Source organism: Tachypleus tridentatus, chromosome 13 (genome assembly GCF_004210375.1).
Source record: "Tachypleus tridentatus isolate NWPU-2018 chromosome 13, ASM421037v1, whole genome shotgun sequence".
Classification (NCBI taxonomy): Eukaryota; Metazoa; Arthropoda; class Merostomata; order Xiphosura; family Limulidae; genus Tachypleus; species Tachypleus tridentatus.
This window is the reverse complement of record NC_134837.1, coordinates 254,481,479-254,605,298: the sequence shown is the minus strand read 5'-3', so window position 1 is coordinate 254,605,298 and position 123,820 is coordinate 254,481,479. Positions and strand designations below refer to the sequence as shown.

General features: G+C 33.4%; 2 protein-coding genes across 4 annotated transcripts; both read left to right on the top strand.

Annotated features, from left to right (window-relative positions):
- Positions 1–16,211: 16,211 nt before the first annotated feature.
- LOC143239605 (gamma-aminobutyric acid receptor subunit pi-like) lies at positions 16,212–78,102 on the top strand. Of its 2 annotated transcripts, XM_076480857.1 has the most exons (9): positions 16,212–16,509; positions 57,904–57,977; positions 61,473–61,540; positions 61,836–62,062; positions 64,428–64,510; positions 65,170–65,328; positions 68,171–68,550; positions 73,020–73,152; positions 77,896–78,102. In XM_076480857.1, the coding sequence occupies exons 1-9, from the start codon at positions 16,436–16,438 to the stop codon at positions 77,958–77,960; spliced, it is 1,263 nt and encodes a 420-aa protein (XP_076336972.1). In that variant the 5' UTR covers positions 16,212–16,435; the 3' UTR covers positions 77,961–78,102. The 2 variants fall into 2 exon arrangements, with proteins under 2 accessions (XP_076336972.1, XP_076336970.1); XM_076480855.1 differs by lacking the exon at positions 77,896–78,102 and having other exon boundaries at positions 73,020–73,278.
- Positions 78,103–85,107: 7,005 nt separating this feature from the next.
- Positions 85,108–114,756, top strand: LOC143237146 (fringe glycosyltransferase-like). Of its 2 annotated transcripts, none has more exons than XM_076476071.1 (12): positions 85,108–85,638; positions 99,532–99,580; positions 99,941–99,983; positions 100,622–100,681; positions 103,530–103,677; positions 107,700–107,785; positions 109,377–109,447; positions 110,966–111,060; positions 112,901–112,983; positions 113,683–113,843; positions 114,280–114,383; positions 114,628–114,756. In XM_076476071.1, the coding sequence occupies exons 1-10, from the start codon at positions 85,210–85,212 to the stop codon at positions 113,735–113,737; spliced, it is 1,119 nt and encodes a 372-aa protein (XP_076332186.1). In that variant the 5' UTR covers positions 85,108–85,209; the 3' UTR covers positions 113,738–113,843; positions 114,280–114,383; positions 114,628–114,756. The 2 variants fall into 2 exon arrangements, with proteins under 2 accessions (XP_076332186.1, XP_076332187.1); XM_076476072.1 differs by lacking the exon at positions 85,108–85,638 and adding an exon at positions 99,087–99,266.
- The last annotated feature ends 9,064 nt before the right edge of the window (positions 114,757–123,820 follow it).

Genomic DNA, 123,820 nt, shown 5'->3' with positions numbered 1-123,820 from the left:
TTAGATATTGACTCTTGTATGAAGATTCAGAACACAGTGGTTTGTATAGTACTTTACATATTGACTCTTGTATTAAGTTTCAGAACACAGTGGTTTGTATGATACTTTACATATTGACTCTTGTATTAAGTTTCAAAACACAGTGGTTTGTATGATACTTTACATATTGACTCTTGTATTAAGTTTCAGAACACAGTGGTTTGTATAACACTTTAGATATTGACTCTTGTATGAAGTTCCAGAACACAGTGGTTTGTATGATACTTTACATATTGATTCTTGTATTAAGTTTCATCAGAACACAGTGGTTTGTATAGTACTTTACATATTGACTCTTGTATTAAGTTTCAGAACACAGTTGTTTGTATAACACTTTAGATATTGACTCTTGTATGAAGTTTCAGAACACAGTGGTTTTTTATATACTTAACATATTGATTCTTGTATTAAGTTTCAGAACATAGTGGTTTGTATAACACTTTAGATATTGACTCTTGTATGAAGTTTCAGAACACAGTGGTTTGTATGATACTTTACATATTGATTCTTGTATTAAGTTTCAGAACACAGTGGTTTGTATGATACTTTACATATTGACTCTTGTATTAAGTTTCAAAACACAGTGGTTTGTATAACACTTTACATATTGACTCTTGTATTAAGTTTCAGAACACAGTTGTTTGTATAACACTTTAGATATTGACTCTTGTATGAAGTTTCAGAACACAGTGGTTTTTTATATACTTTACATATTGACTCTTGTATTAAGTTTGAGAACTCTGGTTTGTATAACACTTTATATATTGACTCTCGAGTGAAGTTTCAGAACACAGCAGTTTGTATAATATTTTACATATTGACTCTTGTATTAAGTTTCAGAACACAGTGGTTTGTATAACACTTGCAACATACAGTTTTACTTTCACAGTTTCAGAATAAAGGGAAATGGACTGTATTTAACAAACATTGCACTCCAAGTGTTTATGGATGTGTTAATACTTGAGAACAAATAATCACGATTTTTCAACTCCTAAAGCAACAATCTCAGAGTTTCATTCAGAAACCTACCTGTCTACTCAAACATATTTGCCACAGTTCACAATCACAAGTATCGCTTCCAAGAACCGAATCTCGCATTTCATAAGAACTGGAAAACGATTCTTTCATGCAACTGTGACATTTATTGTTATTCTGTTTACGTCAATTTCCAGTCTGTACTACTAGTTACGGTGGTGCCTATGTTGAGTTTTATTTTTACAACACTATATATTCTAATCATAAACTTCTATTGATTGGTTGAGTTGGGCATGATTCAGTTATTAGTTCTGTAATCAGTGGATTCATGGTTCGTGACCCATTGTTCCAAAAACATGCTTTGAACGCAGGTTGTAAGTATACTGTAAGAATGATAGTCAAATTCCATTATCCCTAGTATTGGCGGCATGCGCTCTTGACTAGTTGCCTTTTATCTTGTAGATCAGTTCTTATAACTTACAAAGTGTCAATAAAGACTGAAATCAATGCAGGCGTAGTTTATTTAAAGACGTTGTTACAATATCTGTTCCAAATCACCGCTCCCGAGTTCGAAACATCTTTGTAAATGACGCAGAATGTTTCTCTGAATAACGTGTCATCGTTAACAGGTGCAACTGCCTATAAGGTTCTATCGTTAAGATCATGTAAGGTTGTAATTGTGAGAGAATAAACTTTCTACTTTACTCTTGTAAGCCTAACGATTATTAGATGTGGGTAACATGAACCTGCAACAACAAATAAGGGCCCGACATGGCCAGGTGGTTAAGGCACTCGATTCGTAATTTCGAGGGTCGCGGGTTCGAATTCCCGTCACACCAAACATGCTCGCCCTTTTCGCTGGTTAAAGAGTAGTCCAAGAGTTGGCGGTGGATGGTGATGAATAGCTGCCTTCCCTTGTCTTACACTGCTAGCGCAGATAGCCATCATGTACCTTTGAACGAAAATCAAAACAAACCACACAAAAAAGAATAATGCAAAAAATGTTCATATAAAATAGGTGTACTTTGATTTCAAACTTTATGGACGTCCTGTAAAATATAGCTTTGTGAGAAGTTGCGAAATAAACCATACTGATTGTAGAAACCGTTTACGTAATTGACTATCACGTGTGTAACTGTGTAAACCACAAAATATTCTTTCAACACACGGTAGGAGTGTCTGACTTGCGCACAATTATTGGTGATAATTTCGAGAAAGATTACATAGAACATTGTGGTTAAATAGCATGTTTAGCTTGAGTGTTTATCACGTACAAATGTATTTTTATGGTTGTTTTGATCCCCTTGCGTAATTATTATTATAGCACCAGTGTCGACATTGATGTGTGTATTTTGGATTCAGTCTTACGTTGTATTGGAAATTCACTTCTTTTTTTTTTTTTATCCTACTCTAGCGTATGTTACAACGAAACAACTGTGTGTATATATATATATATATATATTCTGAAAATATGTTTACGATTGGTGTTCCAGAAGGCCGTCTGACTTCCTGTGTTAAAGATTGATTCCGACTCCTAGTGGCACAGCGATATACGTACGGATTTATTCAGCTATAAATCACTTGTTCGTGGCCTTTTAAAAATCCATTTACAAGTTTCGTACTTGTAAAGGTACTACATTTACTTTCTTTCTTGAAGATAAATGGTTTTCAAAAGTTTTCAGCGAAATCATACCTAGACTTTAACGTGGTTGTGGTAACAGGTCTTCAGATATAAAAAATAAATATTTAACCTATTTGATCTTGTTTTTTGTTTCGACTATTTCTGACTTACTATTTCTGACTTCTATATATATATATATACTGCTGGTCAAAATCTTAAGGTCAATGAACATAAAGAATTAATATACATTTTCCGTTGTCAGACTCAACCACTTATTTGAGTAGAGTTTCGAAAGACGAAAATAAAAATATAAAAATGTTTGGCATTTAATAGGGAAAATGTGAACATTATGAAATTGGCCTAAATACTAGCTGGTCAAAAGTTTAAGATCATACCAAAAAGAAGTCCTAAACAGGGTAGGAAATGCCAAACAAGAGGTCTCAGTAGTGAGTTGCACGGCCGTCATTGCGAATAACTTCAAACATTCGCTTTGGCATGGTCGATATAAGCGTTTATAGAAGACTGACTGGAATGTTACTCCAAGTGGTGAAAATGGCTTCACGAAAATCACGCACTGTTTGAAATTGATGTCCATTTCTATAGACTTCCCTTATCATCCACCCCCCAAACATTTTCAATAGGGCTCAGTTCTGGCGAACACGCTGAATGGTCCAAAAGAAACACATTATTCGCCATGAAAACGTTCTTTGTCCTGCGGGCATTGTGGATTGCAGCGTTATCCTACTGAAAGATCCAGTCATATCCACACAAGCGAGGGCTTTCAGTCAATAAGGATGCTCTCTCCAACATGCCAATGTAGCCAGCTGCTGTTTGACGCCTCTGTATAACCTCAAGCTCCATTGTTCCATAAATGAAGAAATCACCCCAGATCATGATGAAACGTTATTCACTGTGTTGTGCAGAAAATGTCTCCGGTGGGGTATCCTTCTCGTGCCAGTAACGTTGGAAGCATCTGGACCATCCAGGTTAAATTTTTCTCATCAGAGAAAACCCGCCTTATTGTTCTTGATCTGCATTCTGCGTCCGTAAGGGCCTTAACCTGGTTCGACGATCGGCTGGTGTCTTGCCGGACAACCCTTCAAATCCTCTTGCTCAACGCCAGCGAAATTTTCTTGGGCCGACTACTTGAAATTCTCGTTCCGTATCCCTCAGGGTCTTTTAAGAAATTCTCAACAGCAGTTGTACTACATCCAATCTCACCAGCGATGGTACATTCAGAGAGACCTTGCTTTTGCAGCTCGACAATTCTGCCACGTTCAAATTCTGTCAACTTTTTAGCCTTTGTCATGTTTTTACCCAATGCAACACAGGATATGTCAGTGGGAGATGTTGACAACGCTAATGCTTGAACACAAATGACTAAATTTCGTTATGTGTTTACCGATTAACGTATCGTTTCAGTATGGTCTTAAACTTTTGATCAGCTATTATTTAGGTTGATTTCATAGTGTTCACATTTTCCCTATTGAATGCTAAAAAGGTTTTTATTTTTATTTTCCCTTGTCTTATTTTCGTCTTTTGAAGCTCTACTCAGATAAGTGGTTGAGTCTAACAACGCAAAATGCATATTTTGTCTTTATGTTCATTGGCCTTAAGATTTTGGCTAACAGTGTATATACATGTTGTTTTCTATACCAAATATGCTCATTTATTCATACGGTCAATCCCACTATTCGTTGGTAAAAGAATAGCTCAAGAGTTAGCGGTGGGTGGTGATGACTAGCTGCTTTCCCTCTAGTCTTACACTGCTAAATTAGGGACGGTTAGCGCAGATAGCCCTTGTGTAGCTTTGCGCGAAATTCCAAAACAAACATACAACTCGAATGATAAACTAGTGAACCCAGGCATACCACAAAGGATAACATAACCACAACATGACTTACTTCAAACGCATTTGAGCTAGTTTTAAAAGACTGAAATTGATTTTTTTTTCAAATCTAACACATTTATTCAATGATTAAGCTGTCACCCTTGGTTTCTGTTTGTTTTTCTCGCATTTACCAGTTTTTAACATCCTCTTAAAAGTGACGTTTTGTTTTGAAATAGAGGATAAAACATCGTACATTACGAACATCTGTGACTAATTTAAAGAAGTTATTTTCTATCGACAAGAATCAGTAAGGAAGGTGTAATTTGTTTTGATATTCGCGCAAAGCTACACGAGGGCTATCTGCGCTAACTGTCCCTAATTTAGCACTGTAAGACTAGAGGGAAGGCAGGTATTCATCACCACCCACCGCCAACTCTTGGCTTATTGTTTAACCAAACGAATAGTGGGATTGGTTAGAGCGAGCATGTATGGTGCGACGGGGATTCGAACCTGCTACCTTCAGATTATGAATCGAACCCCTTAACCCACATGGCCATGCCGAGCCGTTGAAAAGTAAGCTTGAATAATCAAATAATTTCATGTTAAATTATCAGCAACATGTTTCCATGATGGAAATGTTAATTGTTGAGTATTAGTCGAATGAAGTTACACTTTCGTATAGTGTAAAATAACAAGCGATTAATCATGTCAACAAAATCAGAGTTCCTCTGATATTTAATATTTTGATTAGATACGTTTTCCACAAACCTGTCAAACATAGATTCATATAGATAATGATTTAAACTTGAGTTACCAGACGGAACAAATATAAAACACATTGTCTTGAACTTTTAAAATACATAACGACTTCCATGCACCTGTTGTTGTTCATTACTGCATTCGTTTCGGTTCATTCTCTCTCTCATAAGGGTTTGGGTATTGATATTTATATACCCGGGAGGGTCAGGTTTCGTCGACTTTTCCTGCTACCTTTAAATTTTCTTTTTACAACTGTCAAGTGTAATTGTATATTGTACGCGAGAACCAAAGTAACCTGCACTTCCTCAGGCCCCTTTCAGGGCATTCATTGTCCATGAACTATCTACGTATACACTTTGTGCAAATAAATCATTTCTCTTTATAGTTCCATAATTATTTGCAGTTTCATTAGATAGGTATAAACTATGAAACATTCACATAAAGCACTTTCAATATTCATGAGTTAACCCATAAACTAATGTGGACTCTGGTTTATAGGTGGCCTTATTTTTGTTTTATTTTGAAAATATATATTTACTGGGGAAAGGTGTTTAGGTCTATCCTTATCGTGTATACAATACTTGTCTAGTTCGGTTACTAGTTCATTTTTTCTCCAATTTTTGTCAAAATAATTTATTGTACTATGTCGGAGTCTATCTGTTATTGTTTTCATGTGTGCGTATTTATGCATGAATTCAGATGATGCTGTTCTGGGTATTTTATAAGCTGTTTTAAGTAGAGTATTTTGTATTGTTTGTAGTAGGTTTTTGCTTACGTTTATCCATGCAGGGGCTACATATACAATGACGGGTTAATGTATGTTTTATATATTTTTATGATGCTGTCTGCCTATACTCCACTATTGTTGCAGTCTGAAGGAGTGTCCCATTCATATAGATCTGTGGTTGTGCTTTTTATGTTTAGTTAACTTAGTGAATACTACTGGTTGTGTTTATTTTGATTCTATATTTTTGACAATATTCACTTATTTTATTTAACTCTGGTTATATGTTTGTGGCTGGTGTTGGTGCACTTTTCCACATTGCTACATCATCAGCGAACTGTGATGAGTATCCATTATTTGGATCTTTCAGAGGCATATTATTCACGTACATGATGAATAGGATAGAGCTAACCATGCGTCCTTGGGGGACACCAGCTTCTGGAGTAAAACACTCTGGGAAGGTTCCTCCAACATTGACTCTCCATATTCTGTTTCCCAGAAAGTTTCACAGCCAGCAAGTAGTTCCCTTCGATAGTACCATTTCTTGGATTCGGAACCGGAGACCGTTATGCCATACAGTGTCGAATGTCTTCTCAATATCGAGAAAGCAAGCAAGCTGCAGTGCATTCTCGTTTGTTAAAACTATCAACAATTGCTTCGGTTAATCTGAGTAAATGGTCTGTTATTTGTCTGAATTTTCTGAAACCATTTTGTTCTTCTGGTAATTTTGATGTTATCTCCAGGAATGTGGAGAGTATGTTACTGATTATTTTCTCAAGAATTCTGCCTACACAGCTGGTCAGGCTGATTGGTCGGTAGCTATTTGGGTTATTAGCTGCCTTTCTTTCTTCGTGGAACATTAAAACATTTGCATGCTTCCAAGAAACCGGGATATAACCAGAGTATAATAATAAATTAAATATTGCTGTGAGATGTTCAAATAATTTCGGAGTGCCTTTTTTAAGGAGGATGGCTTGTATACCATCTTCTTCTGGTGATTTATTTTTGATGTTTGTTATTGTTTCTATCAGTTTTTGTGCAGAAATTGTGTTTGTAAGCATTGTTTTTGTGTTTTTGATGTGATTGTTATTTAAGTTGACTGGGAAAAGTGGTTCACAGACCCGGCATGGCCAAGCGTGTTAAGAAGTGCGTTTGTTTGTTTTTGAATTTCGCACAAAGCTACTCGAGGGCTATCTGTGCTAGCCGTCCCTAATTTAGCAGTGTAAGACTAGAGGGAAGGCAGCTAGTCATCACCATCCACCGCCAACTCTTGGGCTACTCTTTTACCAACGAATAGTGGGATTGACAGTCACATTATAACGCCCGCACGGCTGAAAGGGCGAGCATGTTTGGCGCGACAGGGATGCGAACCCGCGACCCTCAGATTACGAGTCGCACGCCTTAACACGCTTGGCCATGCCGGGTCTGTGAACCACTTTTCCCAGTCAACTTAAATAACAATCACATCAAAAACACAAACACGCTTAACACGCTTGGCCATGCCGGGCCATAAGGCGTGCGACTCGTAATCTGGGGGTCGCGAGTTCGCATCCCTGTCGCGCCAAACATGCTCGCCCTTTCAGCCGTGCGGGCGTTATAATGTGACCTCAAGTAGCCCAAGAGTTGGCGGTGGGTGGTAATGACTAGCTGCCTTCCCTCTAGTCTTACACTGCTAAATTAGGGACGGCTAGCACAGATAGCCCTCGTGTAGCTTTGTGCGAAATTCAAAAAACAAACAAACAAAAGTGGTTCAGATTGTTCATTGTTATTCTTTATAAAGTTTACTTTGTTATAAAAGTATGTTTTCATGTTTGGGTCCTTGTGTGTTTTAACGTGTTGTTTGAAAGTTTCGGCTTTTTCTTTATTTGTATATGCTGTTGTATTATTGTGTTCTAGTGGTGGGTATTTTGTTGTTGCTGTGTCTCCATTTGTGAGTGTTTTTAGGTGTGTCCAAAATTGTTTCAGATCTGTTTTTTTCATTACGTTGGGAGCAGAAATCGTCTCATTTTTTTGTTTTAATAATTTTACTTCTGCTTTGATTTGGTTTACTCTTGCTTTGGATTAGTGTGTGTGTGTGTGTGTGTGTGTGTGTGTGTGTGTGTGTGTGTGTGTGTTTCTTCTTATAGCAAAGCCATACTGGGCTATCTTCTGAGCCCACCGAGGGGAATCGAATCCCTTATTTTAGGATTGTAAATCCGTAGACTTACAGCTGTACTAGCGGGGGGGCCTTTGGATTAGTTTGCTTTGAATTTCGCGCAAAGTTGCACGAAAGCTATCTGCGCTATCGGTCCCTAATTTAGCAGTGTAAGACTAGAGGGAAGGCAGCTAGTCATCACCACCCACCGCCAACTCTTGGGCTACTCTTTTACCAACGAATAGTGGGATTGATCGTCATGTTATAACTGAATAGTTTTGTGTTTTTTAAGCTATAAAAATATTCATGTATTTTTGTGTTATATTGATGACGGATGTGAAATGGTTTTTGCTGTATTTAGTAGTAGCTGAATTCCATTTTGGTGGTTTTGAAAGTTCTGGTATGTGCTAATATATTCAAATAGTGTGTCTTGTGGCTTTAATTATGCGGTCGTTTTCTGTATTTGTTTCTGGATTAATCGGTGTTTTATATATATTTGTGTATTACTGGCATCTGTCTCAGTGCTTGTTTTTGTTTTAGTCATTTCTTGTTGTGGCTGTAATTGTTTATTTTGTATGTTTGAGTGACTTGTTTCGTTACGTGGTTCGTTTCTCACACACACATGTATATACTGCTGCTGCATATGTGTATGTAGGTATTGTAGGTATTAACTGTATTTATAAAATACAATGCAACAAATGCCATGACTTCTATATTAGAGAAACAAACAGAAAAATGGATACCTATTTCACAAAAGAAAAAAAAAACACCTTCACACATTTTTGAACGCTGCAAATCAAATGAATAAAACATAACTATAGAAAACACCCAGATACTAAGTGGGGAAACAAAGGCAAAATCAAACAAGCCCTAGTCATATAATAACCCAAACCAAAATTGAAACAATACAAAGGAACGCCTTTATATTGGTTCGGGGTCGAAACGTTGTTTTGTACGTTTTAATTAAAGATTTGGTACCTCACCGAACTTCTTGAAGACGAGAAACCACTTCAAATACAAATGTGTCTCAGAACGGTTGGCATGGGTATTAACACTTTTACTGATAAGCAGAGAACAACGTTTGACCTTCTTTGCTAACCTGAAGATGACCTAGGAAGGTCGAAAAGTTGTTCTCTGCTTATCAATAAAAGGGTTGATACCCATACCAGCCGTTCTAAGGTACATCATACCATACTATAATACTATGAAAGATACATCCATGTCTCTCTATTCAATCAGACAATAGTTGGTAGTGGATACTATTTAATAGATGCATTTTCTCTTGTCTGTCACTTAAAAACTGGGGAAAACTATGCGCAATGTCTTTTTATGACAGAAGCTTCGCACGAGAGTTCTAAAGACTAATAAAAACATTCAAGCTGTGTAATTTATTAACTAGATTTTATACTTATAGTATTTTGTTATACTGGAATTAATAAGCATCTACGTAATTAAAAGGTAACATGTGTGTGGGGAGATGTTTAAATAATGTGGAAGGGAAGTATGGAAGACGTCACCACATGGGCAGGTGACGGGTTGGGTGTAGACAATATTAAGCAGTGTAAATGGAAAGGTGTTTGTTACATAGGTGTGTCATCCATCTTAAATAACAGTGCCCATGTGCAAAGATCGTCTGCTTTGCACAGACTTTAGCAATCTCTTTCTAACCCATTCACGTTGGTTTCTTTTCAGTTCTGGACACAGAACAGATACATTATTGGACGCCTGTTTTGTGAAAGTGGGTTTTCTCGGGGATCTCCCGTTTACCTCCATAACAAATTCAACAATACCCTTGGATTTTCTTATCCCAGTCACTAAATGACCTTGTTTATAAGGCGTTAATTGAGTTATGATTTGTTGGGTGTTGTCTTCTTTCAGTCCATCAATGTCGTCGTCAGCCTAGGTCTTCCCTCTGTCTCCCTGACATCCCCCAAATCTCCGTACCAGCCAACTAGTAAATACGAAGCATCTCTGAAATTTCTTTTAACACTACTACCTCAGCAAAATTCATTCTGCGCTAGCGCGGCGAAGGAAGATATTAAACCTGCGTGAGAGTTTAAGAAAGTGTTCTATTTCCTTTAAAGCCACAACAGCTGCCACGGTTTTCTTTTGTTTTTACAGGTTGTGTGTGAACACTAAACGTACTGGTACTGTCACCATGTTAAGTTTTAATGTTTGTACCCCCCCCCCCCAAGAACCTGGTTTTAAAAGCGTGATAGATCTAGTGTCTCTTATTGCATAAATGAATCGGTTTGTCATCTTTTATGAGCAGATGTTTGGTTGGTATCATGCTTTTTAACCTCGCTATCACTGAAACGTCCCACACGGCCATCAGATTCATTCAGAGCCCAAAATAACCTAAGCTGGTGAATTATCTGTTTTAATTACTCTAAATACACAGCTCTACCTTTATATTTTATAAACTTTGTGCATTTAAATACGCCTACCCCCTTCCTCCGGTGGCACAGCAGTAAATACCTGGACTTAGTCAGTTAAAAACTCTAGAGTCCGGATTTCTATGCCCGTAGTGGGCAGAACATAGATAAACCATTGTGTAGGGTTGGGGCTAATTTCAAACAAACAAAAAGCATTTTAAAAGAAAATACCATAAGAACAAGAAAAGAAAACGCGAAGTGACCATTCGTCACACCTAAGAAGTAAAACAAATCGAATAAGGACACAACTTTTGAGATATAAGACCTAGAAATAAAGTATTAAAATTCCGCCATTGAAGGCTCTTCTCTCGAAAAATAGTATGGTAAATAAATTATATGATAGCGCATGTTAGAATACAACGGGTTGGACTATGTAATAAGGATCTTGAGTTACGTATTCGGGCTGGACCATGTAATAAGTTTCTTAGATAACATATTTGAGGTTGAACTATAATAAGGATATTGTGTTACGTGTTTGGGGTCAGATTACGTTATAAGGATCTAGTTTTACGTATTCAGGGTTTAATTATGTAACAAGGATTTTGTTCCACGTATTCTGAGCAAAATATAAACATTTCCAAATCTTCGCACGAACTGAAAATTGAACTATGTTTTACATTTTTTTCATTAGACCTGGCATGGCCAAGCGCGTAAGGCGTGCGACTCGTAATCCGAGGGTCGCGGGTTCGCGCCCGAGTTGCGCTAAACATGCTCGCCCTCCCAGCCGTGGGGGCGTATAATGTGACGGTCAATCCCACTACTCGTTGGTAAAAGAGTGGCCCAAGAGTTGGCGGTGAATGGTGATGACTAGCTGCCTTTTCTCTAGTCATACACTGCTAAATTAGGGACGGCTAGCACAGATAGCCCTCGAGTAGCTTTGTGCGAAATTCCAAAAAACCAAACTAATTTATTTCATTTGAATTAACTTTATTACATGATTCTCAAGAACTGGCGAATCAGTAAACCAATTGACTGCTTAATATTAAGCAATACGGTTAACTTATAGCTAGAATTCTTTAAAAGACACGTGTATGAAGCCTAACCTGCTGAAGTAATATTTCTTTACGGGTTCAAAGGAAGATGTTACTTAACATACAATATTTACTAGCTGAAGCTAAAAAAAGGTTTGTCAGCAAGTCGAAGGTGTGTGTGTGTATGTTTTTTCAGTTCACATTATTTCTACTGTCTCTCTTCTGATGAGGCTGTATTATTGTCAGGGTAATATTATATATATTACTCGCAAGATATTTATATTTGGTTGTTTTTTGTGTGTGTTTTGGCTCACGGCAATATTTTACGAAGCAGAAATTGGATGTCAGTAAAATCCTTTGAAGACAATAAATAATATTAAGCGGCGTAGAGGACCACAAGTTTCAAGACGAAGTATACCAGTAAGTCGTATTTTTCAATACACCTTCTAGAGTAGCAAACCACTTGTCTTAAGTATGAGAAGCATCTTTATCAGTACTGTGGTTCAGCTGATGCAAAAATTCCTGATTCTCGTACACAGGAAGCAACGTTTGAAGGCCTGACTCCTGTGGCTGCTGGAAAACCAAAAGGACATTGACGCTTATGTCAATGATCTCTGCATGTGAATTTTAGGTCAAACATATTATCCCTCTAGGAAAATACTAACATAATAAATCCAGAACTTCTGGGAATTGACTTTGGATGCAGGGCAGGGAGGAATTCATATTAGCCAAATGTGTACTATTAAAAATGCCAAGTGATTTTTCTTTGACTTCATTTTCCTTGCTAAAATCACCTTCTGTTGCAAAATATTGTTTTTTTATGCGTTTTAATATATGAAATATAACCTCGAAAATGTTTACCGATTGTTTTTTTTTAAATGGTTAACGTGATACAGTAACTCAGGATGATAACAAGTTTGTTTATTAGATTGCTCCTTGTTGTCAGTTTACTTTGAGCACTACAAGATACACATAAGTTAATCAATTAATTTTGCCAATTCACTGGACACGTTGTCCATTTTAACATCAGTTTTTTTTTTTTATTGTTCTCTACTTACTAAACAGTGCAAGGATTCATTTACGTGTGTCACTTTCGTGTAACTGAAAGGCTTGAAAATAAATTTGTTTGTTTTGAATTTCGCGCAAAGCTACACGAGGGTTATCTGCGTTAGCCGTCCCTACTTTAGTAGTGTAGGACTAGAGTTGAGTCTCGCTCTTTCAGCTGTGGGGGCGTTATAATGTAACGGTCAATCCCACTACTCGTTGGTAAAAGAGTAGCCCAAGAGTTGGCGGTGGGTGGTGATGACTAGCAGCCTTCCCTCTAGTCTTACACTGCTAAATTAGGGACGGCTAGCACAGATAGCCCTCGAGTAGCTTTGTGCGAAATTTCAAAACAAACAAACAAACATTTTTTCATATAACCTGGAAAGCTGAAATAACATACTCGTGTCAATATGTTTGTGATCAGATAACAGTTCAAAACCAAACGTTTCATTTGTCGTGGTGTTATGTGTGTGTTGAGCAAAAACGATACGATTTGCCCCAAATCATGACTTCTCTGCAGAGTTCAAACTTTCAAAAATTGGCTTTATTTGTTCAATCGCCAGCTAAAGAAGCTTTATATACAGCTATCTTACACGTTGACTCAGAATTAGCAGCAAAATTATACCTGTAGAACTGGAAGATCTGGGGTTAATGTAGTGGAGACAGATAAGTCATGTTTATTATCGATATAAAACCATTCAGAGACTCAGAAATGTGACCCGTCTTTCAAAAACGCTGATATGGTATACGGTATAAAACGAGAGCCATCCACTGGTCAGCACATCTGTGATAAAGAACTGGGTTAAACGTATTATATTATATAATTGCAGAAGAACCTCATTAAGATATGTTGCTAGGTGGGTCTAATCTTACAAAGTAGTCAATAACAACAGGATAAAGTATGATTTTAATACACGTACGTATGAGATGAAACAAATATAGCATAACAACAAACTAGAGTTAAGAACATTGTATTTATAGTAGTATTTGATTATTGCTAATCTGAGGATTTCGGGTTCGAAACACTGTCCCATCAAACATGCTTACTGTTTTAGCCGGGGGGCGGGTTATAATGTTATAATTAATCCCACTATTCGTTGGTAAACGAGCAGCCCAAAAGGTGGCGGTGGATAGTGTTGACTACTGACTTCCTACTAGTCTGTCACTACTAAATTATTGACAGCTAGCGCAGATATTCCTCGTGCGCGAAATTAAAAACAAAATCAAATGAACCAAGCTAATGACCCAATTTAGGAAGAAGTGGAACATCCAGCCCGACCACCCCAGATTCCGATAAAGCCACTGCAGACCGATGATCCCTTTTGCCAATTAACAGGGATCTTCAGGCCAGCTGGAACACAGCAGACGGCTGTGCTTGAAACGCTGTATATATCTACCTCAATGCTGGAAAACAGTTTTTACGGTATGATTTGGATTACTATAGTGAGGTGTAACAATTGAATTACGTCACGATCTTATGCGACACGTGGGTCAAGTGGCCTCTAAGTCAGAATTTCTAAAGCTCAGGTATAGCTGTCCCTAATTTCGACCTGCTGACCGGCAGAGCAATCAATCAACAGTACCCGCCGCCTACGATATCAATTTGAACCGAATAACAGAACTAATGGGCTTTTATAACTCGCCCACAGCTCAAGACATACCACAGGTTTAACTCTGAAATTTTTACTCATCATCCTGATATAACTAATATCACATCAAATTAACCGTTACATCACTTCCGTTTTTTGTAGAAAAGTTTCTGATGAACGATTAAAAGGAAGTACAATTACTGAATCCACATTTTATTACCTGCAATTCCTAATTAAGGCAGGCTTAACAAAATAAACACGATTTATATTACAGAAATATTATTGTATCTTATCAAAAAAAAGACAAATAGACCGGTTTTGTAGTTTTTGGACAACGTTTTAACTTTGTGATTCAAAATATGCAGTTTAGTTCCAAATAGATGAAACCGGGCAGCGCGAGGACTGCTAATAAAAAACCATAAGCGCTATACACCAAAATGTTACGTATGTTACAACATCCTTCGATGGATTAGCGGACTTCGCTTTCTTAAAGTTCGAAGTTCGATTTCTACGGTGAACACCGAAAACTCATTACGTAGCTTGAACTGAAAGCAAACGTATCCAAAATTAATAGTTTAATTTTCTTTACTATTATAACCTAAAGGACTTCACTTAACAAAACAGAAACACCAGTTTATTAACTCAGAAGCTAGTGCAGACCAGGATATTAGGCCTGGCATGGCCAGATGGTTAAGGCACTCGACTCGTAATCCGAGAGTCGCGGGTTCGAATCCCCGTCACATCAAACATGTTCGCCCTTTCAGCTGTGGAGACGTTACAATGTGACGGTCAATCCCATTGACCGTTGGTAAAAGAGTAGCCGAAGATTTAGTGGCTGGTGGTGATGACTAGCCGCCTTCCCTCTAGTCTTACACTGCTAAATTAGGGACGGCTAGCGCAGATAGCCCTCGTGTAGCTTTGCGCGAAATTCAAAAACAAACAAAACGAACGTAGCATCCAACCGTCAGCGCTAAGGAAACCTCGCATTGAATTCTCAACAAAAAATGAATATTCTTTTTTGTTATTTTATATTCACTAAGTAGCATACGAGCTAGCGTTTTTAAGGCAACTTAAAACAGTTAGAAAACAGTAATTGAAAGTAAAAGAAAAGTCGTTATTTCACATTTTATTGACTTAAACTTTATAATGATGTGACTATTGATTTGACATATTTGTTTAGCTGAAAATGAAATCCATTCTAGTCTATTTCAGAATAATGACAATGACAATACTACCTTTTCCCCAGTATTGCATATTATCTATATAAGAAAATAAATTATTTGTGTTATCTTACAATTCCTATCACATTTTAACTGTAACGGATGAACTAACACTAGTAAAAAAATTCTAAAAAACTCAAATGATCTCGCGTGCTGACAATGAGAAACGTGACCGCTGATGTTAACGAAGTAGGCATGATCTAGTGGTTAGCGATTCGGGCTACGTATCGGAGATGCCAGAGTTCGAGACGTTATGCTACGCACTATCAGCTCTGACCGCACTCCAATTATTCGGTGCAAGGAGACTGCGGTGCGGCGGGTGACACTAATTTGTTCCTTTTTATTCATTATGTATCTTAATCATGGGCTTTCCTGACCTGGCTGCATATCTGACAAGTAAAAGAGTTGCGGTTGGAAATTCCAAATCCATTTTTTTTTCCACAAGTTGCGTTAAAGAACGTATTAAAATAAAGTTAGAAAATTAAAATTTTGTCGCGCAAAGGAGGTGACACAAAAACAACTTAATTGTTTCTAACTTATAGAAGTCAAAATTTACTTAAATGTATACACACATACGTACATATATATATATATATACAATATTCAGATTTTAAGATTTCAAATGGAGTTTTTAAACCTTTTATATAAGTCGATGTGGAATTGTATTTCACGTGATACGCATATCGCGTGATAATTAAATTGCACGCGCCTTCAATACTGCTGCACTATCGATTTACCACATAATTTATCGTTGCCTTGAACACTTCTTTCATCTATACGAAAGTAGCTTTCAATACCTGTATAACTGTTCTACATAACAATTGGTTTGCACAATATCCATAAAAACCCATTTTCCTGACATTCTGCACAACTTTCCGATGCCGTCTACACAAGTCATTGATCCACAGTAGGTTAGTGTTGCAAATAAGACAATTACCACGCCTCAGATCTGCACGTGGATGGATCTACTTGTAAACTCCCTGCTGGTAGAAACGCTTGTTACACTGGCATTGTCACCAAGATTACACAGAACACAGCTTTTCCCCGTGGGTACAGTGATCAGCTTAACGCATGGTTAACTGAACAAGGTGTTATGCTATTTCGTCTTCTAACAGCATCCTCCTTCCTGTTGTCTGTGTTGTGTTTACAAGGTCCTCAGGATGTTCAGTAAGTACTCAGTTTTTTCTTGCACTGAGCAGCTTTACGAGACGTTGCTAAGATACGACAGACGGATGTAAAAGATGTTATTCGAAATGGAAATATCACCTCTTAGACCAGTGGTTCTTAACCTTTTTCAGTGTTTGCACCCCTTTCAAATCAGTAATCATTTCTCGCACCCCCTGGAAACTTAAATATAAAAAAAGCTAAAAATATAAAGCATACTCTTATGTAAAAATATAGATTTGCTTTAATTATTCATGGGCATCCTCGCACCCCTTGGGAATCATCTTCGAACCCCCTAGGGGTGCGGGCACCCCTGGTTAAGAACCCCTGTCTTAGACGATAATACTTCCCAGTGACACAGCGATACGTCCTGGGACTTACAACGCTAGAAATCTGGTTTCGATACCTGTGGTGGGAATAGCATAGATAGTCCACTGCATAGCTTTGTGCTTATTTACAAATAAGCAAGTAAAGTAATAGTGTTAGGAAGGATGCTATTACTTTACTTTCCACTGACACTTAAGCCTATTACAAACTCTGTATAGACAGCTCTCAAGAATCATTCTAATAAATGTAATCGCAGCATTTGAGAGTAAATTAAAATTTCCAGAAACATTTTGTTGTTGTTTTATAATTCTTAACTTGATTTTTATTTGTTCAGTTTCGACTTAAAACGTTTGTTTTGGAATTTCGCACAAAGCTACTCGAGGGCTATCTGTGCTAGCCGTCCCTAATTTAGCAGTGTAAGACTAGAGGTAAGGCAGCTAGTCATCACCACCCACCGCCAACTCTTGGGCTACTCTTTTACCAACGAATAGTGGGATTGACCGTCACATTATACACCCCCACGGCTGGGAGGGCGAGCATGTTTAGCGCGACGCTGGCGCAAACCCGCGGCCCTCAGATTACGAGTCGCACGCCTTACGCGCTTGGCCATGCCAGGCCTCTACTTAAAACAGTCTCGTCGATTTTTGTTTTAATATCTGCGATCTTCTTGTTGATGGACGTCAAAGGTAACAAATAAAATACAATTATTTGATGTATTAAAGGCCGCGTCCACCTTTTACAACATGTCGGTAGAGTCCACCTTACACAACATGTCAGTAGCGTCCACCTTTTGCAACATGTCGGTAGCGTCCACCTTTTGCAACATGTCGGTAGCTTCCACCTTTTACAACATGTCGGTAGCTTCCACCTTTTACAACATGTCGGTAGCGTCCACCTTTTGTAACATGTCATTCGTGAAAATTACTGACAGTCGTCGGTACTGAAACGAAACGATTTATACGATTCACACATATACGCGATAGGGTTCGTTTAAAATAAATATATCCCCCCAGTGGCTCAGCGGTATGTCTGCGGACTTACAACGCTAAAATTCGGGTTTCGATACCCGTGGTGGGCAGAGCACAGATAGCCCATTGTGTAGCTTTGTACTTAATTCAAAAACTACAACTACTAAAATAAATATTACACAAAATAACATTTTTAATAAGCAACTCCTAAAGCAATCAGTGACGACACCTATTACGAATTCGCGATCTGGATTAAGTATTTTTCATGACCAAGTCACGATTTAACCAAAACTTTATTATAACTAATCGATATTGGACTTCGATGATAACACACACACAAATACATACACAAGTAACGTTACAGTCATAATCAATTTAGAGCCACAGTGGAACGGGATGTATTAGAACTACGATTCGTAGTCATTGTTATGCTACTGAAAAAAATGCCACTTCTTAAAAAGGTGTCTAACAGCCCTTTCTGCCACTCAGATCATAAAGATATATTCACACTGGTCAAGTTACCTAGCGCAACGCTTATGAATTCCTGTCTGTTGAAACGAGCTTTGTGCAACTGTCGTCCTTGTAAACTGGATGGATTATGGAAAGCAAATAGGTAGAAATGGTGGGGTTTGGACCTAACAGCAATTTTACACAAAAATTGTAGCGTTTCAGAGCTAGTGTTAAGATTCGCAGTCGTCAAACAGAGGAAAACTAGACATGGCAACAAGAACTATATGGATGTGTTGGGACTTCAAAATTATTTATATATAGCGTATTAAACGTTTGTGTACGTAGCACTTTATTTCAAACACTTAGATAAAAATTGATTGCCATGAAGCATCATTCTAGTCTTTTATATCAGAATGCCGAGGGGAAATGAACTCCTGATTTTAGCGTTGTAAATCCGAAGAATTGCCGCTGTACCAGCAGGGGACTTTTGTGAAAGTATCTTCCAAATGATATAGCAAAAGCCTTTCTCACGTCATAACAGTAGTACATAGTATTTACAGTGTATTCCGTATTGTTGTTTATAAAAATGTATTAATCCTCATGGACATGGATTCAATGAGTCGCTGAATGGACTACGTGTCCTTTAAACTTTTTCTTCCATACAGCCCCTGTATGTAGTATCATTCTGTAGTGTCCATTCGAATTTGTGAAATCACATCGGACAGCTATAGTGTGTTTCAAAGCTATTAGTTAAAGCTGTAGTTTTTAACTGAATACAGTAAATTTCCTTTTATTATCTAATATTAGGCCCGGCATGGCCAGGTAGTGAGGGCGTTATATATAATGTAATTTTCGTTGGTAAAAGAGTAGCCCAAGAGCTGGCAGTGGGTGGTGATTACAAGCTGGCTTTTTTTTAGTCTTGCACAGCTAAATTATAGACGGATGGCGCAGATAGCCCTCGTGTATCTTTGCGCGAAATGTTATACCGCTACCTGAAAAACATTGAGTATTCGATCTTTCTCTAAAATTTATAGTCTTAGCTACTCGTTTACAGATAAAAAGTAATAATTTATGTCGTGATAAAACCTTCACCAAGACGTCTTTCGTAATGAAAAGCGCTTAATGTCCTCTTGGTTAGATTCTCTCAAATCGATCTGATTCGAAACTACGGTTTCCCTTCATCTGCTTATTGTATGGAATTTGTTTTGCTTTTATGTTTCTTATTAAACTGTTTGCCAAAATCACGGTGTGGGAAACTAATTAACTACACAATATATTGTTCAAATGTAATAATATTAAAACAAGTGTTTTGTAAGTTTCAATTAAGTGCCTTTGTACAGTTAAAGCTATTACGTCAACAAATGTTATTATATTTTGCCTTGCTGAGTAAACTCGGAAACTACCGCACTGATCATCACCAATCATAACTGGATAATATTTTTATAACTAGGCAATATTTTGATAGATGAGAAATAAATAAACAATTAAAATTTCTACAAAAACGATGTGTGTCAGATTTAATCAATAAATATTACAAACAAAATGAAGTAAGTTTCAAATTGAACCAGTAAAAATTACAAACAAAATGAAGTAAGTTTCAGATTGAACCAGTAAAAGTTACAAACAAAATGAAGTAAGTTTCAGATTGAACCAGTAAAAGTTACAAACAAAATGAAGTAAGTTTCAGATTGAACCAGTTAAATTTACAAACAAAATGAAGTAAGTTTCAGATTGAACCAGTTAAATTTACAAACAAAATGAAGTAAGTTTCAGATTGAACCAGTTAAATTTACAAACAAAATGAAGTAAGTTTCAGATTGAACCAGTAAAAGTTACAAACAAAATGAAGTAAGTTTCAAATTGAACCAGTAAAAGTTACAAACAAAATGAAGTAAGTTTCAGATTGAACCAGTTAAATTTACAAACAAAATGAAGTAAGTTTCAGATTGAACCAGTAAAAGTTACAAACAAAATGAAGTAAGTTTCAGATTGAACCAGTTAAATTTACAAACAAAATGAAGTAAGTTTCAGATTGAACCAGTAAAAGTTACAAACAAAATGAAGTAAGTTTCAGATTGAACCAGTTAAATTTACAAACAAAATGAAGTAAGTTTCAGATTGAACCAGTAAAAGTTACAAACAAAATGAAGTAAGTTTCAGATTGAACCAGTTAAATTTACAAACAAAATGAAGTAAGTTTCAGATTGAACCAGTAAAGTTACAAACAAAATGAAGTAAGTTTCAGATTGAACCAGTTAAAGTTACAAACAAAATGAAGTAAGTTTCAGATTGAACCAGTAAAAGTTACAAACAAAATGAAGTAAGTTTCAGATTGAACCAGTTAAAGTTACAAACAAAATGAAGTAAGTTTCAGATTGAACCAGTTAAATTTACAAACAAAATGAAGTAAGTTTCAGATTGAACCAGTTTCAGATTGAAAGTTACAAACAAAATGAAGTAAGTTTCAGATTGAACCAGTTAAAGTTACAAACAAAATGAAGTAAGTTTCAGATTGAACCAGTGAACCAAAAGTTACAAACAAAATGAAGTAAGTTTCAGATTGAACCAGTAAAAGTTACAAACAAAATGAAGTAAGTTTCAGATTGAACCAGTAAAAGTTACAAACAAAATGAAGTAAGTTTCAGATTGAACCAGTAAAAGTTACAAACAAAATGAAGTAAGTTTCAGATTGAACCAGTAAAAGTTACAAACAAAATGAAGTAAGTTTCAGATTGAACCAGTAAAAGTTACAAACAAAATGAAGTAAGTTTCAGATTGAACCAGTAAAAGTTACAAACAAAATGAAGTAAGTTTCAGATTGAACCAGTTAAATTTACAAACAAAATGAAGTAAGTTTCAGATTGAACCAGTAAAAGTTACAAACAAAATGAAGTAAGTTTCAGATTGAACCAGTTAAAGTTACAAACAAAATGAAGTAAGTTTCAGATTGAACCAGTAAAAGTTACAAAAAAGTTACAAACAAAATGAAGTAAGTTTCAGATTGAACCAGTAAAGTTACAAACAAAATGAAGTAAGTTTCAGATTGAACCAGTAAAAGTTACAAACAAAATGAAGTAAGTTTCAGATTGAACCAGTAAAAGTTACAAACAAAATGAAGTAAGTTTCAGATTGAACCAGTAAAAGTTACAAACAAAATGAAGTAAGTTTCAGATTGAACCAGTAAAAGTTACAAACAAAATGAAGTAAGTTTCAGATTGAACCAGTAAAAGTTACAAACAAAATGAAGTAAGTTTCAGATTGAACCAGTAAAAGTTACAAACAAAATGAAGTAAGTTTCAGATTGAACCAGTTAAAGTTACAAACAAAATGAAGTAAGTTTCAGATTGAACCAGTTAAATTTACAAACAAAATGAAGTAAGTTTCAGATTGAACCAGTTAAATTTACAAACAAAATGAAGTAAGTTTCAGATTGAACCAGTAAAGTTACAAACAAAATGAAGTAAGTTTCAGATTGAACCAGTTAAATTTACAAACAAAATGAAGTAAGTTTCAGATTGAACCAGTGAAAAGATTACAAACAAAATGAAGTAAGTTTCAGATTGAACCAGTAAAAGTTACAAACAAAATGAAGTAAGTTTCAGATTGAACCAGTAAAAGTTACAAACAAAATGAAGTAAGTTTCAGATTGAACCAGTAAAAGTTACAAACAAAATGAAGTAAGTTTCAGATTGAACCAGTTAAAGTTACAAACAAAATGAAGTAAGTTTCAGATTGAACCAGTAAAAGTTACAAACAAAATGAAGTAAGTTTCAGATTGAACCAGTAAAAGTTACAAACAAAATGAAGTAAGTTTCAGATTGAACCAGTAAAAGTTACAAACAAAATGAAGTAAGTTTCAGATTGAACCAGTTAAATTTACAAACAAAATGAAGTAAGTTTCAGATTGAACCAGTAAAAGTTACAAACAAAATGAAGTAAGTTTCAGATTGAACCAGTAAAAGTTACAAACAAAATGAAGTAAGTTTCAGATTGAACCAGTAAAAGTTACAAACAAAATGAAGTAAGTTTCAGATTGAACCAGTTAAAGTTACAAACAAAATGAAGTAAGTTTCAGATTGAACCAGTAAAAGTTACAAACAAAATGAAGTAAGTTTCAGATTGAACCAGTTAAAGTTACAAACAAAATGAAGTAAGTTTCAGATTGAACCAGTAAAGTTACAAACAAAATGAAGTAAGTTTCAGATTGAACCAGTAAAAGTTACAAACAAAATGAAGTAAGTTTCAGATTGAACCAGTAAAAGTTACAAACAAAATGAAGTAAGTTTCAGATTGAACCAGTAAAAGTTACAAACAAAATGAAGTAAGTTTCAGATTGAACCAGTAAAAGTTACAAACAAAATGAAGTAAGTTTCAGATTGAACCAGTAAAAGTTACAAACAAAATGAAGTAAGTTTCAGATTGAACCAGTAAAAGTTACAAACAAAATGAAGTAAGTTTCAGATTGAACCAGTAAAAGTTACAAACAAAATGAAGTAAGTTTCAGATTGAACCAGTAAAAGTTACAAACAAAATGAAGTAAGTTTCAGATTGAACCAGTAAAGTTACAAACAAAATGAAGTAAGTTTCAGATTGAACCAGTAAAAGTTACAAACAAAATGAAGTAAGTTTCAGATTGAACCAGTAAAAGTTACAAACAAAATGAAGTAAGTTTCAGATTGAACCAGTAAAAGTTACAAACAAAATGAAGTAAGTTTCAGATTGAACCAGTAAAAGTTACAAACAAAATGAAGTAAGTTTCAGATTGAACCAGTAAAGTTACAAACAAAATGAAGTAAGTTTCAGATTGAACCAGTCAGATTGAAAGTTACAAACAAAATGAAGTAAGTTTCAGATTGAACCAGTAAAGTTACAAACAAAATGAACCAGAAGTAAGTTTCAGATTGAACCAGTAAAAGTTACAAACAAAATGAAGTAAGTTTCAGATTGAACCAGTAAAAGTTACAAACAAAATGAAGTAAGTTTCAGATTGAACCAGTAAAAGTTACAAACAAAATGAAGTAAGTTTCAGATTGAACCAGTTAAAGTTACAAACAAAATGAAGTAAGTTTCAGATTGAACCAGTAAAAGTTACAAACAAAATGAAGTAAGTTTCAGATTGAACCAGTTAAATTTACAAACAAAATGAAGTAAGTTTCAGATTGAACCAGTAAAGTTACAAACAAAATGAAGTAAGTTTCAGATTGAACCAGTACAAACAAAAATTTACAAACAAAATGAACAGTTTCAGATTGAACCAGTTAAAGTTACAAACAAAATGAAGTAAGTTTCAGATTGAACCAGTAAAGTTACAAACAAAATGAAGTAAGTTTCAGATTGAACCAGTAAATTTACAAACAAAATGAAGTAAGTTTCAGATTGAACCAGTAAAGTTACAAACAAAATGAAGTAAGTTTCAGATTGAACCAGTAAAGTTACAAACAAAATGAAGTAAGTTTCAGATTGAACCAGTAAAAGTTACAAACAAAATGAAGTAAGTTTCAGATTGAACCAGTTAAATTTACAAACAAAATGAAGTAAGTTTCAGATTGAACCAGTAAAAGTTACAAACAAAATGAAGTAAGTTTCAGATTGAACCAGTTAAATTTACAAACAAAATGAAGTAAGTTTCAGATTGAACCAGTAAAAGTTACAAACAAAATGAAGTAAGTTTCAGATTGAACCAGTTAAATTTACAAACAAAATGAAGTAAGTTTCAGATTGAACCAGTAAAAGTTACAAACAAAATGAAGTAAGTTTCAGATTGAACCAGTTAAATTTACAAACAAAATGAAGTAAGTTTCAGATTGAACCAGTTAAATTTACAAACAAAATGAAGTAAGTTTCAGATTGAACCAGTAAAAGTTACAAACAAAATGAAGTAAGTTTCAGATTGAACCAGTTAAATTTACAAACAAAATGAAGTAAGTTTCAGATTGAACCAGTTAAAGTTACAAACAAAATGAAGTAAGTTTCAGATTGAACCAGTTAAATTTACAAACAAAATGAAGTAAGTTTCAGATTGAACCAGTTGAAAGTAAAGTTACAAACAAAATGAAGTAAGTTTCAGATTGAACCAGTTAAAGTTACAAACAAAATGAAGTAAGTTTCAGATTGAACCAGTTAAATTTACAAACAAAATGAAGTAAGTTTCAGATTGAACCAGTTAAATTTACAAACAAAATGAAGTAAGTTTCAGATTGAACCAGTAAAAGTTACAAACAAAATGAAGTAAGTTTCAGATTGAACCAGTTAAATTTACAAACAAAATGAAGTAAGTTTCAGATTGAACCAGAGTTACAAACAAAATGAAGTAAGTTTCAGATTGAAAGTTACAAACAAAATGAAGTAAGTTTCAGATTGAACCAGTTAAATTTACAAACAAAATGAAGTAAGTTTCAGATTGAACCAGTAAAAGTTACAAACAAAATGAAGTAAGTTTCAGATTGAACCAGTTAAATTTACAAACAAAATGAAGTAAGTTTCAGATTGAACCAGTAAAAGTTACAAACAAAATGAAGTAAGTTTCAGATTGAACCAGTTAAAGTTACAAACAAAATGAAGTAAGTTTCAGATTGAACCAGTTAAAGTTACAAACAAAATGAAGTAAGTTTCAGATTGAACCAGTTAAATTTACAAACAAAATGAAGTAAGTTTCAGATTGAACCAGTGAACCAGTTAAAGTTACAAACAAAATGAAGTAAGTTTCAGATTGAACCAGTTAAATTTACAAACAAAATGAAGTAAGTTTCAGATTGAACCAGTAAAAGTTACAAACAAAATGAAGTAAGTTTCAGATTGAACCAGTTAAATTTACAAACAAAATGAAGTAAGTTTCAGATTGAACCAGTTAAAGTTACAAACAAAATGAAGTAAGTTTCAGATTGAACCAGTTAAAGTTACAAACAAAATGAAGTAAGTTTCAGATTGAACCAGTTAAATTTACAAACAAAATGAAGTAAGTTTCAGATTGAACCAGTTAAAGTTACAAACAAAATGAAGTAAGTTTCAGATTGAACCAGTTAAAGTTACAAACAAAATGAAGTAAGTTTCAGATTGAACCAGTTAAATTTACAAACAAAATGAAGTAAGTTTCAGATTGAACCAGTTAAAGTTACAAACAAAATGAAGTAAGTTTCAGATTGAACCAGTTAAATTTACAAACAAAATGAAGTAAGTTTCAGATTGAACCAGTAAAAGTTACAAACAAAATGAAGTAAGTTTCAGATTGAACCAGTTAAAGTTACAAACAAAATGAAGTAAGTTTCAGATTGAACCAGTTAAAGTTACAAACAAAATGAAGTAAGTTTCAGATTGAACCAGTTAAATTTACAAACAAAATGAAGTAAGTTTCAGATTGAACCAGTTAAAGTTACAAACAAAATGAAGTAAGTTTCAGATTGAACCAGTTGAAATTTACAAACAAAATGAAGTAAGTTTCAGATTGAACCAGTTAAATTTACAAACAAAATGAAGTAAGTTTCAGATTGAACCAGTTAAATTTACAAACAAAATGAAGTAAGTTTCAGATTGAACCAGATTTACAAACAAAATGAAGTAAGTTTAAAAGTTACAAACAAAATGAAGTAAGTTTCAGATTGAACCAGTTAAAGTTACAAACAAAATGAAGTAAGTTTCAGATTGAACCAGTTAAATTTACAAACAAAATGAAGTAAGTTTCAGATTGAACCAGTAAAAGTTACAAACAAAATGAAGTAAGTTTCAGATTGAACCAGTTAAAGTTACAAACAAAATGAAGTAAGTTTCAGATTGAACCAGTAAAGTTACAAACAAAATGAAGTAAGTTTCAGATTGAACCAGTTAAATTTACAAACAAAATGAAGTAAGTTTCAGATTGAACCAGTTAAATTTACAAACAAAATGAAGTAAGTTTCAGATTGAACCAGTTAAATTTACAAACAAAATGAAGTAAGTTTCAGATTGAACCAGTTAAATTTACAAACAAAATGAAGTAAGTTTCAGATTGAACCAGTAAAAGTTACAAACAAAATGAAGTAAGTTTCAGATTGAACCAGTAAAAGTTACAAACAGTGAACCAGTAAAGTTACAAACAAAATGAAGTAAGTTTCAGATTGAACCAGTAAAGTTAAATTTACAAACAAAATGAAGTAAGTTTCAGATTGAACCAGTAAAAGTTACAAACAAAATGAAGTAAGTTTCAGATTGAACCAGTAAAAGTTACAAACAAAATGAAGTAAGTTTCAGATTGAACCAGTTAAATTTACAAACAAAATGAAGTAAGTTTCAGATTGAACCAGTAAAAGTTACAAACAAAATGAAGTAAGTTTCAGATTGAACCAGTTAAATTTACAAACAAAATGAAGTAAGTTTCAGATTGAACCAGTTAAAGTTACAAACAAAATGAAGTAAGTTTCAGATTGAACCAGTTAAATTTACAAACAAAATGAAGTAAGTTTCAGATTGAACCAGTAAAAGTTACAAACAAAATGAAGTAAAGTTACAAGTTACAAAAAATGAAGTAAGTTTCAGATTGAACCAGTTAAAGTTACAAACAAAATGAAGTAAGTTTCAGATTGAACCAGTAAAGTTACAAACAAAATGAAGTAAGTTTCAGATTGAACCAGTTAAAGTTACAAACAAAATGAAGTAAGTTTCAGATTGAACCAGTTAAATTTACAAACAAAATGAAGTAAGTTTCAGATTGAACCAGTTAAAGTTACAAACAAAATGAAGTAAGTTTCAGATTGAACCAGTAAAAGTTACAAACAAAATGAAGTAAGTTTCAGATTGAACCAGTTAAATTTACAAACAAAATGAAGTAAGTTTCAGATTGAACCAGTTAAAGTTACAAACAAAATGAAGTAAGTTTCAGATTGAACCAGTTAAAGTTACAAACAAAATAAAGTTACAAACAAAATGAAGTAAGTTTCAGATTGAACCAGTTAAATTTACAAACAAAATGAAGTAAGTTTCAGATTGAACCAGATTGAACCAGTTAAATTTACAAAAGTTACAAACAAAATGAAGTAAGTTTCAGATTGAACCAGTAAAAGTTACAAACAAAATGAAGTAAGTTTCAGATTGAACCAGTAAAGTTACAAACAAAATGAAGTAAGTTTCAGATTGAACCAGTTAAATTTACAAACAAAATGAAGTAAGTTTCAGATTGAACCAGATTAAAAGTTACAAACAAAATGAAGTAAGTTTCAGATTGAACCAGTTAAATTTACAAACAAAATGAAGTAAGTTTCAGATTGAACCAGTCAGATTGAAAGTTACAAACAAAATGAAGTAAGTTTCAGATTGAACCAGTTAAAGTTACAAACAAAATGAAGTAAGTTTCAGATTGAACCAGTTAAAGTTACAAACAAAATGAAGTAAGTTTCAGATTGAACCAGTTAAATTTACAAACAAAATGAAGTAAGTTTCAGATTGAACCAGTAAAAGTTACAAACAAAATGAAGTAAGTTTCAGATTGAACCAGTAAAAGTTACAAACAAAATGAAGTAAGTTTCAGATTGAACCAGTTAAATTTACAAACAAAATGAAGTAAGTTTCAGATTGAACCAGTTAAAGTTACAAACAAAATGAAGTAAGTTTCAGATTGAACCAGTAAAAGTTACAAACAAAATGAAGTAAGTTTCAGATTGAACCAGTTAAAGTTACAAACAAAATGAAGTAAGTTTCAGATTGAACCAGTTAAAGTTACAAACAAAATGAAGTAAGTTTCAGATTGAACCAGTAAAAGTTACAAACAAAATGAAGTAAGTTTCAGATTGAACCAGTTAAAGTTACAAACAAAATGAAGTAAGTTTCAGATTGAACCAGTAAAAGTTACAAACAAAATGAAGTAAGTTTCAGATTGAACCAGTTAAAGTTACAAACAAAATGAAGTAAGTTTCAGATTGAACCAGTAAAAGTTACAAACAAAATGAAGTAAGTTTCAGATTGAACCAGTTAAAGTTACAAACAAAATGAAGTAAGTTTCAGATTGAACCAGTTAAAGTTACAAACAAAATGAAGTAAGTTTCAGATTGAAAGTTAAATTTACAAACAAAATTACAAACAAAATGAAGTAAGTTTCAGATTGAACCAGTAAAAGTTACAAACAAAATGAAGTAAGTTTCAGATTGAACCAGTTAAAGTTACAAACAAAATGAAGTAAGTTTCAGATTGAACCAGTAAAAGTTACAAACAAAATGAAGTAAGTTTCAGATTGAACCAGTTAAATTTACAAACAAAATGAAGTAAGTTTCAGATTGAACCAGTTAAAGTTACAAACAAAATGAAGTAAGTTTCAGATTGAACCAGTTAAATTTACAAACAAAATGAAGTAAGTTTCAGATTGAACCAGTAAAAGTTACAAACAAAATGAAGTAAGTTTCAGATTGAACCAGTAAAAGTTACAAACAAAATGAAGTAAGTTTCAGATTGAACCAGTAAAAGTTACAAACAAAATGAAGTAAGTTTCAGATTGAACCAGTAAAAGTTACAAACAAAATGAAGTAAGTTTCAGATTGTAACCAGATTGAACCATTTACAAACAAAATGAAGTAAGTTTCAGATTGAACCAGTTAAAGTTACAAACAAAATGAAGTAAGTTTCAGATTGAACCAGTTAAAGTTACAAACAAAATGAAGTAAGTTTCAGATTGAACCAGTAAAAGTTACAAACAAAATGAAGTAAGTTTCAGATTGAACCAGTAAAAGTTACAAACAAAATGAAGTAAGTTTCAGATTGAACCAGTAAAAGTTACAAACAAAATGAAGTAAGTTTCAGATTGAACCAGTTAAAGTTACAAACAAAATGAAGTAAGTTTCAGATTGAACCAGTAAAAGTTACAAACAAAATGAAGTAAGTTTCAGATTGAACCAGTTAAATTTACAAACAAAATGAAGTAAGTTTCAGATTGAACCAGTTAAAGTTACAAACAAAATGAAGTAAGTTTCAGATTGAACCAGTTAAATTTACAAACAAAATGAAGTAAGTTTCAGATTGAACCAGTAAAAGTTACAAACAAAATGAAGTAAGTTTCAGATTGAACCAGTTAAATTTACAAACAAAATGAAGTAAGTTTCAGATTGAACCAGTAAAAGTTACAAACAAAATGAAGTAAGTTTCAGATTGAACCAGTTAAAGTTACAAACAAAATGAAGTAAGTTTCAGATTGAACCAGTAAAAGTTACAAACAAAATGAAGTAAGTTTCAGATTGAACCAGTTAAAGTTACAAACAAAATGAAGTAAGTTTCAGATTGAACCAGTTAAATTTACAAACAAAATGAAGTAAGTTTCAGATTGAACCAGTAAAGTTACAAACAAAATGAAGTAAGTTTCAGATTGAACCAGTTAAATTTACAAACAAAATGAAGTAAGTTTCAGATTGAACCAGTAAAAGTTACAAACAAAATGAAGTAAGTTTCAGATTGAACCAGTTAAAGTTACAAACAAAATGAAGTAAGTTTCAGATTGAACCAGTTAAAGTTACAAACAAAATGAAGAACCAGATTAAAGTTACAAACAAAATGAAGTAAGTTTCAGATTGAACCAGTTAAATTTACAAACAAAATGAAGTAAGTTTCAGATTGAACCAGTAAAAGTTACAAACAAAATGAAGTAAGTTTCAGATTGAACCAGTTAAATTTACAAACAAAATGAAGTAAGTTTCAGATTGAACCAGTAAAAGTTACAAACAAAATGAAGTAAGTTTCAGATTGAACCAGTTAAATTTACAAACAAAATGAAGTAAGTTTCAGATTGAACCAGTAAAGTTACAAACAAAATGAAGTAAGTTTCAGATTGAACCAGTTAAAGTTACAAACAAAATGAAGTAAGTTTCAGATTGAACCAGTTAAATTTACAAACAAAATGAAGTAAGTTTCAGATTGAACCAGTAAAAGTTACAAACAAAATGAAGTAAGTTTCAGATTGAACCAGTTAAATTTACAAACAAAATGAAGTAAGTTTCAGATTGAACCAGTAAAAGTTACAAACAAAATGAAGTAAGTTTCAGATTGAACCAGTTAAAGTTACAAACAAAATGAAGTAAGTTTCAGATTGAACCAGTAAAAGTTACAAACAAAATGAAGTAAGTTTCAGATTGAACCAGTAAAAGTTACAAACAAAATGAAGTAAGTTTCAGATTGAACCAGTTAAATTTACAAACAAAATGAAGTAAGTTTCAGATTGAACCAGTAAAAGTTACAAACAAAATGAAGTAAGTTTCAGATTGAACCAGTTAAATTTACAAACAAAATGAAGTAAGTTTCAGATTGAACCAGTAAAAGTTACAAACAAAATGAAGTAAGTTTCAGATTGAACCAGTTAAATTTACAAACAAAATGAAGTAAGTTTCAGATTGAACCAGTTAAAGTTACAAACAAAATGAAGTAAGTTTCAGATTGAACCAGTAAAAGTTACAAACAAAATGAAGTAAGTTTCAGATTGAACCAGTCAGATTGAAAGTTACAAACAAAATGAAGTAAGTTTCAGATTGAACCAGTTAAATTTACAAACAAAATGAAGTAAGTTTCAGATTGAACCAGTAAAAGTTACAAACAAAATGAAGTAAGTTTCAGATTGAACCAGTAAAGTTACAAACAAAATGAAGTAAGTTTCAGATTGAACCAGTTAAATTTACAAACAAAATGAAGTAAGTTTCAGATTGAACCAGTAAAAGTTACAAACAAAATGAAGTAAGTTTCAGATTGAACCAGTTAAAGTTACAAACAAAATGAAGTAAGTTTCAGATTGAACCAGTAAAGTTACAAACAAAATGAAGTAAGTTTCAGATTGAACCAGTTAAAGTTACAAACAAAATGAAGTAAGTTTCAGATTGAACCAGTAAAAGTTACAAACAAAATGAAGTAAGTTTCAGATTGAACCAGTAAAAGTTACAAACAAAATGAAGTAAGTTTCAGATTGAACCAGTTAAATTTACAAACAAAATGAAGTAAGTTTCAGATTGAAAAAGTTACAAACAAAATGAAGTAAGTTTCAGATTGAACCAGTAAAAGTTACAAACAAAATGAAGTAAGTTTCAGATTGAACCAGTTAAAGTTACAAACAAAATGAAGTAAGTTTCAGATTGAACCAGTAAAAGTTACAAACAAAATGAAGTAAGTTTCAGATTGAACCAAAAGTTACAAACAAAATGAAGTAAGTTTCAGATTGAACCAGTAAAAGTTACAAACAAAATGAAGTAAGTTTCAGATTGAACCAGTAAAGTTACAAACAAAATGAAGTAAGTTTCAGATTGAACCAGTTAAAGTTACAAACAAAATGAAGTAAGTTTCAGATTGAACCAGTTAAAGTTACAAACAAAATGAAGTAAGTTTCAGATTGAACCAGTTAAATTTACAAACAAAATGAAGTAAGTTTCAGATTGAACCAGTAAAGTTACAAACAAAATGAAGTAAGTTTCAGATTGAACCAGTTAAATTTACAAACAAAATGAAGTAAGTTTCAGATTGAACCAGTAAAAGTTACAAACAAAATGAAGTAAGTTTCAGATTGAACCAGTTAAATTTACAAACAAAATGAAGTAAGTTTCAGATTGAACCAGTTAAAGTTACAAACAAAATGAAGTAAGTTTCAGATTGAACCAGTAAAGTTACAAACAAAATGAAGTAAGTTTCAGATTGAACCAGTTAAAGTTACAAACAAAATGAAGTAAGTTTCAGATTGAACCAGTAAAAGTTACAAACAAAATGAAGTAAGTTTCAGATTGAACCAGTTAAATTTACAAACAAAATGAAGTAAGTTTCAGATTGAACCAGTCAGATTGAAAGTTACAAACAAAATGAAGTAAGTTTCAGATTGAACCAGATTAAAGTTACAAACAAAATGAAGTAAGTTTCAGATTGAACCAGTAAAAGTTACAAACAAAATGAAGTAAGTTTCAGATTGAACCAGTTAAATTTACAAACAAAATGAAGTAAGTTTCAGATTGAACCAGTTAAAGTTACAAACAAAATGAAGTAAGTTTCAGATTGAACCAGTAAAAGTTACAAACAAAATGAAGTAAGTTTCAGATTGAACCAGTAAAAGTTACAAACAAAATGAAGTAAGTTTCAGATTGAACCAGTTCAGATTGAAAGTTAAAGTTACAAACAAAATGAAGTAAGTTTCAGATTGAACCAGTTAAAGTTACAAACAAAATGAAGTAAGTTTCAGATTGAACCAGTAAAATTTACAAACAAAATGAAGTAAGTTTCAGATTGAACCAGTAAAATTTACAAACAAAATGAAGTAAGTTTCAGATTGAACCAGTTAAAGTTACAAACAAAATGAAGTAAGTTTCAGATTGAACCAGTTAAATTTACAAACAAAATGAAGTAAGTTTCAGATTGAACCAGTTAAAGTTACAAACAAAATGAAGTAAGTTTCAGATTGAACCAGTAAAAGTTACAAACAGTCAGATTGAACCAGTTAAATTTACAAACAAAATGAAGTAAGTTTCAGATTGAACCAGTCAGATTGAAAGTTACAAACAAAATGAAGTAAGTTTCAGATTGAACCAGTTAAATTTACAAACAAAATGAAGTAAGTTTCAGATTGAACCAGTTAAATTTACAAACAAAATGAAGTAAGTTTCAGATTGAACCAGTAAAAGTTACAAACAAAATGAAGTAAGTTTCAGATTGAACCAGTAAAAGTTACAAACAAAATGAAGTAAGTTTCAGATTGAACCAGTAAAAGTTACAAACAAAATGAAGTAAGTTTCAGATTGAACCAGTTAAATTTACAAACAAAATGAAGTAAGTTTCAGATTGAACCAGTAAAAGTTACAAACAAAATGAAGTAAGTTTCAGATTGAACCAGTTAAATTTACAAACAAAATGAAGTAAGTTTCAGATTGAACCAGTAAAGTTACAAACAAAATGAAGTAAGTTTCAGATTGAACCAGTTAAAGTTACAAACAAAATGAAGTAAGTTTCAGATTGAACCAGTTAAAGTTACAAACAAAATGAAGTAAGTTTCAAATTGAACCAGTTAAATTTACAAACAAAATGAAGTAAAATTTACAAACAAAATGAAGTAAGTTTCAGATTGAACCAGTTAAAGTTACAAACAAAATGAAGTAAGTTTCAGATTGAACCAGTAAAGTTACAAACAAAATGAAGTAAGTTTCAGATTGAACCAGTTAAATTTACAAACAAAATGAAGTAAGTTTCAGATTGAACCAGTAAAAGTTACAAACAAAATGAAGTAAGTTTCAGATTGAACCAGTTAAATTTACAAACAAAATGAAGTAAGTTTCAGATTGAACCAGTAAAAGTTACAAACAAAATGAAGTAAGTTTCAGATTGAACCAGTAAAAGTTACAAACAAAATGAAGTAAGTTTCAGATTGAACCAGTTAAATTTACAAACAAAATGAAGTAAGTTTCAGATTGAACCAGTTAAAGTTACAAACAAAATGAAGTAAGTTTCAGATTGAACCAGTAAAAGTTACAAACAAAATGAAGTAAGTTTCAGATTGAACCAGTAAAAGTTACAAACAAAATGAAGTAAGTTTCAGATTGAACCAGTTAAAGTTACAAACAAAATGAAGTAAGTTTCAGATTGAACCAGTTAAAGTTACAAACAAAATGAAGTAAGTTTCAGATTGAACCAGTTAAAGTTACAAACAAAATGAAGTAAGTTTCAGATTGAACCAGTAAAGTTACAAACAAAATGAAGTAAGTTTCAGATTGAACCATGAAGTAAAATTTAAATTTACAAACAAAATGAAGTAAGTTTCAGATTGAACCAGTAAAAGTTACAAACAAAATGAAGTAAGTTTCAGATTGAACCAGTTAAATTTACAAACAAAATGAAGTAAGTTTCAGATTGAACCAGTTAAAGTTACAAACAAAATGAAGTAAGTTTCAGATTGAACCAGTAAAAGTTACAAACAAAATGAAGTAAGTTTCAGATTGAACCAGTTAAATTTACAAACAAAATGAAGTAAGTTTCAGATTGAACCAGTAAAAGTTACAAACAAAATGAAGTAAGTTTCAGATTGAACCAGTTAAATTTACAAACAAAATGAAGTAAGTTTCAGATTGAACCAGTAAAAGTTACAAACAAAATGAAGTAAGTTTCAGATTGAACCAGTAAAAGTTACAAACAAAATGAAGTAAGTTTCAGATTGAACCAGTTAAATTTACAAACAAAATGAAGTAAGTTTCAGATTGAACCAGTTAAAGTTACAAACAAAATGAAGTAAGTTTCAGATTGAACCAGTAAAATTACAAACAAAATGAAGTAAGTTTACAAACAAAATGAAGTAAGTTTCAGATTGAACCAGTAAAAGTTACAAACAAAATGAAGTAAGTTTCAGATTGAACCAGTTAAATTTACAAACAAAATGAAGTAAGTTTCAGATTGAACCAGTAAAGTTACAAACAAAATGAAGTAAGTTTCAGATTGAACCAGTTAAATTTACAAACAAAATGAAGTAAGTTTCAGATTGAACCAGTAAAAGTTACAAACAAAATGAAGTAAGTTTCAGATTGAACCAGTTAAATTTACAAACAAAATGAAGTAAGTTTCAGATTGAACCAGTAAAAGTTACAAACAAAATGAAGTAAGTTTCAGATTGAACCAGTTAAATTTACAAACAAAATGAAGTAAGTTTCAGATTGAACCAGTAAAAGTTACAAACAAAATGAAGTAAGTTTCAGATTGAACCAGTAAAATTTACAAACAAAATGAAGTAAGTTTCAGATTGAACCAGTAAAAGTTACAAACAAAATGAAGTAAGTTTCAGATTGAACCAGTTAAATTTACAAACAAAATGAAGTAAGTTTCAGATTGAACCAGTTAAAGTTACAAACAAAATAAGTTTCAGATTGAACCAGTAAAAGTTACAAACAAAATGAAGTAAGTTTCAGATTGAACCAGTTAAAGTTACAAACAAAATGAAGTAAGTTTCAGATTGAACCAGTAAAAGTTACAAACAAAATGAAGTAAGTTTCAGATTGTAAAAGTTACCAGTTTCAGATTGAAAGTAAAAGTTACAAACAAAATGAAGTAAGTTTCAGATTGAACCAGTAAAAGTTACAAACAAAATGAAGTAAGTTTCAGATTGAACCAGTTAAATTTACAAACAAAATGAAGTAAGTTTCAGATTGAACCAGTAAAAGTTACAAACAAAATGAAGTAAGTTTCAGATTGAACCAGTAAAAGTTACAAACAAAATGAAGTAAGTTTCAGATTGAACCAGTAAAAGTTACAAACAAAATGAAGTAAGTTTCAGATTGAACCAGTAAATTTACAAACAAAATGAAGTAAGTTTCAGATTGAACCAGTAAAATTTACAAACAAAATGAAGTAAGTTTCAGATTGAACCAGTAAAGTTACAAACAAAATGAAGTAAGTTTCAGATTGAACCAGTTAAAGTTACAAACAAAATGAAGTAAGTTTCAGATTGAACCAGTAAAAGTTACAAACAAAATGAAGTAAGTTTCAGATTGAACCAGTTAAATTTACAAACAAAATGAAGTAAGTTTCAGATTGAACCAGTAAAAGTTACAAACAAAATGAAGTAAGTTTCAGATTGAACCAGTAAGTTTCAGATTGAACCAGTTAAATTTACAAACAAAATGAAGTAAGTTTCAGATTGAACCAGTAAAGTTACAAACAAAATGAAGTAAGTTTCAGATTGAACCAGTTAAATTTACAAACAAAATGAAGTAAGTTTCAGATTGAACCAGTTAAATTTACAAACAAAATGAAGTAAGTTTCAGATTGAACCAGTTAAATTTACAAACAAAATGAAGTAAGTTTCAGATTGAACCAGTAAAAGTTACAAACAAAATGAAGTAAGTTTCAGATTGAACCAGTTAAATTTACAAACAAAATGAAGTAAGTTTCAGATTGAACCAGTAAAAGTTACAAACAAAATGAAGTAAGTTTCAGATTGAACCAGTAAAAGTTACAAACAAAATGAAGTAAGTTTCAGATTGAACCAGTTAAATTTACAAACAAAATGAAGTAAGTTTCAGATTGAACCAGTAAAAGTTACAAACAAAATGAAGTAAGTTTCAGATTGAACCAGTTAAATTTACAAACAAAATGAAGTAAGTTTCAGATTGAACCAGTAAAGTTACAAACAAAATGAAGTAAGTTTCAGATTGAACCAGTTAAATTTACAAACAAAATGAAGTAAGTTTCAGATTGAACCAGTAAAAGTTACAAACAAAATGAAGTAAGTTTCAGATTGAACCAGTTAAATTTACAAACAAAATGAAGTAAGTTTCAGATTGAACCAGTTAAAGTTACAAACAAAATGAAGTAAGTTTCAGATTGAACCAGTAAAAGTTACAAACAAAATGAAGTAAGTTTCAGATTGAACCAGTTAAATTTACAAACAAAATGAAGTAAGTTTCAGATTGAACCAGTTAAATTTACAAACAAAATGAAGTAAGTTTCAGATTTTACAAACAAAATGAAGTAAGATTGAACCAGTAAAAGTTACAAACAAAATGAAGTAAGTTTCAGATTGAACCAGTTAAATTTACAAACAAAATGAAGTAAGTTTCAGATTAAAAGTTACAAACAAAATGAAGTAAGTTTCAGTAAAAGTTACAAACAAAATGAAGTAAGTTTCAGATTGAACCAGTTAAATTTACAAACAAAATGAAGTAAGTTTCAGATTGAACCAGTAAAAGTTACAAACAAAATGAAGTAAGTTTCAGATTGAACCAGTAAAATTTACAAACAAAATGAAGTAAGTTTCAGATTGAACCAGTTAAAGTTACAAACAAAATGAAGTAAGTTTCAGATTGAACCAGTCAGATTGAAAGTTACAAACAAAATGAAGTAAGTTTCAGATTGAACCAGTAAAAGTTACAAACAAAATGAAGTAAGTTTCAGATTGAACCAGTTAAATTTACAAACAAAATGAAGTAAGTTTCAGATTGAACCAGTAAAAGTTACAAACAAAATGAAGTAAGTTTCAGATTGAACCAGTAAATTTACAAACAAAGTGAAGTTTCAGATTGAACCAGTAAAAATTACAAACAAAATGAAGTAAGTTTCAGATTGAACCAGTAAAAGTTACAAACAAAATGAAGTAAGTTTCAGATTGAACCAGTTAAATTTACAAACAAAATGAAGTAAGTTTCAGATTGAACCAGTAAAAGTTACAAACAAAATGAAGTAAGTTTCAGATTGAACCAGTAAAAGTTACAAACAAAATGAAGTAAGTTTCAGATTGAACCAGTAAAAGTTACAAACAAAATGAAGTAAGTTTCAGATTGAACCAGTAAAAGTTACAAACAAAATGAAGTAAGTTTCAGATTGAACCAGTTAAATTTACAAACAAAATGAAGTAAGTTTCAGATTGAACCAGTGAAAAGATTACAAACAAAATGAAGTAAGTTTCAGATTGAACCAGTTAAATTTACAAACAAAATGAAGTAAGTTTCAGATTGAACCAGTAAAAGTTACAAACAAAATGAAGTAAGTTTCAGATTGAACCAGTTAAATTTACAAACAAAATGAAGTAAGTTTCAGATTGAACCAGTAAAAGTTACAAACAAAATGAAGTAAGTTTCAGATTGAACCAGTTAAAGTTACAAACAAAATGAAGTAAGTTTCAGATTGAACCAGTAAAAGTTACAAACAAAATGAAGTAAGTTTCAGATTGAACCAGTTAAAGTTACAAACAAAATGAAGTAAGTTTCAGATTGAACCAGTAAAAGTTACAAACAAAATGAAGTAAGTTTCAGATTGAACCAGTTGAAAGTTACAAACAAAATGAAGTAAGTTTCAGATTGAACCAGTTAAAGTTACAAACAAAATGAAGTAAGTTTCAGATTGAACCAGTTAAAGTTACAAACAAAATGAAGTAAGTTTCAGATTGAACCAGTAAAAGTTACAAACAAAATGAAGTAAGTTTCAGATTGAACCAGTTAAAGTTACAAACAAAATTGAACCAGTAAAAGTTTCAGATTGAACCAGTAAAAGTTACAAACAAAATGAAGTAAGTTTCAGATTGAACCAGTAAAAGTTACAAACAAAATGAAGTAAGTTTCAGATTGAACCAGATTGAACCAGTAAAAGTTACAAACAAAATGAAGTAAGTTTCAGATTGAACCAGTTAAAGTTACAAACAAAATGAAGTAAGTTTCAGATTGAACCAGTAAAAGTTACAAACAAAATGAAGTAAGTTTCAGATTGAACCAGTTAAATTTACAAACAAAATGAAGTAAGTTTCAGATTGAACCAGATTAAAAGTTACAAACAAAATGAAGTAAGTTTCAGATTGAACCAGTAAAAGTTACAAACAAAATGAAGTAAGTTTCAGATTGAACCAGTTAAAGTTACAAACAAAATGAAGTAAGTTTCAGATTGAACCAGTAAAAGTTACAAACAAAATGAAGTAAGTTTCAGATTGAACCAGTAAAAGTTACAAACAAAATGAAGTAAGTTTCAGATTGAACCAGTAAAAGTTACAAACAAAATGAAGTAAGTTTCAGATTGAACCAGTGAAGTAAAGATTGAACAAACAAAATGAAGTAAGTTTCAGATTGAACCAGATTACAAACAAAATGAAGTAAGTTTCAGATTGAACCAGTAAAAGTTACAAACAAAATGAAGTAAGTTTCAGATTGAACCAGTAAAAGTTACAAACAAAATGAAGTAAGTTTCAGATTGAACCAGTTAAATTTACAAACAAAATGAAGTAAGTTTCAGATTGAACCAGTAAAAGTTACAAACAAAATGAAGTAAGTTTCAGATTGAACCAGTTAAAGTTACAAAAAAATGAAGTAAGTTTCAGATTGAACCAGTTAAAGTTACAAACAAAATGAAGTAAGTTTCAGATTGAACCAGTAAAAGTTACAAACAAAATGAAGTAAGTTTCAGATTGAACCAGTAAAAGTTACAAACAAAATGAAGTAAGTTTCAGATTGAACCAGTTAAATTTACAAACAAAATGAAGTAAGTTTCAGATTGAACCAGTAAAAGTTACAAACAAAATGAAGTAAGTTTCAGATTGAACCAGTAAAAGTTACAAACAAAATGAAGTAAGTTTCAGATTGAACCAGTAAAATTTACAAACAAAATACAAACAAAATGAAGTAAGTTTCAGATTGAACCAGTAAAATTTACAAACAAAATGAAGTAAGTTTCAGATTGAACCAGTGTTACAAACCAGATTGAACCAAAATTTACAAACAAAATGAAGTAAGTTTCAGATTGAACCAGTAAAAGTTACAAACAAAATGAAGTAAGTTTCAGATTGAACCAGTAAAAGTTACAAACAAAATGAAGTAAGTTTCAGATTGAACCAGTTAAATTTACAAACAAAATGAAGTAAGTTTCAGATTGAACCAGTAAAAGTTACAAACAAAATGAAGTAAGTTTCAGATTGAACCAGTTAAATTTACAAACAAAATGAAGTAAGTTTCAGATTGAACCAGTAAAAGTTACAAACAAAATGAAGTAAGTTTCAGATTGAACCAGTAAAAAGTTACAAACAAAATGAAGTAAGTTTCAGATTGAACCAGTAAAAGTTACAAACAAAATGAAGTAAGTTTCAGATTGAACCAGTTAAAGTTACAAACAAAATGAAGTAAGTTTCAGATTGAACCAGTTAAATTTACAAACAAAATGAAGTAAGTTTCAGATTGAACCAGTAAAAGTTACAAACAAAATGAAGTAAGTTTCAGATTGAACCAGTTAAATTTACAAACAAAATGAAGTAAGTTTCAGATTGAACCAGTAAAAGTTACAAACAAAATGAAGTAAGTTTCAGATTGAACCAGTTAAAGTTACAAACAAAATGAAGTAAGTTTCAGATTGAACCAGTAAAAGTTACAAACAAAATGAAGTAAGTTTCAGATTGAACCAGTTAAATTTACAAACAAAATGAAGTAAGTTTCAGATTGAACCAGTGAAAAGTTTACAAACAAAATGAAGTAAGTTTCAGATTGAACCAGTAAAAGTTACAAACAAAATGAAGTAAGTTTCAGATTGAACCAGTAAAAGTTACAAACAAAATGAAGTAAGTTTCAGATTGAACCAGTAAAAGTTACAAACAAAATGAAGTAAGTTTCAGATTGAACCAGTAAAATTTACAAACAAAATGAAGTAAGTTTCAGATTGAACCAGTTAAAGTTACAAACAAAATGAAGTAAGTTTCAGATTGAACCAGTAAAAGTTACAAACAAAATGAAGTAAGTTTCAGATTGAACCAGTTAAATTTACAAACAAAATGAAGTAAGTTTCAGATTGAACCAGTAAAAGTTACCAGTCAGATTGAAAGTTACAAACAAAATGAAGTAAGTTTGAAGTAAGATTGAACCAGTTAAATTTACAAACAAAATGAAGTAAGTTTCAGATTGAACCAGTAAAAGTTTACAAACAAAATGAAGTAAGTTTCAGATTGAACCAGTTAAAGTTACAAACAAAATGAAGTAAGTTTCAGATTGAACCAGTTAAATTTACAAACAAAATGAAGTAAGTTTCAGATTGAACCAGTAAAAGTTACAAACAAAATGAAGTAAGTTTCAGATTGAACCAGTTAAATTTACAAACAAAATGAAGTAAGTTTCAGATTGAACCAGTAAAAGTTACAAACAAAATGAAGTAAGTTTCAGATTGAACCAGTTAAATTTACAAACAAAATGAAGTAAGTTTCAGATTGAACCAGTAAAAGTTACAAACAAAATGAAGTAAGTTTCAGATTGAACCAGTTAAAGTTACAAACAAAATGAAGTAAGTTTCAGATTGAACCAGTTAAATTTACAAACAAAATGAAGTAAGTTTCAGATTGAACCAGAACAAACAAAATGAAGTAAGTTTCAGATTGAACCAGTTACAAACAAAATGAAGTAAGTTTCAGATTGAACCAGTTAAATTTACAAACAAAATGAAGTAAGTTTCAGATTGAACCAGTTAAATTTACAAACAAAATGAAGTAAGTTTCAGATTGAACCAGTTAAATTTACAAACAAAATGAAGTAAGTTTCAGATTGAACCAGTAAAAGTTACAAACAAAATGAAGTAAGTTTCAGATTGAACCAGTTAAATTTACAAACAAAATGAAGTAAGTTTCAGATTGAACCAGTAAAAGTTACAAACAAAATGAAGTAAGTTTCAGATTGAACCAGTTAAATTTACAAACAAAATGAAGTAAGTTTCAGATTGAACCAGTAAAAGTTACAAACAAAATGAAGTAAGTTTCAGATTGAACCAGTTAAATTTACAAACAAAATGAAGTAAGTTTCAGATTGAACCAGTAAAAGTTACAAACAAAATGAAGTAAGTTTCAGATTGAACCAGTTAAAGTTACAAACAAAATGAAGTAAGTTTCAGATTGAACCAGTAAAAGTTACAAACAAAATGAAGTAAGTTTCAGATTGAACCAGTTAAAGTTACAAACAAAATGAAGTAAGTTTCAGATTGAACCAGTTAAATTTACAAACAAAATGAAGTAAGTTTCAGATTGAACCAGTTAAAGTTACAAACAAAATGAAGTAAGTTTCAGATTGAACCAGTTAAAGTTACAAACAAAATGAAGTAAGTTTCAGATTGAACCAGTAAAAGTTACAAACAAAATGAAGTAAGTTTCAGATTGAACCAGTAAAATTTACAAACAAAATGAAGTAAGTTTCAGATTGAACCAGTAAAAGTTACAAACAAAATGAAGTAAGTTTCAGATTGAACCAGTAAAAGATTACAAACAAAATGAAGTAAGTTTCAGATTGAACCAGTAAAAGATTACAAACAAAATGAAGTAAGTTTCAGATTGAACCAGTAAAAGTTACAAACAAAATGAAGTAAGTTTCAGATTGAACCAGTAAAAGTTACAAACAAAATGAAGTAAGTTTCAGATTACCAGTTAAAACAAACAAAATGAAGTAAAGTGAAAGTTTCAGATTGAACCAGTAAAAGTTACAAACAAAATGAAGTAAGTTTCAGATTGAACCAGTTAAATTTACAAACAAAATGAAGTAAGTTTCAGATTGAACCAGTAAAAGTTACAAACAAAATGAAGTAAGTTTCAGATTGAACCAGTAAAATTTACAAACAAAATGAAGTAAGTTTCAGATTGAACCAGTAAAAGTTACAAACAAAATGAAGTAAGTTTCAGATTGAACCAGTAAAAATTACAAACAAAATGAAGTAAGTTTCAGATTGAACCAGTAAATTTACAAACAAAATGAAGTAAGTTTCAGATTGAACCAGTAAAGTTACAAACAAAATGAAGTAAGTTTCAGATTGAACCAGTTAAATTTACAAACAAAATGAAGTAAGTTTCAGATTGAACCAGTAAAAGTTACAAACAAAATGAAGTAAGTTTCAGATTGAACCAGTTAAAGTTACAAACAAAATGAAGTAAGTTTCAGATTGAACCAGTTAAAGTTACAAACAAAATGAAGTAAGTTTCAGATTGAACCAGTTAAATTTACAAACAAAATGAAGTTTCAGATTGAACCAGTAAAGTTACAAACAAAATAAGTTTCAGATTGAACCAGTAAGTTTCAGATTAAAAGTTACAAACAAAATGAAGTAAGTTTCAGATTGAACCAGTTAAAGTTACAAACAAAATGAAGTAAGTTTCAGATTGAACCAGTTAAAGTTACAAACAAAATGAAGTAAGTTTCAGATTGAACCAGTAAAAGTTACAAACAAAATGAAGTAAGTTTCAGATTGAACCAGTAAAAGTTACAAACAAAATGAAGTAAGTTTCAGATTGAACCAGTACAAACAAAATAAATTTACAAACAAAATGAAGTAAGTTTCAGATTGAACCAGTAAAAGTTACAAACAGTTTCAGATTGAACCAGTAAAGTTACAAACAAAATGAAGTAAGTTTCAGATTGAACCAGTTAAAGTTACAAACAAAATGAAGTAAGTTTCAGATTGAACCAGTAAAGTTACAAACAAAATGAAGTAAGTTTCAGATTGAACCAGTAAAAGTTACAAACAAAATGAAGTAAGTTTCAGATTGAACCAGTTAAATTTACAAACAAAATGAAGTAAGTTTCAGATTGAACCAGTAAAAGTTACAAACAAAATGAAGTAAGTTTCAGATTGAACCAGTTAAATTTACAAACAAAATGAAGTAAGTTTCAGATTGAACCAGTAAAAGTTACAAACAAAATGAAGTAAGTTTCAGATTGAACCAGTTAAATTTACAAACAAAATGAAGTAAGTTTCAGATTGAACCAGTAAAAGTTACAAACAAAATGAAGTAAGTTTCAGATTGAACCAGTTAAAGTTACAAACAAAATGAAGTAAGTTTCAGATTGAACCAGTAAAAGTTACAAACAAAATGAAGTAAGTTTCAGATTGAACCAGTTAAATTTACAAACAAAATGAAGTAAGTTTCAGATTGAACCAGTTAAATTTACAAACAAAATGAAGTAAGTTTCAGATTGAACCAGTTAAATTTACAAACAAAATGAAGTAAGTTTCAGATTTAAAGTTACAAACAAAATGAAGTAAGTTTCAGATTGAACCAGTAAAAGTTACAAACAAAATGAAGTAAGTTTCAGATTGAACCAGTAAAAGTTACAAACAAAATGAAGTAAGTTTCAGATTGAAAGTTACAAACAAAATGAAGTAAGTTTCAGATTGAACCAAAAGTTACAAACAAAATGAAGTAAGTTTCAGATTGAACCAGTAAAAGTTACAAACAAAATGAAGTAAGTTTCAGATTGAACCAGTTAAATTTACAAACAAAATGAAGTAAGTTTCAGATTGAACCAGTAAAAGTTACAAACAAAATGAAGTAAGTTTCAGATTGAACCAGTTAAATTTACAAACAAAATGAAGTAAGTTTCAGATTGAACCAGTAAAAGTTACAAACAAAATGAAGTAAGTTTCAGATTGAACCAGTTAAATTTACAAACAAAATGAAGTAAGTTTCAGATTGAACCAGTTAAATTTACAAACAAAATGAAGTAAGTTTCAGATTGAACCAGTGAACCAAAAGTTACAAACAAAATGAAGTAAGTTTCAGATTGAACCAGTTAAATTTACAAACAAAATGAAGTAAGTTTCAGATTGAACCAGTAAAAGTTACAAACAAAATGAAGTAAGTTTCAGATTGAACCAGTTAAATTTACAAACAAAATGAAGTAAGTTTCAGATTGAACCAGTTAAAGTTACAAACAAAATGAAGTAAGTTTCAGATTGAACCAGTTAAATTTACAAACAAAATGAAGTAAGTTTCAGATTGAACCAGTAAAAGTTACAAACAAAATGAAGTAAGTTTCAGATTGAACCAGTTAAATTTACAAACAAAATGAAGTAAGTTTCAGATTGAACCAGTAAAAGTTACAAACAAAATGAAGTAAGTTTCAGATTGAACCAGTTAAATTTACAAACAAAATGAAGTAAGTTTCAGATTGAACCAGTAAAAGTTACAAACAAAATGAAGTAAGTTTCAGATTGAACCAGTTAAATTTACAAACAAAATGAAGTAAGTTTCAGATTGAACCAGTAAAGTTACAAACAAAATGAAGTAAGTTTCAGATTGAACCAGAACCAAAATGAAGTAAGTTTCAGATTTAAATTTACAAACAAAATGAAGTAAGTTTCAGATTGAACCAGTAAAAGTTACAAACAAAATGAAGTAAGTTTCAGATTGAACCAGTAAAAGTTACAAACAAAATGAAGTAAGTTTCAGATTGAACCAGTAAAAGTTACAAACAAAATGAAGTAAGTTTCAGATTGAACCAGTTAAATTTACAAACAAAATGAAGTAAGTTTCAGATTGAACCAGTAAAAGTTACAAACAAAATGAAGTAAGTTTCAGATTGAACCAGTTAAAGTTACAAACAAAATGAAGTAAGTTTCAGATTGAACCAGTTAAAGTTACAAACAAAATGAAGTAAGTTTCAGATTGAACCAGTAAAAGTTACAAACAAAATGAAGTAAGTTTCAGATTGAACCAGTAAAAGTTACAAACAAATGAAGTAAGTTTCAGATTGAACCAGTTAAATTTACAAACAAAATGAAGTAAGTTTCAGATTGAACCAGTAAAAGTTACAAACAAAATGAAGTAAGTTTCAGATTGAACCAGTTAAAGTTACAAACAAAATGAAGTAAGTTTCAGATTGAACCAGTTAAATTTACAAACAAAATGAAGTAAGTTTCAGATTGAACCAGTAAAAGTTACAAACAAAATGAAGTAAGTTTCAGATTGAACCAGTTAAAGTTACAAACAAAATGAAGTAAGTTTCAGATTGAACCAGTTAAATTTACAAACAAAATGAAGTAAGTTTCAGATTGAACCAGTAAAAGTTACAAACAAAATGAAGTAAGTTTCAGATTGAACCAGTAAGTTTCAGATTGAACCAGTTAAATTTACAAACAAAATGAAGTAAGTAGTTACAAACAAAATGAAGTAACCAGATTGAACCAGTTAAAGTTACAAAAGTTACAAACAAAATGAAGTAAGTTTCAGATTGAACCAGTAAAGTTACAAACAAAATGAAGTAAGTTTCAGATTGAACCAGTTAAAGTTACAAACAAAATGAAGTAAGTTTCAGATTGAACCAGTAAATTTACAAACAAAATGAAGTAAGTTTCAGATTGAACCAGTAAAGTTACAAACAAAATGAAGTAAGTTTCAGATTGAACCAGTAAAGTTACAAACAAAATGAAGTAAGTTTCAGATTGAACCAGTAAAAGTTACAAACAAAATGAAGTAAGTTTCAGATTGAACCAGTTAAATTTACAAACAAAATGAAGTAAGTTTCAGATTGAACCAGTAAAAGTTACAAACAAAATGAAGTAAGTTTCAGATTGAACCAGTTAAATTTACAAACAAAATGAAGTAAGTTTCAGATTGAACCAGTAAAAGTTACAAACAAAATGAAGTAAGTTTCAGATTGAACCAGTTAAATTTACAAACAAAATGAAGTAAGTTTCAGATTGAACCAGTAAAAGTTACAAACAAAATGAAGTAAGTTTCAGATTGAACCAGTTAAAGTTACAAACAAAATGAAGTAAGTTTCAGATTGAACCAGTAAAAGTTACAAACAAAATGAAGTAAGTTTCAGATTGAACCAGTTTACAAACAAAATGAAGTAAGTTTCAGATTGAACCAGTTAAATTTACAAACAAAATGAAGTAAGTTTCAGATTGAACCAGTAAAAGTTACAAACAAAATGAAGTAAGTTTCAGATTGAACCAGTTAAATTTACAAACAAAATGAAGTAAGTTTCAGATTGAACCAGTTAAAGTTACAAACAAAATGAAGTAAGTTTCAGATTGAACCAGTTAAAGTTACAAACAAAATGAAGTAAGTTTCAGATTGAACCAGTAAAAGTTACAAACAAAATGAAGTAAGTTTCAGATTGAACCAGTTAAAGTTACAAACAAAATGAAGTAAGTTTCAGATTGAACCAGTAAAAGTTACAAACAAAATGAAGTAAGTTTCAGATTGAACCAGTAAAAGTTACAAACAAAATGAAGTCAGATTGAACCAGATTACAAACAAAATGAAGTAAGTTTCAGATTGAACCAGTAAAAAAACAAAAAAGTAAGTTTCAGATTGAACCAGTAAAAGTTACAAACAAAATGAAGTAAGTTTCAGATTGAACCAGTAAAAGTTACAAACAAAATGAAGTAAGTTTCAGATTGAACCAGTAAAAGTTACAAACAAAATGAAGTAAGTTTCAGATTGAACCAGTTAAAGTTACAAACAAAATGAAGTAAGTTTCAGATTGAACCAGTAAAAGTTACAAACAAAATGAAGTAAGTTTCAGATTGAACCAGTTAAATTTACAAACAAAATGAAGTAAGATTTAAAGTTACAAACAGATTGAAGTTTCAGATTGAACCAGTTAAATTTACAAACAAAATGAAGTAAGTTTCAGATTGAACCAGTTAAATTTACAAACAAAATGAAGTAAGTTTCAGATTGAACCAGTTAAATTTACAAACAAAATGAAGTAAGTTTCAGATTGAACCAGTTAAATTTACAAACAAAATGAAGTAAGTTTCAGATTGAACCAGTAAAAGTTACAAACAAAATGAAGTAAGTTTCAGATTGAACCAGTGTTACAAACAAAATGAAGTAAGTTTCAGATTGAACCAGTAAAATTTACAAACAAAATGAAGTAAGTTTCAGATTGAACCAGTAAAAGTTACAAACAAAATGAAGTAAGTTTCAGATTGAACCAGTAAAAGTTACAAACAAAATGAAGTAAGTTTCAGATTGAACCAGTACAAACAAAATAAATCAGATTACAAACAAAATGAAGTAAGTTTCAGATTGAACCAGTTAAATTTACAAACAAAATGAAGTAAGTTTCAGATTGAAAGTTACAAACAAAATGAAGTAAGTTTCAGATTGAACCAGTTAAATTTACAAACAAAATGAAGTAAGTTTCAGATTGAACCAGTTAAATTTACAAACAAAATGAAGTAAGTTTCAGATTGAACCAGTAAAAGTTACAAACAAAATGAAGTAAGTTTCAGATTGAACCAGTGAACCAGTTAAAGTTACAAACAAAATGAAGTAAGTTTCAGATTGAACCAGTAAAAGTTACAAACAAAATGAAGTAAGTTTCAGATTGAACCAGTAAAAGTTACAAACAAAATGAAGTAAGTTTCAGATTGAACCAGTAAAAGTTACAAACAAAATGAAGTAAGTTTCAGATTGAACCAGTTAAATTTACAAACAAAATGAAGTAAGTTTCAGATTGAACCAGTAAAAGTTACAAACAAAATGAAGTAAGTTTCAGATTGAACCAGTAAAAGTTACAAACAAAATGAAGTAAGTTTCAGATTGAACCAGTTAAATTTACAAACAAAATGAAGTAAGTTTCAGATTGAACCAGTAAAAGTTACAAACAAAATGAAGTAAGTTTCAGATTGAACCAGTAAAAGTTACAAACAAAATGAAGTAAGTTTCAGATTGAACCAGTTAAATTTACAAACAAAATGAAGTAAGTTTCAGATTGAACCAGTAAAAGTTACAAACAAAATGAAGTAAGTTTCAGATTGAACCAGTAAAGTTACAAACAAATGAAGTAAGTTTCAGATTGAACCAGTTAAATTTACAAACAAAATGAAGTAAGTTTCAGATTGAACCAGTAAAAGTTACAAACAAAATGAAGTAAGTTTCAGATTGAACCAGTAAAAGTTACAAACAAAATGAAGTAAGTTTCAGATTGAACCAGTAAAAGTTACAAACAAAATGAAGTAAGTTTCAGATTGAACCAGTAAAAGTTACAAACAAAATGAAGTAAGTTTCAGATTGAACCAGTAAAAGTTACAAACAAAATGAAGTAAGTTTCAGATTGAACCAGTAAAAATTACAAACAAAGTGAAGTTTCAGATTGAACCAGTTACAAACAAAATGAAGTAAGTTTCAGATTGAACCAGTAAAGTTACAAACAAAATGAAGTAAGTTTCAGATTGAACCAGTTAAATTTACAAACAAAATGAAGTAAGTTTCAGATTGAACCAGTAAAAGTTACAAACAAAATGAAGTAAGTTTCAGATTGAACCAGTTAAATTTACAAACAAAATGAAGTAAGTTTCAGATTGAACCAGTTAAAGTTACAAACAAAATGAAGTAAGTTTCAGATTGAACCAGTTAAATTTACAAACAAAATGAAGTAAGTTTCAGATTGAACCAGTAAAAGTTACAAACAAAATGAAGTAAGTTTCAGATTGAACCAGTAAAAGTTACAAACAAAATGAAGTAAGTTTCAGATTGAACCAGTTAAATTTACAAACAAAATGAAGTAAGTTTCAGATTGAACCAGTTACAAACAAAAATTTCACAAACAAAAGTTGAAGTAAGTTTCAGATTGAACCAGTTAAAGTTACAAACAAAATGAAGTAAGTTTCAGATTGAACCAGTAAAAGTTACAAACAAAATGAAGTAAGTTTCAGATTGAACCAGTTAAATTTACAAACAAAATGAAGTAAGTTTCAGATTGAACCAGTTTCAGATTGAAATTTACAAACAAAATGAAGTAAGTTTCAGATTGAACCAGTTAAAGTTACAAACAAAATGAAGTAAGTTTCAGATTGAACCAGTTAAATTTACAAACAAAATGAAGTAAGTTTCAGATTGAACCAGTTAAAGTTACAAACAAAATGAAGTAAGTTTCAGATTGAACCAGTTACAAACAAAATGAAAAGTTTCAGATTACAAACAAAATGAAGTAAGTTTCAGATTGAACCAGTTAAAGTTACAAACAAAATGAAGTAAGTTTCAGATTGAACCAGTAAAAGTTACAAACAAAATGAAGTAAGTTTCAGATTGAACCAGTAAAAGTTACAAACAAAATGAAGTAAGTTTCAGATTGAACCAGTAAAAGTTACAAACAAAATGAAGTAAGTTTCAGATTGAACCAGTTAAATTTACAAACAAAATGAAGTAAGTTTCAGATTGAACCAGTTAAAGTTACAAACAAAATGAAGTAAGTTTCAGATTGAACCAGTTAAATTTACAAACAAAATGAAGTAAGTTTCAGATTGAACCAAAAGTTACAAACAAAATTCAGATTGAACCAGTTAAAGTTACAAACAAAATGAAGTAAGTTTCAGATTGAACCAGTAAAAGTTACAAACAAAATGAAGTAAGTTTCAGATTGAACCAGTAAAAGTTACAAACAAAATGAAGTAAGTTTCAGATTGAACCAGTTAAAGTTACAAACAAAATGAAGTAAGTTTCAGATTGAACCAGTAAAAGTTACAAACAAAATGAAGTAAGTTTCAGATTGAACAGTTAAATTTACAAACAAAATGAAGTAAGTTTCAGATTGAACCAGTAAAAGTTACAAACAAAATGAAGTAAGTTTCAGATTGAACCAGTTAAATTTACAAACAAAATGAAGTAAGTTTCAGATTGAACCAGTAAAAGTTACAAACAAAATGAAGTAAGTTTCAGATTGAACCAGTAAAAGTTACAAACAAAATGAAGTAAGTTTCAGATTGAACCAGTAAAAGTTACAAACAAAATGAAGTAAGTTTCAGATTGAACCAGTAAAAGTTACAAACAAAATGAAGTAAGTTTCAGATTGAACCAGTTAAATTTACAAACAAAATGAAGTAAGTTTCAGATTGAACCAGTTAAAGTTACAAACAAAATGAAGTAAGTTTCAGATTGAACCAGTTAAATTTACAAACAAAATGAAGTAAGTTTCAGATTGAACCAGTTAAAGTTACAAACAAAATGAAGTAAGTTTCAGATTGAACCAGTTAAAGTTACAAACAAAATGAAGTAAGTTTCAGATTGAACCAGTTAAATTTACAAACAAAATGAAGTAAGTTTCAGATTGAACCAGTTAAAGTTACAAACAAAATGAAGTAAGTTTCAGATTGAACCAGTTAAATTTACAAACAAAATGAAGTAAGTTTCAGATTGAACCAGTTAAATTTACAAACAAAATGAAGTAAGTTTCAGATTGAACCAGTTAAAGTTACAAACAAAATGAAGTAAGTTTCAGATTGAACCAGTTAAAGTTACAAACAAAATGAAGTAAGTTTCAGATTGAACCAGTAAAAGTTACAAACAAAATGAAGTAAGTTTCAGATTGAACCAGTTAAAGTTACAAACAAAATGAAGTAAGTTTCAGATTGAACCAGTAAAAGTTACAAACAAAATGAAGTAAGTTTCAGATTGAACCAGTAAGTTTCAGATTAAATTTACAAACAAAATGAAGTAAGTTTCAGATTGAACCAGTAAAAGTTACAAACAAAATGAAGTAAGTTTCAGATTGAACCAGTAAAAGTTACAAACAAAATGAAGTAAGTTTCAGATTGAACCAGTTAAAGATTACAAACAAAATGAAGTAAGTTTCAGATTGAACCAGTAAAGTTACAAACAAAATGAAGTAAGTTTCAGATTGAACCAGTAAAAGTTACAAACAAAATGAAGTAAGTTTCAGATTGAACCAGTAAAATTTACAAACAAAATGAAGTAAGTTTCAGATTGAACCAGTTTACAAACAGATTGAACCAGTAAAAGTTACAAACAAAATGAAGTAAGTTTCAGATTGAACCAGTAAAGTTACAAACAAAATGAAGTAAGTTTCAGATTGAACCAGTAAAAGTTACAAACAAAATGAAGTAAGTTTCAGATTGAACCAGTAAAAGTTACAAACAAAATGAAGTAAGTTTCAGATTGAACCAGTTAAATTTACAAACAAAATGAAGTAAGTTTCAGATTGAACCAGTAAAAGTTACAAACAAAATGAAGTAAGTTTCAGATTGAACCAGATTAGTTACAAACAAAATGAAGTAAAGTTACAAACAAAATGAAGTAAGTTTCAGATTGAACCAGTTAAATTTACAAACAAAATGAAGTAAGTTTCAGATTGAACCAGTAAAAGTTACAAACAAAATGAAGTAAGTTTCAGATTGAACCAGTAAAAGTTACAAACAAAATGAAGTAAGTTTCAGATTGAACCAGTAAAAGTTACAAACAAAATGAAGTAAGTTTCAGATTGAACCAAATGAAGTAAGTTTCAAAGTTACAAACAAAATGAAGTAAGTTTCAGATTGAACCAGTAAAAGTTACAAACAAAATGAAGTAAGTTTCAGATTGAACCAGTAAAAGTTACAAACAAAATGAAGTAAGTTTCAGATTGAACCAGTAAAAGTTACAAACAAAATGAAGTAAGTTTCAGATTGAACCAGTAAAAATTACAAACAAAATGAAGTAAGTTTCAGATTGAACCAGATTGAAAGTAAAATTACAAACAAAATGAAGTAAGTTTCAGATTGAACCAGTAAAAGTTACAAACAAAATGAAGTAAGTTTCAGATTGAACCAGTAAAATTTACAAACAAAATGAAGTAAGTTTCAGATTGAACCAGTAAAAGTTACAAACAAAATGAAGTAAGTTTCAGATTGAACCAGTAAAATTTACAAACAAAATGAAGTAAGTTTCAGATTGAACCAGTAAAAGTTACAAACAAAATGAAGTAAGTTTCAGATTGAACCAGTAAAGTTACAAACAAAATGAAGTAAGTTTCAGATTGAACAAAATGAAGTAAGTTTCAGATTGAACCAGTTACAAACAAAATGAAGTAAGTTTCAGATTGAACCAGTTAAATTTACAAACAAAATGAAGTAAGTTTCAGATTGAACCAGTAAAAGTTACAAACAAAATGAAGTAAGTTTCAGATTGAACCAGTTACAAACAAAAAAGTTTCAGATTGAACCAGTAAAAGTTACAAACAAAATGAAGTAAGTTTCAGATTGAACCAGTAAAAGTTACAAACAAAATGAAGTAAGTTTCAGATTGAACCAGTTAAAGTTACAAACAAAATGAAGTAAGTTTCAGATTGAACCAGTTAAAGTTACAAACAAAATGAAGTAAGTTTCAGATTGAACCAGTTAAATTTACAAACAAAATGAAGTAAGTTTCAGATTGAACCAGTAAAAGTTACAAACAAAATGAAGTAAGTTTCAGATTGAACCAGTAAAAGTTACAAACAAAATGAAGTAAGTTTCAGATTGTTACAAACAAAATGAAGTAAGTTTCAGTGAACCAGTTAAAGTTACAAACAAAATGAAGTAAGTTTCAGATTGAACCAGTAAAAGTTACAAACAAAATGAAGTAAGTTTCAGATTGAACCAGTAAAAATTACAAACAAAATGAAGTAAGTTTCAGATTGAACCAGTAAAAGTTACAAACAAAATGAAGTAAGTTTCAGATTGAACCAGTAAAAGTTACAAACAAAATTAAGTAATTTTCAGATTGAACCAGTAAAAATTACAAACAAAATGAAGTAAGTTTCAGATTGAACCAGTAAAAGTTACAAACAAAATGAAGTAAGTTTCAGATTGAACCAGTGAAAATTTACAAACAAAATGAAGTAAGTTTCAGATTGAACCAGTTAAATTTACAAACAAAATGAAGTAAGTTTCAGATTGAACCAGTTAAATTTACAAACAAAATGAAGTAAGTTTCAGATTGAACCAGTAAAAGTTACAAACAAACTGAAGTAATTTTCAGATTGAACCAGTAAACATTACAAACAAAGTGAAGTTTCAGATTGAACCAGTAAACATTACAAACAAAATAAAGTAATTTTTAGAATGAACCAGTTAACATTACAAACAAAGTGAAGTTTCAGATTGAACCAGTAAACATTACAAACAAAATAAAGTAATTTTTTGAATGAACCAGTAAACATTACAAACAAAGTGAAGTTTCAGATTGAACCAGTAAACATTACAAACAAAATAAAGTAATTTTTAGAATTAACCAGTAAAAATTACAAACAAAGTGAAGTTTCAGATTGAACCAGTAAAAATTACAAACAAAATGAAGTAATTTTCAGATTGAACCAGTAAACATTACAAACAAAGTGAAGTTTCAGATTGAACCAGTAAACATTACAAACAAAATAAAGTAATTTTTAGAATGAACCAGTAAAAATTACAAACAAAATGAAGTAATTTTCAAATTGAACCAGTAAACATTACAAACAAAATAAAGTAATTTTTAGAATGAACCAGTAAACATTACAAACAAAGTGAAGTTTTAGATTGAACCAGTAAAAGTTACAAACAAAATGAAGTAAGTTTCAAATTGAACCTATTAAATTTACAAACAAAATGAAGTAAGTTTCAGATTGAACCAGTAAAAGTTACAAACAAAATGAAGTAAGTTTCAGATTGAACCAGTTAAATTTACAAACAAAATGAAGTAAGTTTCAGATTGAACCAGTAAAAGTTACAAACAAAATGAAGTAAGTTTCAGATTGAACCAGTAAACATTACAAACAAAATAAAGTAATTTTTAGAATGAACCAGTTAACATTACAAACAAAGTGAAGTTTCAGATTGAACCAGTAAACATTACAAACAAAATAAAGTAATTTTTTGAATGAACCAGTAAACATTACAAACAAAGTGAAGTTTCAGATTGAACCAGTAAACATTACAAACAAAATAAAGTAATTTTTAGAATTAACCAGTAAAAATTACAAACAAAGTGAAGTTTCAGATTGAACCAGTAAAAATTACAAACAAAATGAAGTAATTTTCAGATTGAACCAGTAAACATTACAAACAAAGTGAAGTTTCAGATTGAACCAGTAAACATTACAAACAAAATAAAGTAATTTTTAGAATGAACCAGTAAAAATTACAAACAAAATGAAGTAATTTTCAAATTGAACCAGTAAACATTACAAACAAAATAAAGTAATTTTTAGAATGAACCAGTAAACATTACAAACAAAGTGAAGTTTTAGATTGAACCAGTAAAAGTTACAAACAAAATGAAGTAAGTTTCAAATTGAACCAGTTAAATTTACAAACAAAATGAAGTAAGTTTCAGATTGAACCCGTAAAAGTTACAAACAAAATGAAGTAAGTTTCAGATTGAACCAGTTAAATTTACAAACAAAATGAAGTAAGTTTCAGATTGAACCAGTAAAAGTTACAAACAAAATGAAGTAAGTTTCAGATTGAACCAGTAAAAGTTACAAACAAAATGAAGTAAGTTTCAGATTGAACCAGTTAAATTTACAAACAAAATGAAGTAAGTTTCAGATTGAACCAGTAAAAGTTACAAACAAAATGAAGTAAGTTTCAGATTGAACCAGTTAAATTTACAAACAAAATGAAGTAAGTTTCAGATTGAACCAGTAAAAGTTACAAACAAAATGAAGTAAGTTTCAGATTGAACCAGTTAAATTTACAAACAAAATGAAGTAAGTTTCAGATTGAACCAGTAAAGTTACAAACAAAATGAAGTAAGTTTCAGATTGAACCAGTTAAATTTACAAACAAAATGAAGTAAGTTTCAGATTGAACCAGTAAAAGTTACAAACAAAATGAAGTAAGTTTCAGATTGAACCAGTTAAATTTACAAACAAAATGAAGTAAGTTTCAGATTGAACCAGTAAAAGTTACAAACAAAATGAAGTAAGTTTCAGATTGAACCAGTTAAATTTACAAACAAAATGAAGTAAGTTTCAGATTGAACCAGTTAAATTTACAAACAAAATGAAGTAAGTTTCAGATTGAACCAGTAAAAGTTACAAACAAAATGAAGTAAGTTTCAGATTGAACCAGTAAAAGTTACAAACAAAATGAAGTAAGTTTCAGATTGAACCAGTAGAAATTACAAACAAAATGAAGTAAGTTTCAGATTGAACCAGTAAAAATTACAAACAAAATGAAGTAAGTTTCAGATTGAACCAGTAAAAGTTACAAACAAAATGAAGTAAGTTTCAGATTGAACCAGTAAAAATTACAAACAAAATGAAGTAAGTTTCAGATTGAACCAGTAAAAATTACAAACAAAATGAAGTAAGTTTCAGATTGAACCAGTAAAAGTTACAAACAAAATGAAGTAAGTTTCAGATTGAACCAGTTAAATTTACAAACAAAATGAAGTAAGTTTCAGATTGAACCAGTAAAAGTTACAAACAAAATGAAGTAAGTTTCAGATTGAACCAGTTAAATTTACAAACAAAATGAAGTAAGTTTCAGATTGAACCAGTTAAATTTACAAACAAAATGAAGTAAGTTTCAGATTGAACCAGTTAAATTTACAAACAAAATGAAGTAAGTTTCAGATTGAACCAGTTAAATTTACAAACAAAATGAAGTAAGTTTCAGATTGAACCAGTAAAAGTTACAAACAAACTGAAGTAATTTTCAGATTGAACCAGTAAACATTACAAACAAAGTGAAGTTTCAGATTGAACCAGTAAACATTACAAACAAAATAAAGTAATTTTTAGAATGAACCAGTTAACATTACAAACAAAGTGAAGTTTCAGATTGAACCAGTAAACATTACAAACAAAATAAAGTAATTTTTAGAATGAACCAGTAAACATTACAAACAAAGTGAAGTTTCAGATTGAACCAGTAAACATTACAAACAAAATAAAGTAATTTTTAGAATTAACCAGTAAAAATTACAAACAAAGTGAAGTTTCAGATTGAACCAGTAAAAATTACAAACAAAATGAAGTAATTTTCAGATTGAACCAGTAAACATTACAAACAAAGTGAAGTTTCAGATTGAACCAGTAAACATTACAAACAAAATAAAGTAATTTTTAGAATGAACCAGTAAAAATTACAAACAAAATGAAGTAATTTTCAAATTGAACCAGTAAATATTACAAACAAAATAAAGTAATTTTCAGATTGAACCAGTAAACATTACAAACAAAATGAAGTTTCAGATTGAACCAGTAAACATTACAAACAAAATAAAGTAATTTTTAGAATGAACCAGTAAAAATTACAAACAATGTGAAGTTTCAGATTGAACCAGTGAAAATTACAAACAAAATGAAGTAATTTTCAGATTGAACCAGTAAACATTACAAACAAAATAAAGTAATTTTTAGAATGAACCAGTAAAAATTAAAAAATAGGAATAAGTTCCAAATATGCAACAACAAAAACAAACTGCAAAAAAATTGTTTGTTTTTCGTTTACCAAAATCTCATAAATTTTGCAACAGAAAAGCAAGGCACTTTTATTGATAATTGTGTCTACAAAGACATACTTCATTAAAATCTACTCTGTGATGTACTTACCTGATGATAGCTTATTTTTAAACTAAAACTTCAGTAAAACCTTGTTTTCCTTGGATATTGAATATTATTGAATGTCAAGGGTGAGTACATTTTTATAGAACTGTCAGAGAACTGCAGAAAAGTCCACAGAGATAATAATCTTTTGCAGGAAGTCGCATTTACACCGAGGGCGGGTTGTTCTGCTGGCGTGGATAAAATATTTACAAATAGTTATTAGTGAATGGAATTTATAACTACGTTAATTATGACGTTATTTGTAAATAAAGAACTTTCCATCATAGTAAAATTGACTTAACATTTCGTACGTTCGATATGTCAATTAAGTTATGAAATATACGATAAATACTTGTACTTATAGTAGTAAAATCATAGCACATGACGTTTGTGATATGTTGATATGAACAGCGTATGATGTTCTAAATATTCCGTCTGCAATTCGTTTTCACTTCTTGCACTAAATACAACACAATTAATTGTGTCTTGAAGTGTCTGGTTGGTATCGTAATATAATTGGTGAATGTCTTTTAGTGACTGGTGTTTATTATAAAATAATTGGTGAATGTCTTATAATGCCTGGTGATTGACATAAAGTAATTGGTGAATGTCTTATAGGGTCTGGTGGGTGTCATAAAGTAATTGGTGAATGTCTTATAGCGTCTGGTGGGTGTCATAAAGTAATTGGTGAATGTCTTATAGCGTCTGGTGATTGATATAAAGTAATTGGTGAATGTCTTATAGTGTCTAGTGAGTGTCGTAAAGTAATTGGTGAATGTCTTATAGCGTCTGATTGGTGTCATAAAGTAATTGGTTAATATCTTATAGTGCCTGGTAATTATCATAAAGTAATTGGTTAATATCTTATAGTGCCTGGTAATTATCATAAAGTAATTGGTGAATGTCTTATAGTGCCTGGTAATTATCATAAAGTAATTGGTGAATGTCTTATAGTGCCTGGTAATTATCATAAAGTAATTGGTGAATGTCAGGACCAATTAATCTTTATTGTGATCACTATCTTGAATTAATACTGTGAATATATAAATCTTGATATTTTCAAGTTATTAAACGAATTAAATTAATTCAGTGTATGTAACAGAACAAAAATAAAACAGTAAACGTTGAATGTTTGTTCATGTAATTTAATATCTAGAACAAACAGTTTGATTTTTTTTCCGCAGATGCAACAACAGTAACATTTTTGATGGCATTATACCACAAGGATACAAAAAGGCTGTAGCTCCATCAACAGGAGGTAATGTTATTCTATTGGATGTTGGTCAGTTGTTTACCTTAAACTAGCACAGTAATTTTAGTTTATTATTGAAGGTTTTTAGATGATTTTAGGTAATCGAAATGGATTACGTTTACGCACAAACATGCTCTTTAACTACAACACTGTCGTGTGATTTTTTGTTACCGGAGTGAAATTATACAAATTGAAATTGAAACGTGATAATGCATTATACTAAATCTCGTTCTTGTGCTTCGTTGTTTATGTTTTTTTGTAAGTATTTAATACTGTAAATAAAATATGTTACAATAATAATACTCTTAATATTCATTGCATCGTTTCTGTTGTTGTCTATTGTATAATAATTGATATCAAACAAGTATTAAAAAATTATTATAGCAGTAGAAAACGTCGAGTTGATATATTTAATCGCCTATAATGAATGTAAATCTCACAGGTAGATTAAAAAATATCGCAATGTGTTGCGTTTAACAAGAGAGGAAGTTTAAGGCAGCTCGGTATGGCCAGGTGGTTAAAGCACTCGTTATAATGTTACGGTCAATCCCAATATCCCTCGGTAAAAGAGTAGGCCAAGATTTGGCGGTGGGTGGTGATGACTAGCTGCCTCCCCTCTAGTTTTACATTGCTAAATTAGGGACGGTTAACGCAGATAGCCCTCGAGTGGCTTTGCGCGAAATTCAAAAAAACAAACAAAAGTTTAAGGCAGAACTCATATCCTGTAACGTTCAAAACATATTTAAGTTGTTGCTTTTTGTATTAGCGTTGTTTGTACTTGTGTGAGTTTTCTTATAGCAAAGCCACATCGGGCTTTCTGCTGTGTTCTACTTGGGGAATCGAACCCCTGATTTTAGCTTTATAATTCTGTAGACTTCCCACTGTATCAGTGAAGGACGCTTGTGTAGTTATAAGTCTCTTAAATATTTTACTTGCTTTTTTGTTTATTCTGGATATTCGTGTAAAGCCACATGAGGATCGTCTGCGCTTGCCGTATGCAAACGGAAGATCTAACTGTCACAATTATAACGCACATCCATAATATTCAAAGAGCGGAACACAATTTTCCAGTAACGTGACTCGAACTCCGGATTCTGAGATGTGCAGGTCGACACTCCAGCCACTAAGCCACCCCCGGTTGACTTTCAGTGCCTAATATTTAATTTCAACGTTTCAGTTTCCATGGGTCTTTGTGTACTGCCTACCACTAACTCAGTGTAAGATCTGCCCCCAGTGGTACAGTGGTATGTCTCGGACTTATACCGCTAAAAGCCGGGTTTCGATACTCGTGGTAAGCAGAGCACAGATCACCCTTTTTATAGCTTTGTGCATTATACAAACGGCAATAGGCCCGGCATGGCCAAGCGTGTTAAGGCGTTCGACTCGTAATCCCGGTAGCACCAAACATGCTCGCCCTTTCAGCCGTGGGGGTGTTATAATGTGACGGTCAATTCCACTATTCGTTGGTAAAAGAGTAGCCCCAGAGTTGGTGGTGGGTGGTGATGACTAGCTACCTTCCCTCTAGTTTTACACTGCTAAATTAGGGACGGCTAACGCAGATAGCCCTCGAGTAGCTTTGCGCGAAATTAAAAAAATAACTTTATAAGGCTAAAATTCGAAATTCCATTACTGGGGTGTGTACAACACAGTTAGTCCATTGTCAAACTTAGAACTTTAGCTAAAGCAAATCTTGACAACACCAATTCGGAGGCGTTACAGCATCCGTTTGATCCAGAGTTACCATGGTAACCACTAATGACCAACAATTTGCACATCTGACTATCAGATGCCTGATTTTTGTGACGGTGAACTGAAAAAGGGGGGTGAAGTTATTTAAGAGAATGACCTTGCGTTGACAAAGCTACAATATTGCCAAACTAAGACATCATCTTTGTGAGTAGTGTTAGCCAAAGTCGCCACACAAAAAAATGGCACAATGGCCAGTAAATGTTATATTTTATCGTAATGTCTTCTCGGAATCACCATGCGTGTAAATAAGAAAATATATTAGTTATTTTTATTCATGAACGACGATCACGCATCTTCCCATCTTTGTTTTATTGATTGATGTATACGATAGAACTTCCCAAAAAGCATTGCCAAGTTTGTAGAAGAACATACTACAAACGTACGCTGGGCATGAAACAAACCAACTTATCGAGCTAGTTTAAATGACTTTTATGCATGTAAGAGCGACAACAACAAAAAATAACAAAGCTTACTAAAATATTTAAATTGTATGGTAGCAGATAATCCTTAAAATGTCGAAAAATCGATTTCACAGTCAAAAACAGCAGTAATGAACATCACGAACCATGGATGTCTTCTTCTATGCACTCTTTTTTAAATGGGTATATTCAGTACTGGAGTATTAACATTTTTAAAGCATAGAAATTAAATATTCATTTGTTTCATTTTATTACTATTGACTCCAGAGACCCCTATGGGGCGCAGGCATAGCATTAATAATTAAGAACCATTGAACATGGACAGAGCAACTAGTTTGATCACCTTTCGCCTGTGTAACTACTCTTAACCGAATGGTGGGACTTAGATCACAGTTAATAAAGCATTACGTGTTCAGAGGTAAATCAGCTCGAACCTTGAACCTTTTGATTTTATCTCATCATGCTCTTTCTACTCCATCCTGTGTATTTAAGACCAAAAATTTAAACTATAAGGAAACATTTATAAGATGGTGTTTCTTTTGCAAAAATACGCAAAGAAGGAAGTCGTAGGTTTGCAAAACTCTAAACATTTCAAACAACTTATAATTACCAAACTTTCTTCATTGTAGAAGGAAACCACTCACCTTTTTTACGTTATTCCAAAGGGGCTTATTTTTTATTTCCTTGTTTGTCTGTTAAATTTCACACAAAGTTGCACCAGGGCTATCTTCATTTTAAAGAGCTAAACTAAAGGAAAGGGTTATAGTCAACATTATTCACCGCCAACTTTTGGGCTAATCTGTATCAACGAAGAGAGGTACTGACCACTTATTATAACGTTTCAGGTATGAAAGAGCGAACATGTCTGATGACGAGACTCAAACCCACGACCATCAAATCGTCGGTTGAGTGCTGTTGTTGTTGTTTTGAATTAAGCACAAAGCTATGAGTTATTTGTGGTCTGCCCGCCACGAGTATCGAAACCCGGTTTTTAGCGTTGTAAGTTCGCAAACATACCGCGGAGGCACTGGGGGGCCGGTTGAGTGCTATAACCACATTGGTTTATTTGTTTTGAATTTCGCGCAAAGCTACTCAAGGGCTATCCGCGCTAACCGTCCCTAATTTAGCAGTGTAAGACTAGAGGGAAGGCAGCTAGTCATCACCACCCACCGCCAACTCTTAGGCTACTCTTTTACCAACGAATAGTGGGATTGACCGTCAATTATAACGCTCCCACGGCTGAAAGAGCGAGCATATTTGGTGCGACAGGTATTTTAGAAGTAAGTATTACGAAATAATACATAATTATCATTCATTTTTTTCTATGTTTTAGGTAAAGAAGTGGATATCTACATAACACTGCAAATCGCTGACATCTATGGACTTGATGAAGAGAGCATGGTATGCATCATACGATATCACTTGTTTTTCTAATTGATAAACACCTGCGAGAACAACGAGTCCAAGACATTGCATTGCAATATAATACTGAAAATAATAATACTTAGTATTTTTTGAATTTAAAAACACCGTATAGATGTCGCGTTATATAAGTTTTAAAAATTGCTGATTTTAGTGTGGTATCACATTGAAAGAAATGTGCATTTTTATATTTTTGTTATACGTTATCTGCTTTGACTGTACAGCCTTATAGAAATTCTAATGTTCCGTTTGTTTGTTGTTGTTTTTTCCTAAGGATTTTTACGTTCACATGTATTTTGATGATATGTGGCGAGACGAAAGACTTGTTACCAAATGCATCCAGAGGGCGCGACCGATCATACTTCCAGAGGAAATATCTGCAAATCTATGGGTTCCGGATATTTATTTCGAAAACAGTAAATGGGGAGAGATGTTTAAGATCTCTGTACCTAACACTAACGTCAAGGTTATGCAAGACGGTATGATCTACCGTTATTCCAGGTAATTAAATACAGCACGAGACCAAAAAATAAAACCCTTTTTTGAGACACATTGTACACTATGCAGCTATATAAAGAGTATGAAGCCGATATTTTTTGGCCTGATGTGGAGTCTTTAACATTAGTTACAATCGATTAGTTTCGGTAACGCAGAACTAATGACTATACTAGCTCTAATGACGGTAACTGTGTTATCAGAACTAAGTTGGCTGTATCTAATAACAAAGCTTTTGTTTTTCTTTGTGCCACAAAATGTCGATCTTTGTGTTTTTTTACACTCTTAATGTGACTTTTGTCGTCCCTGAACTTTATAATTTGTCCAAATTGTGCTTAATTATAAAGTTCACGCTTATTAATATTGTATACAGTGGCAGTAGTGTATGTAAATTCAATAACTTGAGTGTTGTTATTGTTCTTAGGATTCTTCTATAAGAGGTATCTGTGACTTGCTGGTGATAAATAATTCAAAAATAAACGAACAGCACGCATTCCGCTTGTTTTAAAACAATATATTCAAAACAAGTTAAACGTATGCACAAGCAGTTCTTTACACTATATATATCATAGCTGTGTCTTAAATACTATACAATTCTATTCTTCTTGTTAAAATTCTACTTAGGCTAATCCAACTCATTTAAAATTCAGTTGATTAGCCAACCTATTTGGATCTATTCTCGTCAGATTTGTATCGGTGTATAATTCACTAATGTCGGTTCGTGAGTTTCTGTATTTGTAGCCTATACCTCCGATACCTGTCTACTTTTTCGTATTTTGGCCTACCTTCAATAAATTTCTGCTTTTCTTATATAAGCCTACTTCTAAATAATCGTCTGCTTTTTTAAAGTCCACATAGACAGGCTCAATTGCTTTAGAACACCTTTAGACGAGACAAATTATTCTCTTAAAATATCAGAAAAATGTTAATTCTACCTTAACATATCAGTTGTTAGACGATTCATTTCTACGACGATTAACTATACGTTTTTCAACCTTTCTCTAACCAAACGTCTCTTTTATGTGACTTTAGTTTTTTTTTCTTTTCCCGCTCTATTTTATTCGCTTACCGCTATTTATACGTCTATCGCTTAGGCCTTCAATAAATCTCTATATCCTCTACGTCAATGGATTGCATGCGACATTCAATAGCCTAGACATCAATAACTTACAAACACAACTTTCAACAATCGTCTGCTTTTAACTCTCTTATCATAAAACTATACAATCGTGAAATATTAACTCACAAAATAAATAAATACATACCACCTACATTAAACAGTTTTTTTTTTATATTTGACAGATTATGCAAAATATTAAAAACAAAATGTCTTAAAAATTCTTTTGTTTGTGTGTCTGTCATGTTAAGCGTTTTGTCCATTAAACTATAGTTTTACGTTGATTGATAGCTTAGTAAGGTAACCGAAGACAAGAAACAGAGTTTCGGCCGATAATTTCTAAAGCAAAGTATCGGTTATTTTGTTGAGCCAGAACCACTGATATAAAATCTAATTAATTAAAAAAATTAGAAATCGTCTTATTTATTGTGGTGTTTTGGATTCACCGTATTTTTATAGCAGTTATTTTCTTGTACGAAATATCACGTCTTCGATGTTTGTTTTTCTCTGTTGTTGTTAACGTATTTACGTATACATTCATCTGGCTGAAAACAAACGTCTCAAGAATAGTTTTGGTAATCACTACCAACACCTGGCTGTTAGTGTGTATAACAATCAATAACACTGACTTCTAAAGTGTTTGTTTGTTTTGAATTTCGCGCAAAGCTTCACAAGGGCTAGCCGTCCCTAATTTAGCAGTGTAAGACTAGAGGGAAGGCAGCTAGTCATCACCACCCACCGCCAACTCTTGGGCTACTCTTTAACCAACGAATAGTGGGATTGACCGCACATTATAACGCTCCCACGGCTGAAAGGGAAAGCATGGTTGGTGTAACGGGGGGATTCGAGCCCGCGACCCTCGGGTTATGAGTCGAGTGCCTTAACCACCTGGCCATGCCGGGGCCTAACAGTTTATGCGATGACATTACGGATAATGTTTGTCCGTGTATGTGTTTGTGTGTTAATTATTTTTATTTGCTCTAGGCCTACATTTCTGTCAGTACTTTTTTGTACACTCTTATGGTCCTACTTTATTTTTAGTATTTAAAATAAAACGATACGTAATAATATTCGCGTGAAAGGATAACGTAATAGTGAAAAGATAAACTGGAACTTTTTTTTCAGGTTTTTAAATATTGTGATAAAAGTATAAAAAAAGACTTTTAAGTAAAAGATAAAATTTATATAAATATGTTCACTCTAATGTGTGACATTCTCAAATGCGAACTTTAAATAAATTCCTGACTATCTCAGGTACGTGCTTCAGATTAGCTGTCCGATGGATCTCCGATTTTACCCTATGGACATACAGATTTGCAGTATTCGAATATCTCTGTGTGAGTATAATTAGTATTTATCTAATGAATCTAAGTCTTTTGTGCTTTTAATTACCATAGATTGTCAGTTTTGGAAACGGTTTCAGTCATTCTATTCCACCTTTCTCCTTTGTAGAAAAAAAATTGACGTAAAACCATTTTAACAAGTGAATATACGACTGAAGCGCCTCCTTGTGGATATAAAAGTTTAATATTTATCCTTTTTTATTATATTTAAAATAACTTTGACTTTATACAAAGTATGAATTTTCCCTGTCTGCGATGGCTTAATAGCCTAACAATAACTGAGACACGCGTGATTTAAACTATTTATTTTCAAAATAATCGCTCGTACAGGTAGCTAGAAGATAAAAAGAGTTAAACTATACACGGATTTTTGTACCAATACAAAGAGTAGAACTAATTCCATAAAATAATCTTAAAGTGCTTCATTCATTTATTTAATTCATTCAAAATAAGATCTGTATGGAAGCGCTATTTACCCCCTCTAGTGGCAAGTAATGATAGTTCATATATTTCCAAGAACTAATATGTTTTAGACATATTCTGATTAGTGTATCAGCCATGCTATGTAATCTAATCTACCAATGAAAGAAGTTCTTATAGCGTAAGACTACAAGTATTTCTACGTGAATTTATGTCTTCTTTTTTTTTTCCAGTTGCTCATCCTGATAACATAGCTCGCCTTCACTGGACAAATGACCTTGACAGTCCAGTTAAAGACATAGATGCTATTGTTTTGTTATCTCCTGTAAAGCTGCCTCAGTTTAAACTTTCTGCTATGAATACGACCGAGCACATGCAGAACTGGAACACAGGTAAGTCAAGCAAATTGATCACAAAAAGAACTGGAACACGGGTAAGTCAAGCAAAATGATCACACAAAGAACTGGAACACAGGTAAGTCAAGCAAAATGATCACACAAAGAACTGGAACACAGGTAAGTCAAGCAAAATGATCACACAAAGAACAGGAATACACTAAGTCAAGCAAAATGATCACACAAAGAATTGGAACACAGGTAGGTCAAACAAAATGATGTATTGTAATTACAAAGTTCTGAAACTCGTAAATAGTAAAAATCGAACAAACTGGGTAACGAGATTGCGTAGTATTTATCCCACAGCATAACAATGTTTGGTACACATACGAGTAGGCGATTAGATCACAGCATAACAATGTTTGGTACACATACGAGTAGGCGATTAGATCACAGCATAACAATGTTTGGTACACATACGAGTAGGCGATTAGATCACAGCATAACAATGTTTGGTACACATACGAGTAGGCGATTAGATCACAGCATAACAATGTTTGGTACACATACGAGTAGGCGATTAGATCACAGCATATCACATTAGATCACATTTGACCGACTAGTATTTAGGCTAATTTCATAATGTTCACATTTTCCCTATTAAATGTTAAAATAGTTTTTATTTTCCATTTTCTTATTTTTATCTTTCGAAGCTCTACTCAAATAAGTGGTTGAGTCTAACAACGTAAAATGCATAATTTTTCTTTATGTTCATTGGCCTTAAGACTTTGGCCAGCAGTGTATATAATAAGGAATAGTGATCTAGACACGAGCTCTAACATTATCCAAATACCTAAGTTATTGTAGGTTACTTTAATGGGGATTGAGAAAAGACCCAAACTTCTAGTAGTGTAACTATATCAACGTTTGGAACATAAGAGAACTGGCAAAACTAAATTTTAATATTAGAGTAATTTGTGTATATAAATATATATATGTAAGTTGGCAAAACTAAACACCAGTTGGTCAGAAACATAAGCGTTTAAGAAAATGAATACTTTTATCTAGTGTGCCTAACACCGTTATCGAATCACGATTTTTCGCGTTTTTAAGTTCGTATTCTTTGACCTGAACGAGAGAAAGACGAAACTGAACTCAGAGAGGTTTGAAAACATGAGTTAGGGAGGCTGTAGTAAGTAATGAAGGAAGGGTTAACGTAAAATACTGAAATATTGAACTGATTGTTTTAACATTTGCGAATTAGAAAGTCAGATGGAAACGAAAAAATAACAATTTCGATTTATTATTTTTTCTAATCTATTTCACATACGTTATGCAAATATATAAATAAATAAAAATAAATAAATGTTAATAGTTCAATACATTTTGAAAGGAAAACTCTAGTGTTATCATTTATCTTTCAAAATGGTCCGACATGGCCAGATAGTTTGGGTGCTCGCCTCTCAATACGAAGGTCGCAGGTTCGAATCCCCTTTCCATCAAACATACTTGACTTTTCGGCTGTGAAGGTGTTGTAATGTTCGGTCACTCCCACTACTCGTTGATAGAAAAGTAGCCTAAGTGTTGGTGGTGGGTCTTGATGAGTAGCTGTCTTCCCTCTAGTCTTTTACTGATAAATTAGGGACAGCTAGCGCAGATAATCCTCGTGTAGCTTTGCGCTAAATTAAAAAACAAACAGACAGTTATACGTTAGACTGCGAGGTTCTTTTACGAAGATGATGAAAACCCTCATAAGTGTGGCTTATATCTTGTTTTTGGTGCGGTTCAGCAGATCCCAAACCTTAGACTGGGAGGGAGCCAGACGTTAGTGACATGTTAACCCTTATCCACTGCAGCAAAAAAAAAAGTTTTATTTGCATATACATATATGTACCTATATATAAGCACTAACTAAACGTGTTATACATTTAAAGTCTGATATATTACATGCTTAATGCAATAAATATATCTTCTGAGTAAATATTATATGATCAAACTATTCGACCTTGTTTGAGGTCTTCACACTCTTTCGTGTATTCAAAATTTGTTTATATAATATGGATAAAAATTGTTTTACATCGGCTGCTGTTGACTAGTAGCCTTCCTTCTAGTCTTTCACTGCTAAATTAGGATTTACTAGCGCAGATAGCCCTCATGTAGCACTGTGCGAAAGTTTAAACAAACCAAACCTTTGATTTCACAAAAAGGCGAAGAACTGATATCTTTTAGAACAGAATCAGACTTTAAAACTATTAAATCATAAATCTGTGTTCGTTAATGTTCACGGACAATCAGAACTCACGAACACATAACTTGTTACTAATTAATTAATTTCAAATATTCGAAGGACTGTAGGTTATAAGAAACCAGCGTGTGGGTCAGTGGCTAGTATATTGGACTTGCTGTCAAAAAAGTTGTGATTTCGAGACTATTTAGTGACATGTTATTGTGTCCTTCAGCATGACGCTTGACCCCAGCTTTTAACTGGGGTCAACGTGCAGTGGACTGACATTTCATCCAGAGAGTGTGTATGACCGTTCCAATATACTTTTGTCACTGAGACTGAAGTTAAATACCAGCTCTTATGTACCATCTAAATAAGAGCTAGACTTTATTTTGAGTTAACGTTGCTGTTAAGAAATGGTATTGCAATTCTTATAACTAAGTTTTGGGATATTATTAAAGAGTTAAACTGATATAGACAATTGACGTAAGCATATGTATGTCATTATTGTTATTGTTTTGCTCCTCTGCGGCATAGCGGTACGTCTGCAGACTTACAACGCTATAAATCGGGTTTCATTACCCGTGATAGGCAAATCACAAATTGCCCATTGTGTAGCTCTGTGCTTAACTTCAAACAAATAAATAAACTTAATGTCTTTTTTTCTCCTTCTAGGAAATTATACCACAATGATAGCGAAATTTACATTTTCACGTCATCTGACTTCATATATCATCAACACCTATATTCCTAGTGTTCTGGTGGTTTTGATGTCCTGGTTATCGTTTTGGCTGGACGTCGGAGCAGTTCCAGCTCGAGTGACCCTAGGAGTGACTTCGCTACTGACACTGGCGACCCAAGTAGTCCAGTCACGAAGTTCCATACCTCCAGTGGCGTACATCAACGCTCTGGATGTGTGGCTGTTTTTCTGTATCAACATGGTGTTTGCTACGCTGGTGGAGTACGCCATTTCATATTACATCACCTTTTACAAAACGTTCGACGGAAGGTGCCTTTGTTTTCCTTTCCAGCTTTGTGCTGGTAACATTAAGAAGGTAATGTTGATAATTATGAAAAACCAAAAAAACTATTACAAATATTTTAAACATCATTAAACTTGACTTTCAAATTTAATTTTACAAAAATAAAAACTCAAAATATGCACAGAAAATAAGATTCTAGGAATTTGGAGCTGAGCCTCACCAGCCGAATAAAAAACATTATGCTTGCCCTCAAACAGCCTGGGTTTGTTAGCCTGATGTGGCCTGTTTTATGAAAGTTCCATGTTTTAGCCCAAATTCATTAATTATCTAAAGGTATATTAATATATCATCTCCACTTCAGTGGTAATTGGAGTAACTATGTTAAATTAAGAAGATTAGCTCTGGAGTAACCGTGTTAAATTAAGAATATTAGCTTGGAGTAACCGTGTTAAATTAAGAAGATTAACTCTGGAGTAACTGTGTTATAATAAGAATATTAGCTCTGGAGTAACCGTGTTATATTGAGAATATTAGCTCTGGAGTAACCGTGCTATATTGAGAATATTAACTCTGGAGTAACCGTGTTATATTAAGTATATTAGCTCTGGAGTAGCCGTGTTATATTAAGAATATTAGCTCTTGAGTAACCGTGTTATATTAAGAATATTAGCTCTTGAGTAACCGTGTTATATTAAGAATATTAGCTCTTGAGTAACCGTGTTATATTAAGAATATTAGCTCTGGAGTAACCGTGTTATATTGAGAATATTAGCTCTGGAGTAACCGTGCTATATTAAGAATACTAGCTCTGGAGTAACCGTGCTATATTAAGAATATTAGCTCTGGAGTAACTATGTTAAATTAAGAATATTAGCTCTGGAGTAACCGTGTTATATTGAGAATATTAGCTCTGGAGTAACCGTGTTATATTGAGAATATTAGCTCTGGAGTAACCGTGCTATATTAAGAATATTAGCTCTGGAGTAACCGTGTTATATTAAGAATATTATCCCTGGAGTAACTATGTTAAATTAAGAATATTAGCTCTGGAGTAACCGTGTTAAATTAAGAATATTAGCTCTGGAGTAACCGTGTTATATTGAGAATATTAGCTCAGTGACCGTACCTTTCATTTTAATTTTGTTTTCCAAGCGTGAAAGACGTCTCTGTGAATTCATCACGCTCAGTTTAACTATTTGTCGTTTTTTTGTTGTTGAATTTCGCGCAAAGCTACTCGAGGGCTATCTGTGCTAGCCGTCCCTAATTTAGCAGTGTAAGACTAGAGGGAAGGCAGCTAGTCATCACCACCCACCGCCAACTCTTGGGCTACTCTTTTACCAACGAATAGTGGGATTGACCGTCACATTATACACCCCCACGGCTGGGAGGGCGAGCATGTTTAGCGCGACGCGGGCGCAAACCCGCGACCCTCGGATTACGAGTCGCACGCCTTACGCGCTTGGCCATGCCAGGGTCGTTTTTTTTTTAATTTTTTAAACTAACGTAATCAATACAGTGTTTCAGGAAAGACCTCGTATTTATTTAAGGCGTGCGTGTCTTTATAAGCATCTCATACACTCTGGGGAGAACGTGAGTCTAATGATATGAAAGTAAACAAAGAAAATGGTCGTTTGCTAACAACGAAAACTTAACGCTATCAGAAATTCAGAGACTTTTCGCATGATTATTGTACTCGGTCAACAAGCTTGTTGTTTCTCTATTCATGATTCCTCTCTGTTGACGTAACTTCGCATTATATAATATATGTTATAGTGGTACAGTGCACACGATGTAGGCAAATGTTGTTGTTTTTTATATGATAGTAAACACCGAATAGGCTTAGAGGCAAACACTAGATAATAAACTACAGTATGTACATGAAATAAGAAACTATCGCTTTGCCATTTTTAGTTCATACTACATAAATTTGGAATCAGATGATTGCATTTTTTTTACTTACCTTTAACTATAACAGAGAGATTGGGCATGGCCTAGTAGTTAACGTTTCGGACTGTGGATCGAAAGGTCATGGGTTCAGAACAAGATGGGTTGAACACGCTCCGAACTTTAATCTGAGCTTGTTATAAAAATTGGAAAATTAGCACAACAGACGGTTTATTTGCTCTGCACTAACGTAACTGTTTTTCTGATAACACTTGTCATAACAATGGGGTCAGAAGTAGCTGGAGAGTGGGGGTGCTTGGCTAGACCTGAAGATTTTACAATGAAAGTATAAGAATCTACTAAAAGCAGCTCAGTCTATAGGGGTTTGGGGGCATCTACTGAGAAAATTAATATAGTAATATAATTTACAGTTGCTGTAAAAGTCAAATAGGCAAAAGTTGTGTGCAATTGCTCCTCCTGTTCAGGCGCCTCTGCGTAAGATGTTAGTGTTAGGCCTAATACACTTTTAAACACCGCATTCTTTGTTTAGTTCTTAAGGACTTTCAGAAGTTATAAGTGCGTGTAATAAAAGAGTTTCAACCATAACTTTAATGTTGCCAATGTTTTGGTGAATCTGGAACACGCCAGCTAGAATATAACAGAAACAGTAACGATCAGGTCATTTTTTTAAAAATAAACCATTGAAAATACATGTGTATACATAACACACATTTCATATTTGTGTGTACATACATGACACATTTTATGCCTGCGCGCGCATGTGTGGGTGTGTAATACCCAGTTACCATGGTCATAGTGTTAAACTATTATCTCATTAGATGTAACAAAATGTTCGTAAGTCGATGTTCACTTAGCAAAAACAGTTCATGGCACCAATACTCGTGGTTAATAAGTACACTAATGTGCAAACTGGTTTTTAAGCATGTGTAAGAGAATAAATCGAGGACTTACGATACGTAGCACATTCAAGTCAAAATTGTAATGTGTTAAAACTGATGAAAATTACCAAAAATTTATAGAACAAAATCCGAAAATAAAATGAAGTTAATAGAAAAAGTTACACACTTGAGCCAAAGATAGCTGATAAAGAACTAAGTCTGTTGTTTACATTTATGGTGTTCATTTGAGATTAATAAACCAGTAATTCGAGGTTTGATTATTCTTGGACGAGGATTATGATTCAAACGATGTCTACAGGACAGTGTTTCCTTTTCACCTAAAATTATATATGTCCACCAACTTTTTTTTTATTTAAATTGTATTGTTTTAAAGACTCCACACGAGGATTTCTAGATGACTCAAGACCGTGTAGAAGTGAAAAGAAAGTCTCAAAGTTTACTCTAATTTATATCTTCGAAATAAAAATATTACACTTGATAAAAAGACCAACACTGTTTTACAATATACATTACTACCAGTTTCTGTTTTTTAGGAAAAATTTCTTTGTTTGAATTTCGCGCAAAGCGGTGTAGGAACCTGGCCGTAGCTTATTAGTTAGTGTGTCTATGAACTGTTGAAAGTGAGAATTCATGGTTGCCATAAAATCACGCTCCGCAACTTGGGCCGTGGGTACACTATTCGATTATAGGCTGATGTGCATTTAATAGTATCTCTCCTTTGAAATTTGTTAGTTTGTTTTGAATTTCGCGCAAACCTACACGAGGTCTATCTAAGCTCGGCGTCTCTGATTTAGCAGAGAGAGACTTGAGGGTTTGGTTTGGTTTTAGTTTTGTTTAAATTTCGCGCAAAGCTACGCGAGGGCTATCAGCGGTAGCCGTCCCTAATTTTCCAATGTAAGATTTGAGGGAAAGCAGCTAGCCATCACCACCCACCGCCAACTCTTGGCTACTCTTATACCAACGAATAGTGGGATTGACCGTCACTTTGTATCGCCCCACGGCTTAAAGGGCGAGCATGTTTGGTGTGACAGAGATTCGAACCGGCGACCCTCAGATTACGAGGAAAAAAAGTACTGTCCTCGGAATTGAAATCTGTCCAGATCAATTATCTTTATATTTTGTTGCACTTGATTTAAAAGTATTGGCGTCCCTAATTTCGATCTAATAGACAAGTGGGGAGGAAGGTAATCAACAGCACTCATCTCCAACTCTTGAAGGATTAATGTATAAAAGTATCTTCGAAAAAAACAACAACCAAGAACTTTTCTACATCTAGACGTTTAAACCATCACGAAATAGAAACTAATTCTGAAAATCAGCAGTTTATGGCTATCAACCATCAAACCATCAATCGTTCTACCAACTGCATCAGAAGAACAACCGGCCTGTCACGTCACGTCCACTTCAGTTTCTCTTGATACCAAACAAATTCTCGCAAAATCAGTGCAAGATTAATCTGTAGACCTAAGACTTTCCTCACGCTTTCCTTGTTACCAGAAGTACTTTTGTAGGTTAGTCCTTGAAGAATGTATCAACAAGTGCCGCTCTAAACCTAGACAGTTGCTGTCTATTTCAGTTTGATTTGATTATCTCGAAACCGAATGGTTGATCTAAATCGTCTAAGAGAGAACTGATACTGTAATAGTTTAGTACATCCCATTAGTGAATCCGAGTGAGATTATTCTAAGAATTATATGATTCAAATAGAACGTTTCAATTGAAACTCTTTTGTTACAGATGGCAGTCGCTGACAAGTCGGACCCTGTACGAACAAAAGTATCCTGGGTATCCTCGGGGGAACCAATAGAACGTTTGGCGCCATCTAGTGAGAAACGACAAAATATATCAGGATCAACTGGCAGCATGCAAAGTACAAAGTGTATTGATAAGATATCACGTTTAATATTTCCTTTTTTCTTTTTACTTTTTAACATTATGTATTGGCCATACTATCTCACTTTTTCTACTCCAGGCAGCGATTAAAGACTAAAACTATTTCCAGTGTCTGTAGTTTCCATCTCAGTTCGCTTGTCTTTTTTACGCTTGATTACATTACAAATGAAAAACTTCCATCAGAAGTCTCAAAGGCGTTTTATTATTTGTTGCTGTCGTTTTACGTGTATATTGAAAGTAAAAGTCAAACTGGATAAGATGTTCGGTTCCTATTTTAAATTCAAATGCAATTAACACAACTAGTATTTAATTTTGGAAAATTAAAAAGGTATCAAATTATTCCTCACGATAGAGGGGGTTGATTTTTAGAATATAATTGAAACATTATTAAGCCTGCTATTTGGGATAAGGATGGATGAGTTACATTAGTTCACAACAGCAGTCAAATGTCAGGAGACAATGCAACCAAGGGGAAAAAAATGCATTAAACAAGAGGTCTGAAAATATTTGGCAAAACTTAAGTACTGAATATGGACGTGTTCATAGCGAAAACCTTTTCTTTAAGTATGGTTTAACTGGAATTTCGCGCAAGGCTACACGAGGGCTAGCCGTTCCTAATTTAACAGTGATACACTACGAGGAAAACAGCTAGTCAACACCACTCACTTCCAGCCCTTGGGCTACTCTTTGACTAACGAGTAGTGGAACTGACCATTGCATTATAACGCAATAAGTACACTAATGTGCAAATTTGTTCTTAAATATGTGTAAGAGAATAAATCGAGGACTTATGATACGTAGCACATTCAAGTCAAAACTGTAATGTGTTAAAACTAAGTTTAATCCTTGGGCAGCTGTAAATACAACTGCTATGGTATAATTGAAATCAATACTCGGGATTAACTTAAAAATTATAAAATATACTTGATTTTTACAGTTTATTAATATCATAAACAAAACTGAAAACAATACTTTAAGATTGTTAAATTTCACGTAAGGCTGGCAGAGGGTGATCGTGCCGAATTTAGAAATGGCAGATTAGAGGGTTTGTTTGGCTTTGAATTTCGCGCAAAGCCACACAAGGGCTATCTATTTGTATTATATTGTGAGAATAATTCAAAGTCTAGTCCACGTAACTGATAACAAATCAATTTATATCTCCTAACGCTTTTACAAGCTTGAGTAGTTTAGTAACTTATAGCTTACATTTGCAAATGGCTCTAAACTGCACCACATAAACGTAAAATACTTATAATTATACCACTTCTCTCTGAAACAAAAACTGATTCACTACATCGTTAGGAGAAACTCTGCTATCTTTTTTACTCTTAACTGTCCCTCGTATTTATAATATACCCTCGAATTTACTAGAAACTCTAACGTCAAAATATTTATGAATTTCTAGGCCTACGTTATTAAATTTTAAACTTAACAACGGCAAATAAAAATAAACAAATCACAAAATTATAAATATACGTTATAAGAGTATAAACTGAAGTTCTAATATATTGTTTAAAAGCTCCTTCTTGGTAAGATAAAAGTGGAATAACATCTTTGAAAAAGATTCTGAAAAATACTACGAAAATAGAAGTTTCCAGCACACTGAGAAATTAGTTGAGCATTCAGTGATCTATCGTTTCTGAGAAAAATCTCAGAAAACTACAATTTTGAACTAGCTTTGAATTAATACACGAGAGATTAATAATTATAAGCCTAATTTTACGTTGTAGGGTGACAGTGACGTTTGTTTGTAATTAAACACATGGCTACACAATGGGCTCTCAGAACTTGGTTTCTAGCTTTGTAAGTCTGCAGATATGCCGCTGTGCCACTGGGGTGATTAACTTCTAAGCATACTTGGATAAAGTAGCGGGTGTAAAATAAAGAAATAATTTAAAAAAGAAATCTTGAGCAAAAAATTTACTTTTTATTGTGAGAAAATGTCCAATTAAAAGTTCGTAATATCACTAAAAAATTGTACATTTAATCCTAATCATAGAAATATATTCTCAGTAATAATTGCTAATATAAATATTTTATGTTTATAAATGTAGAACTTTAGCTTGGAGTAAACGCTTATGTAAATAAATATACGTTTTATGTTGTATACTGAAAACACCGCTAGGAGCAAGGGTACCAAATCGATGACTTCGGGCTGGTTGTTTCTCATAATTAAGACAATTTATTATTTATTTTATGAATTAGTATGCACGTTTAGCAGCTCTTCTGATATAAGTCATTACATTTGATAAAAATAAATATTTGTCATTATTTAAATAATAAACAATTGCTTGAAAAAATATTTATTTCAAATCCATAGTAAACATTGGTGGATTTAATATTTATTCTGTGATATATATTAGAAATAATGTTTATCCCGTGTTATATTACAAGCATTTGCTGAATTAAATATTTACAGTGTGTTACATTGTAAACATTTGTCGTGAGCAAATTTTTTTCCTGTGTTATATTGTAAACATTCGTTGTGAGTAATATTTATCCTGTGTTATACTGTAAAAGGATGTTATAAGTAATATTTATCATGTGTTATACTGTAAAGAGATGTTGTGACTAATATTTATCCTGTTTTATACTGTAAACATTTGTCGTGAGTAATATTTATCCTGTGTTATAATGTAAACATTTGTTGTGAGTAATATTTACCCTGTGTTATACTGTAAAGAGATGTTATGAGTAATATTTATCCTGTATTATGTTATAAACATTTGTTGTGAGTAATATTTATCCTGTATTATGTTATAAACATTTGTTGTGAGTAATATTTATCCTGTATTATGTTATAAACATTTGTTATGAGTAATATTTACCCTGTGTTATGCTGTAAAGACATGTTATAAGCAATATTAATCCTATTTTATACTGTAAACATTTGTTGTGAGTAATATTTATCCTGTTATAATATAAAAAAAATTTGTGAGCAATATTTATTTTGTGTTATATTTTAAAAATTTGTCATGAGTAATATTTATCATGTGGTACACTGTAAAGAGATGTTGTGAGTAATATTTATCCTGTGTTATACTGTAAACATTTGTTGTGAGTAATATTTATCCTGTGTTATACTGTAAACATTTGTCGTGAGTAATATTTATCCTGTGTTATTCTGTAAACATTTGTTATGAGTAATATTTATCCTTGTTATACTGTAAACATTTGTTATGAGTAATATTTATCCTTGTTATACTGTAAACATTTGTTATAAGTAATATTTATCCTGTGTTATACTGTAAACATTTGTTGTGAGTAATATTTATCCTGTGTTATACTGTAAACATTTGTCGTGAGTAATATTTATCCTGTGTTATAATGTAAACATTTGTTGTGAGTAATATTTATCCTGTGTTATACTGTAAAGAGATGTTATGAGTAATATTTATCCTGTATTATGTTATAAACATTTGTTGTGAGTAATATTTATCCTGTATTATGTTATAAACATTTGCTGTGAGTAATATTTATCCTGTATTATGTTATAAACATTTGTTGTGAGTAATATTTAACCTGTGTTATACTGTAAAGACATGTTATAAGTAATAGTAATATTATATAAACTGTGTAATATTTTCCTGTATTATGTGTGAGTAATATTTATCCTTGTTATGTTATAAACATTTGTTATGAGTAATATTTATCCTGTGTTATTCTGTAAACATTTGTTATAAGTAATATTAATCCTATTTTATACTGTAAACATTTGTTGTGAGTAATATTTTTCCTGTTATTATATAAAAAATTTGTGAGTAATATTTATCCTGTGTTATACTGTAAACATTTGTCGTGAGTAATATTTATCCTGTGTTACACTGTAAACATTTGTTATGAGTAATATTTATCCTTGTTATACTGTAAACATTTGTTGTGAGTAATATTTATCCTTGTTATACTGTAAACATTTGTCGTGAGTAATATTTATCCTGTGTTATTCTGTAAACATTTGTCGTGAGTAATATTTATCCTGTGTTATTCTGTAAACATTTGTTGTGTGTAATATTTATCCTTGTTATACTGTAAACATTTGTTGTGAGTAATATTTATCCTTGTTATACTGTAAACATTTGTCGTTAGTAATATTTATCCTGTGTTATTCTGTAAACATTTGTTATGAGTAATATTTATCCTTGTTATACTGTAAACATTTGTTGTGAGTAATATTTATCCTTGTTATACTGTAAACATTTGTCGTGAGTAATATTTATCCTGTGTTATTCTGTAAACATTTGTTGTGAGTGATATTTATCCTGTATTATATTATAAACATTTGTTGTGAGTAATATTTACCCTGTGTTGTATTGTAAAGAGATGTTGTGAGTAATATTTATCCTATGTTATACTGTAAACATTTGTTGAGAGTAATATTTACCTTGTGTTATACTGTAAAAAGATTCTATGCGCAATATTTATCCTATGTTATACTGTAAACATTTGTTGAGAGTAATGTATATCCTGTGTTATATTATAAAAATTTGTTGTGAGTAATATTTATCCTGTGTTATTCTGTAAACATTTCTTATGAGTAATATTTATCCTGTGTTGTGCTGTAAACATTTGTTGTAAATAATATTTATCCTGTGTTATAATGTGAACATTTTTTTCAAAGTGGTATTTATTTTTCTGTTTGAATTTCACTTATAATTATTTGATCTTTAAAAAAACAACAGTTTGATATGTCGTGTGTTTTGAGTGTGTATTTTTCTTATAGCAAAGCCGTATTGGCTATCTGCTGTATCCACCGAGTGGAAAATCGAATCCCTGCTTTTAACGTAAACCCGGAAATGTATTGCTGTTTCAGCGATGGACTTCACATGTCATTATATACGGAAATGCTTCATGATTCGTCAAGTAACTAACATTATTGATATCGTAGAGAAACATTTAATTATTTAACGTTTTACAATAAAAAGCTTCCTTCAGTTTTTACGTCATATACTTTGTTTTATTCATGCTTGTAACCTAATTTGTCATCATTCACCACCGTCATTATTTTCATTCGAAATTAACCTTGTACACTGATTTTATGAGCATCGCCCCCTAGTGGCACAGCTGGATGTCTGCGGAATTATAACGCTTGAAATTTTGAATTCAACTTCAAACAAACAAATAAGTACGAGAAACTTTTTCAAACCATATTTATATATAACAAGACGAAACTGTTGATCGATACATTGAGAGTACAGTTAGCAAAGTATATTTATTCTTTGTTTTTTATGACTTGTTTATCTGTTGTTAATCACAAAGCTACACAATGAGTAATCTGAACTCTGTCTATCGCTAGCATCGAAACCCGATTTCTAGTGTTATAAGCCCTCAGACTTACCGCTGAGCCTCTAGGAGGGTATTTTATACGAGAGAAATTAATCGTCACTTTTGCTGGAATACTAAAGCATGATTAATATGCTTGTAGCGATAAAATGTGTGTCAAAATAGTTAACACTGAAATTGAGAAAATGTTTTTAATATGCAAGTTCAGTGGGATTTGTAGCTACAGTAAACGTATAAGAAGTTGCTGGTTTTATTTTAATTTATATTTACCATCGATAATAAATTAAACGTTCATAATATATAGTTATTTAATAACGTTTTCTTGGTTGAGTGATATTCACTATCATGAAATGATGTATGAGTACGTGACAGAAAATCCCGTTCTAAAAGCTATAAAGTTAAAATACAAACCAACAGATGGCACTCTCATAAGATTTCTGTTTAGTTTGGTTTGTTTTGAATTCGCGCAAAGCTACTCCTGGGCTATCTGCGCTAGCTGTCCCTAATTTAGCAGTGTAAGACTAGAGCGAAGGCAGCTAGTCATCACCACCCACCGCCAACTCTTGGGCTACTCTTTTACCAACGAATGGTGGGATTTATCGTAACATTATAACGCCCCCACGGCAGAAAGGGCGAGCATGTTTGGTATGACGAGGACCCTCAAAAGAAAATTTGAGAGATGGGACCAAATCTCTCAGAATCTTCGAGCAAAGCTACAATAAAACTATCGTTTACAGATGGTTAGACCTAATTTGATCTGAAATATTGAAGTGAATAAATCTATTCATCCCACCCTCTACGAACTATTCGACTACTCTTGTTGACTGACTAGTGAAAGTTGACTCTCCATCTTAAATCGTAATCACGCTCATATTCCTACCCCAGATGAAGAGAGTGTTTTTGGGAAGAAACAGGTTGTGAAATCTGAACCTTCAGATTAACAGTTCGATCAGCCAATGAAGAACAAGTTAAAACAAAAGTTTCATTAATAATTTTGTTAAAAATGGTAATTCTTCTTTCCCTTTATTGACCATTGTTCGTTTTGGTTTTGTGGTGTTTTTTTTTCGTTTATAATTTTATTTTGATGGTGGTACGTATATTTCTCATAACACAGAATAACCGATAGATGTTGTATTGCTGTTTGGTCGGTAGGCTATCATTAGAGTTCAGTGTGTGTTTTACTGCGAAAAATGTCTTGTATTATTGTTTGATCGGTGAGCTACCGTTAGAGTTTAGTGTGCGGTTTGTTGCAAGAAATGTCTTGTATTGTTGTTTGGTCGGTGAGCTACCGTTACAGTTTAGTGTGTGGTTTGTTGGGAGAAATGTCTTGTATTGTTGTTTGATCGGTGGGATATCGTTACAGTTTAGTGTGTGGTTTGTTGGGAGAAATGTCGTGTATTGTTGTTTGGTCGGTGGGATATCGTTACAGTTTAGTGTGTGGTTTGTTGGGAGAAATGTCTTGTATTGTTGTTTGGTCAGTGGGATATCGTTACAGTTTAGTGTGTGGTTTGTTGGGAGAAATGTCTTGTATTGTTGTTTGGTCGGTGGGATATCGTGACAGTTCAGTGTGTGGTTTGTTGTGATAAATGTCGTGTATTGTTGTTTGATTGGTGGGATATCGTTACAGTTCAGTATCTGGTTTGTTTTGAGAAATGTCTTGTATTGTTGTTTGATCGGTGGAATAACGTTACAGTTCAGTGTATGGTTTCTTGTGAGAAATGTATTGTATTGTTGTTTGGTCAGTGGGATATCGTTACAGTTTAGAGTGTGGTTTCTTGTGAGAAATGTCTTGTATTGTTGTTTGATCGGTGGGATATCGTTACAGTTCAGTGTGTGGTTTGTTGTGAGAAATGTCTTGTATTGTTGTTTGATCGGTGGGATATCGTTACAGTTTAGAGTGTGGTTTGTTGGGAGAAATGTCTTGTATTGTTGTTTGGTCAGTGGGATATCGTTACAGTTCAGTGTGTGGTTTGTTGTGAGAAATGTCTTGTATTGTTGTTTGGTCGGTGGGATATCGTTACAGTTCAGTGTGTGGTTTCTTGCTCATGTTTACATTTCAGAAAATTAGATGCTAGTTGTTTCGTTCTCCCAGTTTACCGGCTGTTCATCTTATATATTTTCGTGTTTAAAACTCGACCACGAATACTGATATCACACTCAACACAGAGTTATGTCGATAGTCGATTTGAGTTTTTATCGGAGAGAAGGTGTTTGTTTTTTTCATTTGGCCTGGTAATTCAACTGTGTGCTAGACCCTACGTTACTCTATGATCGTGTATCAGTAGGAAAACTCCAGTGTGAACTGAGAATATCCGCAAATCTGTTGAATACGAGCGCGCTTGATAGGACAAAAAAAAAATACGCTGAAGGAAATGTAACGAAACAAGCACGAATTGTAAAATACGATAGTACAGTGTGTCTGCTAGCTTTATACAACTGTATGGAAACACAATCACTGATTAGTAATATTTGTACGAATCTGTATCGGAAAAAAAAAAAGTTCTTCGAATGAGGCAGATGCTAAAACCATTTTTAGTCAGGCAGGTGTTTGACGTAATAGCTGACGTGAATACCACACAATCAGTATTGGAATTCTTCTGTCGTTGACTTGAGTTATCACTTTCACAGGAAGTTTTTAGCCTAACTCGGTAATTACGTTAATGATGTGGGTTATGTTCGTTGTTAACCTGTACAGGATACCAACAAGCGAAGATGAAGTGGACGTCCACAGAAATTATTTTAGGGAGAGGTAAATTTTCCAGCGGAGGGAAAATTTGTGTGAAACTATGAACTGAATAAAAATTCTTATATACATGCTGAATGAATAAAGAAAAGTATTATGTTTTTCATATTCCTGGGGACAGGTGCCCCTCCTATACGGATGTCCTTAATCTAAGTCATCTTGTTTAATGGAACAAATACAACAAGTAAAGGTCAAGGAAGGTTAAGAAAGACGTCCTATTAAAGGATCAAATGTAATTAATAAGAACGAAAATAGGTTAAAAAGATTCACCAAACTGGAAATTACTTTCTTCGAAATAATCAAAAACCTGCAACTAACAGCTGTTTATTATTAAGTATTGATAACGTAACAGCTGTTTATTATCAAGTATTGATAACATAACGGATATTGATTGTCAAGTTTTGAAAATGTAACAGATGTCGATTATATTCTCAAACCTTACCATGCGTGAAACTAATGGCTGAAATACTGAGTAAAGATATTTTTGAAGTATCACTGTGATATATATTTTAGACGTACTGTAGTTAAAGTAAGTCTTTTGAAATAAAATCTCAATTGAAAATGCCAATGCTGTATTCAGTTTGGCGTGTAACGAAATAATCTCACCAAACTGAGAGTTAAGTAAAATAATGTGTTCAGTATTGATGTTTAACAAAATAGACAACAGGGTGGGAGCTCCATTAATATTATTATTATTGTTAGCAGTCAACTAAATAACCATCGAACTAAGAGTTCCCTCAATTTGACCAGAGATAACTTTCAAACTAAGAGTTTCCCAATTTGACCAAAGATGATTTTCAAACTAAGAGTTTCCTCAATTTCACCAAAGATGATTTTCAAACTAAGAGTTTCCTCACTTTGACCAAAGATGACTTTCAAATTAAGAGTTCCCTCAATTTGACCAAAGATAACTTTCAAACTAAGAGTTCCCTCAATTTGACCAAAGATAACTTTCAAGCTAAAAGTGTCCTCAATTTGACCAAAGATAAATTTCAGATTAAGAGTTTCCCAATTTAACCAAAGATGATTTTCAAACTAAGAGTTTCCTCAATTTGACCAAAGATGACTTACAAACTACGAGTTTCTTCACTTTGACCAAAGATGACTTTCAAATTTAGAGTCAAAAACAAATAGTTGCTTTTTTTTTTTTAAACAAAAACTGGGAACTGGATTACGTGTAGCGTTTAAGTTATTTTAAGACTCATTAAAATGACAAAGAGATAATCCGTTTGTAATGGCATTATTACAAGTAATTACCATATATGAAAGGTGTTACAGTGAATAGCTGTCAAAGTCGTTGACATATTTTCCAGGATTCATCATAACCATCCCTTATTTTAGATTACTCACCAGATGATAGGTAGCAAGCTGCCAGCACCCGCCGCTACAAGGAAGTTGTCCTACGGAACGTGTTCAATAGCATCACGAATCAAGCTAATGCTTCATGTATAGGCCCCGGTATGGCCAGGTGGTTAAGGCACTCGACTCATAATCCGAGGGGCACAGGTTCGAATCCCCTTCACATCAAACATGCTCGCTCTTTCAAACGTGGGGGCGTTATAATGTGACGGTCAACCCCACTATTCGTTGGTAAAAGAGTAGTTCAAGAGTTGGCGGTGGATGTTGATGACTCACTACCTTCCCTCTAGTCTTACACTGCTAAATTAGGAACGGCTAGCACAGATAGCCCTCGTGTATCTTTGCCCGAAATTCAAAAGCAAACAGCTCGAGATAGATTTTACTAAATTGTAAGACTGTAAAAATTTGGCCTTTGTACAAAACAAATAATTTTAAGGCTTAACATTGTTCTCCTTATAAACAAATATGAACATAAATAACCGTACCAACACAAACTATGATTTTATATAACAACTGAAGCGACGTTTAGTAGAAAGTAAAAATTATGATAACAGTATACATATTTTAATATATTTTTAGTATCAGGTGTGTTTTAAACACTCGTGGAAGAAACTGATTGCCATAGAGAAGTTAATTTTCTAATGAGAAAAAAATGTTTTGATCAAGACACTGTTTTGTTAAAGGTCTAGATAGGAAAGAACAAAAACAATCTCGTCTGTACAAGTAGTTTAATGATGCATGCACCTCAGGGTGAGAAAGTTATTTCAGGTCTTTACTGTAAATTCACCTGCATACGAGAGCGAAATTGTTTGAGAAAGGGGGAAAAAGCACTACTTATTACATATTATTAATATTAATTGAAAGTATAGAATTATGAAATTAATTTTTTTAATTATGTTTTCCCTCTCAGCTGCGATTAACGTAATACTATTATGCGATCTGTTATCAATATAGCTTTAAATGTGCAGGCTTTAAAAACATTTTTCTTCATTTATCATCAGATATTTCACACCAGAGATGTTTAAATAGCTTTTCTGACCTATCTTATATCTCCATCATGCCACTACCCGAGAGACCTTTCGTACAATGCCAAAATTCGTCAGCTGGGCTGAGCAGTAACAGACAAAATCTTAACCATATTTATGCGTAAAATGACTTGCAAATGATGTAAGATGGACTTGAAATGCCATTTTTACACACATGTGGTTTGAAACACATATAAAACAAATTAAAAAGAATAAAAGAAGGAAAACACTCGTAATTTAACTTGATGTTTAATCCAAATAAAAGGCCCACTGGTTTTCAAAGCTTAACCAGGTGGCGCTCAAATTGTAGTATTAACTTTGACTTTTACATGATTTAGATTCACTGGACATTGACACAAAAACGCAGGACTTTCAGACTATTCATTGACTTTTCTTACGTGTGTTAATAACACAAACTTAAGTTTTCCATTACTAATGTTTGTGATAAATGCTTATCAGCACACCAAACCTAAGATGCTTAATACAAAAACCAAAACAGTTTTGAAAATTAATTTATAATTTTTATAACATCGTGAATACCACACTTCGAATTAACAACTGGTTAAATATGGTGAAATTGTAATATCGCAAGCATGTTATTCGATACACAATTGTTACTTATTTCAATCGCATTCGGCAAACGCACCTACAAAACCAAATAATACACAGATTGCTTTATACGTAGATTAAATGTGTGTTGTTGTTTTTTTAAGTTGTAAACATTATTAAACAGAAAAACATAAACATCACAGAAATAATTTCTACCTCGTCGATACAAAAACCGGCTGTCTAGGTGTGGTGTCCTATACCTTTACATTCTTTATAACCAACGAATAATGGAAAAGCAGTGAAAAAGGAAAGCAAAAACAATTAAAACAGATGTATTTTAAGTTGACGACTACGTTATAATCCCAACTTATATTTATAAATCTTATATATTTTATAACAATCAGGTAGCAACGAGCTGTGCAACACAACACTCATTAACATAATACGGTCATGGACGCCCTCGTGGAAAGGAAAATAAGAAATATAATTCTTTCTTTATTCATTCAACATATGTATATGATTTTTTTTTTTAATTCAATTTACAGATTCACACTACTTTGTTCCCTCTGTCCACTTTTCCCTGGAAAAAATTTTTGTGGACATCCGTGTATGTGTTATGTATTTCACAAGTAAAACAGTGTACGAGTTGAAAACAAACCAAAAATCATATGAGCTTTCGGGGCTTTTAGGCTTAGTTATTTAACTCTAAATAATAGATGGGCAGGTCAAGAGATATTTTAGTTGGCTCGAGCCTCGTTACTTATATTTAAGTTGAAAGGTGCTTTGAAAAGTTTGCCATTAAGCAGACTCGCTACCGTGTCGGTGGCGAACACCTGTTGCTCACCAATTCTAAAACTTGTAGCCAATCAGAGCTGCCTCGTGCTGCCACCACCTGTGTTTGTTGTATTTTCCTCGGGGTCCCATGAAAGGAGAGTTTCTGACGCATGCGTGGAACGTCTTTTCCTCTGCGAGCAGAGTGATTTTAGACGACAGAAGGCGACTGGTTCAGCAGAATGTACATTGAGACAGTAAAAGAAAGGTCTTAAGAACGGAGTTTTGAGCGTTGATTGAAAACAAAATGATCGTGCGAGCTTCACCAAGAAAACTGCTACAAGGGGCAACAGGAGTTGTCTTTCTCGTGTACTATATGACTGTTTTCTTCTTCTGGGAGCATGGGAATCCTCCGATATCTAATTCCTCAGGGAATATTATGATTATCCCTAATGAAGAGAGACGACCCCTGGGATTTCAGGAACGAGCACCCCGATCGTTATCCGAGACTGACTATCCGGTGGAAGACGCAGAATATTCAAATAATCACACCTTTAGCAATACTGAGCATTTAGAATCGATAACTCGTTCAACGGTTGTCAAATCTGTTAGAAGAATTACCACAAATGCTGTCGAACTTAAAGATATTTTCATCACTGTGAAAACAACCAAAAATTTTCATCAGCCACGACTGGACTGGATCCTCAAAACTTGGTTTGTTCTTGCAAAGGAACAGGTATGGTTTTTAATTAGTTTGTTCCTTTGGCCGTCGTAATATATGAAAAAACAGTAGTGGCTATTGTTTGGATAAGAGCGATATTTATTTACAATTAAAAGCAATACAAACTTGCACAATAAACAATGACTAAAAACGGTGACTTGCCCTTAAAGACTCCACATGTTTCAGTGAATACAGAGTCATGTAGACACCGAAACATGTAGGACACTACATTTACTGAAACACGTGCAAAGTCTTTTAGGAAAAGTGCACGTTTTCAATAATTATTTATTACTTAATATTTTAATTAAAATTATTTAAGAATAATATTATTCCAGTAAAACTGAAACGTAATCTGTATACTTCTTTCTGTTATAGAAGGATATTTCTGTTAGTTATTTATGATAACAGCTATATATGGCTTTCTAAGTGAAATTAATGATTTATATGTTTGCAATGTAGTAGTTGGTTCATAATTCTTCGAAAAAATATCTAAGTTCAAAAAAGAATGTGCAGCTTAATTAACGAAGTATCATAACACAGACGAATTAGAAGAGCACCTTTAGTTGGGTGAAATATGTGTTAAGACCCAGTGATTATGTACATATTTATAGGCTGGTTTGCAGGTAATATTTCGACACTAGTGAAATAATTACTACTTCAATTACAGTTTTATCGTAAACACTTATTTTTTGATCAGAAGTAAACTAGTTGTAAGGCTTAGATATTAGAATTTATTTTGTGTCCATACATTTTGGTAATCCTTTCCAAGAATACCCAAATGTCTTCATAACTCTTTTAAAAGACAGTTAGATATTTCTATAACCCTGTGGCTAGGTGGTTAAGGCAATCGATTCGTAATCTGAGATTCGCGGGTTCCAATACCCATCGCTTCAAACATGCTTGCCCTTTCAGTCGTGGGTGCGTTATAAAGTGACGGTCAATCCCACTATTCGTTGGTAAAAGAGTAGCCCGAGAGTTGGCGGTGGGTGATAATGACTAGCTGCCTTCCTTCTAGTCTTACATTGCTAAATTAGGGACGACTAGCGCAGATAGCCCTGGAGTAGCTTTGCGCGAAATTCAAAACAAACCAAAATCTATAACCCTTTCGAGGAATACGCAGATGTTTCTGTAACTGTTTTAAAGACATTTAAATGTTTCTATAACTCCTTTGAAGAGTTGTTTCTTCCAACGTAATGTCTAATTTCAGTTCTTTAAAGTAAAATGTTCCATGATGACTTATAAAGAACATTTTAACTTAACAATTAAATGACTACCAGATTTATTATTTTATATTCGACCTTAAACACAATTTTCGCTTACTTTTACTTCAGTCATAACCTTTTTTACTTTTACTTATTTATTCATTTCCTATTATTATTTTGTGTCTGTGTCTGTGTGTAGCAATTCCAGAAAAAAAAAAGAAAATTTATTTAATGATTTGTCCCGGTCATGAAATAAAATTCATAGAAAGATTCTTAAGTTATGATTCACTTGATGTATTTAACTTCAACCTGAAGAGAAACAGCTCACGGTTACGAGTGTTTCAAAACAGTTACTTTAACTAAAGGAAACTTATTGGTAGCAACTTTAGTATCACAAGGTTTTGATGTAACAAATCTATATAATCTCCATACCATTTTAGTTAAAACTTCGTGAACATTAAGAAAAGCTAATCTAAAAAAAAAAGGACTGAAGGGGTTAAATCTGATGTAGATGTAATCATTTCTAACTATTAATTTTTAACATTAGAGACGTGCCATCACGAACATTCACACTGCGTAACACGAGGAGACCTGGGGGTTGCTCTCCGCCCTATTTTCTCACGACCATTAAATTTTCAATTCCTGACCCTTGTCTTGAAAGGACAAAGTCCTACCCGTAAAGATATATTAGAAGATCCATATTCGGATCCGTGGGAGAGCTCAGGGGGCGGCCAAGTCAAGGCGAGAAAGGCTCGTATGGGGTCAATTAGAAGACATTTTTTTCTTGACGGACCGTTTGTAACTAGTGGAGACAAAACAATATGTTATATAATCCAAATAAATTACTTCACAGAAATTCGTTCAATAAAGAATAGAAAATATATTTTTTAAGTGTAAAATTTATTATCATTAAGAAATAATAAATTTATTAAATTATGTATAAAATTTTCACAGCGAATGGCTACAGTTCTTGCGTAAATCACTATTCGAATTTTGATAGTAAAGTACACCAACTTCCCCAATTACAGCAGTGATACGACTGTTATTTCTTGCGATGAAGCTAATATTTTGTATAACCTAGTACACTTTATCGATAGCATCTAGTCTGTTTGTTATGAATTTTGCGCAAAGCTACACGAGGGCTATCTGTGCTTGCCGTCCCTAATTTAGCAGTGTAAGAATAGAGAGAAGGCAGCTAGTCATCACCACCCACCGCCAACTCTCGAGCTACTCTTTTACCAACGAATAGTGGGATTGACTGACACATTATAACGCCCCAACGGCTGAAAGGGCGAGCATGTTTGGTGCGACGAGAATTCGGACCCGCGACCCTCGGCTTACGAGTCGAGTGCCTTAACCACCCGGCCATGCCGGGCGAGGACTTAATCATCAAGAGAACAAGTTTCGTGTTCTAAGCTATAAGAAAATACTTTTCATCACGCAAAGTCCACAGTTCTGAGACTTACAGTCTTAAGCAGTGTTTTTCAATTGTATTTGTTATTAAGAGTGACTAAAATTATTTCGGTTTTTTTTCGATCTAATACAGTAATTTTTCTGCCTCGTCTTCAGAACTTTGTCTATAGTCTTTTCATTTGCTATATTTTTCTTTCCTTTTTCCAGTCCAAAAAATTTTAAATAGTCACTTATAGGATTAGCTGACCCTAACAAGATCCTGTATGGAAGCTTTAAAACTGACATATGATGACTCCCCTTGTCTCATTTAATTAACTGGCTTCCTACTGAACCTTTTCTCTGGACTATTCCAAAATCAGGTCCGGCATGACCAGGTGGGTTAAAGCGTTCGACTCGTAATCTGTGGGTCTCGGGTGCGAATTCCCGTCGCACCATACATGCTCGCCCTTTCAACCGTGGGGGCGTTATAAAGTGACGATCAATCCCACTATTCCTTGGTAAAAGAGTAGCCCGAGAGTTGGCGATGGGTGACTAGCTGCCTTTCCTATAGTCTTACACTGCTAGTGCAGAGAGCCCTCGTATAGCTTTGCGCGAAATTCAAAAACAAACAAACAAACTATTCCAAAGTCTTTTACTTGTATTTTTTTATTTTAGTTTTGTAGTCCGTTCTGGAGCATTTTCATTACTTCCCCCTTCCCTGAGATTTCGGCAACTCACTGGTAAGCTTTAGTACTTTCAACGCTAAAATTCGAGATTCGATCTTTGCGGTGAGCACAAGTCATAAAACGCAGTTATTTTATACGATTTTTGTCCTTAACAAGCACACCGTAATAATGTCCTCAAGCGATGGGCTCTAGCTTAAATTAAACTAAGAACCAATTTATTTTAAGCTGGAATAAATGGAAAAAAAAAAAAGACAAGTACTGTAACCTATCGTAAAACAGCCCTGTCCAGTTATTTCTTTGGTATATGTTTAAAACAAGGACAATCTTTCAGAAGAAATGTTTTAGTTGCTATCATTTCTTTAATAAATAATGTAGTAACTGAGCTCTCACTGATAACATATATATAAATATCACAATATTTTTATATACTTGGATTTTTTATTATTGATTCTTTATTGAGCATAAAGCTACACAATCAGCTGAACCTGACGATGACCGAAGAAGGTCGAAACGTTGTTCGCTCTTCTACGTAAAATATTTTCTCAACCCAAACGAGCCGGTTTTGCATATATATTTATCAGCTGTTTGTGCTCTGCCCACTACAGGTATCGAAACCCGATTTCTAATGTTTCCTGAAGAAATACCGCTGTGCCGTAAGGGGAAGGGAGGGTATTGTTATTATTTCATTAACATTGTAGCTAATGTGTCTCGCTTATTGGTCTGTTGATATCAGACGTTTTTAAAAGAATTTTACTAATTATATCCAGGGTAATTTTACTTACAGGTAGGAGAAAAAAATGTGATAATTTCATTTGTTTTTGTGTCACACTAACAAATCAAACCACTCGACTTTCCGATGCGCATGTTTAAAAAGCAATACGTTTCTAGCTTGAGTGGGACGGCGTTACTACTTCGTCAGTAGTGTAAAGGTTTGTGCTGTTGCTTCATACTTTCTACCAACTAACTATAATCCGTGGTCAAGAGGTCATAATCATTATTTCACACTTTCGTCGAGTATATTAAACTAAACAGTTCTCTGAACAGATAAACCATATCAGCTTGTTTGTTTGTTTTGAATTTCGCGTAAAGCTACACGAGGGCTATCTGCGCTAGCCGTCCTTAATTTAGCAGTATAAGAATAGAGAAAAGGCAACTAGTCATCACCACCTACCGCCAACTATTGAGCTACTCTTTTTACCAAAGAGAAATGGGATTGACCGTAACTTTAGAACGCCACCACGGCTGATTGGGCAAGCATATTTTGTGTGGCGGGAATTTGAACCTGCGACCCTCAGATTGCGAGATCGGCGCCCTAACTACCTGGCCATGTCGGGCCAAAAACATATCAGAGCTGTATGTGTGAACAATATAGATAGAGTGTCGTATAAACGTATAGAAAAGGAACGTCAGGGAATTGTTATGACGATTAGGGAATGCATGCACATATATTAAATACTCTTCATAAAGTTGACTTTCCTCAGACAGACTATAATTTGTCAGACTCAAGACTCTCCAACTCATTCCTCACTTTTTTTCTGAAGCTCTGGAGAGCTTCGTTTGAAGTCCTCAAATTGTAATTCTTCATTGGATGTTTACATTCTGACAAACATCTGAATGTGGTATTACTCAGACACCTTTTTATCAATAATAGACAGCTTAACTTAAGCATTTTTTAAAACATTAATATGTCACAATAAACTGTGAAAAGTGCATCGTTGGTCTATACACCAGGTGGCAGTGTTGAACCTTGAGCCCCGATGACCTACTTGTATTCAGTGGCAAGATTGAAGTTGCGTGTTTCTGTACTTACGTATACGTCACGCTCCATGCCATATGTTAAGTTTCCACAAATAGTGAGTTCTCCAGACCGTGATGTCAATCCCTGTTTCACGTGATGCGTGACATTTCGGAATAGCACACCTGCTTTGTTTGAAGGATTTACAGCGAACTAACACGTGCCCATGGGTAATCTCGGAACGTTGGCTTTTATATTGCACGTGTGGCTTCCTGCTTTTTTTCCTTTTTTATAAATTAAAATTCACCTTATTTGACAGGAACGATACAGAATAAGGTTTACGTAGTTTTCCGGTTCTTTGTATCGTTAAATGTCGACTTCGACTAGACGTAACTTATTCATACTTCTTGTAAGTACGAGTTTATTCGATACGTTAACATACACTTCTTTAAATAACGTTGATTTCCGTTCATTTGGGATGTTTTGTTTCGTTTAGTGCTTTCTTTGTGAATCCGACGATGACCGAAGAAGGTCGAAACGTTGTTCGCTCCTCTACGTAAAATATTTTCTCACAACCCAAACTAGCCGTTTTTACATATATATATTTCTCTACAAGTGGGTTTTCTCGACATCACTAATGTTTTGTTTTGTTTTTTACGATGCATTTGTTTGTTTGTTTGTTTTTTGAATTTCTGACAAAACTACACGAGGGCTATCTGCGCTAGTCGTCCACAATTTAGCAGTGTAAGACTAGAGGGAAAGCAGCTAGTCATCACCACCCACCGTCAACTCTTGAACTACTATTTTGCCATTTATGCATTTAAAATAAAAACGTATACACACGTAAACATTTTTCGTTGAGATACGGCCTGGTATGTCCAGGTGGTTAAGATACTGGACTCATCATCTGAGAGTCGCGGGTTCGAATCCCCCTCGCACCAAACATGTTCGCCTTTTCAGCCGTGAGGGCGTTATAATGTGACGGTCAATCCCACTATTCGTTGGTAAAAGAGTAGTCCAAGAGTTGGCGGTGGGTGGTGATGACTAGCTACCTTCTCTTTTGTCTTACACTGCTAAATTGGGGACGGCTAGCGCAGATAGTCCTCGTATAGCTTTGCGCGAAATTCGAAACAAACAAACAACTCATTGAAACATGAATTCAATAGCTGTAATTACTTAAACGAGTATTTAACACAACGTTTCGTGCATATAACACCAGAAGAAAATAACTGAATTTCTAACTCTTAATAAAAGGGAGAAGAAAACGCCCTCTTCCTAAAAAATCCTTATTACAGTTTCACAGCTAAATAATAAACTATTTTTAATACACGGATAATAATTTCAAATTTAGTTATATATTTTGTTATGCCTTCAAAAGTACATTTCCTAAATTGAGATCCCCCGCTAGTACAATGGTAAGTCTACGGATTTACAACATTAAAATCAGGGGTTCGATGGACTCAGTAGATAGCTCAATGTGGCTTTGCTATAAGAAAACACACACACTTCCTCAAATGATGATTTAAGTAAACAATTAGTGCGTGATATGCGTAAAAAAATTCAAAGCAAGTTAGGTTTTATTTATACATTATTTGTCTTTTAAATAAATAGCATGATATGAAAGAACGAGTGCTTGAGAAGGTTTAACCTGATTGGGTTGTCAATAATTTATTACTTGCGCTACAGTGAATAGAAACGTCCAATAGTGATGGGCACTGTCCATCGGCCAGGACGAATTGGTCAGACCTTTACGTTCCACATGACCTTTGGTTTACACTGTATATACATAAATATAGTGCCTAAACCACTGTTATGTTTGTCACATCTCAGCCAACCCCATGAACCCTAGGATTGTTCAAAAGCCCTAGTCGGCATTGGACGTAGCAGATGTTAGATGGTTGACACACTGTAACTTATCCTCCTTTACTTTTACTAACAAGTTCTTAGAATTATGCAAGAACATTAATAAATATTTATACAATGAGTTAACTAAAGCTAACTCAGTGATTTAATGAGTACGTTCTTAGATTTCCGGAGCTCTGTTCACTAAACTAACAAACTTAACTTGTGACGTTTACTCTATTTTCTTTCAGCTCAACTATTTTATCAACATATTCTGAAATGAGGAATTCAGTAAACAAGCATGATATTAATAGCAGTAGATGAAAAAAATATGGAACATCAGTCAGTTGATATTATGAGTTGTTTCACAACTGATAAATGTTTACGTTCCTTTGAAAAACAAAAATAATTTTGGCTGTAGCTAAATAAACTGATTAATACAGTAAAATAATAGTACAATAAGTCATACGTTTATGATAAAACCAGTTATTATGGTAATCCCATTTAAACTATGTTTGTTTGTTTTAATACAGATACGTGTGGTGTGTGTGTGTTTTTCTTATAGCAAAGCCACATCGAGCTATCTACTGAGTCTACCGAGGGGAAATCGAACCCTTGATTTTAGCCTTGTAAATCCGAAGACTTACCTCTGTACTAGCTGGGAACGACGTGTGTGTGTGGTTTAATTAATGTTTTAGCCCCAAGTGTCCCTCCCACACTGACAAAGTAATATGTCTGAGGAATTACAATGTTGGAATCCAGGTTTCGATACCCGTGGTGGGACAGAACACATATAGCCCAAAGTGTAGCTTAGTGGTCTTTCACTACTAAGTTAAAAATGGCACAGGTAGTCTTCCTGTAGCTTTTAGTGAAATTCAAAAAAAAAAACAAAAAACAATTGTGCTTAACTACACAGAGAGAGGCCATTAAGCGGCATGGCCAGGCGGGTTAAGGCGTTCGACTCGTAATATGAGGGTCGCGGGTTTGAATCCCGGCCGCACCAAACATGTTCGCTCTTTCAGCCGTGGGAGCGTTATAATGTGACGGTCACTCCTACTATTCGTTGGTAGTAGCCCAAGACTTGGCGGTGGGTGGTGATGAATATCATATATAGGCTAGAGCCTATTCTCTAGCTTTACACTGCTAAATTAGGGACGACTAACACAGATAGCCCTCGAATAGCTTTGTGCAAAATTCAAAAACAGAACAAACAAATATCTACCCAGAAACAAAAGGCCTCCCTCCACTGGCTCAGTGGTGAATTTAAAAACTTATAACGTCTGTACTGAGTATCACTTATATAGCCCACTACGCAGTAATACGCTTTTAAACAGACGATTCATATTTATTATTACTGTAACCCTAAATTATTGTGCCTCATTCGACTGAGTCATAAGGTTCTTAGAAACTCCAAGTCTAACAAAAACTATAATTTGATAGAAATTATAATTATATATTCGGTATGAGTGAACAGATGTTGAGTACGTTATATGAAAATGACTTTGAAGAATCACTGTGTCGTTATAGAGCATGTCGCCAAATTTATTCATATTCTATCCGACGGTCGTGCATGTTGACAATAGCTATGCAGCGCAGTTCGTTACAAGTTGTCTGTCGTACGGCTGTCGTGTCAAAATAACACTAGTTTGGTAAGGGAGAGCTGATGTTCTTTTGACATGACATACGTTTCAAATTGAGGTACATATAATGTTCAGTAATAGACCTGAAACAAGGAGTTTCTCTGCGGCAGTAAGCAAAGTACAAAGGTCAATGGCAAAAGGCATCCACGAGCACTAACCAACAGTAAGGAACGTAACCAAAATGACCTGTCTGGACATTATATGTGCCTCAATCTGAGGAACTTAACCAAGATGAATACATGTCTGGACATTATATGTGCCTCAATTTGACACGTATTCCTTTTATTAAAGACTAAATCCGTCTTGAAAATTCTAAATCCTTCATCAGAGCACATCCTTCATGACCTGAGTGTATGAATATTTTGCGTCGGAAAACGTAACATACTTTCCCAAAAGCGACCAATTTTCTATGACATCATAATGCCAAGTGATGTCAAGAAATAGTTCTGATACATTCTGCCAAACCAATTTTTTTTGTTCGTATGATTTACTCAACCTTCTGTAACAAAGTGTAAGTGCCAACTTACGATTTTTTTCTTACCCCTTTTGATTCTCTTTTGTACAGGGTAAGTTGATGATAAAGTAAAGCCTCAACAACTCGCAGCTAAAATTTAGTTAAACAGTTGACATCGATGAAAAATCACGAAAGTTATCAAATTAATAAAAATGCGATTTCTTATTTACACGGCCTTGAACCCCTTAGCAAGCATACGTTAAACGTACGTATAAGTATTGAAAATCTCACGAGACACGTAGCATTAAGACGTGATCGTTTACATAGACACAAGAAACGTGTTGTAACATACTGTAGTCATTATCAGCAATGGTGTAGACTGTGGGAAGACACGTTTGGATAAGTTTCCCATGGGGATGAGGAGGTCGGGCCCCCACCCCATGTACTTCAGCCACGCGACACGTAGATGATACTCTTTCATCAATTCCCCCCTTCCCCTCGCACAACCTCCTCTGTTATTTTTCACTGATTTCAACATCGCTTGTACTTCGTGCTTTCGCAATCGCAACTGGCATTATTTGTTTCACAGCAAGTGATTGGTTGTGTTTAACGAATAGTCATTGGTCACATTGTTCATCCGAGCATTCAGATACATTCTTGAATTTTACAATCTCTGCCGGAAATAAGGATAACTAGAGACTCTTACGACTGTTGTTTTGTTTTTTTCTTTAAGCGAGAAAATAATCTCATGCAGAGATTAAAAGCGCAGATGAAAGGGAAAAAGAGGTGTTAAGGGGTACTAGTACCACCATAACACAGGCACAGCTGCAGGAAACACGTCTTGGTTAGCGCGCTCTTCAGACAGATGTTACTGTCAACATTCATTAGTAGCTTCTACGTTTACCAACTGCAGTTTAAACAAAAAAGTGTCGCCAGCAGGTGGTACTAACGTGGGAGACAACTCTTAAACCACCATGTTCCCACGAACGAGAATTCTAGAGTTTCGTAATAGCTGTCGTGGATGTTTGTTCCACATTTAATCTTCCTTTGCTAAATGATATATTAGGCCATAAAGATTGCCTTTCAAAGACAAAAAGTTTCGATAAATTTTACTGGGTTCTAGGTTCAACACACTTTTTACAAAGATTTTTTTTTCTACTATGAAGTTAGTCCCCTAGTGGCACAGCGACATGTCTGCGTCCTCACAACACTAGAAACTGGACTTCGATGCCCGTGGTGGGCAGAACACAGATAACCCATCATGTAGCTTTGTACTTAATCATAAACAAACAAATAAATCTGTGAAATTAATGTTTGTTTGTTTAGAATTAAACGCAAAGCTACATAATGGGGCTATATGTGCTGTGCCCACCACGAGTATCGAAACCCGGTTTTTTAGCGGTGTGAGTCCACAGACATACCGCTGTGCAACTGAGAGGCGTGCATTAATGTCTAGACTCTAGAGAAATTATTGAGAAATTAAGTACCCTTATTTTCGTTTGTTTCGAATTTTCGCGCAAAGCTACAGGAAAACCATTTGTGCTAGCCATCCCTAATTTACCATGGTAAGACCAGAGAGAAGGCAGCTAGTCATCACCACCAACCGCCAACTCTTGAGCTACTCTTATACCAATGAATAGTGGGATTGACCGTCACATCATAACGCTCGCACGACTGAAAGGGCGAGCATGTTTTGGTGTGACAGGGATTCGAGCTCGCGACCCTCACATTACGAATCGGACGCCATTTCTTTTGTTTTCTTTATGAAAACTATAGAGGTGTTCCATAACCTAAGATTCAGAGCAAGAAACTGAGATTTGTCACTATCTTGTTCCTGGCCAATGAAAGGCTACAAAATATTTATATGTTATGACTGGCACCAATCATGTGATGGCTTATTTTAACAATAATAGAATTAAAACTTACTTCTCTTTAAAACATTCCTTCATTTGGAAATCACGTCAAACAACGTTTTATTCTTTTATGTAACATCTATTTCAGAGGTTTACAAAATATTTAAGGTATTTGTTTGGAATTTCGTTGTTATAGGAAACAAACTTTCATGTTATTTTTTGAATATGGAAAGGTTTCCGTTTGTTTGGAATCTCGCGCAAAGCTACACGAGAGTTATCTGTGCTAGCCGTCCCTAATTTATAATATGACGGTCAATCACACTATTCGTTGGTAAGAGAGTAGCCCAAGAGTTGGCGGTGGATGGTGGTGACTAGTGCCTTCCCTCTAGTCTTACACTGCTAAATTAGGGACGGCTAGCACAGATAGCCCTCGAGTAGCTTTGTGCGAAATTCCAAAACAAACAAACAAACAAACATTTCTTGAAGCTATCAGAAGACTGTATGTGTTAAATGTTCTTAGTTTAGAAGTGATATACCACAGTAAAGTAAAGGTAGTTAGTCAAAACCACCAGCTTTTGAGTTACTTTTCCTCCATGCTTAATGGAACTGACCATCACAATATAACTCTTTCACAGCTCAAAGAGCAAGTCGTTTTTGGCGAGATGTTTCGATCACATAATTTGCGCGTCGAACGCCTTAACCATCAGGCGCTATTGCTAATAGCCTAACCTTTTCCACAGTTATGTAAATGTATCCCCATATAAAACATGTGATAAATTGAATAACTGTGAAAAAAGAGTAAGATATTTAAATTTAATAGTGCAAAGAATAGAGTTTTTATTTAAATTTAATAGTGCAAAGAATAGAGTTTTTATTTAAATTTAATAGTGCAAAGAATAGAGTTTTTATTTAAATTTAATAGTGCAAAGAATAGAGTTTTTGTTTAAATTTAATTGTGAAAAGAATAGAGTTTTTATTTAAATTTAATAGTGCAAAGAATAGAGTTTTTGTTTAAATTTAATAGTGAAAGAATAGAGTTTTTATTTAAATTTAATAGTGCAAAGAATAGAGTTTTTATTTAAATTTAATAGTGCAAAGAATAGAGTTTTTGTTTAAATTTAATTGTGAAAAGAATAGAGTTTTATTTAAATTTAATAGTGCAAAGAATAGAGTTTTTGTTTAAATTTAATAGTGAAAGAATAGAGTTTTTATTTAAATTTAATAGTGCAAAGAATAGAGTTTTTATTTAAATTTAATAGTGCAAAGAATAGAGTTTTTATTTCTTAAGAGTACACGGACAATTTGAGTTTTAGCCAAGGTTTTCAAATTCACTCGCATGCAAGTACACTTACTCAGAGTTTAGACAGTATAAAACGAGTTTGCTACACCTAAGCTGTAAAAATATATAAACATTTCTCTTAGGTAACTTCAACGTAGTTCCTGCAGTACCGTTTGTGATTTTCTTTTCTTCGTCTAACCCTAAGTCAGATCGGCTTTGTTAAGCCTAGTGTTGGTTCGGCAAGCTTCGCGAGATTCGCTTTGTTAAGACCAAAACCATTTTTCACGTGTCTGACAAGTCGAGCATAGAAGAACTTATCGAGATTTCCCTACAAAGAAATTAATTGATGAGAGCATCAAGACGAATGACAACCATTGTCAGGACAAGAGTGAAGGAAACTGAGGGATTGGCGGGTAGTGGACTAGCTGGTAGGCCTAACTGGTAGAAATATGTTTTTTATATGGTGCCGTATTGTTACTGCTTAGTCCGCGCTACAGAATAAACGGATTAGTATGGGTGGATATCGGTGTGGCTGGAACTATGAAAATTGTGAGAAAATGATGTAGTTTGAATATTTTTAGACCTATTCCTTGCGCCCCACACAACAGTCAGGAAAAGGAAATACCGTGTAGGGAATAAGTCTGTCTTTATGGTTGACTGAGAGATTAATGCCCACTACGACTCTCTGATGTAAATGAACATACACGCGTAATTGTTCCTAAGCATAAGTGTTGATTTTTGCCGGTAAGTTGTTGTTAATCACAAAAGGCTATCTATGCTCTGCCCACCATAAGAGTATCGAAACCCAGTTGCTAGCAGTTTAAGTCTGTGTGCATACCATTGTGCCACTGTGTGGCGTCTTCATAAGACAGTTTTTGTCCAGTGAATTTGATGATTACTTGTCGAATGTAATTTGAGAGAACTCAGGTGGAAACATCATATCAGTCTGCACACTGTCCTTTCCTTACCAAACAAAACCTAGATTAATACAGGAATAAGAAAGATGGGTGAATTTAATGATACGTACTAATTGTTACATAATTTTCCATCTGTTTTAAACTTTCTTTGTTGTTGTTTTATATCACCAGGAGTCGAGCGCGGCCCAATGGTTAGAGGGTCTGACTGTGAATCTAAGTTCCTTCGTTCGGGTCACGTTGTCACAGCAAGAAAAAAATTGTTTGTTTGTAATTAAGCCCAAAGCTACACAATGGACTATCTGTGTTCCGCCCACCACGGGTATCGAAACTCAGTTTCTAGCGCTGTAAGTCCGCAGACATACCGCTGTGCCATTATAAGTAAACTATAAGAGTGACGGTCATATCCAACTATGCGGTCTGACGAGAGTAGTCCAAGAATTGGCGGTGTGTGGTGTTGAATTTATGCCATTAGTCTGGTCTAACACTTCGAAATCGGGATGGCGAACTCTGGTTCTTGGTATGTTTCTTTTCTGTCAAAAAAGAAGATTTTTATTAAGAGAGTTCAATGACTTCTGCATTACAGAAACTTTCTTGTGAGAAAACAGCCTTGTCTTTTTCCCGTCTGTCCAGGAGTTCTTCTCATGTAAGAAATAACAATAATAAAACAAAATTAAAGCCTTAAAGAGGACACCAATCTGCTACTTTCTGAGCCCTCTAACGGAGGATCAGGTTACTAATTGCTTGAAAAGGTTATTGATATCGCAAGAGCGGCAATAGAGCTAGATAAGAGAAAGTGTCTCTCCCATGGGTTAATGTTACAAGGAAATAGTTTGAAATTATGTTTTTGTTTTTATAACGTGTTTAATTAGTGTGCTTTACTTGAAGTTTTATTTTTTTCATTTTTGTAGACGTTCTTCTTCACAGATGCTAATGACCCAGACTTTCAGTCTAGAACAGGTGAGAGTTATTAAATATTTATTTATTTTATCTAATTTACATCCTGTAGTACTTTAAAAAATGACTCGTTATGCGAAAAACTGGTACACATTGTCTTCTTACAATATGACCTCATGTAGGATGGGATTTCTGACCTTTACCGGATACGAGTAACGATTAAGATCTTTTACCAAGGAAGAATAGAAAAACATAGGTCAGAGTTCAAACTAGATAAAACATAAATGACAACTTGCTACTGTGTGGCTGTGACAAGAATCTTTATGTACAGTAGTTCTCGAGATGACACGTTTAGTTTAAATTAATTCTCAGTTTCTACAACAGAGGTCAGACATTCATATTTTTTTTATGTTATTATTTTAGGTGGTCATCTCATCAACACAAACTGCTCTTCATCTCATAATAGGTGAGTCTGTAGTCAGTTTTATAGGTTTAATTTTTCATTGAATTGCCTGTAAATCATTAGTTTATCTCTCTTTCGCAGCTTAAAGTAATAGTTAAACAAATCGATGTTCATTCAATTTTTATAATAGCATAAGCTAACGGAATTGTTCAACTTAAATCGTCAGTTCGACCTTCTTATGAATAATAATAACATAAAACACTTTGGCCATTTTCAAAGCTCATAATTAAAATACTAAAATAGTTCAAGATCACCTACAAACTTTGTGAGAAACATGTTGTTAATTTTATGAATTAATAGAAATAAATTGTTGCATTTATCGATAAATTAACACGTCATCTTTAATCTTATGAATATATATAATTATTTATTTATTTATAACTTGACGTCAGTTGAAATCGTTCTACAGTTAACGTATGTTACAGTTGCCCTTTCGTGACCATACAGTTTGTCTTGATAATTTATTGCGAGTAATTTCAGTGATTCCCATAGCTCGTGAAAGTAATTCTAATTGAAACACGTATCTCGAAATATTTTTAAAATCGCATATCACATGTTATTTATATATATATATATGTATATGTAATATAAGTAATTATATTTTTACAACAGTCATGTAAATACAACTGTTTTATTTACAGAAAAGCCCTGTGTTGTAAGATGTCCGTTGAATTTGATAGGTTCCTGGAAAGCCAGAAAAAGTAAGTTTGCCCTTAAATTTCATACAATACTAAAAACGCTACGCTAGTGGCGTTTTATGGGATTGTTTTTTTATTTGAGGGGCGTGGGAGGGCGAAGAGTTAATTTGGGTGAAGAAACAATTTAAAATGTCAATGAAAGATACAATGTTGAGAAAGTATAAATCTTAACTGTAACTCAGATGGAAGGGCTGCTGTGGGTGGGCACTAGGTCAACACCCCACTTCCAATAGATTTCGGTTTACGATTTCTCAAACTTTAATTTAGGTTTTAACCTGAAATATTAACTCCTTACAATGAAGTAAATATTTCTAAATGCGTTTAACAGCTGAAGACAAAGATATTAAAGCTGGAATAATACAGTGGTATACACCGGCGATTAACATGTTAACTACGACATCAGGTGGGTTAAGGTACTCGACTCGTAATATGAGGGTCGCGGGTTCGAATCCCCGTCGCACCAAACATGCTCGCCCTTTTAGCCGTGGGGGCGTTATAATGTTACGGTCAATCCTACTATTTGTTGGTAAAAGAGTAGCTCAAGAGCTGGCGGTGGGTGGTGATGACTAGCTGCCTTCCCTCTAGTCTTACACTGATAAATTAGGGACGGCCAGCGCAGATAGCCCTCGCGTAGCTTTGTGCGAAATTTAAACCAAACCAAATCCAACTTTGTTCTCCTCTCCCACTTATACATACACAGAAGTTTTGTTTTCTACGTCTATGATATTATGTAAATAACACGACACAGTTTAAAAAGTCTTGTTTGTTTTGTTTTGAATTTCGCACAAAGCTACTCGAGGGCTGTCTGTGCTAGCCGTCCCTAATTTTGCAGTGTAAGACTAGAAGGGAAGGACAGCTAGTCATCACCACCCACCGCCAACTCTTGGGCTACTCTTTTACCAACGAATAGTGGGATTGACCGTCACATTGTAACGCCCCCACGGCTGAAAGGGCAAGCATGTTTGGCGCGACGGGGATGCGAACCCGCGACCCTCGGATTACGAGTTGCACGCCTTAACGCGCTTGGCCATAAAAAGTCTTACTATGTAAGTTGTACTTGAAGTGATTTTAGTAGAAATCAAATCAAAACTTAAACTGAAATTGTTGACCTAGTACTTTTGTGAAGTGTAGTTCCCTTTCAGTCTCTGTGCAACTAGTAAAAGAAACAGTTCTGCGGAACTCTTTTTTTTTTTTTTTGAATCACTGTAGAGTGTATAAATCCTAGAGAAGAATGGCAGGTGTTTTTCTTCAATGCCGCAGTCAGAGTTCCATCCTGTACAGGAAGGTTGCACTGAACAGGTGGTAATCTTAACATGAAAAGAGTGGACAGGTGGTACTTCAAGTCTTCATAGAACCTTTGGTTGACTGCATAAAAATAGGGCTTATCAAGCTAGTAATACTTTGATAATTGAGGAACGGTAAAATATCGCCCCCTGACGGTTATAATACGCCTGACGTGACTTTTAGCTATATTTAAGTATTACGTGAGAAGTGGCTTATGTGGCTTATCAGTTTCAACTTATAATATGAATGAGGTTCTTAATGAAAATTATCGCCAAATTTTGCATAGTGTATTTACTTTTTTAATTTTATTTTACTGTATTTTCAGTTGTGTATGTGTGTATTTTCTTATATTAGAGCCACATCGGGCTATCTGCTGAGTCCACCGAAGTAAATCGAACCTCTGATTTTAACGTTGTAAATACGTAGACTTCCCGCCGAGCCAGGACATTTTCAGTTGTTGTTCTCGCACAACAACGTATAGTAGCGTGACTAAGTGTGTGAAGGTCAAATGTTCAACTGTTAAAATAAGCCATTTAATCTATATGTACGTATTGTGTAGTGTTATATTGACTTACCAAGTGAACTTGGCTCTGTAGTGACGCAAAGCATAAGATAGCAATGTCCAAATTTGTGAGCAAATTCGAAGCTTAACATATTAGTTACCATATGGAAAAATATACACAAAGATAACTCTAAAATTGTTTCTGAATTATCAAGGCGGAAAATAATTCTGCTATAAGTTTTACTTCTTCAGTTATCTAACTTAACAACCTCCATATAGATTTGAAACAGCTAAATGATGGAGATTTCAAAGTTATAGGCAAAATTTCTCAAGATTTCTTAGCTAATTTCCATGGGAAAAGCAAGAGAGCCATCTTTCCACCCCGTCAAGCGGTGCGCACCGTTGAGTTTCTCTCACGTACGTCGTCTTATATTCGAGTTACAAGATCTGTGTGAAAGTTGAGACAATCTCTTTTATCTCGTTTTTTTTAATAATTCTTTTTATGAATAATAACAAAAAATAATAAATTAAAAGCAAAATGTGAAAAGGAATTTTGTTTGTTTGTGTTTTGTTGGGTTTTTGTGTGTGTGTTTTTTTTATCTTAGCGAATTTACGCCATTCCAGCACCTTAATTTCTCCGAATGAATAAAATTTTTCTCTAAATAACAATTAAATTATCTCACTGATAAATAACAAAGAAAGAAAAGACTAGAACTTGAATGGATAAGATAGTCTATCTTACCAACCACTTGGTCAAAGACGCTTTTAAAACGAAAGTGCCAGAAAAACTTGTATACAGTTACATTTAACAAGGGTTCGAAACCTGGTCGCACCAAACATGCTCGCCTTTTCAGCCGTGGAGGCGTTATAATGTTATGGTCAATCTCACTATTCGTTAGTAAAAGAGTGGCCCAAGAGTTGGCGGTGGGTGGTGATGACTAGTTGCCTTCCCTCTAGTCTTACACAGCTAAATTAGGGACGGCTAGCGCAAATAGCCCTTGAGTAGCTTTGCGCGAAATTCAAAGTAACAATAATAGTAACAATACATTTAACAAATCATTTCAGGTGGTTCTGTCACTTTGATGACGACAACTACGTCAACGTTCCTAGATTGGTGAAACTTCTGCAGCTATATAATCCTCAGGAAGATTGGTATTTGGGAAAGCCCAGTATTAGAGCACCGCTCGAGATTCTAAACCGTGAGAACACTCAGGTATTGTGTGGGGTACTCGAATTTATCTTGTGTCAGTGGGTGTAAACGGAGAAGATAAAATGACGAATTCGTTGCCTGATAGAACAAAGGTCTAAAATCTATTAAGTTAAAACAGTGTTACGCTTTACTGTAACGATTGTTTGATTGTTAATTAGCGAGTGAATATTAAGTGATTTCTTGCGTAGAATTTATCATTTGTCAGTTCCAAGATGTACTAAAAAATGAATGTTGTGCGAAATAGCCACCTCATAAATTATAGATTAATCAAAAAATTTCTGAGTTTAAAGACATTCTTGAATTTTATAATCAATACCTTTCCCATCAAATTTTACAGGTGGCGTTGTTTTCGATATGTTTGAATTATTTGCAGCATAATTCTACTTGCTAAATACGTCCATAATTAGGTAAAATAACAATAGGAAATCCTCAATATTCGCGGCTGTAATCAGAACTCAACTCGGTCAGTGAATGGAGCTATGAGCTAAAAGTTTGTACTTGATAAAACAAACAAACTTGGAGCGATTCTTTAAGCTGTCATTCCACGGCTAATACTAAAATACACGTTAGAAACTACAAGAATATGTATTATATAAGAGTACCGTTTGCTTAAAGCATATAAAACGAAGAGAGAAAAAATAATGGCCACTTCTAAGCCTCTTTATGTTTAATAAGCCATTTATTAACAGTAATTGGTAACTTCCTTGGACTAACGCTGTTACGAGGAATTTACAACGAAATTAATAGTCAGACCGCGGCTTTATACACAGGAAGGAGAACAATCTTGGACACTGTATGTAGCGGCTTGGTTAAAAAACAAATGAAAGGAAATTTTCCATTAAAATACTTTATGAATTACTGACACACGTTTATATACGCACACTGGCTGTTCCACGAAAGATAGGACATGTACTAGAGGCATGACCTTCTTTCTGATGTGAAGAGAAAGTGGGCTTATGCTAAAACGAACGGTCCTGTGGTTAGTGTGCTGGACTGTGGATTTGAATACAAATGATCACGTTACCAAAAAAGAAACATTTGGGGTTTCGGGTTATAAGAGTGAACGTCAAATCCAACTATTCGATCTGAAAAGATTGTCCCAAAATTTGGCGGTGAGGGATGTTGATTAACTGCTTTACATTTGGTCTGTCACTTCAAAATTAAGAGTGACTAGTGGAAATAGTCTTAGTGTAGCTTAGAGCGAAATTTAAAATAGACAGTCAAATTTAAATGTGAATTTTTGAATATCCAGGAGAAACTAACGGAACCCGAATGAAACCTTTTTTCGTCTCTACTATCAAATCTTGTCTTATTTTTTTTTTTGTGGCCCGGCATGGCCATGTGGGTTAAGGCGTTCGACTCGTAACCTTAGGGTCGCGGGTTCGAATCCCCGTCGCACCAAACATGCTTGCCCTTTCAGCCGTTGGACGTTATAATGTGATGGTCAATCCTACTATTCGTTGGTAAAAGAGTAGCCCAAGAGTTGGCGGTGGGTGGTGATGACTAGCTGCCTTCCCTCTAGTCTTACACTGCTAAATTAGGGACGGCTAGCGCAGATACCCATCGAGTAGCTATCTGTGCTAGTCATCCCTAATTTAGCAGTGTAAGACTAGAGGGAAGGCAGCTAGTCTTACACTCTTTTTTTGGGCTACTCTTTTACCAACGAATAGTGGGATTGACCGTAACATTATAACGCCCCCACGGCTGGGAGGGCGAGCATGTTTGACGCGACTCGGGCGCGAACCCGCGACCCTCAGATTACGAAGCGCACGCCTTAACGCGCTAGGCCACCTTCTGTATATTGTCAATTCTTCCTTCCCCACTGGTTCAACAGTAAGTTTGGGGGTTTATAACGCTGAATGTCAGATTTCGATACCTGCTGTGGGCAGAGCACGGGTAGCGATTGTATATCTTTGTACTTAAGAACAAATTCTAACATTCGTATCTTAACCTAAAATATTTTGTTATTGTTGTTTTGAATTAAGCACAAAGCTACACAATGGACTATCTGTGTTCTGCCCACCACGGGTATCGAAACCCGGTTTTTAGCATTGTAAGCCACTCGGGGCCGTATGTTATTAGCGGAATGTGTTATAAGTTGCAGCACAGATTGTCGTACAGAATTGTTGAATGTTAAATAAAACTTATAAATATACCGAGTTATACGTTATCTCTGTCAGTATAAAGAAGTTCTTGTTGTCTTTATCGTCAAGCACAGAACTACACAATGACATGTCTGTGATACTCCTACTGCGGGTATCGAAACCAGAATTGTAGCGTTATTAGCTCTTTAGACCAGTGGTTCTGAAAAATTTCAGGCTCGCGTGCCACTGTTTGCTTAATTTTTTTAACTACAATCTCAGTTTTGACGTTTTTTACGATAAAACTTTGTAACAAAAATTTCTATTTTCAACATTTATGCGAAGGATGCTAATTTTATTTATTTTGTCTGGTACAACTGAAGAATATTTGGTTCCATTTTTTCAATTTTAAGGGAAGAAAATTCTGGCAAGTCTGTGCAAGTAGAGGGCGGATCTAAAAGTGAGGAGAATAGTATGTGTATGCGCGTGAAAAGCTCACATAGAGCTTATTACACGTTTTAGGATTTTTTAATGTCAATTGTGTCGTGCAACACCAACATCAGCTCCACCTACTACCAGTTGTACGTGTATCACAGTTTGAGAATTCCTACTCTAGATTTTCCGTTGAGCCCCTGAATAGCTGGAGTCTGCGGACTTCCAACCCTAGAAACCGGATTTCGATACCCGTGGTGGACAGAGCATAGGAAGCCCATTGTATAGCTTGTGTTTAATTACAAACCCTGATTCGATACTGCATGGTGAAATTAGAATTTACATCAGTGGGAAAAAAAAAGAAAAAAGTTTGCTTTTTTGAGTTTCCAAAACACAACAGTTTCAGCGAGGTCACAATTTTCCCCGGGCTCTTTAGTTCCATCTGCCATAAACGGAAGTGACGTGTGTTTATCTCATTAATCTTTCCATCTCTCTACCTCAGACGGTAATTACCGTCTCCTTGTACACATTCCATTTCTATGTCTTATTGTACATTCCTCTCACGTACATGGATACCTGTGAAGGATATTGATGTCGCTGACATCCTTTGCACCGTCTTGAATATATTTTTCTTCTTAGCTTGTTATTGCAGAGTCAACAACGAGTACCGGTTCTGATTGGTTTCGATGGCTAGTAGAAACCTCAAAAAATAGACTGTCGTTCCAACTAGCTTATTAGCTAACTATTTGAACTTAACAGGAGGGGTCATCAAAATCTGAATGGACAACAATTTATAGACGTGGTAGTTCATTAAATTAATATAACGTTTCCAACGCATAGCTAGTAACACCTACCAACAGGTTGAAATATTGTGATGTAGATGTTGGTATATCTTGGTTAACAAGACGTTAACGTAGTCCTTTTGTCCAACAGTTAGCTAAGTTTTGTTTAGATTCTTTAACGATTTTAAAGGCATTAACGCAGTCCACTAGTCCAACAGCTATATTATGTTTGAATATTTATCAGTTTCTAGGAACCTAATTACTTACATATCTTTGATTCCTTTATAAAAGAAAAAATTAATTTATTCGTGCTATTGGTGGTTAAGAGCTTAGGTCCTAAAATCTACAAACGACTGTTCACCCTTTTAACTGTTGAAGATGTAAAAATATATATGACATGTAGCAAGTTAAGCTTGAATTTGATAATGATTTAAGTCCATGAACGAGTTATCACTTAACGATAATAACATAAACAGGATTTACATTATATTAAGCCTAATTTTAATGACCAAATTTTACGTGTACAGCGATTACCACCGTAATGTTAAAACTTAAAGTATAAACTTATAAAACTATTAAACTTGTAATTTTCTGTTGTTGGCTTTAAAAGTTTTCACGTCTGATTGTATTATTATACATAAAACATGTTATAACCCATTGAATTTTGTTTTTACATTTAACATATAAAAACGTAAATTGTTCTCATATTAATTTCTTTCTCTTTTTTCAGCAAAAAATCTCATTTTGGTTTGCCACAGGTGGCGCTGGATTTTGTATAAGTAAAGGTCTTGCATTAAAAATGATGCCATTTGCAAGGTAAACAAGTTCCCCTTTGATTTGTCTCTTTCTTTCTTTTACGTTTTTCTGGTTTTTTTTTTTTTCCTGTAGTCGAACGTTGAATAGTTTGTTGATTTTTAAGAATGTATATTTAAGAGAACGTCCAGTAGACAAGGAAGAAATATACTAATAAGGCTTGCCTCCTTATACATCGTAAACCAGGTTCTCAAATCCAGTTGTGCAGAAAAAATGGCAGGTGTTAAACGCGTGACAGCGGCTTCAAAAAAATTCTTCTTTTGAATTCCGCGCAAACTACACGAGGGCTGCGCTAGCTGTCCGTAATTTAGCAGTGTAAAACTAGAGGGAAAGCAGCTAGTCGTCACCACCCACCGCCAACTCTTGGGCTACTCTTTTGCCAACAAATAATGGGATTGACCGTAACATTATAACGCACCCACGGCTGAAAGTGTGAGCATCTTTGATGTAACTGGAATTCGAACCCGCGACCCTCGAATTACGAGTCGAGTGCCTTAACCACCAGGTCACGCCAGGCCTCTTTAAAAAAATCTAGTTGCTTCCAAATGAACTGGAATAAGAAGGATACGAGTCAGATTAGTCCGGGGGAAAACAGCAAACAAATCACAAACTTCTTCTATTGGCTGATCATTCTGAATTCCAATGTTTGTTAGGCCCAGCATGGCCAGGTGATTAAGACACTCAACTCGTAATCCGAGGATCGCGGGTTCGAATCCCCGTCATACTAAACACGCTACCCCTTTCAGTGGGGAGTTAAAATGACAGCCAATCCCACTATTCATTTATAAAAGAGTCGCCCAAGAGTTAGCGGTGAGTGGTAATGACTAGCTGCCTTCCCTCTAGTCTTACACTGCTAAATTAGGGATGGCTAGAGCAAATAACCCTCGAGTAGCTTTGCGCGACATTTAGAACAAACCAAACCAGCAAACATGCTCGCCCTTTCTCCCGTGGGGGCGTTATAATGTAACGGTCAATCCCACTATTCGTTGGTAAAAGAGTAGCCCAAGAGTTAGAGGTGGGTGATGAATGACTAGCTGCCTTCCCTCTAGTCTTACACTGCTAAATTAGGGACGGCTAGCGTAGATTGCCCTCGTGTAGCTCTGCGCGAAATTCAAAAAACAAAATACAAAAGCGTTTGATCGGAGAAATTCATTGTTGAGTCTTTTCATTTTGGGAATGATAATGGGGTCCTTACTTCAGTGTTTGTGTCACTTGGGTCATTTCCATAACTAGAGAACGGATGCGAATAACAAAAAATATTACATAGTATACTCGGCCCAAAACAAAATAATGTATTGTGATAAAACACGGCAACTTTTTTTACCATATATGGTAATGCACGCGCCAAAAAAAATATCGTATCACTTGCTCAGTTGCGCTGAAATTGGAGAGTTAAATTTTCCTAAATTTCGGGCTCTATGACGGCTTCGCCATTTCTGGTTTACTGGTTAGTTATCCCGATCATATTGATTTTGTAATTTAACTTTATTGGAAATAGCGATTAGCAATAATGATAGTTATTTTCTGTTTGTTTCAGTTTGTATTATTTCGTTAAAACTTAGAACGATTCTTACATCTTTTTCTTTTTTTACAGCGGAGGAAAATTCATGAGCGTTTGCGAGAAAATTAGACTTCCAGATGACGTCACAATAGGCTACATTATCGGTAAGTTTTTTGTTGTTGTTGTGACTTGATGTGTTTTATTTTTTATTGTAACTAACAAACTGAAACTTGGAAGCACTGCAAAGGCCGGTCTTAACCGTTTTGCCTCATTGTTCTCTAATAAAGCGAAACTTGTACGTAGTGCAAAGGCTAGGCCTAACCGTTTCGCCTTATTGTTAAGAAACTGAAACTTGTATGTACTTCAAAAGCTAGGCCTAACCGTTTCGCCTTATCGTTAACAAACTGAAACTTGTACGTACTGCAAAGGCTAGGCCTAACCGTTTCGCCTTATGGTTAACAAACTGAAACTTGTACGTACTGCAAAGGCTAGGCCTAACCGTTTCGCCTTATCGTTAACAAACTGAAACTTGTACGTACTGCAAAGGCTAGGCCTAACGGTTTCGCCTTATTGTTCTCCTTGCTGCAGAACACCAGCGTTAGAGACAATCGAATAAAAGCTCCAACTTGTAACAGGATGGATGAAACGAGATATTGGATGATACAGTTTACTTCTTCAATACGCTGAACATTTCCTGAATGTTTTACTTTATTCAACACATTTATAAACCAACCTATGTATCCTCTATTCTTCCGTCTGGTATCTGTTATCTCCAGAAGACGAGATCCTTATCGTTAATAAATAGTTCTACCTGTTCAACCAGAGTAAACCACACACACACGAAACAACGTAATACGTTGATTAGTTTGGTTTGTTTTGAATTTCTACGAAAGCAACTCGAGGGCTATCTGCGCTAATCGTCTCTAACCTAGCAGTGTAAGACTAGAGGGAGGGCAGCTAGTCATCAACACCCACCGCCAACTCTTGGCGCTACTCTTTTACCGTCACATTATAACGCCCCCACGGCTGAAAGAGAGAGCATGTTTGGTGTGACGGGGATTCGAACTCGCGACCTTCAGACTCAGAGTCGAGTGCCTTAACCACTTGGCCTAATACGTTTATAGTTAACAGTATGTATATATATGTGTGTATTTACATGTAAAGATCAACTTCCCTAATTAAAATTAGTTAACCAAACTTTAAAAGACTTACAACTTGAGAGACATCTTATAACTTGTTTTTCACAAAACAAAACAATTCCCGGTTGCTCATTATAAATCCATTACACGATATTCAATGTTCTTTGAACAGCTGATAAAATGACAGATTTATAATGCACGAATGTTTGGAAAGAGTTTTGGGAGTGACATTTCGATGTCCTTTCGTGGCTATTTCATCAGTTTCTACATTATAAATCCACAGAACGAATGACTTATACATTTACTGGATGCGGTAAGATATAAAAGACAAAGGGAAGACGTGCTCCGTAACTATTTTAAGAAACGTATTTTATTATGCTTCAAGTTATCAAGAACGCATGTCCACTAAGTTTATCTTATGTTAAAGCTCAGATATAATTGCAGTAAATAATTACATTTTACAGTTAGTAATTTTTAATCGGTCCCTCTTTGTAAGATGTTACGATCCTAGTGAAGTTTTAGTCCATGTTTCCTTTCTTCCAGAATTTGTTTTAAGGAAGAGACTGACAGTCGTAGAACATTTTCATTCTCATCTGGAGCCGATGAAGTTCATTAAACCTAACAGTCTCAGTGAACAGGTGAGTTTGGCCCACTTTCCGTACAACTTTCATGTTGGTTCATCTAACAGTTGTAATCAGTTGTATGAATGGAAGATTCCAGAAAACTCTAGTAATCAAAACACAGTAAAAAAAAAAAAAAAACAAAATAATAAGTTAGTATGTCTTTGAGAAAAGACATTGTTTTCATACCAAGCAGCTGAAAAGTTTGTTTATGAATTTTGCGTAATGATACATAAGGGCATCTACGTTAACCGTCCCAAATTTAGCAGTGTAAGACTAGAGGGAAGGCAACTAGTCATCACCATTCACCGTCAATTCTTGGGCTACTCTTTTGCCAACGAATAATGTGATTGATCGTAACTTTATAACGCCCCCGACGGCTGAAAGGGCGAACTCGTTTGGTGGAACGGGGATTTGAACCAACGGCCCTAATATTGCGAGTCGAGCACCCTAGCCACCTCGCCATGTTGGGCTAGCTGAAAAGAGACTGTTTAGATGTGCCATTGGTTTTCCTATTGTTGTTTTTTATCAACAATTATTATCCATGGAGATTGAGATACGAAGAATATCCACATTTAACCTAAAAGCGATCTTTAAAAGTTTTCAATCACCTTTATCAAGAGGTATAATGAACAGTTTATTTTTGTTTTGACCGTTCTGAGCATGAAACGGTTTGACCAGATCAGAGCTAAGTCAGAGAAAATATATCACGACAACTTGATGTTTGTATTGATCAGAGTCTTGTGTTTGTATGTAATATCACTTCGTGTGATATCGTTTATGAATACACAAGTGTTCACGTTACGTTTGTTTGAACGTTTCAGTTGTATTTTGTATCTGTGAGTAAGGAGCCCCAGTGCCTGTTCTCTTTTAAATAGAACCGTAACTTACGGCAAAACCAGTTTCTTTTACAAAATACTGGTCAGCGGACTCAGCAGATAGCCTAATGTGGCTTTGCTATAAGAAAACAGAAAATATTGGATGCCTAAAAAGAGATATTGTGCCTTGTATAATTTATTGACGTTATGTAAACTGAGTTGGATCAGTGTTGGATTTTGCTCTGCACTCATGGGTTTTATCTAGTCAGAATGTCCAGGATTTGAACCGTGGCATGCCTCGCGTTTCACACTTTCACCTATAGGAGGGTTTCCAAGTTAGACAGTCAATCCCGGTATAAAGACCAAGATCAGTTGCTCATCGTCTTCCCTCCATCTGGTCGGCATTTCTAAATTAGGAATAGCTGGACTTTAAGGCCTCTGACGTATTCGTTTAGCTCACGTGTGTAATAATGTGCCGCTGAAGTTGAAAATTCCGAAATATACCTAAAACTACGTTACAAAAAGTGTTGGTACATCTTACACATGGTGTGTTTTGCTTAACTTATCCTGATGAACCCTCAAATATTCCACGAAATTTTGTGCGCGAGATGTTTCAAGGACTAATTAGGGTAAAGTAGGTAACCCTACGAGGAGCCTTGTAGTAAGCTATATTAAATACCTTGTTTATAAAAGAAAACAAAAACATTAGATGTAACGGTAATAAAATCGAGGAATTTTTCATTTGTTATACATTTAGTACGTGATAATGAATCCCAGTGTACTTTGAAGAGAGAAATTATTTTTTAACTACTACAATAATGCATGCAGGTTTTAACACATGAACAAACTGCCATTTTTGAAATATAGCAATCACAAATTTTCAAACAGAAATATAGACGTGTGGTAGAATATTTCAGCTTCTCAATTTTTAAAATATTGAGGTTTATTTGTTATCTTTATGCCAAGAGTACATTTCATCTCGTAAAATACACTGATTTTTTTTACGTTTTACATCTAATTAGATCTGTTTTTATCACCAGATTACATTCAGTTATTCTAAATTCGGAAATGAGCTGAACGTCTTATCTATCGAAGGATTTGACTCAAAGACAGATCCAACAAGGTAAGAAAGAAGTTAGTTTTGTCTTCTTGTACGTTACTGTTCACGTGTATTTTAGTAACATGTAGTTTAAATAAGTATACAAAAAACTTTTGTAAAAGAGAAGTACATGTGTGGATGGCTAATATCCATCCTTTAAAAACAATGTGCAAAAGTTAGTAGGGATGGCATTTGTATTTATGTAGTGATAATGCAAATGTTACATAGAAATTGTAAAGTTCTGATGGCCTATTGAGGAGATATTTAAAACATCATTTCGATGAGTAATCCTAGCCATCCATCCATCCCTACATAGGCAGTGCTGCCCCCTGACTGATACTTGTACAAAAAGCAATTACAAGTCATTAACCTGCATTGTTAATCTCGATTGTTAACTTTTAATCATTGAAGTTTTTATTTCAATTTACGATTATCTTAAGGTGAATCCGCAGTTAAGTTAAATAATTTTCATGTTTTGTTTTCTTCAGATTTAAAAACATTCTTTTCTATGTATCTTTGAACCAATTATCACATATGTAATAAATTATAGAATTATACGGGAGAGATGTACCAATAAACTGGTCAGTAAAAACGCTGAGAATATAAGAAATTAATAGTGGAGTCTGTGCTCAATTTAAAACATCTTTGAAAAGATCAGACACTGGTTAACAGATGAAATGTTTAAATTTATTTACGTTAAACTTCTGATACAATTTGTTTTAGGTTCATGTCGTTGCACTGCCATTTATTCCCAAATTTTGACTTTTGCCCCTCCTGAACCGAAGCCATCTGATTCAGGTCATTAGAATAGTTTCACTTAAACGGAATAGAGGGCACTTCAACGGCAGGTGGCGCTAGTTGATTCAGCACAGTGGATAGTGAAAGTAAGTGATACGATAAGTACAGAAATAATGAAGTATTTTAGAAGTTATGCTATTGAAAGTTCGTATTTTATCATGCGTTTTCAGTTTATCCTCCGAGATCCTTTAAATATGTCCTTCCAACTGTTTAGTACATGATTTATTCCTATTTTAAACGTGCACTAGGTTTTCACATTTTTAAGAAAATGGTCCTCATTTTTCTTGAATTTAGTTTCAATTTGTTTTATGTTAATTTTCATTTTGCATTTTTTATAATCTAGTCTCACAGCGTTATTTCGATATCCTAAATCACAAAATAGAAATGATCTAAACATGGATTTTCGTTTAACATGAATTTTTTTGCTACATCCTGTTCGCTAAATATTAAAGGATATAGAAAGCGTTACTTAAAAGTAAAACTTGTACTGATTTTTATCTTAATGTTTCTTGTCACCTCCAGGTGTCGTGAATCAAAGGATGAAGAGAAATGCTATTCGCAGAGACCAAAAGCAAGACCGCTAAATCTTTGTTCTGACAGCCAATGAGATTACTGGGTTTCATAAGGTATTTTTTTTTTTTTAATTTGGCTTTAAGAATATACCTGTAGACATTTAGCGGGAAACACGTGAATAAACATCTAAACTGAATAACAGTTTTTAAGAAACGCGTTTTAATACAAACGAAATTATTACTCGGGATGTTGGTTGTGATTTTTATTTTTACGAAATACAAATATTAAGTGTGATTTCATTTTTAAATGTTTGTTTATTTGATGTACTTACCTATATCCATTTTTAATCAACTGCAGGTTCAGGCAGCCTAAATAACAAATGCCTTTCCGCGAGGAAAGCTGTTGGATGACAACAATATGGTTATGAATGTGCTATCGTTCTTTGATGATGTACCTTTTGACATAAGAATAAATAAATACAATCCAGCGTAGTGTATCTCTTATTGTTATGAAACTGTACTTATACACTGTATGTTAGTTGGATGAACATAATTAGTTTAATTATATATATATATATTTTCACTGTATATATATATATATGTTCACTATATATATATATATGTTCACTGTATATATTTATATGTTCACTGTATATATATATATATAAAACGTCATAATTTTTCTTGTTCGTAGGCAGAAAGTGTTATTTCTCAATTGCTTATGCCTAAAGTAACTGGAAAAGACCTATTTTTCTTTTTAAACTTTGCTTTTGTGACCTGTGAGCGTATAACGAAAACATGATGGGAGACTGTATTTGGGGGCTTATACGTGAAAGTGATTTACATTACAGTCGCAAATCTCGAAAAACTACTCACTTATAAATATTTTCGTATAACTTTAGTATAAATACATGTAACTCGTGATTCATATGTTGTTTTATTCAGACCTTATGTAAATGAAAATGTACAAATTTGCCTGTTTTTACATGGAAAATAGGTTAATTTCTAAATTTCATTATCCAGGTCACAAAAGCAAAGTTTGAAGGAAATAATGAACATTTTCTGTACTTTTACAACATAAGCAATGAAGAAATAACACATAATATCCAGGAACAAAATTTGTGTTACATAGTGTTATTTTTAAACATAATTCATGGTTAGTAATTACAAGAAAACTGAAACAAATGAGGTTTATTATTTAGTTTTGAATAGCCCTTTGACGTGACACGAAAAGTAGAACCAAGTTACAAGATTTGAAAGACTAAGAATAGAGGCAACCATATATAAGCCCAAATGTAAATGAATATAATTAATACCTAAACAAGTGTTCCATAATTATAGTGTGAACGTATCGATTATAATTGTAAAGATAAGAGTAGCTAAACCATGAAATTTTAAATTTGAATTAATAGAAAATACTTCACATTTTCATTCGAAATATAAACAGTTAAACCACTATCTAAGGAAAATGGAAAGCAAAACATGCTATACATATATTTAAAATCATATATTGGTTGTCTATCTATTCGTAGGACTAATCAACAGACCAGAATATGTATGACTAAAATAACCCCATGAGACAGCGGTAAGTTTACTAGCTTACAATTATAGAGTCCGGGGTTCGATTCCCCGCTTTGGAAACACTAGATGGTCCAACGTGACTTTGCTCCGAAACTGAATAAAAACGACATATTTCATTTAAACGAATATATGTTGAACTTGTAGCACCTCCATCTAGTTATATAGCTGCTCTTCCGGATTAACTACATATTTGTCACAAAAAATATGTTTGGTGTTTGATACTTTCTTAGTTTTATTAGTTCGTAAAAAAAGATTTATTTTGTTTTCAGACATTTAATAGAACAGACAACACACCAGGTTTCGTGTGTTTTTGGTTTGGCACATAGTCTTACTGAAGGCCTTTTTGACTCTGTTCACCACGGGAATCGAACTCCAGATTTTACCATCGTAACTCTGTGAACTTTCCGTTGACCCACTGGAGAATAACGCATCCGATTAAGTGTGTCTTAAACTATCGAGTAACTAGGTGGCACTTATTTTACACCGAAAGAGAGAGAGAATTTTTACTTATTTTCACCTTAAAACATATCTTTCCGTTTTCAGTGGATCACCTCAAACGCATTTGAGATACGAAATTATCTTCTGTTCATTTCACGAAATTGTAGTCAAAAACTGTCTAAAGTTGAGTTTTCATGGAAGTTAATCGAAACTTGAATTTTAGTGTTATAAACCCTCATACGGACAGATGTGCCGTCAAGATGGCTCGCAGGTAAGATAGTAACAGTTTACTGCGATGCTTCAATCTTCTTTTACTCACTTTGTACAGTAAAATATATGATACTAAGCTATCTCTTTGCCATATGCCGCTTCGATGGCTTAGTGGTAAGACTGAGGCATAAAACTTGAGGTCCACTTCCTGCGGTAAACACAGCACTGACAGTCCATTGTGCAGTTTTGGACATTCCAAGCCATATTAACAAGTATTACATTCACAATGTGAAAGATTACGTGTATAATGACTGATAAATGACTATGTACAACTAGTGCCCATCTCACGTGCTGCCATTTATACTGAGGGAGAAAAGAAAATTACGAAAATCTTAAAAAGTTGTAGAACTAAGTTATTACGTTGTTTTTTTTTGCAGTAAACCAACAATATACATTTAAAATCTTAATAAATATCAGATTCTTGCTTTCATTTCTCCAGACGGTTTCATTAAAGATGAATTTCTTCTATTAACTTCCAGTCAGGAGTTTCTTACTAGAACAGCAGTAAGTCTACGGATTTATAACGCTAAAATCAGGGGGTCAGTTCCCCTCGGTGGATTCAGCAGATAGCTTGCTGTGGCTTTTCTATAAGAAAACACACGCTCCCCTCAGAATTAATTTAAAATAAGCTCTTATTTTGTTCATATTTGTTTCCATGAACAGAAACCGTATAATATTACATATATAGACAAAAACGTTGAAAAGATTTATATTGTATTACAGTTGTTGTTTTTTTTATGGCACATGAATTTTCCAGTATCATAGAATGTTTAATTTTGTGTTTGGTTTGTTCTGAATATCGCTTAAACCAACACGAGAGATATTTTCACTTACAGTCCCTAAATTAGCAGTATAAGACTAGAGAAAAGACGGTAAGTCATTACCATCCACCGCCAAGTCTTGGGCTATTCTTTCACCAACGAATAGTGGGATTGACCATCACATTATAACGTTCCCACGGCTGAAAGGGCGAGCATGTTTAGTGTGACAGGGATTCGATCCCGTAATCCTCGGATTATGAGTCGAGCGCCCCCTAGCCTAGAGTATTACGTCTCTCAAGACTAATTCTCAACGGAATGTCCACCTTGATGAGATTATTTCAGAGGTGGCGTTGCGATACATTTATATGTCTTGAACATATGAAAGTCTGTGTGGAAATGTCGTTTCTGGGCTAACGTTATCAGAAATAATTCTCCGTTAAGAACAACTACTGAAACAAGTGTTTCCTGAGCAGATACTCGGAATGAAAGAAAGAGCTAGGAAACTGACAGCACGTGAAATTGATGTTTGCTGTTTAAGAAAGGTGTGGATTTTTTCCCGACTGAAAGCGATGCTCGTAATGAAGGTTTTAAACTATTCGTATCCTTTATTTACGTGTATATATATATATATGTAGCCGGCATGGCCAAGCGTGTTAAGGCGTGCGACTCGTAATTCGAGGGTCGCGGGTTCGCATCCCCTTCGCGCCAAACATGCTCGCCCTTTAAGCCGTGGGGACGTTCTAATGTGACGGTCAATCCCATTATTCGTTGGTAGAAGAGTTGGCGGTGGGTGGTGATGACTAGCCGCCTTTCCTCTCGTCTTACACTGCTAAATTAGGGACGGCTAGCACAGATAGCCCTCGAGTAGCTTTGTGCGAAATTCGAAAAACAAAGAAACAAATCATTGAAACATGAGAGTGGGATTGACCGTCACATTATAACACACCCACAGCTGAAAAGGCGAGCATGTTTGGTGTGACGGGATTCGAACCCACGACCCTCGGATAACGAGTCGAGTGTCGGGCCAGGAACTAACTTTCTGTCTAATGTGGCTGTGATTTATCTGTGTGCAGAACCCGAATTATCACGGTTATAACAACAGTTAAAAGTCTGTACACAGATAATTAGAGGCGTGAATGACTATATATATATATTTTCCGCGTAACTTTAATAGAGCCCTGTATTAAATTTCGCTAAATCTTAGGGTGTACTTTAGATGGTATAGAATTATTTATGGTGATATATTATACAGTGCAATAATATAAATATATATTAACAAAACTAAAGGAACTTTTATACCTTTAGTAATACGCAACAGTCTGTGTTCTTTCTTTACGTTACGTAATATATACACCTGTTTAGAAGACATAAAAGAGCTTAACGTGATGTCTTATGTAAATAAATACAGTTAGAGAGAACCCGACAAAAACGTTCGAAATGCATTCATATTCTCACTGACACTTATTCATAAAACACACGTATACGTTTTTGACCTATAAGCAATATTTATATAATATCATTTGTGTACTGAAAGCTTCTGATAATATTTAATACGCTGTCAACGAAATTTTCTCGTTAAAAAAATCAATTGATTTGCTTTTTAAACGCAAATATATGAGTTGCATTTCATAGCTTAGCACACAAGCCCAAAGTCCTGCTAGTTGTGTTTGTTTATATACCAAATATAGAGCCAGTAAGTTGAGCAACTATATTTTAGTTTATATAGAGACGTTACTTTATCGTTTGCTTCTGTTGTTGTTGAATTTCACGCAAAGCCACTCGAATGCTATCTGCGCCAACCGTTCATAATTTAAAAGCGACACACTAAAGGGAAAGCAACTAGTCAACACCAGCCGCCAACTCTTGGGCTAGTCTTCTACAAACGAGAAGTGGAAATTGGCCATCACTATATAAAGTCTCTATGGCTGAATGAACCTAAATGTTCGACAACGGGATTCGAACCTACGACCCAAAGATTGGTATACAGATTAAAGCCTTTTAAGTTGATGTAAGTTGCATTTTATACACACAATAGCAAAGAACCAGACGTTGCTCGAGTGCTAATTTATTAAGCTACTGTAAAATGTTTTTGTACACAGCATTACCTTGTCCAGATGTCAGGATGAAGGGTACAAACAAAGTTTTTAAATCTTATTAGTACATGAAATTGATTAAGTACAGAATGATTATGAGAAGTCCACACACGAGAAGAAACGTAAATAATAGCTTTTGATCACACATATGGCCTTTTTTTACGATTTGAGAACAACTGGTCGTGTTGTTTGCAAAAAAATTGCTATATTAGTCACTTTGGTCTCAATTTGTAGCCGAGTGACCACCCTGTTACCTCCCCGTACAAAGTTATATCTGCATCCCAAGTTTGGAGCTTTAAAGGTGTTGCCGTGGGTAGGAAATACACATTTCACAGCTGCAAGAAAAAACGTTGTGTATACATGTATTAAAAATATAACCATGGCATAGGATCAGACGCGTATATTTTTTTACACCCGATGGGGGAGATGATTTTTGCAACAACTTATGTGGACTGTTCAATTTGCAAATTGGTAATCTCTGATTACGTGAACCTGAAAGCTCTAAACATGCAGTCACAGAGTAATCTTGTTGCCACGATACTTGCATGAATACTTCGGCCTACTGACATACTTACGAACTATCGCTTAGATCGAAAAGCTTTGAAGCACGCCTATATTAAAGATGTACATTTCGTCTACTGAAAAAGCCTACATCTAGGCCTAATTATGTTATTCGATTGGTAAGAACACGAGAATAACAAGAACAAACACACAATTTGTAGGCCTGTGATGCAATAAAACAATTCAACAGACCAAACTGTAGGGGGGATGATTGTATGCACCATACCCCCCCACTTAAAATGAAGAGGGATGTATCCCACCCATCCCCCCAGGATCTACGCTCCTGCATAGGATACGATGTGTGATATAAGATGTGCCCTGGGTTTTAGATGTGACTACGAAAGTAGAAGCCACATAACCAGAGATGCCAACCATTACGATTTGAGCGTAATCATTACTATTTTGGTGTATACATTACGACTTTTCGCTCATACAGACAAATATTACGACTTGTTGCAACTCCCAAATTATTACATATTATATAGGCCTATACAATAAAGTGATAAATTGTTCCCCCAGGGCTTGAAAGGGGTGAAAAGAAAATTTCTAGTGAGATACAAATAAATTTCGATAATAAATAAAAGACATAGTCCAAATGGCTACTTGCGATAATCATGTTTGTGCTTGAAATAATAAAAAAAATATTTGTATCTCCGACGTCTACCAATAGTTTGAGTGCGGTGCTTCTCCATACTGGGTACGTGGGGAAATCCATAGTTACGTCATCAGTGCTTGTCAGCCAATCAGCGCTCGCGTAGATGGGTATTTCTTGTTTTCTAAGCGGCATAAAAACACCAATGCGATCAGATGAATATATTGAGGCCTCGTTCACCAGATTGTATTGTTTCTGGCAAATCTAAAAGGACTAAAACTGTGAAGCAAAATTTCAGGAAAGAGTGTAGTGCAAAATATCCGGTCATTGCATCAAAAGTCAGTGACAGTCATGCGTTTTGTACAGTTCGTCACATCGATTTTTCTGTGGTGCATGGCGGGATAAAAGATTGTTCCAGACATACAAATCGGCTTCTCATCAACAAATGGCTGAGGCGAAGACAAAAACGATGCAGATAACGACATTTATGAGTAAGAATTCAGAACATGAAACCATAAATGCAGAAGTGATGTTCACGCAATTCGTCATTGCTCATAATTTACCCTAGCTGTAGCCGATTGTGCAGGACGTCTATTCAGAAAAATGTTCCCAGATTCTGATATAGCGAAAAAATATGGCTGTGCTTGAACCAAAACTACAGACATTGTACAAATGTTGGGTTGTGAAGATGACAAAATGATTTCGAGCATACTTACTAACAGTGTTTACAGTTTAGCAACAGATGGATCCACAAACATGGATGACTCAAAACTGTATCCAGTGGTTGTACGATAACCGTACGGGCTCTGTTTACAATCATTACGCTCAGTCATTTGAAATAGTTGGCATCTCTGCATAACGGTGGGGATACACTGTCTACAGTGTTAACCTCCGTTCACTAATCTTACATGTTAGTAAAAGAAAGATAAAATAGCTAAAAAATAAGAATAAGTTAGGAGAGCGAGATGCGGGTGTTCAAGCTAACAATGTGTCACATTTATAAAACCCTTCACTACCTTGAGACAGTTATGGGAATATAACTACTGTTCAATGAAAGAAAAACGAAAACAAACAAGGTCCTACCATTGGCTGTAAGTTATGGTTTGTTTGTTTCTTTCTTTCTTTTGAATTTCGCGCATAGCTACTCGAGGACTATATGCGCTAGTCGTCCCTAATTTAGCAGTGTAAGACTAGAGGGAAGGCAGCTAATCATCACCACCCACCGCCAACTATTAAGCTATTCTTTTATCAACGAATAGTGGGATTGACTGTCACATTATAACGACCCCATGGCTGAAATGGTGAACATGTTTGGTGCGAGGGGGATTCAAACCACCGACCCTCAGATTATAGTAGCAAAGGTAGAAATTAATAACTTAATTAATAATATTAGTGATACAGTGGACAAATTAAATTAGTATAAAAACCTAACCAATCTATCCGTAAGTTTAGTAGCAGATTTTATTTTTCCAGTTTACCACATATATGCTACGTATTATACTTTATCCTGGACGAGCCCCCAATTTATTATGTTACGTGCGTTACGTATTACGATTTCAAATAGCTGAAAATTCGAATTTGAATTTAGATGTTAATTAAATATCGATATATATTAAATGTATAATATTTGCCAACAAGAATGATACACACTATTTTCTCTTTTAATACAAATATAATTTCATGTGCATTTTATAATAACGGGTATTACAAATGATTGTCACAAATAATGACTTGTATATAAGTTTCACAAACTTACAAACAATACTAAGTCTTCTATCTGGTCTAGAACTGAATATTTTACCAACGGTTCGGTTCAGATCCACAACGAGCAAAGTAATTCTGAGTTGATATTGTTACACCTCGCTTAAGCTAGCTGGTTTGGTTGGAGCCCGCTTATAAGCTGACTTTTTACCGACGAAGGTACTTAATGTAACATAGAAACGCTAACGTCCAAAGTTAATTCACTAAAGTTAAATGGTATAAATGTTCAAAATCTATAGAAGTTCCTGGTCAGATTCTATAGTTTTCCGATTAACATGCGTTAATTACAATTATAGCTTCCGAGGCTATAGTATACTAATTATAGCTAACAAACAACAACAATAATTGTCTCTCGGTGTGTCGGGTTTATATACTAATCACGCAATATTCTCGAAATTTCAACAATGTTCGAAAACATGCTAACGTTTTCGTGAAACAAATATTGTTGATCCTTGCTTTCGTGAATCTTCTACAACTTTAGAGGACAAACAGAACTCGTTAAATACACATCCAACAAAACAGGTTACAGAATCAAGTTGAAACGCACATAGGTATTAAAATAAGCGTATAGCGATAAATCTCTTATATATACCACACTAGGCTGGCAAAGACGGGTACGTGTACATTTGTTAGGGTAATGCTACATGCGATCTGAAAAAATTTGTTCAAGCAAGTTGTTCAAAGGCGTCAGTTACATGTTACTACCAGCCGGTAATTACGTTTTAGCAATGAAGTCACTCAACTAAAAGTTACTATAAACCAAATCGTGGCGTTTAAAATGTTATTAAAATACGTAAAGTGTTATCTGTATACTCAATTTCAGTTTCGCCACGATCACAATATTAACCTGTTATTTAAGAATGTAATATCCGTCGATAATGTGTTTCTTTATTACTTGTTCGTTACTTTGATTAGAGCATTGACAACATATTATTTCTCGATTTGTCATATATTCCTGGTAACTCAGAAGTCTACATATATTCAAGGCCAGATTAGATGATTCTGGGTGTAGACTCGGAGGATTTCGCATTCATCTACCGTCATTAAACACAGCAATATTTCCAACTATTATAGTAAATATACGATGGTATGGCGCCACCTTCTGTGGACAAGGTATGTCACGAATAAATTAATTTTCTTTTCTCTTTTTACATTATTTATAGTCCTAACACAAAGGGTGATTATATTGTATTGGCTGTTCAAAAATAAATGTCAGGTTCTCACGATGACATTTAGAAGCTGAATATTGAGTAACTTATCGTTAGTTGGTTGAGTTAATGCAGTCTTTGTTGCTTACAAAGTGTCTTAAATGTCTGGTGTTTCAACTCTACTCAAAGTGAGTTTCGCAACCATCAAGGCAGCATAGACAAGAAGGGCTTTCGTCTCATTTTTCTCTATGACTTAAAACTTGGACGGAAAGCTACTGAAACTGCACTGAATATCAACCAGACATTCGGCCATGTATGTTACTGAACATACAGTCCAGCGTTGGTT

What these genes read in the sequence shown, in the direction of transcription:
- LOC143239605 (XM_076480855.1), top strand. Translation starts at nt 16,436, where the DNA reads ATGCTATTTCGTCTTCTAACAGCATCCTCCTTCCTGTTGTCTGTGTTG. An exon ending in TGTAGCTCCATCAACAGGAG is followed by an intron (nt 57,978 to 61,472) that starts GTAATGTTATTC and finishes TCTATGTTTTAG; the next exon opens with GTAAAGAAGTGGATATCTAC. An exon ending in GTGCTGGTAACATTAAGAAG is followed by an intron (nt 68,551 to 73,019) that starts GTAATGTTGATA and finishes CTTTTGTTACAG; the next exon opens with ATGGCAGTCGCTGACAAGTC.
- LOC143237146 (XM_076476071.1), top strand. Translation starts at nt 85,210, where the DNA reads ATGATCGTGCGAGCTTCACCAAGAAAACTGCTACAAGGGGCAACAGGA. An exon ending in TTCCTGGAAAGCCAGAAAAA is followed by an intron (nt 100,682 to 103,529) that starts GTAAGTTTGCCC and finishes AAATCATTTCAG; the next exon opens with GTGGTTCTGTCACTTTGATG. An exon ending in TAAACCGTGAGAACACTCAG is followed by an intron (nt 103,678 to 107,699) that starts GTATTGTGTGGG and finishes CTCTTTTTTCAG; the next exon opens with CAAAAAATCTCATTTTGGTT.